The following is a 135,097-nucleotide window of genomic DNA, read 5'->3' as shown; positions in this document are numbered from 1 at the left end:
TGCAGCAGTCTGGGAGCTGACCTTGTTCGTGAAGAAAGAGGCAAAAAAAGCATTGAGTACATTAGCTTTTTCCACATCCTCTGTCACTAGGTTGCCTCCCTCATTCAGTAAGGGGCCCACACTTTCCTTGACTTTCTTCTTGTTGCTAACATACCTGAAGAAGCCTTTCTTTTTACTCTTAACATCTCTTGCTAGCTGCAACTCCAGGTGTGATTTGGCTTTCCTGATTTCACTCCTGCATCCCCGAGCAATATTTATATACTCTTCCCTGGTCATTTGTCCAATCTTCCACTTCTTGTAAGCTTCCTTTTTGTGTTTAAGATCAGCAAGGATTTCACTGTTAAACCAAGCTGGTCACCTGCCATATTTACTATTCTTTCTACACATCGGGATGGTTTGTCCCTGTAACCTCAATAAAGATTCTTTAAAATACAGCCAGCTCTCCTGGACTCCTTTCCCCCTCATGTTATTCTCCCAGGGGATCCTGCCCATAAGTTCCCTGAGGGAGTCAAAGTCTGCTTTTCTGAAGTGCAGGGTCCGTATTCTGCTGCTCTCCTTTCTTCCCTGTGTCAGGATCCTGAACTCAACCATCTCATGGTCACAGCCTCCCAGGTTCCCATCCACTTTAGCTTCCCCTACTAATTCTTCCCGGTTTGTCAGCAGCAGGTCAAGAAGAGCTCTGCCCCTAGTTGGTTCCTCCAGCACTTGCACCAGGAAATTGTCCCCTACACTTTCCAGAAACTTCCTGGATTGTCTGTGCACCGCTGTATTGCTCTCCCAGCAGATATCAGGGTGACTGAAGTCTCCCATGAGAACCAGGGCCTGCGATCTAGTAACTTCCGTGAGTTGCCGGAAGAAAGCCTCGTCCACTTCATCCCCCTGGTCCGGTGGTCTATAGCAGACTCCCACCACGACATCACCCTTGTTGCTCACACTTCTAAACTTAATCCAGAGACACTCAAGTTTTTCTGCAGTTTCATACTTGAGCTCTGAGCAGTCATACTGCTCCCTTACATACAGTGCAACTCCCCCACCTTTTCTGCCCTGCCTGTCCTTCCTGAACAGTTTATATCCATCCATGACAGTACTCCAGTCATGTGAGTTATCCCACCAAGTCTCTGTTATTCCAATCACATCATAATTCCTTGACTGTGCCAGGACTTCCAGTTCTCCCTGCTTGTTTCCCAGATTTCTTGCATTTGTGTATCGGCACCTGAGATAACTCGCCGATCGTCCCTCTTTCTCAGTATGAGGCAGGAGCCCTGCCCTCTCGCGTGCTCCTGCTTCCTCCCGGTATCCCACTTCCCCACTTACCTGAGGGCTTTGGTCTCCTTCCCCCAGTGAACCTAGTTTAAAGCCCTCCTCACTAGGTTAGCCAGCCTGCTTGCGAAGATGCTCTTCCCTCTCTTCGATAGGTGGAGCCCGTCTCTGCCTAGCACTCCTCCTTCTTGGAACACCATCCCATGGTCAAAGAATCCAAAGCATTCTCTCCGACACCACCTGCGTAGCCATTCATTGACTTCCACGATTCGACGGTCTCTACCCAGGCCTTTTCCTTTCACAGGGAGGATGGACGAGAAGACCACTTGCACCTCAAACTCCTTTATCCTTCTTCCCAGAGCCATGTAGTCCGCAGTGATCTGCTCAAGGTCATTCTTGGCACTATCATTGGTGCCCACGTGGAGAAGCAGAAAGGGGTAGCGATCTGAGGGCTTGATGAGTCTCGGCAGTCTCTCTGTCACATCGTGAATCCTAGCTCCTGGCAAGCAGCAGACTTTTCGGTTTTCCCAGTCGGGGCAGCAGATAGATGACTCAGTCTCCCTGAGGAGAGAGTCCCCAACCACCACCACCCGCCTCCTTCTCTTGGGAGCAGTGGTCGTGGAACCCCCAACCCTAGGACAGTGCATCTCATGCCTTCCAATCGGCGGAGTCTCCTTCTGTTCCCTTCCCTCAGATGTATCATCTAGTCCACTCTCCGCATTAGTTCCTGTGGAGAGAACATGAAAACGGTTACTTACCTGTATCTGCGTTGCTGGTACAGGGACGCTCCCCTTTCTTCTTCTGGAGGTCACATGCTGCCAAATTTCTTCACCGTCCTCCTGTCCCCGCTGTGCAGCCTGCTCTGAATCTTCAGAACGTTGTGTCTGTAGAAGCATATCCTGACGTCTGTCCAGGAAATCTTCAGTTTCTCTTATGCAACACAGGGTCGATACCTGTTGCTCCAGACCTTGAACCTTCTCTTCCAATATGGAGACCAGCTTGCACTTTGTACAGACAAAGTCGCTTCTGTCCTCTGGAAGAAAGACAAACATGGCACATCCAGTGCAGGTCACAACAGCTGAACACCCCCCATCCATACTACCTTCCTTCTACGAGCTCACTCAGGAGTTGTCCCTTCACTTCTCCAGCTTGGGGTGCCTTTTACCCTGCTTCGCTGTGAGAGCAACCACTCCTGCTCTGCTCACACACAGCCTTCAGCATGTAAACTACTCCCAGCTATATTTTACGAGTGCTATGGCCAGTTACTCAAGTATTATATTGCAGGTCAACACCAGCACATTCCTAGTCCCAGACTTTCCCCCCAGAAATGTGCACTTCGTACTGCCCAGCCCTCTCCTGGACAATACAAGCTCATGTAAAATCTGTCATTTTATTAATAGAAAACGATATGCAAAAATCCTGTTATCCCAAATGAAATTTCTCCAACACTTCAATCCAAACACACAGGTCTAAATAAAACAAGTTTATTAACTACAGAAAGATAGATTTTAAGAGATTATAAGTAATGAGGCATAAATGTCAGAATTGCTTGCAATAAAATAAAGGTAAAATGCAACTAATAGCTAATTTAACAAGCTAAAACAAATTCAAAGCAAAGGATCTCTCTTACCACAAATTATAGTCTTACTGACTGAACTCCTTTCAGACAGGATCCCGCCTTTAATCCAAAGCTGTTTCTTTGTTCCTCAGATGTTGTGGCTGCTGTGGGTAGTGATGAAGGGAGAGATATCTTGGGGCATCTGCTCCCCATTCTTATACCTTTTCCTCTTCTTTGAGAATCATCTCCAGTTGGGGTTCAGAAGACAAGAAGTCTGTGGGGACAGACTGTTTCTTTGCTAAGGTATACATTTCTTGCTTTCACCCCTTTTCCTGCCAAATAATGGCCGCTTAACCAGGTGATGGTCCATTTGATTTCATTGGCACATATATTTTACCAGAACAATAATGATCAGCAAATCATGAGTTTTCAAATGATACTTTACAAGATATATTTTGTACAATATTTATCATAGTCTTGAAAAAGGGGTGAACATAGGGATGCAGACTGTCACACTGACCTTTACATATTTTAGTGCCAGGATTTATTTCTTAACACACTTATTTCATATGCAACACTCCTCATCCTAAGCATGGTGCTTGGCACCAGAAAAATCAGTCCATGAGCCAGATTTTCCAGTAGCCCTTTAAAAAGGGCCAAAAGCAGTAATCTAATAGGAAAAAACAGTCTTGGCAGGTCTGTGTGAAGTTCATAGGATGAGGATAAGGTCTAACAGTCACAACAAAGGATTGGTAGTCAGGAGCCCTGAGTTCTCTTCATGATTCCACAACTGATTTATGTGAATTAAGACTCTGTCCTTCAGTTTTCCTAGCCATAAAACAGGATAATAATAGTTACCTTTGTACTGATTTCAGCTCCTCCTATTGAATGCACTATATACGTACAAATTATGATAATTACATATTTCTGATGGGTGAAATGACTCCACATAGACTTTAGCAGAGATAAAATACCTCAAGAAGCCGACCACTAGTCAATACTTCATCTCCGAGATAAACAGCACTCCCAAACAATGTATCAAGTAGGGTACCACAGGAATTGCTGTTCGGACCAGTCTTATATCATACCTTATTTAATGATTTGAAAGAGGAAGTAAACAATGCATCTGTTCAATTGATAGATGACACTAAATTGGGAGGAATTTGCACACCAGTGAGGATAGAGAAATAAAAGGACCTTGAAAGAAAAGAAAACAGAGCAGAAAACAAAATGATATTCTACAAGGAAAAGTACAATTTAGAACATCTAGAAGTAAAATAATCTGATACACAGACATCCAATAAGAAGGAGAAATCAGTAATACTGCAGAATAGATAATCATGATAGTGGAGAGTAAGTTAGACATGTTTTATTATGTAATGTTGCAATGAAAAAGGCCAGTGTAATTTTGGGTTGCAGTTAATAGAGAAGGAATTAATATTCCATCTCTATACAGCTCTGGACAAACTTCATCAGAAATTATTTATTTATTTGATCCAATAAAAGATATTTACCTCCAGCCATGTCTCTCTAATATCCTGGGACCAACATGGCTACAACAAAGCTGCATATGCTATCAGAAATATCAGTTGCTTCTTCTGGATAGCCATTACCAGAAATGTATTTACAAAATTGAGAGAATCCAGAAAACATTAAGAAAAATCAGGAAGTTGGAAAGACTGACTTATGAAAAAAATTAAATCAGTTAAATATGTGTAACTTGGCTGGGAGATGATAAAGTAGGCCATTTTTACAACTTTAAAAGGTTTGAAGGGTACTATCATCAAGAAGGGAGAGGAATTATTAAGATTGTGCAACAGAAGCAGCAGATTCTAGGATGTAGCATCTGAATCCAGAGCTCTTCTGTTGAGTCATCCTGATGTTAGATGCTTGAACTCTTGTGATGACTTGTGTGTGTGTTCCCTTTCTGCTTATTGCTTCCTGCTCCCTATTCCTGGCTGTTTCCTGGTTTCTGCTCCATGAACTCAGTGTTCCAGTTCCTGTCTCTATGTGTACATTGAGTTGGGTGTGTGGAATTACTCAGGGCCTGCTGCTACATACCTGCCGTTTGGACTGTTATGAATTGTTCAGTTTATTGCTGGCTCAACTGGTTCCTAGAATCATCAAAGTGCAGGACTGGAAGAATTACTTGTCATGTCTTGCTTACAGCACTCCTGCTAATACATCCCAGAATGGTGTTCACTTTTTTGAAGGGGGGGGCGGGGCAACAGTGTTACACTGTTGACTAATATTTAGCTTGTGATCATATAATCCCCCAGATCTCTTTCCACTGTACTCCTTCCTAGGCAGTCATTTCCCATTTTGTATGTGTACAACTGATTGTTCCTTCCTAAGTGGAGTACTTTGCATTTCTTCTTATTGAATTTCATCCTATTTGCTTCAGATCATTTCCCCAGTTTGTCCAGATCATTTTGAATTTTAATCCTATCCTACAAAGCGCTTGCAACTGCTCCCATCTTGGTATTGTCCACAAACTTTGTAAGTGTAGTTTCTCTATCATTTTCTAAATCTTTTATGAAGATATTGAACAGAACTGGACCCAGAACTGATCCTTGCGGGACCCCACTTGATATGCCCTTCTATCTTGACAGTGAACCACTGATAACTACTCTCAGAGAATGGTTTTCCAACCAGTTATACACCCACCTTATAGTAATTCCATCTAGACTATATTTTCCTAGTTTGTTTATGAGAAGGTCATGCAAGACAGTAACAAAAGCCTTACTAAAGTCAAGATATATCACATCTATCACTTACCTCCCCATCCACCAGGCTGTCAAAGAAAGCTATTAGGTTGGTCTGACATGATTTGTTCTTGATAAATCCATGTTAACTCTTACTTATCACCTTATCATCTTCCAGGTGTTTGTAAAACTGATTTCTTGATTATTTGCTCCATTATCTTTCCAGATACTGAAGTTAAGATGACTGGTCTGTAATTCCTGGGTTGTCCTTATTCCCCTTCTATAGTTTGGCAGTATATGTGCCCTCTTCCAGTCCTCTGGAATCTCTCGTCTTCCATGAGTTTTTGAAGGTAATCGCTAATGGCTCAGATATCTCCTCAGTCAGCTTTTAGAGTATTCTCGGATGTATTTCATTAGGCCCTTGTGACTTGAAGACATCTAACTTGTCTAAGTAATTTTTAATTTATTCTCTCTCTATTTTAGCCTGAGATGCTACCTTATTTACACTGGTGTTCACTTTTAGACATCTGATTGCCACTAACCTTATTGAAAACAAACAAAAAAGGCATTTAGCCCTTCTGCCATTTCCACATTTTCTGTTATTATATTCCCCCTTCCCCCCCACCGCCATTGAGTACTGGGCCTACCCTATCCTTAGTCTTCCTCTTGCTCCTAATGTATTTGTAGAATGTTTTCTTGTTACCCTTTATGTCTCTAGGTAGTTTGTCATTTCATACCTTGGGCTTTCTAATTTTGTCCCTTCATGCTTGTATTGTTTGTTTATATTAATTCTTTCTAATTTGACCTCGTTTCCATTTTTTATAGGACTCTTCTTTTGAGTTTCAGATAAGTGAAGATCTCCTGGTTAAGCGGTGGTGGTCTCTTGCTATACTTTCTATCTTTTCTACACAATGGGATAGTTTGCTCTTGTGCCCTTAATAATGTCTTTGCGAAAAACTGCCAACTCTCGCAGACTGTTTTTCCCTTTCGACTTGCTTCCCATGGGATCTTACCTACCAACTCCCTGAGTTTGCTAAAGTCTGCCTTCTTGAAATCCATTATCTTTATTCTGCTGTTTTCCCTCCTTAGAGTCATGAACTCCATCATTTCATGATCACTTTCACCCAAGCTGCCTTCCACTTTCAAATTCTCAACCAGTTCCTCCAGAGTAGTCAAATCTAGAACAGGCTCCCCCAGTAGCTTTCTTCAACTTCTGAAATAAAAGATGTCTTTATGGTCTTCATGGTTATCTCATGTTTTGACTGGCATCTATATACATGTCTTGCTTTGATTTCTTTGTATCTGGGATTGCTGTTCTGGGATGCATCAGAGTGTAACAACTTTGCATGGAGGTGCACTGCAGTTATTGCTCAGTGATACTAGCAGATGGATATTGTTAGCTCTAACTAGGTTATAACAGGGGTTAAGCAGCTCTTTGCACAGAAGGAACTAGGGCCCTGGAAAAAGTTCTTCATGGAAAGTCCTAGAAACAGTCAAACTTGGGGAGACAGCTTAAGTTGAAGTTTATATTAAGTTATTTTTACTACTAAAGCCAAACCCCAGAAAGGAGTAAAGAACCCCATTGTCAATAATGGTCTCTAGTTTCTCTCTCCCCACTAGACAAAATGCTTAGGAACCTGTCTCTACCATTTTGTCTATTGTGCACTGTTTTTTCCTCAAAACTTTATGGAAAATAGTTATTTTAGAGTTTAAGTTTATTTTGGGCTTTTTGTGTATTTAAAAGGTTAGCAGATATTTTCCCTATTGATTACAACAGGATGGTAGACCTGACATTAAGATTTTATGAGGCACATCTCTTGCACTAACAAATATATTTTGTTCTATTGGTATGAGCCACCTCTCCTCTGACTACAAGACTCAAAAATTTCATAGGCTATAGAGCTGAAGATTGTGAAATGTAGCCCATGTGGTGAGTGTATAGCAGGGGTGGGCAAACCTTGGCCCGAGGGCCACATCTGAGTGGGGAAATTGCTTGCAGGGCCATGCATGTAGGGCTGGGGCAGGGGGTGAGGGAGAGAGTTCAGGGTGTGGGAGGGGGTGCAGTGTGCAGGAAGGGGCTCAGGAGGGGTGTGGGGTGCATGGGGGGGCTCAGGGAAGGGGGTTGGGGTGCAGGATGGAGTGCACAGTGCGGAAGGGGGCTCAGGGCAGTGGTGCAGGGAGGGTTATGGAGTGCGGGAGGGGCTCAGGGCAGGGGATTGGGGTGCAGGAGGGGTGCAGGGTGTGGCAGGGGGCTCAGAGCAGGGGTTTGGGGTGCAGGAGGGGTGTGGAGTGCAGCAGGTGGTTGGTGTATAGGCAGGGGGCTCAGGGCAGGGGATTGGGGTACAGGAGGGGTGTGGGGTGCAGGAGGGGTCAGAGTGCAGGCAGGGGGCTCAGGGCAGGGAGTTGGGGTGCAGGGTGTGGCAGGGGGCTCAGGGCAGGGAGTTGGGTGGCGAGGTGCAGGAGGGGTTTAGGCTCCAGCCCAGCACCGCTTACCTGGAGCGGCTCTGGGGTGGCAGTGGTGTGAACAGGGCAGTCCCAACCAGTTTATTTTTCCTTACCTACCCACCCACCTTCAATTGCACTACTTTCCCAAACCTGAGGAAAAACTATGAGTGAAATTGGGAGGAAAAAGGCACACAAACATGAATAAAAATTGGGAGTTCTTTAAGAAGAATTATTAAATGACCAAGCAGCCATGACTCTACAATCCAAAAAGACAACAACTTTGACTAAAAATCCATCCTGGTTCAGTGGCAAAGGGAAGGCAGCAATTAAAAATAAAAAAGCAAAATAACACAAATGGAAACAAGGGGTAAATAAATAGCAATCACTATAAATTAGAAGTTATGAAGTGCAGAAAATGTATATGGAAAAAGAAAAAAAAATCTATGGCTCACAGGGCTAAGGCCAATGAGTGTGTTTTGTTTTGTTTTTTAGGTATATTAACACCCAAGAAATCCTAACAGTGGTTTAAGCCAATGATACTCGGACCTCAGTGGTTCAGGAGCCAAATTAGTGATCAACATTACCAAAAAATGCCATAGTAGAGTGAATTCATTGTTTCATTTACTATAGTATTATATATTCAGATTTAAACAGTGTTTAAATGTTTAATATTTTATAAGGATGCTTATACTGTGTTATTAACCAATTGTAGTTAATATATATTATTAATTATTATTATTATATGTATATTATTCACACAGCAAAATGACTGACCAAGTATTATTTTATCAACTACGATTGGTTAATAACATAGTAAAAGCATCCTGATTGGTTGTTAATTAAATCACACAGTATTTTAATATCATATGCTGCAAAGAGCCGCAGGAGACACATTAAAGAGCCACTTGCGACCCAGGAGCCTCAGTCTGAATATCACTGGTTTAAGCCCATGACTAGATGGAGAGAATAAAATTGTCAATAGATGCAGAAAAGGCAGAAGTGTTCAATAAGTATTTCTCTTCTGTATTTGGTTAACGTATTTGTATCATAGGAGGATGAAGTATTTTCCAGTCCATTCATAAATAAGGAGGAGGATGTACCAGGGATAGATATTTTAAAATCAGCAAGCCCAGATAACTTGTACCCAAGAGTCCTAAGAACTGGATGAGGAGAAAACTGTCCTGCTAATGTTGATTTTTAATAAATCGTGGAATACCTGGGAAATTCCAGTAAACTGGAAGAGTGTTAAACTTGTGCCATTATTCAAAAAAGGGCAAATGGGGTGATCTATGTAATTATAGGCCAGTGACACTGACATTCATGCCAGGCAAAATAACAGAAGGACTGATACCAGTCAATGATACTCAACATGGTTCTATGGAAAACATAGGTCTTGTTGCATACGCCTGATTCATTCTTTGAAGAGATAACAAGTTTGGTTGACATAGGTAATTGCATAGATGTAATATACATAGACTTCTGTAAGGCATTTGACTTAGTACAGCATGAAATTCTATTAAAATTAGCACTATGCAATATTAATAAAGCACATTACATAGATTAAGAACTGGTTAGCTGACAGATCTCAAAAAGTAGTTTTCAATGGGGAATCATCATCACATGAGAATTTTTCTAGTGGGGGGCTTCAGACCGGTGCTAGGCATGATGCTATTCAACATCTTTATCGATGATCTGGAAGTAAATATAAAATACTGCTGATCAAATTTGCAGAGGACACAAAAATTGATGGTAAATGGTGTATCAGGGCAGTCTGTGTCTCAAGTGTTTCCCTGTGACACAATGGCTATGCCTGCCTCAGTTTCTCCTTCACTTGCCCCCCAAAAAGAAATATAACCTCTGTCAGCATTCAGTTCAGAGGCCCTGGGTAAAATGTATTCATGTGCACATGAAATAATACACAGAACCTTTGTGATAAAAGTATTTTCCCCAGAACACAAACAGAATCACAGCGGTTTTCCATACCCCCTTTAGGAACATCATTTCTAGCTCACCTTCCCAAGACTCCAGTCTGTTTCCAGTTGCTTTTTGCTCTTGTTTCAGAGCTCCACTCTCCAGAATACACACCTGAAAATTCCCCTATTTGCTTCTTCTGAATGACTCTTCTCTACTAGCCCTAGGTCACGTTTTCTACACATCAGCTCCATACAGATTTCCACTACATAGACTTCCTCAACTGTGAGTCCCACCCCTGTTCAGGAAACGCCCCTCCAGGACTAACCCCAAGTCCCTGGGCTCAGCTTCCTGCAGTATTCCACCCAGGTCTTCTGCAAGGGGGCTTCCCGCAGTATTCCACTCACCCAGGCCTCTCTGTCTGTAAGTCCTACCCCTGCCCTGGGATTCACCCCCCAGCCTCAATCCTCTTGTTTTGAGCTCACCTTCCCTTCCCCATCTTCCTATGGGCCTCTGCATGAGCTTATCTGTAATTCAACAGGGGTTCCCTGCTCTGGGCAGTCCTCACCAACAAAATACTTCTCCTTTTGCTCTTCCCAACAACTCTCTAGTGCAACAGTCCTCTGGTGCTCCTGTTTTCTTTTGGGTCTCTCCTTTCCTCCTCAAGCTACTCTCCTCTGCCTCCTTCCTTGTCTGCCTTTTTATATGGCCCAGATGCCTTCTCAAACTGAGTTGGGAAACAGCTGACAGGTTCAGGTGCACTGGACCCATGCTCCCTCTTACAGCAGTCAGTCACCTTGTGACAGATTGTAATGGTAAATAATAAGGACAGGCTTGTAATACAGAGCAATCTGCATCACTTGATAAGCTGGGCCACTTTAATTTAATGCAGTCAAATGGAAAGTTATAAATTAATAATAACCAATGCAGGCCATACTTACAGGATGGGAGATTGTATCCTGGAAAGCAGTGACTCTGAAGAAAGGATTTAGGGGTCATGAACAACAACCCACTCAGTGTAAGATCCCACTGCTATACTGTGGCAAAAAGGACTAAGGCGATTCTTGGAAATATAAACAGGAATAGTGAATAGAAGTCCGAAGGTGACTTTACCTCTGTATATAGCATTGGTGAAACAGATACTGAAATGCTGCATCCCGTTCTATTGTCCACATTTGAAGATGGATTTGGGGGGGGGAGCTGTGCCGGGTGCAGAAGAGAGCCACAAGTGATTTGGGAGCTGGAAAAAGTGTCTGACAGTGAGACTTTTAAACAGCACAATCTGTCAAATTTATCAAAAAGAATCAGAGAGCATCAGAGTTTAAGGCCACAAGGAAGCACCAGATCATCTAGTCTGACCTTCTGTACATCACATGTCACTGAACCCCATCCAGTTATTCCTGCCTTGAATTTTATAAACTGAATTGGCTAAAGTACTACAGCTTCAAGAAACCAGATTATCTGACACAAGCAGAGAATAGAGGGACCAAGATGCCCCAATGCCTGAGGCCCTTTCAATGGTGAGATAATCCAGATGAACCTAGCAAGTGACCTGTGCTCCAGTCTGCAGAAGGCAAAAACAAAAAACAAAAGAACACCCCAAGGTCCCTGCCAACCTGACCCAGGGAAAAATTCATTCCCAACCCTGAAAATGTGAACCAGTTTGACCCTGAACACATGAGCAAGACCCACCAGTCAAGAGAAGGACAAAAGCACCAGAACCACCAAAAAAACCAAAACAAAAAACCAAAACCAACCCCAGTAACAAACCAAAAACAACCCTCAGACTACAATAGGGATGCCCCCGCCCTCTTCCTTGACTCTGCAGGAGATTGGCTGGAGTCTGAGATTTAGGAACATAAGGCACAGAACGGGAAGAGAACACGACTGGGCTACTGAGCCCAGCTCCCTGCTATCACAGGCAACATTGTCATGCAATCCCACTAACAAATTTATCAAGATCTCATTACCACTACACAAGTGATTTTCCTCCCTTGGTATTCTACTGTTAATTGAATTGTCTTGTTAGACTGACCCCCCACTTGGTAAGGCAACTCCCATCTTTTCATGTACTATGTATATGTATACCTGCTACTGTATTTTCCACTCCATGCATCTGATGAAATGGGTTCTAGCCCACGAAAGCTTATGCCCAAATAAATTTGTTAGTCTCTAAGATGCCACAAGGACTCCTCGTTATTTTTTCTTAAAACTACATTTTTTGCCCTATTGGGAGGCCATTCTAGGACCTCACATTTCTGATGGTTAGAAACCTAATTTCCAGCCTAAATTTATTAATAGCCAGTTTATACTCATTTGTTCTTGTGCCAATATTGTCCTTTAGTCTAAATAGCTCCTTACCCTCCCTGGTGTTTACTCCTCTAATGTATTTATGGCGAGCAATCATATCCCCTTCTGCCTTCTTTTTGCCAGGCAAAACATGTCAAGCTTTCTTAGTGTCCTTTCATATGATAGGCCCTCCATTGCTTTGATCATCTTAGTAGCTCTTTTCCTTACCTGTTCCAGTGGGAATTCATCTTTCTTGAATGTGAGTGACCAGAATTGTAAACAGTATTCCAGCTGAGGTCTCACAACTGCTTTGTACAATGATTTCTCTATGTCTACTGGAAATACTTCGCCTGATACATCCTAGGATTGCATTTGCCTTATAGGCACATTACATAGTTGGCTCAGTCATCCTGTGACCAACAAATACACTCCGCTCTCTCTCCTTCTGTCATTTTCAAGTGACGAGCCCCCAACTTATAGCAGAAATTATTAGTAGTACCTAAGTACTTAACGTTGCACTTTCTACTACAGAATTTCATCCCATTTCTATTATTTCAGTCCTCTAGGTCATCAAGTTCTTCCTGTATAATATTCTGATCCTCCTCTGGATTGATAATGCCACCCAGCTTTGTGTCAGCTGTAAAATTTCATTAGCACACTTCTACTTTGTATTAGTCATTAATAAAAATTAGCGCTGTCAAACAATTAAAATAATTAATTGGGAGATTTAAAATATTGTGATTAATTGCAGTTTTAATCTCACTGTTCAACAATAATAGAATACCAATTATTTAAATATTTTTGGATGTTTTCATTCTCTGGAATGATGGTCAAAACATGAAGGGGCACACAAATGTTTAGCATATCTGGCATGTAAGATTTTTTTAGCATATCTTGCAACGCCGACTACAGCAGTGACATTTGAACACCTGTTCTTACTTTCAGGTGACATTGTAAATAAGAAGCGGACAGCATTATCTCCTATCAATGTAAACAAACTTGTTTGTAAAAAGAAAAGGAGGACTTGTGGCACCTTAGAGACTAACAAATTTATTTGAGCATAAGCTTTTGTGAGCTATAGCTCACTTCATCGGATTCCACTGAATGCATCCGATGAACTGAGCTGTAGCTCACGAAAGCTTATGCTCAAATAAATTTGTTAGTCTCTAAGGTGCCACAAGTCCTCCTTTTTTTTTTTGCGAATACAGACTAACACGGCTGCTACTCTGAAACTTGTTTGTGTTAGCAATTGGCTGGACAAGAAGTAGGACTGAGTGGACTTGTGGGTGCTAAAGTTTTACATTGTTTTGTTTTTGAATGTTATAAATTCAACATTTATAAGTTGCACTTTCATGATATAGAGATTGCACTACAGTACTTGTATGAGGTGAATTGAAAAATACTATTTCTTTTGTTTCTTTTTACAGAGCAAATATTTGTAATAAAAATAATATAAAGTGAGCATTGTACACTTTGTATTCTGTGTTGTAATTGAAATAAATATATTTTAAAATGTAGAAAAATATCCAAATATTTATAATAAATTTAAATTTGTATTCTATTACTGTTTAACGGTGTGATTAAAACTGTGATTAATCACACATAATTTTCAAAATCTAGTTTATTGTTTTACACTAATCACTTGACTTAACTGCGATTAATTGACAGACCTAATAAATATACTGATGAAGATCAGTCCTTAAACTCCACTAGTAATCTCCCTCCACCTTGAGAGTCCTTTTAGCACAACCCATTGTCTCCTCCCCTTTAGCAGGTTCATACTCACCTTACAATTCTCATACTAATCCCCATCGTCTCCAAGTTGAATAGTTTCTCACACAGTACCATGTCAAATGCCTTTCTGAAGTCCAGATAGATCTACTGCATTTCCCTTTTCTTTCTTTCATAAGACAAGACATCAAGTTAGTCTAGCATGATCTACCTTGGGATGAAATGCAGTATGGATTTACCCATGTTACATATACTTCCATTTAAATAAGAAGATTGAGAGGTGACTTGATAAGTGTGTTTAAGTACCTTCAGAAGGAGAGAATACTGGGTAATAAAGGGCTCTTTATGTATCAGAGAAAGCATAACAAGAACCAATGGCTGGAAGTTGAAGCCAGACAATTCAAATTAGAAATAAGGTGGGTGGGATATATAGATATAGATATATATGATTAACCATTGGAACAAACTATCAAGGGAAGTAGTTTATTCTCCTTTTCTTGAGTCTTCAAATCAAAACTAGATTCCTTTCTGGAAGATAAGCTTTAGTCAAACATCACAGTGACCCACCCTATAATCCTGAGGCAAGCCAAATGCATCATGGTTTGATAATAACGGACAAGAATTGGTTACATTTGTTGGAAGTCCCACACTTTTTCATTAACTGATTCCAGAGAGCTAGGGCTTGCTAGCAAGTTATGTGTTCTCTGAGATCATTTCCTCCTTTTTAAAACAAAGAAGATAATACCTTCCTATCTCCCCAGAGTCTTGTATGGGTAAATTAATGTTTATGAAGTGTATAATGCAATGGCAGATAACATTTCTCATCATAGGCATGCTTGTGGCAATTGGATACTCCCTCAGAAGAACTTAAATCTCAAGAATAGCATGCAGGTAGAGTAAAGTGTTGAATGTATTCAGGGTCATTCAAGTTCAGAACCTTAATTCATGGCTGATAAATAAAGGGTGTAACTTCCCCCACACCCCCAATACATCACATAAATAAGGGTATGCCTAGCAATGACATTTACACCCATATTTAGGTAGTTACAGAAACAGCCAGAGCAGGGGTGCTGGAATAATTTTTATAGTGGGGGTGCTGAGAGCCATTGAACTGAACTGTAAACCCAGTATATAATGGAAACCACTTCAAGTCAGCTGGTGTGGCAACACCCATAGTTCCAGCACCTATGAGCTACAGATAGTGTACACTTTGCACAATCAAGACAATCTTCACCTAATTATATTGTCACAATTGGCATCTGTTGAGGAATATTCCCTACATTTCAGCCAAATACTAGAATAGAAGCCAGGATACAAATCATGGTAGCTACACACCTACTAAGGTGGGTGTACTACACCTGTGGTGTAAGAGCCAGGCAAATGTTGCATTTGTTAGTTAGCAAGGTGCTGTAGATGTGACTGTACAGGTTTCTCTAGTTTCAACATAATGCCCTCAATACACCAGGTAATTCACCATACACTCATGCATATGCATCTTTCATTGCAAAAGTGTGCTTGCCACACCCGGGGAAAAAAAAGGTAGATTCTGTGGCAGATATTATAGCCAATACTTGGCTCTGTAAAAGTAAGAGAATTTTACATTGTGTTTGGGACTTGGGAGAGTCCCAATACTAGCCAGTAAGAGCATGCACACTTTTCTGAGGTTACCACTATCTTCACTTTACTGAGGTTATCACAGTTCTCATGTCTGTAACACTAGTTTTCAAAAGAAGCTGCACTTGAAACACAAATAAAGCTATGAACATGCATTTGCACATATGAACACACACAAATACACTGTGGATAACACATAAACTAAATGGCTCCTTCTTAGGATAAAACCTCCAGTAATTAGTTATGAATCAATGTCAGGAGGCTAGGGAGCACTCTGAAATGGAGGGTTCATCTTTTGGATCAACCCAGAACAAGAGATCCTTTTCACTTGTGACTGTTGAAAGGATACAATCAGGTCAAATTTGGCACAAGAATTTCAGTTTGGTTTTTTAAAAAGCCACTACAAAAATCTAAGTCCAATAGCAATGTTTACATGATATTTAAATTACAATAGATACATTTTAAAGCAAACATTTATACACTCCACTGTGGTGACTGCACCCAAAGACTTCAGCACTGTTCTTGAATGAAGATAAGCAACTAGCTAGCAACAAAAGTTTACTAGTTTGTTTTCGTTGTCCATAATGAGAGAAATGCAAAAGGTAAACAAACATGACAATGTGAAAATACTAATTAAACTTTTAATAATTTGAGCTTTTATTTGTTAGCTTAGGTTTAAAAAAGTGTTTACGAAAACAATATGTTCTTAAGTCAGATAGCATTACTTTAAAAATATCATAATATTTTCCTTAAAAATAGAGATGTCTGCCTCCTGTCCTGGCCAAATTCCAACATGGATAATTACATTCTTCCTACTTTCTATGGCCTCAGCAGTTTCAGTTGGACCCAGTCTGAGATAGTGGCCCCTTCTTCTTAATTTGTGCCAGGCCTTGCCAGGGCACCTCTAGGCTTGGCAGGTCATAGCCCCAACACCTCTGCGATTGCCACATCAGTTATGAAAGTAAAAGAATTGTTTGAGCCCTGGCACCTCTTTCATTACAAATTAAGCACCGATGGCCTCATTGAGCTAGGCACTATATAAATAGATAAAAAGTTTCAGCCATGAGAATTACTGGATATAATGTAACTATAATATTGGATAGGGCCATAGCAAAAATGGTAGAAGTTTGAAACTTGAAGTAGTACTGAATTTGTTTCTGTATCTATGCTGGTCTACACCCGTCTAGTGTCCATTGAAATCAGTTTGAGCTGTAATCTCTTATACCAGGGCTGAATTTTTCCCATATTCCTCATTGAGAACTAGCACCTTTGTATAATTTCTGATACAGCACCCAATTTGTTTGATTCAGGACACTGTTGTTTGTTTTAAAGAAACATGAAAGGAAAGATGTGGTCTAGTGAACTGATTATAGGGTAGATTATAGACAGAAGATCTGGGATCTATTCCTGACTCTGCTAAAGATTCACTGTATGATCCTGCAAAAGCTGTTCAATCTCTTTGTGCATCAGTTACTCCATCTATACAATGATAGGGTTGCCAACTTTCTAATCGCACAAAACCAAACACCCTTGCTCTGTCCATGCCCTGCCCCTTCTACGAGGCCCCACCCCTGCCATGCCCCTTCTCTGAAGCCCCACCCCCTGCTCACTCCATTCTCCCTCCCTCTGTCTCTCACTCTCCCCCTCCCTCACTCGCTCATTTTTACTGGGCTGGGGCAGCAGGTTAGGGTGCAAGAGCGGGAGAGGGCTCTGGGCTAGGGGTGCGGGCTCCGGGGTGAAGCCAGAAATGAGGGGCTAAAGGTGTAGGAGGGGGCTCCGGGCTGGGACAGGAAGCTGAGGTGCGGGCTGTGGGATCGGGCTGTGAGTGGAGGAGGGGGCTCCGGGCTGGGAGGTGGAGCCGAGGGGTTCGGAGTATGGGACGGGGGTTCTGGGCTGAGGCAGAAGGTTGGAGTGTGGGAGGGGGTATGAGCTCTGGGCTAGGGGTGCAGGTTCTGGGGTGGGGCCAGAAACGAGCGGTTCAGGGTGCAGGAGGGGCTCCAGACCGGGGCAGAGGTGCGAGGGGGTGCAGGCTCCAGGAGGGAGTTTGGATGTGGGAGGGGGCTCAGGGCTGGGGTGCAGGAGGGGATGCAGGGTGCAGGCTCCAGGAGGAAGTTTGGCTGCAGGAGGGGGCTCAGGGCTGCGGCAAGGCTGTGGGCTCCAGGAGGGAGCTCCAGGCTGGGGCAGGGGGTTGGGGTATGTGAGGGGGTGCGGGCTCTGGGCAGTGCTTACTTCCGGGGGCTCCCTGGAAGTGGTGACATGTCCCTCTGCCCCTAGGGTTAGGCCTGGCCAGGCGATTCTGCGTGGTGCGTGCTGCCTGCATGCATGGGCACCGCCCCCACAACTCTCATTGTCTGTAATTCCCAGTCAATGGGAGCTGCGGAGCTGGCACATGGGAAGCCATGCAGAGCCAGGTAGGAAGCTTGCCAGCCCTGCCAATGAGACTTTTAACTGCCCAGTCAACAGTGCTTACTGGAGCCATCAGGATCCCTTTTCGAAAACCGGACACCTGGCAGCCCTAACAATGGAGCAAACCATGTCATGCATAGTAAAGCACTTGACACATATAGACAAAACACATTGTAATTCGTAATATTTTAATTGTTATAATGATTTGACTATTGCATACTGAGCTTATACAGCAGAAAGTTCCCTTAAGCCAACTGAAATTTATTTAAGTATAGAACAGATGCATTATTGCAACTCCTGTGCAGACCAGTTTGCACCTGTTTATTCAAAGAGCATACAAGCTCTGTTGGCATCACCAGTAGAGTTTGTGAGATATACAAATTAATAGTTGCAATACAAGTAGCTTACAAACTCCACTGGTTAAGTCAGAAGACCTCAAACTGTGAAAATTGATTCCTTAAAAGGAAAAAAAAGAAAATGTGGAACTACCAATAGAAAGCCAATGAAAAGTTTTCAGCTTTCCATACAAACAAGATGTCAAATTCTGCAGAAATCTATGCTCTGTTAAATTTTTGTTATTTTTCTAATCACACACTGCTGGTGGTCTGCAAATGATAAGATTTTTCATCCTGTAGAGAGTTATCATATCAAACCAAAAGCAAGCTCAAGAATTTCTGGACTGAGACATCCTAGAAGATCAGTAACAACTTTTTTTTTTTTTTTTAAAGGGTTGAAAGGGATATTGTAAAGGGGTGGGCCTCTTATGGCCAGAAGTGGCACTGCAGATACACCTCATTTAAATTTTCCTCCCAATGCAGCATTAATAAATCGTCTTGCACAGATCAAGTCAATGAGAAACCAAAACAAACTAATCAGAAGAAAGATATTTCCTTTAATATAGCCCAGGGAAGGAGCACTTGGAACAATAGTTCAAAGGCCCTTATCTCAGGACCCTGGTTCACAGCTCCCAAACTTAAAGTCCAAAACAAAGCCTCAAGCTAGCCCAGACCCTGAGGAAACACACAAACAACCTGCATGACTATACACACAAACTATAACCTGCATGACTTTTATTCTCCACCTTGTTGCCTCTTCCTCTTTATATAGCCCAGCACCATGGCAGGGCCTCATTGATTACACTCCAGGCTATCATTTAAAGGATTAGTACACTATTTCAGAGCGATAAGTACCGGGTTCAGGAAATATGCAAATGTCTGAGAGGAGTGGAGAGGAAACTTTTCTTTGCAGGAGGTAAGCCCATAACTTCCTTTTGCAAGAAGGATTTCTTGCATCTTCCTCTGAAGCACCTGGGATCATCCAGTCACTGACTGAACCCTCTAGGTACCTAAACTTGCCTGGCAACTTCAATCTGAGTGGCACTCCTGGGCAGTATGTCCCTTTTCGCTACAACGCGTAAAAAGATACAGGAGTGAGTCCCACCTATGACTGCTAACAAATAATTGAAAAGCCTGACTTGCCTAAAACTAAGTTCTTAATGTAAACTGTACCTTCATTGTTTGGTTGGTTTAAAATAAAAGTCTCTGACAAAAGTAAAAAAAAACCCTAAATTTTTTCAGTAGAAGTTCCTTGGTGCCTATCCTTCTGCACATATGCACTGCAGCCCCACGCCTAAGCCTCAGAGTGATGCATGAACCAGGGGCGTAGATGCGTGTTCCTCCGCCTAACTCAACTGTAGGGACCAGCTCACCTACAAGTTTGGGCCCTTGTGGCTGGCCCAGGGGGCAGGGAAAAGGGAGGCCCTCCCTTATAACTTTTAGCTCAGTGGTTACGGTACTCACCTGGGATGTAGGAGAGCCCCCTCTACTTGAGTGGGAGAAGGGATTTAAACTGGGATCTGCCACCTCCCAGTGGTCCATCTAGTTCAGTATCCTTCTACTAAATGTTTCATTTTGATCAAAAGTTTGAGAAGTTTATCTTTGAGAATTTGTGGCGGATGTGTGAGATCCTAAAGGACTGGAAAAGGGCAAATATAGTACCTATCAAGGTAAAGGGGAATAAGGCAACCCAGTCTGCTTAACTTCGGTACTAGGAAATATAATGGAGCAAATATTCAAACAATCAAGGGTTGGTCAAAAATCAATCTTGTCAAACCAACTTAATGTCCTTTTCTGATAGGATAACAAGTCTTGGATTGGGGTGGGGGTGGGGGTGGAGGGAAGCAGTAGATGTGATATCTCTCTACTTTAGTAAGGCTTTTGATACTGTCTCACATGACCTTCTCATAAACATCTAGGAATATAACCCAGGTGAACATACTGTAAGGGGGTGCACAACTGGATGGAAAAGCATACTCAAAGAGTAGTTATCAATGGTTCACAGTCAAGCTGGAAGGGCATATCAAGTGAGGTCCCGCAGGGATCAGTCCTGGGTCTAGTTCTATTCAATATATTCATAAATGATTTGGATAATGGCATAGAGAGTATATTTATAAAATTTGCAGACTATACGAAGCTGGGAGGGGTTAGAAGTGCTTTGGAAGAGAGGATGATCTTGACAAACTGAAGAAATGGTCTGAAATAAATAGGACGAGATTTAATAAGGACAAATGCAAAATACTACACTTAGGAAGGAATAATCAATTGAACATACATAAAATGGGAAATGACTGCCTAGGAAAGAGTACCTTGGAAAAAAGCATTTATTTAGTTTATGATTCATTATGAGAGTCAAAAATGTAACACTGTTGCAAAAAAAAAAAAAAAAAGGGAACATCATTCTGGCATGTATGAGCAGGAGTATTGTAAGAAAGACTTGAGAAGTAATTCTTCCGCTCTACTCAGCACTCGTACGGACTCCACTGGTGTACAGTGTCCCGTTCTGGGCACCATACTTTGGGAAGGCTGTGGACAAATAAGAGGCAGTCCAGAGGAGAACAACAAAAATGATGAAAGGTCTAGAAGACATGACCTATGAGGAACGATTGAAAAACAACAGGGGGCTGTTTGGTCTGGAGCAGAGAGGGCTGAGGGGGGAGCCATGGCCACAGTCAGCAGGTACAGACAAGGTTGCTGCACAGAGGGGAGGGCGAGCCACCCAGGGCAGGACAAGACGCCTGGGGCTAAATGGCAGCATGGGGATTTAGGCTGGCCCTTAGGGGAAACGTGCTGTCAGGGTGGGGAAGCACTGGGGCAAGCTGGAGGCCAGACAAACACCTGCCAGGGATGGACTAGCTACTACTCAGTCCCCGCGGGACCAGGTGACCGATGGGTCCCCAGCACCAGGCCGGTCCCACCTTGCCAAGTGGGAGGAGGGACCGGGGCGGGCGGGCTGGGAACTGCCGCGTTCGCCCTAACCTCGGCACGCTGCCCCCGCACCCACCATTCCCGAGCGAACTCCCGTCGCAGGCAGCGTCCGCCCCTGCCCCAGGCTGAGCGCCAGGCCGTGTGCGCCTGCGCGGCCGGTGATGGAGCGGTGTCTGCGGAGTGCTGTGGCGAGACAGCGGGAGGCCGCAGGCCAGGTCACGTGATTCGCGCCGAGTGCCGCGGACCATCCCCAGTCGCTGGACGCGGAGCCCGGCGCCTGCTCCGCTGCGCCCGCCCGCGCGCCCTGCCCGCGGGCACAGGCCGGTCAGCGCGAGGCGGAGTCTGCGGCGAGAGACCCAGCAGCGGCACACACTTAAATTACGTGCCCGGCGCGAGCAGGGAGCAGCAGCTCCGGCACAGAGGGACCGCAGCGCACCCGCCCCAGACACCTCTGCTGCTGCTGCTGCTCGCCATGGGATCCGCCGCCGAGCAGCCGGGCCGGGCCACGGGCCTCGTGTCCAGCCTGCTGAACGACACCCTCGAGTTCTACCGCTGGAGCTGGAGCATCCGAGGTACCCGGCGCCGCTTGCACGCACCGGCTGTGCCCCAGCCTCCGCTGCGCTGCAGCCTGTGCCTTGCCCCGACTCTGCTGCCCTCGACCGCCGTCGGGCCCCAGCCTGTGCTCCCTCCTAGCCTCCGCCGTGCCCCGTCTCTGCTCCCTTTAGCCCCAGCCAACGCTTCCCACCTAGCCTCTGCTTCCCAGCCACTGCTTCCTACCCCGTTGTCTGCCTTGCCCCAGCTCTCCGCTCTTTGTTAGCTCTCCAGCCCCTATTACCATCCCCTGTGGACCTCCTTCCCTGCCCTGCTCTTACGGAACCTGCCTGTATCGAGCGGCTTCTGCTGTATTCTGTTCCCCTCCCCTGTTCTCCTCATCTCCCCCAGCAGTCCTGTTCCGCTATCCCTCGCTCTCCACTTAGTCTTCCTTTGCCAACCCCTGTTCTCTCTATTTACTGCTTTCTTCTTGTCCCCTGCTACTCTTCACCTGCCCCTCCCCTGCCTACTATCTCCAGCCGTTCTACCCTCGTTTCTTCTTCCAGGCCACTCTGGAGAGAGGCTGTCCCTCCCTGTCTTCCCTCTTTACTCACTGTCACACAGCGGTCAAAATGGCTCCATTCCTCCAAACAGGGACTCAGTCCCTTAATAGAGCATTGAACAGTTCTGGTTTTAGCCAGACCGTGGGGGTGAGGAAAAGAGGAAGGTGCCCTCCATTCCTGCAGGTAAATTATGAAATAGTAGTCTCTTCTGCCTCAGCTTTCTCTGTTGGGGTCCCTGTTCAGGGTCCCTGTTCAGTTACTGAGAGCTTATTGGTGCATGAGCTTCTGTTCACCCTCTAACCCCGTATTTCCTACGCGTTACTGAATTATATATTATGGTTCAATGTAGTGGCATCTTATTGGAACATAAGACTCTCCACCTCTTAGCTCATTTTAATGACTATATTAAATGCTGTATGAGCCTGTATTCAATAGCAATCATAGTATTAGTACTCTAGGATTTTATTGCTAAGTGAACTTCTAGTTCACTTCCTCCTTCCCCCAATTTACTTTCTTGGTTATATGTTGATATAGCCTCGACTTTGATAGTAGTGATAAACAAGGCCCATATATTCCATGGCATGATATACCTAAATTCACCAATTAGCATGTGATTTCTCTGGCAGTCTAAATGATGCTGCTGCATAATTTCCAAATTTTACAAATCAGGGGTTTTTTTGTTTTGCAAAATAAATAGGGAATCAATTAGTATAATTAAGACATGCTTTTCTATTTATTTTTAAACCAAACTAAAATCACTGTATTCCATTATATGGTGCTCCCACATCTTCCTTGTGGTGCCTTTTTTTTTGGTATTGATAACTCATAGCTACAATGTAGAAGTTGTGAAGGGAAAAGCTGGAAGTTTTGGAATCTTGGGAAAGGTAGGAAGCAGCTTGCAGTTTTGGGACAGGCCTGTTAGGTGGATGTTTCTGCTAAAATGATGGCAGTGAAATAGTTAACAGTAATTGATGTTCAAAGGGTCATCTTTGGGGTGCAGAGTTATCCCAATGATATGACATGGGATAGGTCCACACTTCTCAGAGTTGCTTTTCCAGGCAGGCTTCAGGCTCAGAAAGAAAATAATGCATCTGTTTATTCTTAGTTTGTGATTTTTTTGGTTGTCTATAACAGGCAATGGCTTCCACAGCTGTGCAGTGATAATGTATGGAGCCTTGGTTACAGATCCTGGGAACTCGCTACTTCATCAGCGCCTTCCTCTTCCTGCTCTGCAGCCCCCCACCCACAGCCATCTGTCAGATAATAAATTAAGCTTACGTTGTACATACAGACAGCTTATTTCATGATCTGCCTTCCTACCCTAGCTTCTGGTTTTACCTTGACATATTTTAAATATTAAATTAATCCTATGTACTCATCTGTTTCAAATCTTCCAGAAGATGGGATCAAATGGAAAAGCTGCAGCAGAAATGCATTGCAGTCAGCCAGTGTGTGCTACACTGAATCCATTTGCATATACCCATGTAATGCATAAAGGGCACCTTCTTCTCCCTAATCAGTGCTATAGTCAGACTGGAAGAAAATGATGGTAGGGGTCTCCTTACAGTCTTTTAGGGAGAAGGATTTTTTTAGTTTTCCTGCCTACTGAATGTGTTTTTTTTTACTGGCTTCTGTGGTACAGTACAATAACCGTAGTGATCAAAAGACAGAGCTGGAAGAAAGGAAACCTCAGGAAAGGGTGATTACAAAAAACAGCAGCAAAAGAGATGGCTGTCTTCTGTTAAAACTGCATATTATAGAAAACTTTTTCTGACACGATGCAGTTTCTTTGTGCCATAGGCAATAATAGATGCCCTTTTGATGTTTCTAATAGGATGCTGAGCTTTTTTCTAATTAAATCTTCAATAATTTTTCCATTATTGTTCGGTTAATTGCTGGTAATGAAATAGTATTGTAATTTAGGATTTAAAAAAATTTAAAGGTCAGTTACATTGGAGAGGGGGAGAACATATCTTGTTATGACCATCAGGTTATTATTTTTGGAGGCTCCCTGGGAGGACAGTCTTGGAAGGGGCCTAAGCCATACCATAATCATTTAGTATTTCTTAGTTATATAGTGGCAATATGTGACTAGGGCCCCCTTACACAATCAAATGCAGTAATATAAAAAAATTTACCTCATGTTGTTATGTAGTCTGCGTGTGATGTTTCAATTCATGACAACTTTAGTGTCATCACATGAAAATGCTGTGTCATCAGATGAGACATGACAATGCCCCAAATTCAGTGTATGGATTTGTGGCAGTCTTGCTCAGTTCACTGCTCTTCTGTATATGCTTTTACTTGGGGAAGAAAGGCATGGAGCATCTGGATGCCCCTCTCTCTAAACTAATCCATTTTAAAATCATGAATTTACCACCATCATGTGCTGAAGAATCATAGCAGTGATGTTGTTCAGTAACCGACACAGAAGAAACTATGCCAGGCAATCACATTTCACAGCACAGAGTATGATGAAACTATACCATGTAGCGATGTTGTCCAAATAGTGGTATCCATGGATAAGTATTAATGAATAAGCCATATTGAAACTTCACTACAGGAACAATACACAAATGAAGAAATGATATTCCTGTTACAACTCCTACACAGGGAGCTTTCCTTGTTTATTCCAGCCTTCCCACATTACTTTCTATTTTCTCCCTCATTTGTAATCAGGCATCCCAACTCTCACCTCTCCTCATACCGTAGAACCTCAGAGTTGCGAACACCAAAGTTACAAACTGACCAGTCAACCGCATACCCCATTTGGAACTGGATGTATGCAATCAGGCAACAGCAGAGATAAAAAATAAATAAATAGGTATAGTACTGTGTTAAACAAGCTACTAAAAAAATAAAAAGAAGCATTTTTCTTCAGCATAGTGACATGTCAAAGCTATATTAAGTCAATGTTCAGTTGTAAACTTTTGAAAGAACCATAATGGTTTGGTCAACTTAACAGTTACAAACATTTCAGAGTTATAAACAACCTCCATTCCCAAAAAGTGTTTGTAACTGAGGTTCTACTGTATTGCACAACCAGACCTTCCTGCCAATTTGCAATGTTACCAGCCTTCTTTCCTTTTGCTGCCCCAAAAATCCAGGACTGGGACCAGAGATATCTTGGCTTACTTCTCAATTTTGGCATAGACTTCCTGTGCTACCTCAGCTCTACCCTGTCATAAGATCACCAGGAAGAGAAAAATATTGTATTTTTAAAAATCAGTTTAATCTGTCCTGGGATTATAAACACTTTTGTGATAATCCCAATTGTACTTTTTTTCATGGTGTCGCTATAGGGCAAAGTTGTTATTTGTCCTTCAAGTTCAAAGATGACCATGATGTTACTGATTGGTTTTGATTTCTGTGAACGAGTGGCTGGTCAGGCCAGTTTGAGCTTTGAACTGTCTGTGGCACACTGAACGAGAGATACCACTATGAGTTACTTGATTAACATGCTGCTGTTGTGACATTTACACTGCTGGTGCTTCTGCTCTGCCTTAGTAGTTCTCTGCTCATAGACGGTAGCTCTAGTATGGATGAGACTTTGCCAAGTAGAACGATCACAAGCAAAATCTTCCCAAAACTCTGGGTCAGTGGTGAAATGCCTGAAGGATAACTTGAGGGAGTCTTTGAAACATTTCTTCTGGCCTCCCTGAGAGCATTTTCCCTCCTTTAGCTCACCATAAAAGATCTTCTTTTGCAGTCGCTCATCTGACATTTTGGTGACATAGCCTGCTCATTTCATCTGTGATTTCAGTGGAGTATGGATGGTTGGAATACCTGCCTGTATCACAACCTCAGTATCTGGAAACTTGTCTTGCCATCTGATCCTCAGTTTCCTCAAAAAGCCCATATGAAAGCGATTCAGCCTCCTAACCTGGTGTCTGTATACAGTCCATTTTTGCATGCATACATCAAAGTGCATGCAAACACAATGGCTTTGTAGACTTTCAGAATTGTTTGACTAATGTGTCTGCACTCCCACGCATTTGCATGTAATCCGCCAAAGGTGACACTTGCTTTGGCAGATCTGGCATTGGTTTAATTGTCGATGTGAACTGCATGTGACCATGTATTGCCAACATAGATGAACTTGTCCACTGCCTGGAGCAGTTGGCCATTCACTGTGATAGTAGGCTCTACGTAAGGCTTTCCTGGTGCAGGCTAGTATATCACTTCTGTCTTCTTGATATTGATTGTGAAATCAAAATTGTCACAAACTGAAGAGAAATAGTCCACACTCCACTCCATATCAGACTCAGATTTGTCATTCAGGGAAACAGTCTCATCAGCAAACAGAAGATCGTGAACAGTCACTTCCTGAATCTTCGTCTTTGCCATAGTCTACTCAGATTGAAAAGCTTGCCATCAGTCTGGTATCTGATGCCAATCCCAGTGTCACTCATGAAAGGCATCTGAAGCATGGCAGGAGAGGGTTGGGCCAACACGCAGCCCTGCTTTACTGCATTGGTGGCTGGGAATGGTTCAGATGACTTGCCATTGTACATAACACGAGCGAGTATGCCATCATGGAATTGCCTAACCATTGCAATGAATTTCTCCAGGCAGAGTTGTTTGGATGCCCTAAATGTACATTTCCATTCGTTAATGTGTTTGGATTGTTTGTAAGTTTAACCTTAACTCCAAATTTCTGTATTTAAAAGGCTTGTTTTTGAGATAATTGCAATATCTCTATAACTTTTTCCTCTAAGTTATTCATGTACTTTCAACTTTGACACTCTCTATAATAAAGCTTTTTGGTCTTGGAATACTTTTCTGCTCTTTCTTGTCCATTTAGGCCCCAGTCCTGCAGATACTTAAGCACATGCAACTACTCACAGGAGTAGTCTTATTGGAGTATATGGGAGTATTTCCATGAGAAGTACATGTATAATATTTAAGATCAGGGTCTTAGAGTTTAAACTAGGGTGGATTGATTTAAATCAGTAAGCAGGAAACCTGGATTTAAATCAACTTAAAGTTTGTATTTTGCTCTTGTATTTCTTACTTTCTCAAAAAAAAAAATTGATTCTCATTAGTTTGTATAATTTGGTACTACTTTTTGGTAACCAGGAGGACACCCTACATTTATATCTTAATTCTTCAGATTCTTAAATTTACATTTTTATGTTACAAAGAGGTAAGTGACTATTCTTATTTACTAGATATTTTTACTCATTGCTCACTAGGGGTACCCAGGGTTGTGAGACACCTAACCCCTACCTGCCCTCAGTATGAGGAAGTCTCTTCTGTGCCTGTTGTGGATCATCTCCCTGAAACTCACTAGCCTCTGCCAACACAAGCACCACCTTGCAGGCCTCGCTTTCTGTACAAGTAGTGATAGGCACACACCAACCCTCAAGTCCATGCAGCATTCCTTGTAGGATCTAGCCCCTTATCCATTGGACACTCACAGAATTACCAGACCTGCTGTTGCCAAAGCAACAGTATATACACCAGCTTGTAAGAGTCAACTCAGGATCACCACTTTGCTTAACACCATAGCACTTAGTATTATTTTCACTATAAACATATCTATTACTTGAATCTTCTTTAAAATGTAGGAGTATTGGAAACAAATAGTTACATACAAATCATTGCATGCTTTCTAGAGACTAAATTTAACTAACAAGTTAAGCTTCTTTAGACAGGAGGATTCCTCACCAAAAGTTCTCTCCAGCGTTTTCAATCAAGCCTGGCTTAGAACCCTCTTTTATGAAGCAAACTTGCTGTCCATTTACTTTCTTAGTGACGGATGACTGGTTGTCTTTTGTCCCCCCAAAATATAGCAGAGCAAACCTTTGATGTGCACCTCAAGATAGGGTCAGTTCCCCCTCCCCCCCCCCCCGCTGTTTCCTTCTTCCTGTTACTTTTCTCTCTTCAAAATTTTTTTCTTTTATAACCGTTTAGTTTAGGCTAGGGAGAGGGAGACCTATTGTGAACCGTAATACTTAATTTACATACGAACAGCACAACAGGTAAACACTTCTTGTCTGACAAATCTGTTTTTCACCTTTGCTGGTGACCAGTCCCTAAGATCATAAGAATGGCTACACTAGGTCAGACCACTGGTCCATCTAGCACACTCTCCAGTCTTCTAGCAGTGGCCAGTGCCAGATGCTTTAGAAAAAATGAACAGACCAGGGAAATTGCAAACAATCCATCCCGTCATCCAGACCCAGCTTTTCACAGTTAAAGGTTTAGGGACATCCAGAGCATGGGGTTGTGTCCCTGATCATCTTAGCTAATAGGCATTGATGGACCTATCCTTCATGAATTTATTTAAATTTTCTTAACCCAGTCATATTTTTGGCCTTCACAACATCCCTGCCACAGGTTGACTGTGCATTGTGTGAAGTAATTCTTTGTTTTCGTTTTAAACCTGCTGCCTATTAATTTCACTGGGTGGCCCTTGTGTTATGTGAAGAGGTAAATAACTTCTCTATTCACTTTCTCCCCAAAATCCATGATTTTGTAGATCTCTGGCATATCCTCTCCCTTAGCCGTCTCTCTTTTCCGAACTGAAAAGTCCCAGTCTTTTTAATCTCTCCTCATATGGAAGCGGTTTCATAGCCCCAGTCATTTTTGTTTCCTTTCTTTGTACCTCTTCCATTTCGAATATAATTTATTGAGATGAGGCGACCAGATCTGCACACGGTATTCAAGGTGTGGGCATACCATGGATTTATATAATGGCATTATATTTTCTGTGTTTATCTATCCCTTTCCTAATGGTTCCTAACATTGTTAGCTCTTTTGACTGCCACTGCACATTGAACAGATGTTTTCAGAGAACTATCCACTATGAGCCTCAAGATCTTTTTTGAGTGGTAATTGTATGTATAGTTGGGATTATATTTTGCAGTATGTGTTACTTTTCATTTAACATTAGATTTCATCTGCCATTTTGTTGCCCACTCACCCAGATTTGTCTGTTTTTTTGCCATTTTGTTTGCCCAGTCACCCTAGACGCAGACATAGAACATAATTTTCAATGTATATACATAATGCCTTACACAATATCCGTACATGCGTTTTGCAAGAATATGGATGATGAGCATGACACCAGCTTTGATCTCACATGACATCCTTTGAACTAGAATGTACATACCAGACCCAGGCAAACCCTGTAATCCCTGCATGCCTCCTTGCCAGTTGGCATTAATTGGTTCTTGGGTCCCACTTATAATGCGTATCTAACAGCATTTGGATGAAAGTAGGAATTAAAGAAACACAAAACCAGGATTTTAAAATTGTGTTATTAGTTAAATCTACTTTAAATGTGCTGGATACATAAGAAAATAGATGCAAAATTATAAATTTATCAAAACACAGTTTTATTGAAAAGGAAGTATTCTCTGTAGTTAGTGAATTGGATTGTTTGTCTGTCATCATATCCTTCAAGATTCGTAGAATTAGTATTCTCATCTCATTTTTATTCACAGAGTGGAAGAGGAAAACAAGCTTTCCTACTTTTCAACTCCTAATCACGTTCTCAATTTTGAATGAATTAGTCAGTCATTGAACTGAATCAGTTGAATAAACTGAAAAGTAGAAAATAGTCTGTCTGCACCCACAGCAGAGGCCACTGTTGTCAAAAGCTGTCTTAGCACTTCCAACTCTGGTTCCAGATGGTGAGCCAGTGACTTCCACCAGCTCATTTTAAAGAATGTCAAGCAAACTCAGATTTAAGGCCAGAAGGGACCATTGTGATAGTCTGGTCTGACACCCTGCACATTGTAGGTCACAGAACTGCACTCACCTACTCCTGTAATAGACCCATAACCTCTGGTGGAGTTAGTGAAATCCTCAGACCATGATTTAAAGACTTCAAGTTATAGAGAATCTACTATTTACTCTAGTTTAAACCTGCAAGTGACCCGTGCTGCTTGAATATTGATTGGATTTAAACGACTATATTGTACTAAGCTTACACCTTAAAATAAGTGGTCATAATTTGAAATTTAACTTTAAATGATCTTGTTTTAAAAATTAAAACTGTTTAATTCACATTTAAAAAATCCAGTTTAAATAAAAATCAGAATTTTATAAAAATTGTTTCTTCCTCCCCCGCCTCTCCCCTCCCTCATTTTAAACTCTCCAGAGCAGGGACTACATCTTCAATGTGTATGTACAACACCTAACACAATGGGGACCCTATCAACTGATTTTTCTTCTTCCATTTCCCCCTATTTCTTCTTCTGTTTTATCTTAGTTTCTTTTTCCATTCTATGGTTTATTCTCCCCTTACTATTTTAAGTGTTTATTCTCCTCTCCCACACAATCTCTTTCCTCAGCCCTATCTCTCTTCATACAGGACATTTGGGGCTTTTGGTAGCTCAAGAGGTGACAGAGGAAGTTTGGAAAATCAGGCTTTGTAATCATACTGGCTACAACAGTAGCTGGATGATGGTGCTGAAAATGATCAGCAACAACATAGTTAACAAGTCAAGCACTGGCATGTTTATCTTTAGTTTTCAGAATTAACACTCCTTTAAGAAGAATGAATTCACATCAGTCTGCTCAAGAATTGTTTTAGAATATCTAGAACCACACAGGAAGACAACATTGTATCATACTTTGTTTTAAAAGGAAATTAACATGAAAAGCTGTTACCATAAAGCTAATGCAGTTTAAAATCCCAGGAAGTCACGACCTGGAAAAATTAAGTTCCAACAGCAGTATTTACTAAAGATGAATTGTACACATGAAGGTATTTTCTATTCCTGTAAATTTTTTGTTAAGTGTCTGGTTTAATACGCTTATGTCATTAAAACATAACAAAATAGGTTCACAAACTTTTTCATAGCATGGACCATGTCTTTTGTGTCTCGCTTCCCTCCCCACTTCTGTTTACATAGTCAGTGTGAAAAAGCAGTTCCTTACATGCAAAATTAGTAGCAGAAAAGAATGAATTTAGGTTTTGGGGGGTTTTGGGTTTTTTTGTTTTTTTTGGAAGCAACAAAACACAAGCATCACCACAAGATCCATGTGTGCTACATGGAACACTGCTGGTACATGAATCACAGTTTGAAAACTGACAATATACAGGAAGTGTAATGTGCCTTGTTAATTAATGTTACTGGATCTTTAACTTGTGTGTTGACTTCTTGTGACTGTTCGATCATAATATTAATATAGCTTTTTGCATTTAACTTGCTTGTTTTTAAAAGAAAAAAATTGTTTAATAAGCATTTAAATGGCCCCAAATAGGTGTTAAAGTTCAGGTCTCTGAAGTGAATGGATGTAAACCTTTACTATTGTTGTATGCTTAAAGAGTATTTTTAGCGGGACTAGGTTAGAAGAACAGCAGTGCCCTGGTTGACATGGCTGCATCTTTGCAAATGTGAGAGGTAAAAAACGAACCTTCAGAATGTTGTAGGATGTAATAAGTAAGATGAGACCATGAAATTCTAAGATCCACATTTTTCTTTCATGCCCATAGTAGTCACTGATGTTAAAGTCATATATATGAGTTCTATTTTAAACCTTTTGCAATGTATTCTTCACTGAGGGCATTTCTACATGTACACAGGCACTCAGGTGTAAATCTGCAGTGGTCCGGTACGTTAAGTGTCTGTGCAGAACCTGCTACTGCATGCTAAAAGTATCCTAGTGTGCTTTGACATACAGCTGATTCAAACTGCAGTATGTCAAAGTGCACTAGGGAACTTTTAGTGTAAATCAGCAGGATCCACATGAACAGTTAGTGCACGGCATGCTGAATCACTGTAGATTTGCACCCCAGCATGCCACATGGTAAGAGTAAATTGTATATCTGCCTTGAACCATTTGTCCCAGCAGCATCCTTCCCATGTTTGGCAAGGTGGGTAGGATAAGTGTGTGATGGTGTCAAAGAAAAAACAGCCTAATTTTAAATGTAAGGTTTTTGCTGATACTCACTGAGTGTGCCCAGAAATGATTTGGTTTTGTGGGGTGGTATTTTTTTGTTAAAGTTAGCAGTAACTGTTTAATCAATGGCAGGTTTCAGAGTAACAGCCGTGTTAGTCTGTATTCGCAAAAAGAAAAGGAGTACTTGTGGCACCTTAGAAACTAACCAATTTATTAGAGCATAAGCTTTCATGAGCTACAGCTCACTTCATCAGATGCATATCGTGGAAACTGCTTGTTTCTGATCACCTGATGATCACTTTAGATAAGCTATTACCAGCAGGACAGTGGGGTGGGAGGAGGTATTGGTTCATATTCTCTGTGTATATATAAAGTCTGCAGCAGTTTCCACGATATGCATCTGATGAAGTGAGCTGTAGCTCACGAAAGCTTATGCTCTAATAAATTGGTTAGTCTCTAAGGTGCCACAAGTACTCCTTTTCTTTTTGTTTAATCAATGTCCCACCCTCCCCCCCATGAGCAAAGTCACTAGTCCTCAGCAAAGATAGTACTGACTTTAAAACATTGGTAGTTCTGTAGCATTAAAAAAAAAAAAAGCCCTGTGGTTAGTGTATTTTGGTTTATGGTGGAAATGCCATTTCTCCACTGAGCTATATCCTCTCTCCATTGTGACCTTAGGTAGAGCTGGTGGCTCAGCAGAGGAACTGATGGTAGATGTCATACATGGCTGCAGGCCCTCACAACAGTGTTGACTATCTGGGGCGCCTATGAGCTATAACTACCTCCAGCCCTAAAATCCTTCCATGCCCATAGCATCATTGTAACAACTTTAAAAAAAAAGTCTCTAGGAGCCACACTAATAAGTCAGCAGCCCCCCATCAGCTCCCTCCACTCCAACCTGCAGCAGCTCCTGCCCGCCAGCAGCCCCACCAATCAGTGTCTCCCGCTCCCTCCCCACTCCTCCTGCCCACCATGATCAGCTGTTACGCAGTGTGCAGGAGGCTCTGGGGTCGGGGGGGGGGGGAGCGGGAGAAGAGCAAGGGCATGGCAGGCTCAGGGGAAGGGGTGGAGTGGGGGCAGGCAGGGCCTGGGGCAGAGCAGGGGATTGAGCACTGAGCACTCCCCTGGCACATTGGAAAGTTGGCACTGTAGCTCCATCCCCAGAGTCATTGCCTGTGCAAGGAGACACATACTAACTTCTGCAGAGCCACATGTTGGCTACCCCTGTTTTAATATATTTAGGAACTGTACAATAAAGATCTCCCGCCACCCCCATTTGTTCTCTAACTCAGTATTGGTACTGAGAAACAGCAGGGTCATATTTAGTTTTCTAGGTAGCTCTATGGTTTGGGATGCAAAGTTACTCCATTTCATTCCTTAGACATATCTGTGCAGTCTTTTAAACTTATTCTTTTTAGAACGTATACATTTACTAGTTATATTTCAAGTATGAATGAAATTGCGGGTTTCATTCTACAAACCTTTCTTGGTGGTTTATACCTTTTTAAAACAAATGATTTTTGGTTTGAAATTTTTTAATACTGCTTGGACACAGCTCAAAGGAGGAGGGTTTTTTATTATTATAATTACAGAGTGGGAAGAGAGGGGAAAATTTGAATTAAATCTGTCTTCCTGTTTTTAAAAATGGGAATTAATTGACAAAGGCCAGTTGCTTGGCTCGCATACTCACTCTTGGGCTACCATCCATATAATTCACCAGAGTTAATGTACTCACTCCTCAGTGCTCTTCCAAACATCTACCATGGCTGTCACAACAATGGTATGTGTAGAATCCTCTTACACTAGGTCTATGCTGTTTTCCCTATTAGCACAGTTGAAATGCTGCTGGGTGAAGATAAGGCCCAATCAACCAGCCAGTAAGGCTGGTTAAGGTTGGAGTGCATTTGGAGAAGGGTCATGAGATTGATTAAAGGATTGAAAAACATGCCATATAGCAAAAGACACAAGGAGCTCAATCCGTTTGATAAAACAAAGAGAAGATTGAGTGACTTGATCACAATCTGTAAGTACCTACATAGGGAACAGAAATTTGATAAGAAGTCTCTTCAATCTAACAGACAAAGGTATAACAAGATCCAGTGCAGGAATTTGAAGCTAAACAAATTCAAATTAATAAGGTGCACCTTTGTAACAATGACAACAATTAATCATTGGAACACTTGATGAAGGGTTGTGGTGGATTACCATCACTGGACATTGTTAAATCAAGACTAGGTGTTTCTCTTAAAAAAATATATATACACACACACACACACACACACACACTCCATTTCAGGCATTAATTCAGGGAAGTCCTGTTGTCTGTTTTGTACCTCCAGCTCAGTGATAAAGCTTTGCCTTAGTTCTCCATCTATAAGAGTCACAGAATGCTAATAAATTAATGTTTCTGAGTCACACATAGTACAGTGGTAGAGGAGCATCAATTCCTAAGAAGACAGTCATGTTAAAATCCTTAAAAAAACAAAACAAAACAAACCACCACTTTATCCATGTTACCAATATCTCACGTTATTAGAAGTGAATTTTTTTGTTTTGCCTTTTTCTTGGCTTGCATTAGTCAGTTTTACTTCTGTTCATAGAAATTTGCTACTCTGGTTCAGTAGCATCTTTTCATATAACCAAAAATACTGCAATGTTTGGATTGCAAATGCCATAGGGGAAAGTTTATTTTTGAAAATTGTTTCTACTGAAAATTTTAAAATCCTGACATTTGTATTGGTCTTGGGTTTTGCAAACAGTTAGTTTTTGTCAGATTTAAGCTTTGGAACAAACTAGACACAATAGTGTCACTTGAAGTGCTGTCTATGGCACAACTGGCTGAAGTGTCAGAAGAGGAATTTAGCAGAGGCCTAGGTGGGGAAAAAATCATTGCTTTTTCCTCCTGTTTGGTGGAGTTTAAGGAAACTGAGACAGGAGGTTAGTTCTCACCTTCAAACTCAAATTGGACACACTGTTTAGTCATTCACCAAAGGGTTTAAAGGGCATATTTGCAGATTTTCTTGAAAGCATTTCTCTTGTCCTTTCTGAGGTTTTGGTTATCTTGAACTACTGAGCAGCACGATTCACTCACCTCTTCCTGGCTGCTCACGGTCTGGTACCCCCTTCTGTTGTTTGCTCTCACAGTGTTCCCTCTCACTCAGTGCACTCACTCTTCATGACCCTCCAGCTGGGTCACTATATGTGTTTTCCCTTCCAGGGCAGGATGGCTGCATATCAAAGTCTCTCCAGATGAGCTGTCTGGTTGCCTTTCCAGGCCATCCTCTAATTCAGTGGTCTCCAAACTTTTTGGCTTGTGCACCCCCAGGGTGAAGACCAGAAGACCTGCTGCAGGCATGCCGCCAGAGGGGACATGCAGACATGCAGAGCTGCCGCTGAAGAAAAAAAACGGCGGAGTGCTATTCGGCGGCACTCCTGCTGCCGTGCACCCCAGTTTGGAAACCACTGCTGTAATGCAAGACTAGGGCACTTTCTTCAGTGGTGAGCTGGGGAACCCAAGCCCACCCAGTAATCCAGGTTCCGGTACAGGGACCCTCTGTTCAGCAACCACGGTCTGATTACTTCCAAGACCCTGTTACAATTTCCCTGTGCTCATTCCTTATTTTGTCCTCTAGCACTGGCCCTTTAGGATACCGCTGGAGCTCCCTGTGGCTGCTTCACTCCTCTCAGGTGCTTGCTAGAGTCTAGATTCCAAACATACCTCCCTCCTCCCAGGGAATAACTGCAGACTACTTCCCCTGTAGCTCCCTTCTGTTCTCAGACTTCTGGCTTGTACGGGCCCACCCTACACCTGCTCAGCTGAGCTTCATCTTCTGTTAGGGCTTGCTTAGCCAGACTAATTCTCCCGTAGGTGCAGCCTGCTAAGTTAATTAGCCCCTTCCTAGCTACTTCAACCCCTCCAAGTGAGGATTCTTTTGACATCCTGGCTGACTCTTTTGACAAGCTAAAAAAATGTGATAGAATGTATTTGCAATAAATGCAGTATTTGAAATGTTTATTGTGTGTGCTAATTCTTCAGTTTACAAGCTTAGGACCCAGTGTTGCAGACACTTATTAGTGAGTGTCATGCTCTGTACTGTGAGTGATTCCCTTCAGGTCAAGTAGATTATGTGCAGTAGTAAATACTGTACTTGTTAGTAAATGTTTGCATTATTTAGTAAACATTTGGGCCATTATTTATGAAGCATAGTGTTTCTTTGAGCAGTTTAAATTCTCAAAAACCCCATCAGAAGGAAGCTAATTTAAATCCTTTATAAACATTTTGTTGTAGTTTAATGTGTGTGAGCTCATTAATCCTGACTTGCTTTCTTATGATGGCACTCTTTTGTAAAGTCCTTGCTTAATGATAGCAATAGGAGAGCTGACTGAAGGTAACTGAAAAGTCAAATAAAATAATACAGTACCTCAGGAAGTGATCAACTGGTTAATAATATCTGGGATACTATCATTTTCATTGGAATTATTAAAATATCAGTTTAAATTTATTGTCGAAAAACACTGACTGAGATTAAAAAAGCTTGCTCCTGAAGTGCGCCTTTAGAAATGTAACTGTTTAAAGACATCTGCAGAAGTGATGGTAATTGGACAGATGGATATGCTGGATTGGCACTGTAAGTGTCTTTGCGCTGAGAATAGTAGCCATAGCTATTAATACTTTGAAGGCTCCCCAGATAAATTAGTGAGTAGCAACCTTCTAGCTAAGGAATGAATACGCTCTTAATCTAAAAACCTAAACTACTGTGTGTTGATATTACATGGAAATATGAATGCAAGGGTATTTTAAACCTGCATTATATATTTTTAGATGTATAATGCTTTCCAAAGCTAATATAGAAATTGGATGGAAAAGACACATTAGACCATTCAGTCATCTTCCTGCTAATGCAGGATTTCCCCTACAATATATATTTGTAGGTACAGTATTCTTCTGCCTCTTTTCACAGTTTATACTTACTGGTCAAAATAATTTGGAAAGATTAATTTTTGAGTCTCTATAATAACTTACAGATAATTATAAAGAAAATAGCCACTAGCTTTGACAGAAGCAAATTTCACACCAAAAAAATTGAACACCATATAATATGATTTGGTTGAGCTTCTTTCTGTTTTAGCTTTAGCTCACCACATTATTGATTTTCCCCCACCCCCTAAAAACTTTGGAAGATAGGTTAATTGTGTGTCCTTGTTTTCTTAGCATGTGGGTGTTTTATTTAAGTCCTTTATTGAGATTCTCCACCCAGTGCATGTGTGTAACTTCCACTAATGCTAAAGCGGCATGTGTCTCGTAAGGAGAATTTAAATACCACAAGGATAGGTACTTCAAAAAAATTAATTAAAATATATATTCTTTATCTCTTGCTTCAGATTTATAATGTGGGATTTTGAAGAACTTTCACCCCCCCCACAATTATTGTAAAACTTACTCCATATAAAGGTCTGAGTTTTGTATAACTATATTTCTCATGTGGTAAAAACATTAACATTTGGGACTGCTAGACTCCCTGGGGTTTTTTTTGTTTTGTTTTGAGTTCATTTTTTCTGCTAAGTGCAAATTAAAACTCTTACCTTTTTGGAATATACACTTTATTTTTCTTACAAAAAGAGATGTAGTTGTGTTGTTGGCTATGCTGTAAAGAGTCATTTTACTTGTGATCAAATTAGAATCTGGGTCTTAGGATTTGGAAGATAAATGCATTAATCCACTGAAACATTCAGTCACTCTCTGTCAATTCTAATCAGATAAAGGCATTTGTAATTTTGAACTGAAGGAGTTGGAGGGGTCAGCTTTCTTGCTTTTATATTTAATTTTCATGGGAAGATTCATTTCTCAACTTCTTGCATGTGAATTTGCTGGATTTAATAAGGCAGTAAGTTCCTTTAAAAAACATAGTTTTCTGTGCCCAGCAGATGTCATTTTGGTCATCACACTGTCTAATGAATAGGGTGCACAATAGTACTGATTTGCTGATGTAAGGATGTTTCTGATTTTTTTGCCTGTTAACAGAATATTTTCAGATTCATTATAAGTATGATATATTATCTGACTGTGAATTAATTTTTCAGAAAAGAAACTCAGGGCAACATCAGAGTGACAGCAGACTATGTTCTTTTGTATACATCAGTCAAGCAACCTTAAATCAGTAAACTGTAGTGAAGTTGTTTTACTGAAGGTACTTATTATGTATTGTCTGATTTGACCATAGCTGTGTGAGTTAATTTAAGCTGTTATAAATGAGTTTCGCATGGACATGCAAAGTAACTTATAAAAGAAACGTTGAGACATGATACAAACCTCCAAAGGACTGCTATATTTCCTGATACATTGAATACATTCCAGTAGCTCTACTGTAAAAAATATATCTTTGCATTTAGTATTGTCTCAAAAATAAATATAAGAAACCATGGTGTAGTAGGTGTGATGGAAGTTACCAACAATTAACTCATTAGTAGTGGAATGTCAATAATAGAATTGATTAGCCAAAGCATATTTCAAGTGCGTGGGATCTTGTCACCCCTTGTGCAGGCACATAACACCTAAAATATAGTAGTACTCATAGGTGCTGGAACTAGGATTGCTGGGGGTGCTGCTGCACTCTCTGGCTTGAAGTGGTTTCCATTATATACAGGATTTACAGTTTGGCTAAATGGCTTTTAGCACCCCCACTATAAAAATTGTTCCAGCACCCTTGGTAGAACTGTCCCAGCGGAGAGACAGGCCACAGAAAGGCCACCCAGGCAGACTTGGAACCTCAGCGCACAATGAGGAGCGATGCTACGTTGTGTTCTCTTTGAAAATGTTTCGGGTGGGCTGGGGAGCAGCTATTAACCGTGCATCTGAACTATGCAGATCCATTGTTCAAGCTGCAAGCATAGTTACAGTTCAGGGGTTTTAACAGCAACTGTGTAGTTGCAGTGTGATTTGCTCTGTACATTGTGGGGAAGGTTGCCACCCATTGAGATGTTTCCTCAGGTATTGCAGAGGTGGTGAAGATTTTACCATAAGTGGAAGGTATCCATATCACGTGTTTGTTTGTTTTTTACCAGATGTTGTATAACTTGTAGCATTATACTTTGTATTGTGATTTGATGACCTATTAAAGGCATAGCTTTGCACCTTTACACAAAAGAGAACATAATTACACTAAGAAAACTATATTTCTTGTCACTTGGAGACTTCAGCTTTACTAGCCTTTTTTGCATTTTGTCAAGTTTTCATCCTATTTTTGAATTTCAGAGTCCCACGTGAAATCTTCAGCCATAATCCTGAAACAGATCTGCATGGGCAGGCACCTGCAGCAGTGTGCAGCCCTAATAAACTCATGAGGGCTTATCACTGGGTAGAGGGGTCTGTCCATCAAGATCCAGTTGCCAGATCAAGGTAGTCTTTGGTTTTGTCTATCGCAGGAGAGAGGTGGAACCTCAAAACCTTCTAGAAACTGTCTGATTCTTTTAAGTTTAATGGAGTTGAGTGCAGTTAGTGTTTGTGGAAGGAAGGTGGTGATGAAATGTCTCCCATATTTTTTCTTATGGAAGGAAATGAAAATATAGGACGAAATTTTATATCTGGCTATTTTTCTGGGGAGGGGGAAGCACCTAGTTCAATAAACTATTGGACTAGTAACTAAAAATTACCTTTTTACTTTTGTCTTCTTTCTTAAGGTTTATTTGGGATTATGATTTCTAATAGTAAGGGGCAGGGGCACATTCTTTGCTTCAAGGAGTTCACAATCTAATAGGATCCCCTTTTTATTCCATTCTATGGTACTCATGCATGACAAAGCACTTTTGGATTACAGTGAGATAGCTTACTCCAGAGTAGCAGAAGAAATTATGCTATGGAACCCTGCTTGTACAGAAGATCTTGAATCATTTAATATTTTCTGTTCACAGGAAATGACAGAAAAACCCCAAACCCTAATCCACCAGACACCCTAAACATAGACTACATAAAAAGCCACAAGAGTTTTAAAAAAATAAAAAAAGAAAGAAAAGAAAATGCAGGTAGAAGACCAGCATCAGGGGGAGGGAGGCTATCCAGTTTATTGCACTGAGTGCAACATGTATGATTATCTGCCTCATGGGCATGTGTCGTGTGTGCATATGGTGCTAGTAACTCACAGCCCTTGGAGATAGAGTATGGGCTCTTAAGGCCAGAGTGGATGAACTGGAGGTACGCAGAGGAGACTTCTGGGGACATAGTAGAATGGTTCCTTTCCTATCTGGCAGCCTCTGTACGGTTAAGGAGGATGAAAGTGTCGAGGCAGGAGAGCATCAACCTGGAGCAGAAGGAAATGGTCCATAGTTGGGACCCACCTTCCAGAGGATGTCATGATATTCTCTCGCACTGAGGATGCCCTTCCAAGGGTGGGGCCCGGTTTCTAGGAAGAGATAGGTAATAGTCACGGGGGATTCTTTTATTAGAAATAGTTGTGGGGGTTTTGATGACCGGGAGAACCTCCTGGCAAAGGTTGCAGATCTCATGGCACATCTAGATAGCCTTCTAATAGCACTGGGGAGGAGCCAGTGGTCGTGGTGCCTGTTGGTATGACCAATGACATAGGGAAAGGTAACAGAGTAAAGGCTGCTAGGTAAGAGGTTATAGTCCAGGACCTCCCGAGTAGCATTCTCTCAAATGCTTTAGGTTCCACCCACAGGGCCAGTAAGGCGGGCAGATCTGCAAGGGGTAAATGCGTGGATGAGACGATGTAAGGAAGAGGAACTTAGGTTTATTAGGAACTGGGAAACCTTCTGGGGAAGGAGTAGCCTGTACTGGAGGGTTGGGTTCCACCTAAACCAGAATGGAACCAGGCTACTAGCACATAAAAGTTAAAAAGTTGTAGAGGATTTCTTTAAAGTAAGGGATGGGGGAAAGCTAACAGGTATGGAGGAACACATGGTTGGGTCAGAGACATCCCTAGGGAGGATTTATTAAAGGGGATACTTTATATCCTAGTGTACAGGAGAGGAAAGAAGTTGGTAAAGTACAGGTAGGATCTAGTGAGGAACAGTCAAACATAAAAGAGTCCCATTTAAACATAAAACATGAAGGGAAGCAACTAAATTCCTTCAAATGTACAAGTGCAAATACTAGAAGTCTAAATACTAAGATGGGTGAAATAGAGTACCTGGCATTAAATGAAGATATTGATATAATAGGCATCACAGAACCTTGGTGGAATGAGGAAAGTCAATGGGACAGTTATGCCAAGGTACAAAATATATAGGAATGACAGAGTGAGTTGTGCTGCTGGGGGAGCGGCAATATAAGTTTAAAAAAAATAGTCAAATAATGTGAAAATCTTAAATGAAGAAAACTGTACCATGGAATCTCTATGGGTAGAAATTTCATGCTTGAATAATAAGACAATGGCAGTAGGAATATACTACTGATCACCTGACTGGGATGATGTCAGTGATTATGAAATGCTATGAGAGGTTAGGCTACAAAACCAGAAAATGCAATAATAATGGGTGATGTCAACTATCCTTATGTTGATTAGGTAAATGTTATCTCAGAGTGTGATGCACGGTAAAATTTCTAGACTCCATAAATGACTGCTTCTTGGAGCAGCTAGTCCTGGAATCCATAAGGGAAGAGGCAGCTTTTGATTTAATCCTAAATGGAACAGGATTTGGTCCAAGAGATGATATAGCTGAACTGCTCTTTAATAGTGACCATAATGTAATTAAATTTAACATCCTTGTAGAGGGAAAATATATATAAACCCCCCCCAGTAATATTTAACTTTGAAAAGGGGAACTACATAAGAATGAGGATGCTAGTTAGGCAGAAATTAAAAAGAGCCGTCAAGGGTAAAGTAGCATGGAGACTACTTAAAAATAATAGAGGCTCCATAACAGAGGTTTTAAACTAAACATATACACCAAATCAGAAAAGACAATAGGTGGACCAAAAGAATGGCACCATGGCTCAACAACAGGATAGTGGAGGCCGTTAGAGGCAAAAAGGCATCCTTTAAAATTTCAAAGTCAAATCCTAATAGGAAAATAGGATGGAGCACAAACTGTGGCAAATAAAATGTACAACTATAAGGCAGGCCAACAAAGAATTTGAGAAGCAATTTAATAAATGCACATAAGCTAAGAGTAATTTTTTAAAGTACATTAGAAGCAGGAAGGCTGCCAAACAAGCAGTGGAACCACTAGATGACACAGGTGTTAAAGAAGCACTCAAGGAAGACAAGGCCACTGCAAAGAAGCTAAATGAATTATTTGCAGTGGTCTTCACTTCAGAGGATGTGATGGAAATATTCACATCAGAGCTATTCTTTTTGAGTGACACGTATGAAGTACTGTCCCAAATTAATGTGTCAGTAGAAGAGGTCTGAGAACAATTTGATAAATTAAACAGTAAGAAGTCATCAGGTATTTGATATTCACTCGAGTTCTGAAGGAACTCCGACATGAAATGGTAGAACAACTAACTGTAGTATATAACCTATTGTTGAAACAAGGTGACTGGAACGTAGTTAATGTAATGCCAATTTTTAAAAAAGTGCTCCAGAGGCAATCCTGCAATTAACGGTCAGTTAGCCTAATTTCAGTACTGGGCAAATTGGTAGAAACTGTAGTAAAGAACAGAATTATCGGACACACAGATAAACATAATATGTTGGGAAAGAGTCAACACAGCTTTTATAAAGCTAAATCATGCCTCGCCAATCTATTAGAATATTTGAAGGAGTCAATGAGCATGTGGATCAGGGTAATCCTGTCAATATAGTGTACTTGAATTTTCAGAGAGCCTTTGACAAGGTCCATCATCAAAGGCTCTTAAGCAAAGCAGACAGTCATGCATAGCGGTGGGGGGGGGGGTGCTGGAGCACCCCCCGGCTTGAAGTGGTTTCCATCATATACAGGGTTTACAGTTTGGTTCAATGGCTTTTATCACCCCCACTATACAAATTGTTCCCGCACCACTGCAGTCATGGGATAAGAGAGAAAGTCCTCTCGTGGATCAGTAACTGGTTAAAAGATAGGAAACAAAGGGTAGGAACAAATGGTCAGTTTTCACAATGGAGAGTGGTGAACAGCAAAGTCCCCTAATGATCTGTACTGAGACCTGTGCTGTTCAACATATTCATTAATGATCTGGAAAAGGGAATGAACAGTGAAGTGGCAAAGTTTGCAGATGATACAAAATTACTCAAGATAATTAAATCCAAAGCTGTCACAAAGGAATCTCACAAAACTCAGTGATTGGGCAACAAAATGGCAAATGAAATTCAACATTGATAAGTGCAAAGTAATGCACATCAGAAAAAAATAATCCCATCTATCTATCTATCGATCTATCTATCTATGCACACAATGATGTGTTCTAACTTAACTGTTACCACCCAAGAAAATTCTGGGAGTCACTGTGAGTAGTTCTCTGAAAACTTCAGCTTGATGCATAGCAGGAGTTAAAAAGGCTAAGAGACTGTTAGGAACTATTAGGAAGGGACAGAAAATGAAAGAGAAAGTATCATAATGCCATTATATAAATCCATGGTGTACCCATACCTTGAATACTGTGTCCTATCTCAGAAAGGATATAGTAGAATTGGAAAAGGTTCAGAGAAGGGCAGCAAAGATAATTGGGTATGGAATGGCTTCCATACAAGGAGAGACTAAAAAAATTATGGCTATGCAGCTTAAAAGAGACGACTAAGGGGAGATTGCTAGAGAGCTATAAAATCATGAAGGATGTGGAGAAGGTGAACAGAGGAGTGTTATTTACCCTTTCACGCAATACAAAAAGCAGGAGTCCTCTGATGAAATTAATAGGCAGCAGGTTTAATATAAACAAGAGGAAATACTTTTTCACATAAAGCACAACTAACCTATGGAACTCATTGCCATGGGGGATCGTGATGGCCAAAAGTATAACTGGGTTAAAAAAATAACTAGATAAGTTCACAGAGAATAGGTCTATCAATGGCTATCAGCCAGGATGGTCAGGGATGCAACCCCATCGTTGGGCAACGGTGAACATCTGATTACCAGAAGCCAGGAGTGTAAGACAGGGATGGATCACTCCATAATTGCTCTCCTCCTGAAGCTGTGCTCTCCTCCTGAAGCTCTGATATGGGCCAGTCAGAGACAGGATTCGGTGCAAGATGGACCATGGTTTGACCCAGTATGGCAGCTCTTGCATATGTACTAAATACTATGGTAGCATGAGCACAAGACTGCCACTGCCTCTGTGTTAGCTAGGACAAGTCATTTGACCCCCAATGCCCCCTTTTCCCCTATCTGTCTGACATTTTATATAGATATTTACCCTCTTTTCTTTATAAAATTCTTTACAGATGAAAAGCCCTATCAAAATGTAATTATTTGTATTTATTCATATTTCTGTCCTATAGTTCCCAAACTAAATTTGTCAGAATATAATGTGTTGTTAATGCTCTAAGCATGCAAAAATGTTATGGTGTGAGTTTGTGCAGAAAACAAGGATAAGACAGCTGAGGAGATTAACTAGTAGTTTCTTGATTATAATTATGTCTAATCCATGCACCTTTTATCCCCAAGCACTTTACAACATAGCTATACTGATATAGAAACTAAACTCAAGAATCACATCTCCTTCCCCTTAAAGGCATCGATTATCAGGTTCTCACTGAACCTCACTGAGGGCGTCTCCTTTGGGTGAAACATGTCCATTGTCCAAAGTCTCACCGTAATGGTAGGCAGGAGTTTGACAGGACATGAAGAATCTAGGGGTAGTTTTATAAGGTCCAGTCGTGTGCCTATTTTTGAGGTCCCTGTATGTATATGTAGCTGAAAAATACCATAGGCTGGAAGGGATGGGGACAGGGCTCAGGGTTACAACGTGGTGTGTGACATGTGCTGGAGTGGAAATATAGATCAGCCCCCACAATATTTTTATTGCAGGGGTACTAGCCCACACTGCCCTTGGTTTTGCCACACCTGTCATACACCTAAGAAGAGTGCACCCAGAGTGTGCGCCTGTGCGGACTTCGGGTGTTTGTACGATACAGGGATTTTGAAACGAGACTTCAGACAAGCAGGCCTATGATCTTTGCATCTCTTTGGGAGAGAGCAAGTCCCGTCAGTTCTGACAGGCCTAACATCAGTGCAGACACAACATCCGTTCACATTTAGCTATGAATGTGAATGATACTGTTATAAGTATTAGCACTAAAGTCCCCTTCAGGTCAATGTGAATTTGTGCCATGACAGCACTAGAGAACGCAATCCTGGACCACTTCTGAAATCCAGAGGTTTCAGGATCAGTTTTATGTTTATCTCAACATAAAGTGTTTTTACTAATTAAGCCAATAGAGATATAATGATAGCCTGAATTCTACCCCATCGGAGGCAGAACGTTGCCAAAGAGGGAAGAACCTGACCTGTTCCAGATGGTAACAATACAATGCCCAATTTACAACTGGGAAAATTAGCTCATCAAAGCAGATTGATTGGTTTACTTTTTCCCTGCCTGGGAAGAGGATGATAATGGGAACTCTCACCAAAGCCTGGTCACCTTTTAGAGTTAGAGTTGTGGGCTATGCCTCTCCTGATGCCTGCATTGTCCATCTCCACTCTGGTTTCTTTGCACGTATGGTATTTGAGAGACTCAGAGTTTTTCTGTTCCAGACATTTTCTCCAGTCATTTCCATTGGGTTGTAGTTCCCCTTGATGCAGAAGAAGGAATTGCTTTATTATGCTGGAAGTTGCTGGGACTCATATGGTCTCCCTCTGCTCCCATTTCAATACTGGCATATTAGTCATTCAGTGTCTTTTGAACTGCTGGCTGGAGATTAAAGGGAAGATCTTCTGATGCAATCTTGCCCCTTTGCCCTGCTCAGGCAGTACAAAGAGGCTGTGAACCAACTGGATCTCTTTTTGTTCCTGTGTTGCCACACCCTGGCAGCCCTCCATGTATGAGATGAGAAGGTGATGTGGCCAGAGCATGCTACTTTTTGGCTACTCCCAGCTCTCAGATGGCCCGGAACTGACTCCAGAATCTAGAAGCCATAACTGGTTCCATTGCAGATACTCTCTTATCTTTGCTTGGCAGAAGCTGAGCACAGTTGAGAATCTGCGTCAATTATTTCATTCTGTTAGGAAGCTGAGGTTCTGTTCTTTCTGGTGGTATAAGCATTGCACTTGTTTACCTCAATTTGCTAGAGAGAAAGCAGTTGCTAAAATTGAATGGTAATAGAAGTGTGGGTGGGATGGTAAAATGGTAATCATCACAATGTGATTTCTGGGAAAATATTTAGCATCTTGCTAGGGCTGGAAACAGATGCTGCAGTGCTGAGTATCCCAGACTTTGAGTACTGTAAAATCATGGTTCTCATACTCTTCACAGATTGGATCATATTTTAATAGAGATACTGTCCCAAGAACTGTGTTAATTACGGTCACCTCTTGCCCTTAATGTTTTCTCCCATTCTCACCTGGTCTGTTCCACTATATCTCTCTAGCACAGTTGTCAACTTTCATGCAGTAAATAAGCACCCTGACTTTCACAATAAACTTAATAAAAATCAAGCTAATCCCATTTCAAAACAAGCCAATTCCTAAGAACCCCAACACTCTATGTGACTAGATTTCCCGCCTCCCCAGCGTGCAGTCTGGGACTGTGGTGGGCCCGCTGTGCACCCCTGACTCTCTCCCCCCCCTTGCTTGCTGGGAGCCGATCAAAAAAAGGGAAGCAACAAGCTGCAACAAGCTACAAGCCAAAAACTTGTCAACAAGCAACTCACAAACCAATTAAGCCAAAACCAAGCCCAATTTCTGCTTTTTTTCCCCACGGGTTTGGCATGTCTACTCTCTGGTTCACTGTAAATGTTTCTCTGCCACTTGGTCCACTTCTCTTTTCCCTCTACATACTTCCCTGATGCTTGGTTCTTCTCTCCCCTGCAGAAGTTGCCTAGCTGCCTGGTTCCCTTATCCTATTGGCTCCTCTTATTCTAACAGGACCAGTCCTGCTAGTGGCTCCAGTTTTTGAGTCTGTCTTCTATTCCCTTTCCTCTTCCTATTAAATAGTAACAGCCCCCTAGTGGAAGTAGTTAGCCTGGTTTCTGTTCCCTCTATTTAGGCCTCCAAGCTCTTAATTGCAAAGAAAAGTGTCTGGAAGTGGGGAGGAAGCGCCAGCACCATGTGATTTGTCCTTCCTGCAGGCCACAGTCCAGGAAATTCTGCTATACAGAACTTGTTAAAAGCCCAGGTGGTTTTGAGATATCAGACCTAAAATGTAGTTCTAAGTTGTACAAATGGAAATTTTATGTTTTATAGTTCTCTCATTGATTCTGTATCAGAATTGCACAATTTACAAATGAAAAGATGGGGTTTCTGTCAGCCCTGCAACTTAACCTGAGATCAAGAAGTTATATATTAGTTCAGGATTATGCAACATGACCAGTAATAAAGATTCTGCATGCCAAATTTTACCCTTAGTTACATATGTATACCTATATTTCTTTCAGTGAGGTTGCACAAGTATAACCGAGGGCAAAATTTTAAGACAGTGATATTCCACAAGTGACCCTGTAATTGAAATTTAGTTAATAATACCACTAGTAGTGCATGAGCCAGAAAATAATCCTGTTCACTCTCCTACAGCTGTGCTGACGGTAATGAACAAGTTAGTCTTCGTATGTAGAGTAACTAGATACAATTCTGAGTACAGATAAAAAGCAGATCTGCTGATTAAACTGGTGCCATTTTTTACAGTTATTTTTCAAAGTGGAGCCATGCTTTAATTACTGCATCTCAAAGATGTCACTACGTCCTCAGACTAGCAGTGCTTTTTTTTGACACTGAACCAGGACTTAGTATAGCAAATTCTGGGCCTTTAAGTATAACTTCAGATCTCTGGAGTGGTGCTCTTGAGTGACTCATTGAATCTGTAAATAAAACCTTTGTCTCCCACATGGCAGCACAGGGTACTCTCACTAAGCCAGCCCTTTGAACTGTTTTATTTAGTAGTTTTCCAATACTCTTATTACCTCTAGATCTGAGGCATAGGACACTGACCTATATATCAAGTATAACAATTGGTCCTGCATTAAACTTAGTGTGGTTAAGTTAATTAATGCCTAATTTAAACTAGTATAAAAGCAATTAAATTTTGAGTTCTCTGGTTTACCACATTTATGTGTATCCATACTTGAACCTGAATGACATTGGTGCCAATTCATTTTGTTGCAATAATGTGACTGTAATTTGTGATGGACAATGATACAATTGTTTTTTGTGGACCTGACCAATATAATTTGCCTCACACAGTAATTCCCTAGCTTTTGAATTGTGTACACTAATTTGCATTTTTCTAACCTTTTTAAAAATGTAATGTTACTAAAATACTTTCTTTTGTTTTAAAAAAATGAATGATCAGTGAAAGGACAAGTGCTTTATCTCTTAACTGCCAAGCCCATCTATACCAGGTAGGATAGATGTTATACGAACCTTTAAAAGAAGCAGTGAGAAACGAAGAAGCATCCTTTAAAAAGTGGAAGTTAAATGCTAGTGAGGAAAATAGAAAGGAGCATAAACTCTGGCAAGTGAAGTGTGAAAATGTAATTAGGAAGGCCAAAAAAGAATTTGAAGAACAGCTAACCAAAGATTCAAAAAGTAAGAACAAATTTTTTTTTCAGTACATCAGAAGCAGGAAGCCTGCTAAACAACCAGTGGGGCCACTGGACGATCGAGATGCTAAAAGATGATAAGGCCATTGCGGAGAAACTAAATGAATTCTTTGCATCGGTCTTGACGGCTGAGGATGTGAAGGAGACTCCCAAACCTGAGCCATTCTTTTTAGGTGACCAATCTAAGGAACTGTCCCAGATTGAGGTGTCATTAGAGGAGGTTTTGGAACAAATTGATAAACTAAACAGTAATAAGTCACCAGAAACAGATGGTATTCACCCTAGAGTTCTGAAGGAACTCAAATGTGAAATTGCAGAACTACTAACTGTAGTTTGTAATCTATCATTTAAATCAGCTTCTGTACCAAATTACTGGAGGATAGCTAATGTGACACCAATTTTTAAAAAGGGCTCCAGGGGTGATCCTGGCAATTACAGGCCAGTAAGCCTGATTTCAGTACCGAGCAAACTGGTTGAAACTATTGTAAAGAACAAAATTGTTGGACACATAGATGAACATAATTTGTGGGGGAAGAGTCAACATGGTTTTTGTAAAGGGAAATCGTTCCTCACCAAGCTACTAGAATTCTTTGAGGAGGTCAACAAGCATATGGACAAGGGGAAATCCAGTGGATATAGTATACTTAGATTTTCAGAAGGCCTTTGACAAGGTCCCTCACCAAAGGCTCTTAAGCAAAGTAAGCTGTCACGGGGTAAGAGGGAAGGTACTCTCATGGATTGGTAACTGGTTAAAAGATAGGAAACAAAGGGTAGGAATAAATGGCCAGATTTCAGGATGAAGAGAGGTAAATAGTGGTGTCCCCCAAGAGTCTGTACTGAGACCAATCCTATTCAACATATTAATAAATGATCTGGAAATAAGGTAAATAGTGAGGTGGCAAAATTTGTAGATGATACAAAACTACTCAAGATAGTTAAGTCCCAAGCAGACTGCGAAGAGCTATAAAAGGATCTCACAAAACTGGGTGACTGGGCAACAAAATGGCAGATGAAATTCAAAGTTGATAAATGCAAAGTAATGCACATGGGAAAACATACTCTCAACTATACATATAAAACGATGGGGTCTAAATTAGCTCTTACCATTCAAGAAAGAGATCTTGGAGTCATTGTGGATAGTTCTCTGAAAACATCCACTCAGTGTGCAGTAGCAGTCAAAAAAGCGAACAGAATGTTGGGAGTCATTAAGAAAGGGATGGATAATAAGACAGAAAATATCATATTGCCTCTATATAAATCCATGGCACACCTACATCTTGAATACTGCGTGCAAATGTGGTTGCCCCATCTCAAAAAAGATATACGGGAATTGGAAAAGGTTCAGAAAAGGGCAACAAAAAAGGTATGAAACAGCTTCCATATGAGCAGAGATTAATAAGACTGGGACTTTTCAGCTTGGAAAAGAGACGACTTGGGGGTTGGGGGGGATATGCTAGAGGTCTATAAAATCATGAGTGGTATAGAGAAAGTAAATAAGGAAGTGTTATTTACTCCTCATAACACGAGAACTAGGGGGTCACCAAATAAAATTAATAGACAGCAGGTTTAAAACAAACAAAAGGAAGGTTTTTTTACACAATGCACAGTCAACCTGTGGAACTCCTTGCCAGAGGATGTTGTGAAGGCCAAGACTATAACAGGTTCAGAAAAGAACTAGATAAATTCATGGAGGATAGGTCCATCAATGGCTATTCGCCAGTATGGTCAGGGATGATGTCCCTAGCCTCTGTTTTCCAGAAGCTGGGAATGGGCGATGGGATGGATCACTTGATGATTACCTGTTCTGTTCATTCCCTCTGGGGCACTTGGCACTGGCCATTGTCGGAAGACAGGATGCTGGGCTAGATGGACCTTTGGTCTGATCCAGTATGGCTGTTCTTAACTTTTAAGAAATGTGATGCCTAAATTACAGTGAAATATATTTTATTTAAACTTAATGAAAAAATATGTAGTTTGTTATTTCAGTTAATTTGTTGTGTTTTATTTCCCTCAGACAAACGTGTTGATGACTGGTTCTTGATGCAATCTCCATTTCCAACACTGACTATAAGCACGCTTTACCTCCTCACTGTCTGGCTGGGTCCCAAGTGGATGAGGAGAAGAGAACCCTTCCAATTGCGCTTCTTATTGATTAGCTACAACTTTGGAATGGTTCTACTTAACTTCTATATTTTCAAAGAGGTTGGTCTTGTATTTTTATACTTTTGAATTGTGGTAGAATTCACAACTTTGACAGTGTTAGATAAATTGTATCATTTTTATATTCTCTGGATAATTTTACTCGCTGTTTTGGAAGCTGAATACATTGATTGGATATTTTAGAGCTCTGCTGGAATTGGTATATATCACGAGTTTGTGAATCAGCGTACTGTAAAAGCATATATGTAGGAGTCATGTAGAATAGCTTGACTTATTAATACTTTGTTTTAACTCTGATAGTAAAAATCCTTTTTGAGTGGAAGGCATGTCTGTCCCTGCATCAGATTCTTCTCACAAGTACCCAATTCTGGAGCAGATCAACGGAAGTCAGTGGAGTTATTCTAGATTTATACCAGTGTAACTAAAATGAGAATTTGGCACACTGTCTTTAGGTTTTTTCTGCAAGGTCTCAGACAGGCTATTATGTTAGAAACTGAAGGGTAGCTACATTATATTAACTTGTATTTTCAATGTATGTCTGCAAAATATTAATGAGGTAATGGAAATTCAAACTTTTGTTGATCTTTAGAATGAGAACAAAAGAGGTAAATCATATTTTCTTTTAGTTAAGGGCAGTGAGGCAAAATTTTACAATAGTATTTCTACTCAGTTCATAGAGTTTTCTGTTGAAAAACATGAGATTTCACAAACAAGGATTTATGATAGCCAAGTTACTTGGTCTTGCTGCCTGCTACACTTCACCTTTCTTAGGCCTTGTTTACATGGGTAAATTGACCAGCATGGCTAAAGCAGAGTATGTTACTCCTCAGTAGCTATTCTGGAATAGCTCCCTAGTGGACACTTTATTCCAGAATAGAGTATTCCTAAAGGGAGTTATTAAGGAATAACTATCGCAGAATATTTTATTCTGCTACAGTTATGACAGTAAATTTCCTTGTGTGGGCAGTGCCTTAATGGGATCATGTTCAGTGACCTAAGCTTGAATTATCTTGCATATAACTTTATAAGGTGAGAAATATTCACCTGAATGCTCTGATTAATAGAACATCCCTTACTGCTTTTTAGTGCAATTCACATCAGTTCAGCAAACATTTTGCTGATTTAAAATTTGTGACTATCTTCATTCACTTGCTGAAAATCTTTCTTCAGATTAACTCCTTGATGGAAGAATTTAGATTTTGCTAGCACAAGATCTGTTGCCAGGAGCCTGGAATTAAGCAAGTGAACTGTGCAGTTGAAACTAACCGCTTTTGGAAACTGGACTCTTAAAAACTCTATTTTTATGTGTTCACCATAGAAGTGGTATTGTTCCCGACAATTATTTTTTCATATGGGCCCAGGGCTTCTTTTACAGCATTGTTTGTCTATGTGGAAGCTACTTGTGTGAAGACCTATTCAGTAGAACGAATTTTAACCTCCGTGAAAGTCCTCTCGCTATTAGATTATTCAGAGCATACTGGACCACATTCCTCTCCAGTTTACACCACCTAGTGAAGACAATAGGATTGCAAAGAGTATATGTTAAAGCAGAATTTGACTCACTGTGTGTCTCATCTAATTGCAAAGAATAAACAGTGCAGTGTCAGCACTACATTTGATTTCTTCAGCTAAAGGTGGGAAAGGTAAGGCAACTCCAGGGTCCTTTCTGAAGACTTGTAATACAGGTAGTGTATGCTGGAGAGGGGGAAAGAGAGATTGTTGATCTAAAAATAATATATTCTGTAGTTGCTGTCACATTACATCACTTTTTCAGGTAGATGGCCACCTTCAGCACTAAGTTTCGAAATGTTAGTGCTAATTAAAAACTTAATGTCAGTTTATTCATGGTCACAAGCACTGCTTATCTTGTGAACTTTGCATTGAAGAACACTGGTGTAAAAGCTGCAAATCAAAATCCTCAAGACTCTTCTCCATTCTTTTAATGGACAGCAAGACCAATTTCAGGATACTCTCAGTGTGTTATTCTGCTCCTGTAGTAGAATCTTTAAAGTTACCACAGTGGTATTGGAATTCCCCACTGCACCAAGTTCAGCTTCAAAAAAACAGTTCTACTACCTACTGCTATCATTGAAATGTCTCTGGTGTGTTTATCTAATGTTAAAGCTATCACTAGTAACTGGTACAAATCAGATTACCCAGTAAACTCAATAGACATTAGGTATCATCTTTAAACTTCAGAATGCTGTCCAGGTATCCTTCCTGATGGCTAAATCCATCAACAACCTTGGAAACCTTTTGACTATGACACTTACAGATTTTTTTTAAGGCCAGAAAGGACCATTTAGATCATCTTGTCTGACCTGTATAACACAAACTGTAGAATTTTACCCACTTTCCCCTGATCCACGTGAACTCATTAGGTGGGATCAGGCCAGTAAGTGGGCTGGTCTTACAATGAATTGTAAGAGGACTCAGTGGGCTATGCTGATTTAATTGTTCTCTCTCCCTATTAACTCTTTTTTGAAGGTCGTTTTTGTCATCTCTCCCTTTCAGCATGTATATACAGCAACTAGTGAAGCTTGATGCCCTGAGCTGCAGATTTATCAGTATCTGAATGACATGCAACTTTACACCATCTCTTTGTTAGCTACTCTGTTCTTTTCCTCCTCTTCCAGTATCTGACAGAGATGGGGACACAGAGCAGTAAATTCATTGAAGATTGATCTGAATAACATAGAAGTGACTGCTCAGTAGAGGCTGGAATAGAGGCTGCATTCTCTTCTGGAGGTCATCTATATAACCATTCTATGCCATTCTGGCTGACAGCCTAGAAGTTGGACCTGATTCATTGCTGTCTTTGAATTTGGAGACATGGCGGGGGAGGGAGGCAGCATGACATACCTTTTTAAAGTTGACCAAAAGGCTGTGGCCCCTCCCTTCAGATGAGAACGTATAACAGTGATTGAAAACTTTATCTCCTGCAGGCTAAATTACTGCAAAGTGCTTTATTTGGGATGACCCTTCCAGAGCACTTGGAAGCTTCTGCTGGTACAGAATGCAGCAGTTAGCCTCAAAGTGGTGTGTATATGAACACATTATACCACTGCTTTTTACTGGTTTTGTATTTGCCTCTGTGTACATTTCCAAGTGTTGGTTACAATATTATAGCTCTGAATGATCTAGGTCCCAGCTATCTAAGAGATCATTTTCTCTCCCTATATCTGATCATAGAATTACACTTCTTGTTGGTTTCATTAAGGGATTCTGTGTCTCAGAAACGTGCTCCCTCTGATGGCAGGTTCCATGTATGAATGGCTTTAGGTCACAGTGGAAGTTATCATTTATTCTGTTCTCTAAATATCTTGCAGATTATTCAGTTTATTTTTTTTTCTGAGTATTTTATGTTTAATTTAGGGGACCACTTGTTTTGACACCACAAGATATGAAAAAGTACATTGTTAAAACTAAATATTGACCACTTTTTAAATAGCATCTTTGTATTGTAAATAAAAATTATTTAAAATACTGCTTTTGGAGTAAGTGTATAAGAACACTAAAATCATTCATAAATAATAAAATTATCTTTTTATGGACTCATTCCCCTCATATATAATTTTAATATTTTCAGCTATTTTTGGCATCCAGAGCTCAAGGGTACAGCTATATCTGCCAGACAGTGGATTATTCAGATAATATTTATGAAGTCAGGGTGAGTACCCTTTTTATGTACTGTTATTCTGCACAGACAAGAGTGTATTTTAAGCTTTAACTCAACAAGTCTGAAAACCACATGTTTAGAAGCAAAAGGTATTGATCATCTTCCCTCTCTTCACCCCATGCTCTTCTGCAATCCTCTGCTTCCTTCCATGGTTAGCTTCATGTCATCTTTCGCTCACTTCCAAAAGACAGACTAATACCATATGATAACATACATTGCATAAACTTATATTAATATGCAGTTTTCAAGAGATACATTCTAAATAAAGTCAGGAAATGCAAATATTAAAATTCTCATACCACTGTGGATTTGCTCACATACTTCTCCTTTTGTATGGCTTAAAAATAGCAGTGTTAGATGTGCAAGTCTAGGCCAGCAATCCAACTGATTGTTTCAGGTGCCAGAGTGGATTTCAGAGATACCACTGGGATATGATTGGGACATTGATTGACAAGGAGTTCCATAGTTTGAAGTCTATTTCCACAGTCACAGATAGGCTTGTTTCTCAGTGCCCATTTATGGAGAAAGTAGGTGCATCTGCCGTCTGATGTGTGGATGTGATTCAGAGTGGATCATATTTTCTGTGGGAGTGAAAAGCCACAGGGTTCTTTGGCTGAGTCCTTGCTGAGGCATTTATTCGGGATATTGACATCTTTCCACCTTGCTTACCTGTAGTCTTTGGAGGAAAACCCAAATCTTTGAGCTTTTGAGCTGTAACCCACAAAAAAGTTTTCTGGATTTGAGTTGAAATCTTGGTATATTATTTAGGTCTTCATGTATTGGAAGATTCTTGTTTCCTTAAATAAGATGGAAGAATTCGCATGTTTCAATGACTTTGGGGGGTGGGGTGGATATACACTACTACAGGAAGCCATGGTTGTGTGATTGACTTCACTGTGCCCGTAATAATCTAAACAATGGTGTTAAATTAAGAATGGACAAGTGATGTGTAGGAGCGGTGTATCCAGATTGGTTAGCAGTATTCTCTGTACAGTAGACAAGGACCGGTGAAGAGGAGCGTAGAGTTTTTGCAGCAGCTCTCCAGGTCATTCCTGCTAGTTGCTGGATGAGATTTACACACATTTTTATTTTGTTGTGAATTTTTTCAGATATTGTCGGCATGTGAAGCTTCAGTCTAATGTCACACCAAGATATTTCAGGGTGGGAATATGTCATATCTACTGGCCACAGAAATCTGCATGGAGTTCCACCTTTCCTTTTGATGTTTAGAAAAATTCTGACATAATAGTCTTAGAGGGGTTTGGTTTTAGCCTCCAGTATAAAAAATATTCTTCCATGATTTTAAGGTGACACACTGAACATCCTGGATGATATTTTCAAACGTACTTAAAAGACTCAGTGAGACTTAAGTGCTTCTGAAGGTTTTGGCCACTTTACATGAAAACTTAGTTTTAACAGTCTAATCCAAAATAGTGTTTATATAATGCTGTTTAATATGTTTAATTAGTAGAATATCCTAAACAAGAACAAAATCCCTTCCCTGAACGGTTGTCTAGCTATGGGTAAAACTCAAAAAGTCCACAGTCTGCTTAAACATCCTAACAGCATGGAAATGAAGAAAAGAATCGCAATTGTCATCATCATCACCACCACTTTATATCAGTTGCATGGCCAATATTGCAAAGCATGAGCAGGAGTAGTGACTCTATATGCAGGATTTTTAGGTCATGTTGTCAGAAATCCTTCACCTTCACCATTGCCATGTTCTTTGCCTCGTGCAGAGCACTGCTGCAGAGCTCAATTCTGTGAAGTACTAGATGTCCTACTACTTTTGCTGACCTCTCAATGGCTCACCTCTTGCACAATGTAATCAAAATAATTCTATTGCATTTTGGACCTTCTGAAACCCCTCTGAGGAAGAGAGGTCACCTGTCATAATACATAAAAGAACACAATACAGTGAATAAAAAGAAAATGGCATATGCTACAGACATTATGTATGCCCAGTGCGAGCAAGATAACATTGCCAAAAGGAACCTTAACTTTATCAAACTTCATGATAAGTTCTTGATAAACTTTCAGAAGAGAAGCTTAAATGAATTCACAGATTCTAAACCTAAACCATAATGCCTAGGTTTCCAGTTGATCTAGTTGGAATATGGTGGGAAAAATACAAATTGAATAATACCTATTATTTTACTAAAATAGCAGTAATTGGTTGGTAATACCAAACCAATCTTTTATAGACTTTGTCCAATATCAAAAGTTGATTTTCATAACAAAATATCTGATCATTCTTCTGAGTGTATTCCAAATTTATGACAAATTAATGATATGCTAGTTACATTTTAGGTACAATTATTTTTTAAAAAACTTTGTATTCTGTAAAGACATAACACAATTAAATCTGCACAGTTTCATAGGCGCATTTCCTCCTCCTGTAATACAAGACATTCCAAAAGTTGTTACCTAATAGGGAGTTCGAATTTAATTTCCAGACAGTTTCAGTAGGTCCTGCATATGTATTAAGGACTTAATCTCATGAATCCTTTCTTTGACCAGATAGAAATCTTTACTTTAAAACAAAATATTTCCTGATACTCAATTTTCTTTAATTAAATTAGTAAAAATAATCTTAGGAGTATCCAAATCAGTTTTGGTTGCTCTTTCACTTGAAAGTTTACCGTCTGTAAACTTTTTATCATACCTTAAATTGGTGGCATATGTTCTAATAGATCTAGATTAAAAAAACCAACTAGTTTTAGATTTGAATCAAGACCGCTAATTTAATAGCCCAAATATCTCTCTGAAGATGAGTGTCTGTATTGGAATATATATTCTCACTGGTAATAGAATAACCAGTGGATAAAGTTGTCAGGAGTGTAGGAAAATTAATGGCTTGATCTTGCACTATTCAAGTCAATGGGAGTTCTTCCAGTGATTTGAATGGCAGCAGGCTCAATCCCTAAGGAACTTGTACTATTAACCAGCAACTTCAACCCTCTAGGTGGTGCAGAGATTCAGCAGCTACAACTCCAGCCTATCAGACGGCATAGTAGACTAGATAGAAATCTCGGAATCAATCCTCTAGAAGAGACTAAAAGTTAACAACTTTTTCTAACAAAATTTGAACCTGTTGATTTTTAAAATGGCTGCTACCAAGTTGAATTTTGATGTTCAACATGCAGATATATATGGCACCAAAATTCACCAGAAATGTTTGATATACCAATGGTTTGTGCATGAACTTATCATTGAAATCAAACTGTACTTCTCAGTCTATTAAGAAGAGAAATGAGAAGACACAAATCATGGTTTTAACACCTATTGCACCCTAATATTCAACTTTTGATAGCTTTGAGTCATCTATATATTTTAATATTAGAAATAAGTTAGTCAAACACAGAAGCTGTTTTCTCATAAAAAGTGAAATCATTTTCTCAATTTCTTGCATGCTTAGTATTTGTATAGTATGTAATGCTTTGTAGTTTGACCAGAATTAACATAGACATTCTGGCAATGGTACATTTTTTTACAAACAAAGCAACAGTCGTTAGCTGAGGTGGTTTATAACATTCATATTGGTTACAGCTGAAGATAAACTGGTAGTAATGGAACTGGTAGTAAGTCTCAACAGATCAACCCCAGTTTCCTACAGTCTCTACTTGCTTCTTGGCAAATAACACAGAGAAGATGGGCATGAAGTCAGTGAACAAGGATTGCATAGAATACGGGAGGCAACAGCCATTAGAAAGAAACTACACAATATCATATACGGTGAGGCCATTGACAGAACTGAGTCCATCATTCATTCAGAACAGGCAGTATCAATTGTGTGGCACAGAAATTGCTATGCCCAATACACTGACAAGGGCAAATTCCAGAGGCTACAGAACACAAGAGTATGTGGCAGGCTGTAGTTTTCTCATTAAAAACAATCAGTGTCCGTAATACAAGACAGTCCAGTTTTGTGAAACCTATGAACTGGAGATGTTTTGACAAGATGTGTGTCATAAACAGAGACTCATCTCTGTTACTACATTCAAGATGAGTGAACAGATAATAAGTGCAGGTGCATTTGACCACAAAATGAGTGTTCATTTAGGTGGAGTAAATGACCTCATAGCTGCTGAATCTAACTTGTTACATCTTGTTTATGAGGTCTATGATGAAGAAGAGTGATGGCACCAAAATTACTGATACAGCAATGCGTTGGCTTCAAAGTGAGCTTCAGCATGCAGCCAGCTGAGGTACAGCATCATCACTGCAATCTTGTAAAGGAAACTGGCACTGAAATTCCACACTCCTACATCAGTCATAGATCATCATTTAAGGAAAAACTCCAAGCTCATATTGGAGATTTATTTCAGTTCCTTTCATTGTCTGATTGGTCTCCTGCTGAGAGACAAACACTCTTAATTCCAGCCAAGTATAAATACATATCCAAATCACTAATAATTCTTGCCAAGATGATAAAATGGCTGTCCCCATTTACCATCCCCAAGGAGACATATTTCTGTCACTGGGTACATGTTGCATTTGAAATTCTAGGAGATACTTTGTCACACCCTGGCCGCAAAGGTTTCAGGGTCAGTGAGGATGATGTCTTGCTTGCATTCCAGATAGCCTGCACATGTTCCTCAGGTGCTGTACGAAGACGATGGTAATAAAGAGAACTCTGAGAAACAAGAATTGAAATTCAAGGTGCTTAGTGTAGCTCAATATTTTGTATATGGTGTGAGTATTGGAAGGAAATGGACACTAAAGCATATTGGTCTTGGGTGAACCCTCCATCAGGCAACAAGGTCAAAACAACTTGTTCAGACTTTTCCATAAGACTAGCCACTGCATTAGTTATGAAGAAATCCTAAAAGTGGATTCTAAAATCCTAGCAGAGAAAACCCTACAAAGTATGGAAGCTGAGAATGATGATGTTATTCCTTCCAGCTTGTTCTCAGGATGCTTTTTTCTCTATGCAGCCACCAATACTGACACAAATTATGTGTTTTCTGGATGTCAAACACAAGTTCCATGCAACCCAAGTTACTGCTTGGCAAAGAGGACTTGCCCCATATCTCATGTTGAATCATTTAAAACCATCAAACAACAGCACACTTAATGTTGCTGATGCAATTGACACAGTCTTGTCAGCCAATGTAAGAAATGGTAAAGCTAAACCAGTATTCATGGACCATGTTTGCAAAGAGTGATACTCTGAATCTGAAGAAAACTGCAAAGCTGCGGATGCAGGCAAGAGCTTCTGATTTAGCTTTTATTGTTAAACGTCAAGACCCCAAGATGTGGGTTTCAGCCAGTTGCACATGACAACTAGCACTGGATACCAGCCAATCATTCGTGTGCCTGCCCAAGACCTAGACATCCTCAGTGCTGTTGTACAGAGATGCAAACGTGTCAGTACTTGGCCAGCAGTATGTGGTTCTAAACGTTGATGAATCGCTGTACTATAAACTGATGGAACTAAAAAGGGCACACCAGGGTACAGAGAATGGCTTATTCCATGATTAGGTGGCCTCCATATCTCAATAAGCTTTCAAAGACATATAGGCCAGCACATACAGGCTTGAGGGCTAGCAGATGACTGTATTGAAAGTGGAGTTCTTGGACCAAATCAGCAGAACAAGCTGTGAACCATGTCAGCTCACATGCCAGGGTGATCCAGGACTACAAGCAACGTTTCAAGCATTGTGTTCATAGAATATCAGGGTTGGAAGGAACCTTATCTAGTCCAACCCCCTGCTCAAACCAGGACCAATCCCAATTTTTGCCCCAGATCCCAAAATGGCCCCCTAAATGGTTGAACTCACAACCCTGGGTTTAGCTGGCCAATGGTCAAACCACTGAGCTATCTCTCCCCCCTACTTCTTCCACAACTCTTGGACTTTATAGTAGCACATAATCAAGAGCTTAAAGAGGATATTGTCAAAGCCGATCAGTCACATTCTTATGATGAGTTCATGTCACTTCGTCTTTGTAATTCACAAAAATTTTGAAATCCCACCTCCACATTGGTGACCAGTTGAGGTGAAGATAGTAGGAACTTCAGGTTTTGGTGGTGGTACATGGAAATGATGGTCCTACTGCTCATGCTCAACCATGCCCAGAGAGAAAGAAATTGGGAGCTGCATCTCGTCACCTTCAAATGTGTGATGTCATTCTTCATGAGAGATAACCACACAAACTGTGCAATGTGGGGTACCATCTGCACTGTAGAAATGCATCCACTACCACCTGAAGTGCTCAAGGAGTTCCAGCAAGGGAACTTCATTGTCAAGAAATCATGTCAGAAGTTCAACTGAATGGACCTTGATCAGACCCATAAGTGGCTTAATGGCATAAGAAAGAAAGGAGGTGGAATTATAGGCATCACCAAGATTTGTTCAGCCCCCCAGCAGATGGGCCTTGTCTTACAAGCTGAGAGCCCATATTGCAGCAGACACCAGAGCCAAGTTCCACGTTGGCTTGGATGACCAGCTTATTTGCAATGAGTCAAGAAAGGCAAGGAAGCAACGTGACAATGAAGATGAGGATGCACTCTGACTAATACTTCAAAGGTTCAAAGTTTTCTCTGGGGAGGAACCAACCACTTAATTGCAAAATACTTCAACAAGAAATCTGGCTACTGAAGCCATGCAAAGCACACTGTTGAATGGAAAGATCCTAAGACCAGTGCATTTGGACAGCTTTGTGGAGAAAGTTTATGACATAAGAGGGGATGGCTGGATATGTACACATTCAGAATCCACTGACAAAAAATAATGCTCCAACTTTTTTCCTGCTATATGGGGTGAGAAAAGAAGTCAAAGGAAAGGTTTTAACCATGAAGGCCGACAGAAATATTCTTCAGTGACTAAACGCAGCCTGTGGATTTGCAATAAAATTTGAAACCTGAGTTAATGCCTGTTTTTTGGTATTGGAACAAATAAATGGCAGTCTAAGAACAGGCACAAAAGCAATACTGGGCAATGTAATGACAGCTAATGTCCACTGTCCACCAACAGTTACCCTGAGTCCCATTGATAGTAGTTGACAAGGGGTTCACTGTTCTTTACGAGCAACTCCTGCTTCAGATCTGACAAATACACTACACCAAATACACCACTTTCATGGTATTTATCCATGTCAGGTAAGGCCTCTAATGAATGCTTGTAACTTATCAATACTCATAATCACTGTGTGATGTGTGTATGGGTAATAGCTAAGGAATAATGCAATGATATTGAAAATTAGGTCTTATGGTTTTGGAGTGAAATTGAGTAACATGGGAACAGTGTGTCTCAGTGTCAGCCCTGGCTATCTGATTATGCAATATATTGCTCAATTGTCCCCCTTTTCCCCAAGCAACAGAAGTTAATGGAAAGCTGTCAAAGGTTTCCCTCAAAACCACTTGCAAGGAAAATATGACTCACTCTCTATGACTAAAAGTAAAAGACTAATTCAGTAGATCACAAGGTGGAGAAACACATTCTGGAACTGTTCACTGAGGATGCGTGGGTGTATTTCATGAAAAATTGGGTCCTAACTCCTTGGGGTTGCAAGCACTACAAAAGACTCAACTGTGTGGTGAGAATCTACTGTATTAGATAGGAAAGGTAACTGTTAATAAGTGTAGGCCCTATTTCACGTTTTATGATATTGTTTTGTATGTCACCATTTGTTTCTATCATTCACGCTTGTTTCTGTTTGAATCTCTGTTCTTTCTCAAATAAAATTCCTTTTGTTTTACTGTAATTGAACTCAAGTGTTGTGTGTGATACAGGAGCAGTGGTGTTAGGTAAAATTGGTGAACTGGGGTACGCTGCTTCATTGGAAACAAAGTATGTGGGATTTGCTCAGGGTCTGAATTCCACAGGGGGACACTTTGAAGGACTTGGGGGCTGGTGTATATCTATTATCAATCTGCAGGAAGCAGGGTTGGTATAGTCCAGAGGAGAGTGCTTGAGTGGCTAACGGGCTGGTTGTGTTAGCCATAGAAAAGCTATCTGGAGCCAAAACATTGGAGACTTTGCAGACACATTTGTAAAACAGTACTTAAGAGTGGAGAAGACTTCCACAGTATAGATGATGTGTTTGACAGGTACTACCAGGACTCTGTTAAGGGTGGTACAAAGTAAAAATGCTCAAGAGGTGCAAGACCCATGTGAAGAGTGGTGGAAGGCATATATGTGCCTCTTCCAAGTAACCAGATGATTTTCACTGTGTTTCCAGAAAATATTTTTATCTGAGCAACTAATGACACAAGGATCACCTGATAAAATCATTCTGGCTGGTGGCTTTCAGGATGAGGCTGAAGCATAAGGCTCAACAGCAACAGTTCACACCAATTAACTGGGTGTTCATGAGGAAGAATGAGACACAAGAAAGATTTTACACCATGTCCACAGTGATGCTGATGCCAACAATGTGGTGATTGCAGCCAGGAACACCCATGTGCTTACCATTTTGCTGGTTTACCATAGCAAAATGGCAGGTAAGCAGTTTTTGGATGAAAGCTGGCACATCAAAGGAACCAAAATATTTTCCTGTTCATGCCATTTGTGAGAAACTACAGTATGGACCCACTTTTCTGGAAACCCTGCTCCCATTTCATGTCCTGACTAGTTACGATGTTACCTCCTATTTTTTTTTTAATCGCTGGACACAATAAGATCATAGAATATCAGGGTTGGAAGGGACCCCTGAAGGTCATCTAGTCCAACCCCCTGCTCGAAGTAGGACCAATTCCCAGTTAAATCATCCCAGCCAGGGCTTTGTCAAGCCTGACCTTAAGAACCTCTAAGGAAGGAGATTCTACCACCTCCCTAGGTAACGCGTTCCAGTGTTTCACCACCCTCTTAGTGAAAAAGTTTTTCCTAATATCCAATCTAAACCTCCCCCATTGCAACTTGAGACCATTACTCCTCGTTCTGTCATCTGCTACCATTGAGAACAGTCTAGAGCCATCCTCTTTGGAACCCCCTTTCAGGTAGTTGAAAGCAGCTATCAAATCCCCCCTCATTCTTCTCTTCTGCAGGCTAAACAATCCCAGCTCCCTCAGCCTCTCCTCATAAGTCATGTGTTCTAGACCCCTAATCATTTTTGTTGCCCTTCGCTGGACTCTCTCCAATTTATCCACATCCTTCTTGTAGTGTGGGGCCCAAAACTGGACACAATACTCCAGATGAGGCCTCACCAATGTCGAATAGAGGGGAACGATCACGTCCCTTGATCTGCTCGCTGTGCCCCTACTTATACATCCCAAAATGCCATTGGCCTTCTTGGCAACAAGGGCACACTGCTGACTCATATCCAGCTTCTCGTCCACTGTCACCCCTAGGTCCTTTTCCGCAGAACTGCTGCCTAGCCATTCGGTCCCTAGTCTGTAGCGGTGCATTGGATTCTTCCGTCCTAAGTGCAGGACCCTGCACTTATCCTTATTGAACCTCATCAGATTTCTTTTGGCCCAATCCTCCAATTTGTCTAGGTCCTTCTGTATCCTATCCCTCCCCTCCAGCGTATCGACCACTCCTCCCAGTTTAGTATCATCCGCAAATTTGCAGAGAGTGCAATCCACACCATCCTCCAGATCTTTTATGAAGATATTGAACAAAACCGGCCCCAGGACCAATCCTTGGGGCACTCCACTTGATACCGGCTGCCAACTAGACATGGAGCCATTGATCACTACCCGTTGAGCCCGACAATCTAGCCAGCTTTCTACCCACCTTATAGTGCATTCATCCAGCCCATACTTCCTTAACTTGCTGACAAGAATACTGTGGGAGACCGTGTCAAAAGCTTTCTAAAGTCAAGAAACAATACATCCACTGCTTTCCCTTCATCCACAGAACCAGTAATCTCATCATAAAAAGCAATTAGATTAGTCAGGCATGACCTTCCCTTGGTGAATCCATGCTGGCTGTTCCTGATCACTTTCCTCTCATGCAAGTGCTTCAGGATTGATTCTTTGAGGACCTGCTCCATGATTTTTCCAGGGACTGAGGTGAGGCTGACTGGCCTGTAGTTCCCAGGATCCTCCTCCTTCCCTTTTTTAAAGATTGGCACTACATTAGCCTTTTTCCAGTCATCCGGGACTTCCCCCGTTCGCCACGAGTTTTCAAAGATAGTGGCCAATGGCTCTGCAATCACAGCCGCCAATACCTTCAGCACTCTCGGATGCAACTCGTCCGGCTCCATGGACTTGTGCACGTCCAGCTTTTCTAAATAGTCCCTAACCACCTCTATCTCCACCGAGGGCTGGCCATCTCTTCCCCATTTTGTGATGCCCAGCGCAGCAGTCTGGGAGCTGACCTTGTTAGTGAAAACAGAGGCAAAAAAAGCATTGAGTACATTAGCTTTTTCCACATCCTCTGTCACTAGGTTGCCTCCCTCATTCAGTAAGGGGCCCACACTTTCCTTGGCTTTCTTCTTGTTGCCAACATACCTGAAGAAACCCTTCTTGTTACTCTTGACATCTCTTGCTAGCTGCAGCTCCAGGTGCGATTTGGCCCTCCTGATATCATTCCTACATGCCCGAGCAATATTTTTAAACTCTTCCCTGGTCATATGTCCAACCTTCCACTTCTTGTAAGCTTCTTTTTTATGTTTAAGATACGCTAGGATTTCACCATTAAGCCAAGCTGGTCGCCTGCCATATTTACTATTCTTTCGACTCATCGGGATGGTTTGTCCCTGTAACCTCAACAGGGATTCCTTGAAATACAGCCAGCTCTCCTGGACTCCTTTCCCCTTCAAGTTAGTCCCCCAGGGGATCCTGGCCATCCATTCCCTGAGGGAGTCGAAGTCTGCTTTCCTGAAGTCCAGGGTCCAGATGACTGCATGGAAAATGTTTCAGCGACGCCATCAGCTTCTAACACACCTTGGACAGGGTGATGTGCGCTCGTAGAAGGTCAAAAGTGCAAAAGAGTTGATTTGTCAGAGGTAAGACTTGTCAGAGGTCCACAGTACTTATAAAACACATGCCATTTTGTTCACATGCTTGCAGTTATCAGAAGCTATACCCCCAAAAATGGTGCTTTTTTCTTCCACATACAGAGAGCTCATTACCAGGCACTAGTTTGGAGTCAGTCCCACTACCGAAATCTAATTCTTCCTCCTCTAAATACAATGGGTTGAAAACAGGAGACTAGAGGTCTGCTGCCACAGCTCAGGTCATTGCCACCAGTACCAGCAGACTGCCTGGAGGCAATATTCTGTGGCTTCACCACAGAGTGCAGAAGTCAACATTGCAAGAACGGGACTGCACTACTTGTTTGTACAGAAGCATACCAATGTAGAAAACTGGAACAAGGTTGTGTCAATGTACATGACCCTTCGTGTTTACGGACAGTATTATCAGGGAGGGATAGCTCAGTGGTTTGAGCATTGGCCTACTAAACCCAGGGTTCGGAGTTCAATCCTTGAGGGGGGCCATTTAGGGATCTGAGGCAAAAATTGGGGATTGGTCCTGCTTTGAGAAGCGAGTTGGGCTAGATGACCTCCTGAGGTCCCTTCCAACCCTGATATTCTGTGAAAATAAGTAAATGCCGTAAGTGACCCAATAAGATGTTGATTTGATCTGCCACTGTATACCAACGTTTCTTGAAAAAGTACATTAAAATGTGTGCTTAGCTTGTGTGCATTAAAATGTTTACTTAATGTTTAGTCAAGAAAATATTTTCAGTTGTTTTAAAAACAGGTGTTTTTGAAGTACGTGGTGTATTTCTGATAACTGAATCAGCTTGCACACTTTTGCTAATGCTCAAGAGCCATGTAAAAATTCTCTTCATGGTTGTATAACATATTAAAATATTTCTTGTACCTCTTGAAATAAGAAACTGAAATTCAGTAGCTTTATAAAAAGATTGTGCATATTTGATTACTTTTCTTACATCCTACAGCTCATTATGATTGAACTGAAGGATGTTAATCCCAAACAAAAAAGAAATAGACTTACATTTCAGCCATTTCTGTTTTGTTTCTTTGCTCTCTTTGTAAAGGCCTTTATACACAACATACAGCTTGGTAACAACCATATTTGGATTCAACAGACCCTAATTATCTTTAAAAGACTTGTTACCAACTTTTAACAAAACATACTTCTTACAGTTAACTTTTTTGAAAATCCCAGTAATCTAGAGTAGACAGAGAACCAGAGCTGGGATTTGAGAATTTTACCCAGAGAGAAATTTTTAGCAGCCTTATGGGACCTCTGCAAAATCCTGCACATTCCTCCAGGATATGTATATGAACTTCTGTGACCTAATTTCCTTTCCTGAAAATCTGAAAAAATCTATTTTGTGTTATGCTACGGATTTGAGAAACATTCAGCTAACACCTTATGTTGGAACTTTTTCAAAGAAGGGAAGCTACACATGAGCAGTGTTTCTCTGTTGATGTCTGTCAAGGCAATGTCTTCTATTTCAATATGCATTTTCTGTTCCCATTTTCTCTTGTTGTCTTGTAAATATATTACTAAACTTGTCTAAATCTGAATCATTTTGTTCTTTCTATTGCTTTTTTGTTTTCAATTAATATTTTTACTAGTTTTGAAAACAAAGTGAACTGATTAAATATACGCGCAATTTAATGTAAATGTTTGGTGTAGCAAGACTTAGAGTAAAAAGAAAAATTAAATATGAAACAAGCTGAGGGATTGGGGATATGTGGTCATGTAGAAGGGGAAAAGTAAGTAAAAAACACATTATAAAACCAAACATGAACATTATGATAATTTTAAGGAAGAGTTTGTGAATCTGTACTGCTTGAGTCTCGTACAGTATGCAACAACTTTACATTGCCTTCAGCTGAGAGCAGTTTTCTCTCACGAAGAATAGTCTTTGAGTAATTCAAAGGGTTTTTTGGATCAGGCTAAGATATATATTGGTTGGCAAATAATAATGTTTTAACCTATTCTCTGAAAATGATAGCAACAAAACTCAGTACAATTAGGAGGCATCGTACAATTCAGTTCTGTTATGAGCTGGGCTATAGTGTTGCAGGTCTTCACTACCTGCCGGATCGGCGGGTAGTGATCAATCTATCGGGGATCGATTTATCACGTCTTGTCTAGTCGCGATAAATCGATCCCCGAATGCGCTCCCTGTCGACTCCAGAACTCCAGCTCGTGAGAGGTGGAAGAAGAGTCAATGGGGGAGCAGCAGCGGTCAACTCACTGCCGTCCTCACGGCCAGGTAAGTCAACCTAAGATACACCGACTTCAGCTACACTATTTACTTAGCTGAAGTTGCATATCTTAGTTCGACCCCACCCCCACCCCACCCCCAGTGTAGATCAGGACTAAGGAAAGTCGACCAGAGAGCATCTCCCATTGATGCAGTGCAGAAAAGACACCACAGTAAATCGACCTAACCTACGACGACTCCAGCTATGTTATTCGCGTATCTGGAGTAGTGTAACTTAGGTCGACTTACCCCTGTAGTGAAGACAAGCCCTTAGGCACTGTTAGAAAATTCAAGTATATGGGAATCAGCACAATATTTATGCCCTTTCCCTGACGCAATGGAGTTTTTTTCATAACTCTCACTGTCAAGTCTTGTAAGCATAAAGTGAATTTAATTTAGACTGCAAAACTATACATCTTTCATACAGAAGCAAAAAGAGATGAAAGAACAATCAACTTTTTGCCACATTCAGCAGTATGTCCTGCTTTGCATTTAAATTTAAAGATAAAGACCTGAGATTTTCAAAGGTGCTTCAGAGAGAGAGAGAGAGAGAGAGCGTCATAACCACAAAAATCCCATTAAAGTTCAAACTCCTTTAGGCTCTTTACAGCATTTACAGCATGGTCTTTTCAAAAGTTATGAATTTCCTCTTTAATTCTCATCAACTGAACAAATTCCTCAAATAAAGTAAAATTAAGCATCTCTTTTGCTGGATTCCAACCTCCAATTCTCATTTGATCCAACAGAGCCTGGTTTTGTTCTTGCTTTGGGCACATAGTCAGGCTCCTCTAGTCTATTGGGGTTTACAGGGAGCTATGGGTTGAGGAATTCGGGGTCATTGGTTGTGGGGGTATTAAATAGTTTGCAATTTTGAAATGTGCTATTTGTGATGCTGGGTGGACTATAGTGTGAAGTGGCCTAGGACAGCTGATGCTAGGTGGACTATAGTGTGAAGTGGCCTAGGACAGTTATCTTTTGAATAAAAGGTATTTATCTTTTTTTGGCATTTCTAATAAGTGTACAAGTGCCTAGAACTTGAATAGGTATTTTTAATATAAAATAAACTAAATCATGTAAATAACTGCAGATTACAAATAAATTTCGGAGTATAAGATTCTAAACTCTTATAAAACTCCATAAGAAGGAAATGTGAGTTTAAAAAAACAAACAAAAACCTCTCCTTCACAGTATATAAAGATGATCTCATAAAGGATACTCCTTCAAGTCCTCTGTAACAAGTCCTTTAATTAGAGTTCTTCTGAAGGGAAAGCAGGGAAAAGAGGGATTCCACTTTAGAATCATGTGGTGTATTGTGGTTTTTTTGGTTTGTTTTTAATTTCTGCCCTTATACTAAATAAATATCCTTTCAAATGTAATGAGAAACATAGTATGTTGTACAAACCGTTCAGGCACGAAAGATGGTGTGTGTGTGCTTGTTTTGGCAGCATGTATATTAAAATTAGAATGAAATAGGAAAAAATTAGCATGGTAACTGTGCCCAGATGACATGCAAGTTCATGAAGCATTACATCTTTTCTGGCCTTTAAATTCTATGAAAATAGTTAGGCCCTGTCTGTGCAGGGCATTTTCACTTGCATAGCTACACTGGTTCAAATCCCCATATAGCTGTACTACACCAGTGTAAAGCAGGCCTTGTACCAGTGCCTTACCCTGGTTTGGATCTGGTGGAAAAATCCTAGCAGTGACAAGGCCTTGGGTTAAAATTGTTAATGTGAGCATGAAGTCATAACTTAAAAAGCTTGCAGTGTGCAGAGGTCATGGAGTTGGATCTGTTGCTGACCTCTTAATCTTAGGTGGTAATGTAATCTTTCTGGGCCATCTGGTGTCTTAACAGAGTTAGATTTGACTCGTATGAAAGCTCTCAGGAAAGAAATTTCATAATAAGAATTACATTATTGGTTTAAAGAATATTTAGTATAATGTCTATTATTTTTAATTATTTTTATTAATTGAATTATTTCATTGTTACTCTCTGTTGAACTTGATATTAAGAAGCAGTTTTATCAAAAATACAACTATCAGTTAGGTCCTACATTTTTGGTGCTTTACAAAGCAAGTTTAATGGTGCCTGTCTGTTCTTGATATATTACTTAATTGAACAGAGCATGGACAAGCATGCTTCCTATCCCCATCTCCACGTGGCTGCTTGACCTTGGACAAGCAATTTAAAATTTCTTTGTTTCATTTTTTCATCTATAAAAATAGTGATAGTACCTCAATCCTTAGGGGCATTGGGATAATTAAAGACTTTACAGCACTTGAAACCTGTCAGCTTCTTTGTAAGTGATAAGTAGTAGCCAAACTGAATTATTTATAGCTGTTGAGCAGCGCATGCAACTGATATTTTCTACTTATGTAGCACCCTTTAGGTGGGGATTTTGAGGTTCTGTAAAAAAAACCCCAAAAACTAGGTAGGCATAATCCCACTGAGAAATGGGGAAACGGAGGCAAATACCACACTGGATCTTTAAAATTCTGCATGCCTTACAGGAAGGGAATGTCTTTTAAATGGATGCAGTGATGTTCAATTGAATTCACCTAACGGGACGTGAATAATCTGCAGAACAGGTAGAATTCTAAGGCTCCTGGACTATAAATATTGAGTGACCTACTCAAGGTCATATAGCAAGCCTACAGTGTGCTGGACATAGAAACCAGGTTGTCTGACTACCAGACCTCACTTTTACTTCCACACTATGCACTATGCATCCACATTAATCTTCAAACGCTGCTTCTTGTTCCAGTGTTTCCTTAAGAGCAGTTACTGTACTACAGTGTCATCAGTGGGGGTGAGACCAAGCCTTGCTGTGGGAGTTAAATATATGACTGCCCGGCCCAGAGGCAGAAGTGCTACTTATTGAGCAATATGTATCTTAAACATTCTTTTGGCTTTCCCATAAATGTGGGAACTCCCAGCTCTGGCAGTCTTCTTTGTTTATTTCTTTCACCTACTCTCCCTCTCCCTATTATGACAGAAATTACCCAGTTTTGTCTCTGTTCGTATAAGCTAATGAGTCTGCCCCACCTCCCTAGCATCTGCACTGGATTCAAAATATATGCAGAGATGATGAAGCAGGCATTCAGCAGTTGATATGCAAAGCATGCAGATTGGTAACAATAAACTGTGGTGTTATCCTTCTGGGAGCTCACTGACTCTGCAATGCAGAACTGCAGTTTCTGCTCCTGTGATGCTTTCTCCTTCCAACCTTTACCTAACCTAAAATGCTCATCTCACTATCCAGAATGTGACTTGATGGATCCAGAGGCAAGTGAAACACCCCCCTTGCTCCTGCTCAGGTTGAGGAGGGAGACATCCCTAAGCAGAAACAGCTGGGGCAGTGCTACATGTCTTCCTACTTCCCCCTTCTCCTCCCTACTCCATTTATGTATTTGCCGGGGAATGTGCAGCTCCTCTCTCTCTCTTTCCTTCTGCCCCTCATGCAGGAGGCTGTCCTCCATGGCTTCCATGGAATGGAGCCCAATACTGGACAGTGGAGCCATCCTGCCAGGGAGGTGAAGGAGAGGGTGGCTTCTGCTTGCTTTTTACTTCAGGGAGTAGTCATTTAGAGCTCTTGCTTTCTGCTGGTCTGCTGCCAGTTTGGCTCTGTTCCAGCCCTGCCAGGGCCATATTAATGGACAGGGTCCCCAGAAGACTTTGGAGACCTTTAATTATGAGCTTACATATTTCATCTTCCATTTTTTATTTATGGAGCCCTAACACACACGTATCCTGTGTTCATCACTGTAAGAGCAGGAGTTTCTGTTCACAACTTTACATATTTATTTGATAACACTTGCAACCCCATCCCTTTGAGCATTTTTGATATGTGGCCTGACTGTTTTTAGATGAATACCAATGTACTTCAGCTACAATGTGGATATGTGAATTACTGTGTGTTCCACTGTATGCTAGCTCACATTGTGCACACTGGTGTTAGCATTCCAGGAGTGGTTAGAATACAGCTAATGTGTAAAATCATGCATGTGTGTACTAACTGTCGCTACTCAGATGGACATGGTAAACAGAAACATAACAAAAAAAGAAAAATGTTAAAAAGACGCAGCTTTATTAGAAAAATTTTCAAAGCTCAACATGGTTTTAAGAAAAAGAAGAAGAAGAAGAAGCCGCTACAAGGGAGTTATGAAGTGGCTGAAATAAAGGACTGGGAGCAACAAGGCCCCCATATGGAGCTGGTGATGTTGAAAATTTGCAAGCAGAAGGAAAGATCGTAGAAATATAGCAGCATGTTACTACATTCAAGACTGATCAAGAATAAAATGTACATGTATCTACAACTGACTACATTTCTACAGATCCTGCACTGTTGAGAAAATCTGATGAAAACAACAGGCAGTTTTAGGTTGCCAAAGGTTGGCTGTGTGTAGAAATGCAGAAATAGAAAACTTCCTGAATTCTACATGGGTAATTGCAGGGAAGAGAAGAGAATGTTTGTTTGTTTTCTAAAGAACTTTTTTTCATTTTGTCTGCATAAGGGTGAAGTTGTTGCGTGAGATTGGCTTATTTACTCTCCATCTACTGGAAATGCTTAGTGTTTTTCATATAGGCTTTTCTCCCAGTAGGTTCCATACGTTTACAGAAGGCTTTAGTGATTGGAAACATCCCAAGTGACTTTTTGAGCATAATAGGGGCATAGAACACTGATTCTGCATGCTGACTTGGGTAACACATACATACAAAACACATACCAGAATCTTGTCTGGTTGGGACAGGATTCACTCTGATCTGGCACACCAATTTAATTCAGAAGAGCAGTACCAAAGAGATGTTCTTTAGCATGTGGTGCCAGTTATAAAGTTTTTAAGTGCTCGTGGGTTTGGCTTCCATGGTCAGGATGTTGTATTAGAATCTGAAAGCATTAGAAATTATTTTGGGATTTTGGAACTAATATCACAATTTGATCTATTTCTGGCTGACCACCTAGCTACATTTGGACAGAAGGGGAAAATTAAGCTCTCCTGTGTCGTCAGCTATCTCTGACATCCATTGAATTGGTGGGAATGATAATTAAAAATACTATAGCAGCAGAATTACAGCAAGCCAAGTATTTTTCTGTAACTGTTTGATACAACTCCTGATGTAGTGCATGTAGACCAGCTCACATTCACCTTCTGATCCCTCAAATCAGAGGGGCATATAATTGTGAAATTCATTGAGTTTCAGCCACCTGAGAACTACATGTGCAAATGGCCAAAGCTGTGGTGGCTCTATTCTTTCCGCTCTGCCTCAACACATTGATGGAAATCCATTTCCACAACATAAATACTGACACTAGCCAGAGACTTTTGACTTTCAGAAGTCTGTCAGATACTCAGTGGTGTAATTGTACCGATTCTACCAAGCCAGTGTGTCAAAACTATAGCAGTATTCAACAAGCCTTGGAAGGTCTTTCAAAAAATATAAATCAGCCTCCTGACACTTGTTTAAATGCAACTTATCTTCACATGAAAATGGAACAATTGGGGACAGCTGTCATGGAGCTCTTTTGGACACTGTGCTTCAGCAGTTCAAACTGATCAGCACCCAGCTACAGAAGATGGACGTAGATCTAAGTGTTGCTGTTGATGTACTGTGCTCCCTGGAAACATTTGTTGGGCTATTATGTGACCAGTTTGAGGATTTTGAATTCAGTGCAAAGAAAATGTGTTTGCTACTTTGCTACAGTGTATTCTGCTTATTAGCAATTCCTCGGTTGCCAGAAAAAGCTGCCATTATCTGGCAGTTGCTAATAAACGAAAGGCAGGTTTGCGAGGCTGCAGCCAGGAATTGCTGGGATGTTCCTTCCCTGGCTGCAGCCCTGCAAACCTTCCTGTGGCAGGTGCTCCACATGTCCCAGTTTTTCCTTCCTTGGTTGCAACCTCATAAACCTGCCTGCAGCTGTACCCTTTCTTCCAAACAATATTGTTAATAAGTGGCATGCTGTTGCCAATGTCCAAATCCCATTAATATTAAAGTCATTGGGTTGGGATTTGTTCCTGGCAAAATATTGCTATTAACTGGAAGTTGTTAATATCCGGATCACTAGTAAGTGGAATCTATTTACAGTCAACATGAGTTTGTCATCCTTGTAAAAAAAAAACCAATTGAGGGCGAGTCTGAAGGGGCAGTAGAGCCAGTACGTGAATGAAGCCATCCGTTTTGCACTGAAACATTTGTTGTCAGAACTGACAAACTTGCAGCTTGTCTACGTCACAGACTAGATGCTTTCAATGTGCGGTATGAGTTCTATGAAGTCCTGTTTAAATTGGGTTCAGTGTATGTCAATGAAGTGCACAGATATGCAGCAGTTTACCCTCAAGAAGACCAAAACTTTCCTGACGAACTCTTTCAGTGTCGGTTCTCTGCACAAAATGAAACAAGTTACCATATGCACTGCATCAGCTGACACAGTGTCCGTGTGAAATACTACATTTTTATGAAATATCAGAGAATTAGAATAGTGTATATGAGGTCTCTAGAGAGAGCTGTTTTATTATCAATGCCTATTTTTGCTTTTTTGTAAATTGTTTTGGAGAAGAATTGTTAAGACGAAGTCTGCACAAAGTTGGGTAGTAATTCTAGATGATCTTGCTTTAGTGAATACTGTTATATTTGGCTGCAGTAGTAGTCTGTATATGAAACCAAATTGCTCTATTTCTGCTTCCTCTGTAGTTACCTGTTTTCTCTGTCAGTTCTTGCATGGAATTGCTAAGTGTCTAGTGTCTAAACTGACATGCGGTATTGAGCAGGCAGTGCTTCTGAGGAAACCTATTAACTGTAAATATTAATTGCTAGCTAAACCTAATTCTTAATGTCAGCTATGGCGCGTGTTTTGTTCCCTTATTCTGTTAATTTTTTAAATAACATGTTTTTCATCGTATCAGGAAGGTTCAAAGTTTTGGGGGTTTTTTGATTTTTTTTTTCAGGAGGTGATTTAGAATATGTGCCCAAGTCCATAAGAGTTCTTAATCCATCCCTGAGCCCTTCCCTTACTCACCCTTATCTAATGAGCTAGATCTTTTACGATGCCAGGGGCTAGGGTAATTGTCAAACTTGTTTGGGGACTGGAAAGAATTTTTCCCATATGGCAAAATTGGCAAACTGCTGTGTAGGGTTTTTCACCTTCCATCCAGCATATCTGAGGTCTGGATTTGGGTGAGATAAATTGCATTGTCACAACTTTTGCGGGCTCCATTGTGGTTGGTGGGTTTAAAAATGGTCAAATGTGAATCCCCTGCTTCAGCATGAGCTCAGAGGGCTGCTTCGGCATGAGCTCAGAGAAATTTGTTGCATGATGATGGGGTGTGTCTCGTTCAGTGTATGGCTCCCCTTTTCTCCTTTCTCCTACCTTCTTCATGGGGGAAGGGAGCAGGATAGGACTCTGAGTTCCAGAGCAGGCCTGAGCATGTAACGAGGGTATTGCCCTCACATGTGCCTGTCAGGTTTGTAGAACTAGGCACCATTGGTACCCAGTTGAAATCCACACTGGAGCAGCCCAGCTAGGTAGTTGGGGGGAATGCTCTCCACTGGTTAAGGGTTTTAGTGAAGTTGTAGCCTCTGCATTTAACCACATTGTGGTGTATGTGCCTCGTTGTTTCTGTGTTTATGTCAAATTGTGGTGTGCTTATATACAGGACTTTCAGTAGCAATCTCTGTAGAAGAGTCTAAGGTAAAGAGGAAGTACATGAGAGATAGTAAACTGCTTCTCTTTAGAGATCGCTAAATTGTAAAATACGGTAGACCTTATAAAATAGTATATTGAACCCATTTTCATAAATTACAAAGAAAATTCCATCCTTGGCCGGAGTAAAATCCAAAGAAGCCTAATGCTCTGATGTTGCCAGATGTGTAATAGTTAAATCATAACTGACTTCTCCTAACCTTGATTCCACTCCTGCTGTAAATAACCCAGAATTCAGAGCATTTTTCAGAAATGGATTAGAAACTGCCAAATAGGCTAGTTGTATCTTCCATTTCTTCCTCACAGCACATTGATGTATTTAACTTTAATTTCATTTAATTATTTCTTTAAGAATCATTAGGATCTTTGTTCTTATATTGCAGATAGCTGGTGCTTTATGGTGGTATTTTGTCTCAAAAGGAATTGAGTACTTGGACACAATATTTTTCATCCTGAGGAAGAAATTTAACCAAATCAGTTTCCTTCATGTCTATCACCATTTCACTATGTTCACCTTGTGGTGGATTGGTATCAAGTGGGTTCCAGGAGGACAAGGTGAGTCAACTGTCTTTTTCTCTTAAGGCAATATAGACATAACAGTGCGAATCAGCCTTTTGGGAATTAATAAGGAAACCACTATTTCATGGAATTAACTGAATACTATATGATAAGTCTATTGAAACAGCATTGGATCATAGCAGTTATGTAAGTGTAACTTCCTTCTGTGTGAAATGAGGGGGAGGAAGAGAGAGAACAGAGCTGTAGTTTTATGAATTGCAAAACACTTTACTCACAGGCATCAAATGCAAAACTGAGATTTCGTCTTTACAAATTCCATCTTTAAAAAAATTGTCACCTTGCTACATGGAGCCAGGCAGATAAATTTGTCTCTTGCACCAGACATTGGTCCAATAAAAGAGAATACCTCACCCACGTTATCTCTCTCATATCCTGGGACTGACACAGCTGCAACAACCCTGCCTAATCTAACATTTTGCAGCTACAGAGAATTAAGAATCACAACTATGGGCCAGTTTCTTCCCCGTTACTCCAGCCTAAAGCCATTGATGTTAATGGAGCGATTCTGGATTTTTAGTAGAGTAGAAGTTGGCTCTATATGTGAGTTTTGGGTTTGTTTTGTTTTATAACAAAACAAGTATCAAAATCTGAATGACTCATTTGAAGGTTAGCAATAAACCCGTATCAACCAGTTGTAGATGCTTTATAATGACACAAACCTATAATGTCCTTCTTTCTGTTCCTATAAAGTTCACATCAAGGAAATCCTACATCCATTGTTTTCTCCACACCCTTCTTTTCCTGCGTTGTTCCCATGTCATGTCTTGCTTTGCCTTGTCTCTCTCAAATTCTGCTGAGGCAGAGGTTGGAAGAAAATGTCCCATTCTATTTGGAAAGGGCTGTAAAAATAACTATAAAAATAATTTACAATAATAATCCATGTAATCCAGACTAAAATTAAGCCTTTGTTAAAATATTCATATATTGTATATTTTGGATTTTTTATACACTCACACACTATATGTACATTAGAATATAAAATGTATGGTTATATAAATATTTCAGCCCATGGGGTGAAATTCATATTTACAGCTTATTGGAGGATGGAATTCTCCCCAATCCAGCTTTAGGGTGAGAGGAATCCTGGGTTCACTGCATGTTCAGTCACTACTGTTCACTGTACTCATTACATGAGGTTTGTGGCCATTGAATATGTGCAGTTTGTAGTTCCAACTACCATTTTCCAGTGAACCCCTTACCTTTTAGCCCCTTGTAGTTTGATCTTGTAAGTTGCTGAGTGCCCTCAACTCCCATACCTATGCATGGGGCCATTTCAAAGCTCAGCTCAACTCTGTGGTCCAGCTGTTCAGCCTCTAGAATTCCTGGTACCGACAGAAGAAATGCAGCAGGTCTGTGTTGCGGCCCTTCTGAAGCAACAGAGGCCTGGCATGGGGTCAGGATTTCACCCAATATAAACTAGGATAGGTGTCAAGTTGTTACAGATTTCTTTGTGTGTATCTGTTCCACTGTTTTCTAGCAGACAACACATTGCCTACATACCAGCTGGTCTAAATTTTCTATCAGAGTGCCAATTTACAATGACAACCAATAGTCATTTGGCCAGGGAAAGAATGAGAATGATTCTATAGCCTGGTGGTCAGGCTACTCCCCTATGATATAGGAGACCCAAGTGCAAGTCCCTGCTCCCGGTGACTGTTCATTTGTCCAAAATGATACAGCTTTAACAGGAGAGATTTATTAAGACTCATGCTATAATATCAGGACATTCTCTTGAGAAATGGGAGAACCAAATTCTAATTCTTTCTGCTTATCAGACAGGCAGGAATTGAATTAGGATCTCCCACATTCTGGGCGAGCTGCCTCACCACTAGGCCAGAAGGGAGGCTAGCTACTTCATCATCATCTCCCCTCACAACCCACCTCTGGCAATTTTGTAATCTAGCCCTCTTTCGGTTTTCTCACAATGCTCAAAATTGAAACAAAACATTTAGAGTGGGTCAAAATAAAACATTTTGTCTAGACATTTCTGAAACATTTTGAAACTGTTTGGAGAACTTGACATGAATTCCTGAATACTTTCAGGTTGACCAAAACTGCATTTTTGGTAAACTATTCACTGAACATTTTTTGCCAAGCTCCAGTGATGGTGACATTGTCATGCACTGCTGTCGGGCAATGCACATGCATGCTCTTCCTCAAGACCTGTAAGAGATCATTCATCAGTATCAGCAGCTGCAAAGGTGATGCTGAAGAAGCGGCAGGCATGGATGTGCACAGCAAAAAGGGAATGGGCTGAAGCATGTTGTTTAGTGTTGCTTTGGGGCCCACCCAAAACACTTTTTCAGGCATCAGCAGGGGGGCAATAAAAATGTTATAAAAGTGTGTGAGAAGTTTTTCAAAAGCAAAAATTCTTTACATGCTATAGTTCGAATGAATCAGTTTTTTGAAAATTCAAGTTGACAAGTGTCTCTTTAATGTTGAGCCCTACATGGGGATTTTCAAATGAAATTACAGGGAAATCCTACAGTCCATGTTGTCTAAAAAAGTATTACTGTCTTGCCAGGGGTATCCTACCCTGCAGAGGAAATTACCTTGAGTTCTGGCAAGAAAAGACACCCTTTCCTGCATGACAATAATTCTTTAGGCAATGTTAGCTGTGTAGCAGTGTGTGATTTGGTGTTTGGAATCCTAGGCCATCCTACATTGCAAATGTATAATATCTAATAAAACATGAATGTCTAAAGTGCACGTATTATTTTTTTTTAAAGGTTGAAGTATAAATTACTACCTAAATAATACTTTTCATATACTGCTGTTGCATCCTATTGAACAGTACTTTCTACTGAAAAGATTTCTTCAAGAGGGAGTGCCTAAATTTTGACATTCAAGTCCATATTTTAAGGGCTTGTCTACACATGGAGTTGTTCCTGATAAACTCCATATTTGCGGTGCTGCTTCTGGTTAGGTTAACCCGCAGAAACAAGGCACTCTTATTCTGAAATAAGAGTGTCCACACATGGAGTTAATTGGGAACAACTCCACTGATACATAAGTCCTTAGGCACCTATGTAAGTGGTTCTGGTTTTCAGAAGACTGTAATTCATTGATGTTAATGGATGTTGCTGGGTGCTCAGCTCTTTTGAAAATCATTCTTTGTATTTGGGTGCCTAATTTTAGCCACCCATAGATGGCAATATTAGCCTAAATGCAAAGAATTATTACATTTTAAGGACAATCCTGAAATATCGGTGTTATTGTTTTAAAGTTTGTTTTTTTTAATAATGGATTGTTAAAAGTGGTGTATTGCATGTTGCAAACACACATGTAACTTTGCTCATGCGAGTAGTCCCACTGAAGTCAGTGGGACTACTCACATGACCAAGTTACTCATATTAGTACATGTTTGCAGGCTCAAGCCTACATAGTCAAACCTGTATAAAAGGACAAAAGATGTGGATTTCAACTTAAGTTCAGTTTTTATGCATATTACTATTTAGTGCTGACAATACACACAAGATTGTAAGTACAAAATGCGCCAATTTTATTTTTACTGTGTAATACAAATAAATAGAGAGAACTTTTTGGTTTTCATGTTTAAAAATAACACTATATGGAATTTTTTTTTATATCTGAACAGCTTTTTTTGGAGCCCAAATGAATTCTTTTATTCACGTTGTTATGTACATGTACTATGGATTAGCTGCCTGTGGCCCTAAATTTCAGAAATATCTTTGGTGGAAACGATACTTGACCATATTACAATTGGTAAGTAAAATCTCTCTCTAAATTTGCTTGCTGTCTGTCTCTCTGTCAAATGGAATATGTACCAGCCAAGCACGAGGCTGGATGGCTGTCACTTATTCACAGATCAAGTCAGAAACTTGATGTATTTCTAGAACTGCAATGAACTTTTGAAATAATTACATGTAAAATTGCTCTTTGAATACTCTTTAAAACAGTCAAAATATGCAGTTAGCCAGTAATAGTAATTAAACTGTTATTTTGCTTTTGAAAAATAATCAAATCTTTATCAGTTTGATTATAGTGGCATGACAGAAATAATGAATACCTGATTACCAGTAGGCAATTACACTGTGAAACTATTCTGCGCCCTTAACGTAATCTCTTATTTCAAAGGAAAAGACCACCACTATCAAGTTTGATATTTAATCTTATTATTTACATAGCAGCACCTGCTAGTGCAGAGTGTAGTTAAGGGTCTGATGTTGTTTCCATTAGTTTTTCTTACATTTTTAAATTAATTTTAGTGTTAGGGAAACAGCATTGGAGACTGAAGCATGTATTTCAAACCTTAGGGCAGGTGCAACGCACAAAGGGATAATGACAGTTTCCTGATCGTGCCCTACTGAGCTATTTCAATTCTGAACTGCCAGGGATCTCCTCTCAGGGGAGAAAGCCTCCAGCTCTATTCATTTCCTGGTTTGTAAGACTGTCAACAATTGTGTCCTTTGGTTCCCCAGCTGTGAATTATGGATTTTGTGTTGTGTGAACAAAAATCCATAATGTGCTAGACTGAGTCCACTTACTCTTTCCACATAAACTACCAAACAGCAGCCAAGAGGTAATGAATTGCAATCACTGTTGGGCTGTGGCAACGTACCCCATTACCATATATTGGGGTAAGCGGTAAGGAGTTGCTCCCATTTTCATTTTTTAATGTCACAGATCAAGGATTTTTCTTAGACAATTTCTTCTTTGCCCAGACTTTGTCTTTTCCCTTGTACATGATGATGGCATGTATTGTATTAAATTATGATCTACATGCTGTGTTTTATAAAAAAAACTTTAAAAATATAAAAGGGTTGTATTATGTATGCTTATTGTATGCTACTTTTTATAGTAAGTACCCGTGCGCCGCTCCATGTCCATATTTTTTTTTAAATCATGGGGCCTCAGAACAGAAGAGTAATTCTGTATTCTTTATGTAAGCTTAAGCTAACTGGCAGACGTAAAATTGAAAAGGCTTTTTCTTGTTGATTTTATAGGCCTTGTCTATGCACAAACTTGCACCAAAATAACTGAATCAGTTTTAATATGCACCTTTTGTTAATTCAGTGCAAGTCTGTGTGTGGACGCTCTTAATTCAGAATAAAGGTTTCTTATTTCAGTTTAGCATAAGTAGATTTTTTTCCTAAGTTAATCAGAATAGGATATTTGTATTCTGAAAGAAGTATCCACAAACAGACTTGCAGTGAAATAACAACAGTGTAAATTAAGACTCATTTAGTTAGTTATTTCAGTGTGAGGTTGTAGGTAGAGCTGCCCTTAGCCAGGCCTTTACAATAGTTGTATCTGTATGGTAAATAAAAATAGTAGGTGGAGCTGAGGGGAAGGAAGAGCTTTTTAAAATAATTGTATTACATTTAAAAAGAATTATTTGTAAGCACTGAAGGCTTGACCTTCCTCAGCAGTAGAGGGAGGGAATAGCAGAGAGTGGAGCCATCTTTGGCAACAGGGTCTGGAGGGTATCAGAAGTTGAGGTGCCCATGTTTATAATCAGCATATGAATATGTCGTTTTGAGAACAGAATACTGAGATTTGTATAACTGCTGTGCAGCTTTCCATGATCTCTGCCAGATACTGTAAAGGAACAGCAGTCTAATCTCTAGCAACATCCTTATAAAACTTTAAAGGCTGTGAATGTAAATGTTTTACTACTGTTTGTATTTGTTAGTATAGAGAAATATTGCATTTATATATTACTTATGATATAAGTCTTATGTAAACCATGAATTGTGTTTCACAATTGACAGTTTTTTCTTTATAGTTAATACTTTACTGTATTTTCAATAAAAGTTGGTATAGTCAAATCTAACATCGTATCAAATGGTTTATTATGCAATATTTTATTTTTTTCAGATTCAGTTCCATGTGACTCTTGGCCACACAGCCATGTCTATTTATATCGACTGTCCCTTCCCTAAATGGATGCACTGGGGTGTAATGATCTATGCTATCACCTTTATTTTCTTGTTTGGTAACTTCTACTATCGGACATATAAAATGCCCAAGGAACCCATTAAGAACAGCAAAATAGTGAATGGTGCTGTTGCAAATGGTGTAAGCAAACCAGAAAACAATCTAGTGGTGGAAAATGGAAAAAAGCAGAAAAAGGGAAAAGCAAAAGGAGAGTAACTTATCCAGGCCTTAACCATTGCTGGCAGTGGGGAACCTCCAGTTTGGTTTAAAAAGAAAAAAAAAAAAGAAAGAAAGAAAGAAAAGAAACACTATGTACCAATTAACCCTTAGGTTACCGAAGAGCTAGAACACAGATATTTTCATTATTTATGAAGATTGTTTTAACAAAAATACTTCAAGTTAAATTTCTGTTGTAAGTATGTAATTATCAAGCATTTGATGATCTCTGTGTAAACTTTTAGACCGCTGGCGCTGGTGAATGTAAGAAAGAACTGCCGTAAATAATGTGTTTTAGCAGTCCAAAGGTTAATATTACCAATGATCCAATGATTTGTGGATTTTCTACGTGGAAAAAGGTAGCTTTTGATTATTTCTGTTTCTGCCAGAAATTTATTAAATTCCAAATTATGATGATGTATGTTTTTATCTGAAAATGCAACTTCTCTTATTATTAGTTAGGGATATCTCAAGACACAGTTATGTTTATATGCTGAACAGAGTCTGTTGACTTATCAGACTCTCCTTGTTTTGATTTAGTGTCTACTACAATTTTTCTTCTATTATGGAAATATACCTACCTCTTCATCTGCTGAAAAGAACATTTAACATTAAATAACTTTAATTTCTGAAATATGGAGTCTTCTAATATAAATGTCAGTTAATGCTAATTGGAGAAAGAAATTGCTTTCCTGAAAGAATATATTTTCACCTGTTTTGTAGAATTATCATCTGTCTCTTTCAATGCAAGCTTGGAATGGTATTTTGGATGTGATTAAGAGGGGGGGGACTTTAAAAAATATATTTTATGAAACAAAGTACATCTCATAGCCTAAGATAATCCATCTGATGTAAGGTTATTCTACCTTGTCCCCCATGTGCATTAAACCCATGGTGCTAACTCTTGTAATGTTCAAAATGATTGTATGGTGTTATGGTGAGGGAGAACATGCTGTAGAACGTAATCCTTCTTTTGCAAATGCTACGAGCATTCGATGCCAGTCATGTTTAAACAGAACACAGGCACACTTCATCAGGAGAGAGAATCTGCAGTTAAATTATGTCTTTACAGCAAATACATTGTAGGTATATTCTAGAAATGTTTACCTATAAGTTGGTCTTGCATCTTAGTATTATGATGATTCTAGACTACACATCAGGTATTGTTTGCAGGCCTCTGTCTAATGCAAATGATAAAGGTAGATTGGCTGGCTTTTCTCCAATATTGCTGGCTCTTGTCAGTGTAAGTTACAGGCTTGCTGTGCCCATCATTTCTTAGTCAAAACAGCTATAAGAAGACAAAGCCTTTTTATCTAGCACGTCACAAAGATTAATCTTTCCGTCTGTGAGGAAAGCATGGCACTAATTATTATTCCTTTTCTGTTTAGATGGATACTGGGGCATAGAGAATTGTCACTTGTTCCTGCTCACAATGAATATGAGGCAGAACTGGGACTAGAACATAGGTCTCTTAACTCCTAGTTCTCTGTTTAGACCCCAAGAGCTGGCCTGCTGGTTCCCAGATACATTTCTGAGATTTGTGGTTAAAAACAGGTTCATCACTAGTTAGCTCTCTTTCACTGGGGAAATGGTGCAACTTTTAAAGTAAAGAATTCATAAGAAGCTCTGTATGTAGAAGTTAAAATATCCAACACAATTTAAAATTTTTAACTGTTATCAGTCCACCCTATAATAAACAATAGGCAAACAAAACCAACACCTCTTCTCTTACTATATTTCTGTCCTTCCACATTTTACTGAAAACTCTGTCTGTATCCAAATACCAAGATAGGAATGCGAGGAAGAAAACTTAAGGACATAGCCTGTAGTACTGGAAATAGGGGTTAAATTGGAAGTCAGTTCTTCAGTAGTAAGCCCTCTCCCTACCGCCAAGCATAATACATGACAGGGTACTGGATTGATAGAGTATAGAGGCTCTATTGCACTGGAACTGGTCTATGACCATTAATTATCCTATTGGCTTAGTCTTGATGCTTTCCAAAAAACCTCTGAATTTGTACAAATGTATATTTCTGTGTAATGATAGTCATAATGTATGTGGGAGGGGGAAAGGGTCAAGGTCTTTCTCAGACAAATTTGCATGTATTCTCCCTACTTCTAGTAAACTAGCATTTTGGCTTGGATGTTTTTACTTCCTTTCTTTTTAAGCCAAATTAAATAAAGTGATGCATACATGTAACATCTTCTGGCTCCTAAAAACCTCTCAAGAAATTTTCTGGTACAGGTTCATTGATCCCTCTGCCACATCTTTGAAATAAAAATTTGATCTTGCATGTTGACCAGTATTTAGGAGCCAAATTCCCACTTACTGTATGCATCAAAAATGCACATAAGAATGAAAACAGCTGAAGGCTATGGCAGGAAGTTAGGCGAATCTTATATGAGAATTTTGGGTATATGACATTGGAATTCTGGGTCAGATGGCGCTTGTAGATGGGGAGCTTGCTGGTGATAAAACTACATTCTGGGTGAATCCAGGTGCAGGCACAGCTGCTATGTCACTTGGGCTCACAGGCAAAGCCAGTTATAGAGCTCTTTCCTGGCACACTGCTAAATGGAGAGGTTACCAACACTGTCACTGAGGTAGCATTGAGCCCACAGCATCCATATTCTGCTACAGGGTTTTCCTTGATGTCCGTATGATTCAGTCCTGCTTTGAGCCTGAGTATGTTGTCTTTTATTGGTGTAGCGTTCTGCAATTTGACCAATGGCATAGCATGGCTGTGAGTGGAATACTTCTACTTTCTCTCCGTTCCTTCCTGTGTCTGAGAAGCCAGAGCTGCAGAACACAGCCAAAGTTGACAGCTTGCAGTTCCTTCTCTTTTCTCAGGTTTGAGGCAGGAATGCACATGTGTGCACTGCTAGAAACTCTCAATCTTGCCCATTCTGTGCCTTGCCTGATTGTCCATGGCACCTCAGAATTTGGCTCCAGATGTAGAGAAAGTAGAGTGCATGTGAAAATGTGTACATATATACAAAATTAAAACTAAAGTGCTGAAAATTTGTATAGTGAATTATTTTTTTGCTATGCACTTCTTATATAATCATGACTCTATTTAACCATTTGGCACCTAAAACTTTTCCATTGAAAGGGATGCTTTCCCTAAGAAATTTTGAAACCTTTGGACCAATCAGCTGTCACACCACTTTACTTGTACCTGATCCTACACACATCTCCTCAACCCTGTTTCCCACCATGAAACTTCATCTCTTGATAACTTAATTTTTTTAAAGCAAACTAGGACTTCTATATGTTCTTAACAGGTACTCCCAATTTGAGAAATAACTTATAAGTTTTAAATAGGACCGTTGGATGCTTCTAGGGATTAACCACCAAAACCAAGCTGCTTCCATTGATTATAGCTCTGATGCCAGGCATTTCAAACGTGAATGGCATTTGTTGGTAATTTTAGGCATAGGGTGCTGGGAACCTCACAATGCCACTTTGTTCAAATGTAAAATAAATATTGATGTCTCAAATGCACATTAATTGGGGGATCATTGTCATACATACCTACAGACACCACATGTAATGCATGCTCTGATAGCTGACCAATGACTCCATTCAATGGTAGAGAGCATTTTAAGAAAACTATACTGTTAATGGGATAAAGGAAAAGTCTCTTTCTCAGAATAAGCTTCTAGTACATCTGGCAGCCATGTGCTCGAAGTTGGGAATGGATACAGGTTTACAGGCCCCAATTCTGTAAAGATTTATGAACATGTTTAGCTTTATGCACCCTTTACCAACTTCAGTGGGATTGCTCATGGTGTGTAAAGTTAAACCAAGCATTGCTCTGGTGCAATATCAAGGCCATAACTTGTAAATAAAAGCTTGTAATTTGGCATGTTGCGATTTGGATAGAAGGGAGATTTATCACTGGGTGTCTTGAATCAGTTGCAAGCACAAGCAATGAACATATAGAAGGGGTGAGAAGTAGCAAGTCATCTCTGACTTCTAGTCACCCGGCTATGTGGTGCCAGAATTAATGGGACAAATTTTCTGCTAGTTTGAGCTGTTGAAATTCCACCAAAGTCAATGGAGTTGTGCCCATTTACATCAGCAGAGAATTTGGTCCAATTACTTCTTTTTCCAAAGAATGAAAAAATACTTTCTTCCTGTGTGTTTGTTTCATTTGCCAATAATGCATGTAAATAGAGGTAATAGTGGTTAGGGAGGCTTCTTGTGCCTAGGATGCTTTGCTTTTGTAAACATTAAAATAAAATGTATTTTTCATGCTGTGCAGGAGTTCATTGGTTATGATTTTCATATAGATATGTGTTTTCCTCTCAGTCTCCCACTTGGCATTGTGAAACTTGTCAACTCTGATTGCATCGCTGCCTTTGTTCTAATGTAACTTGTCACACAGCACAGTACTTCACAGGGAACGTTCTTCCACTTTATGATTTGGGGGGATTTTCTAAATTGAGCTCGGGTCTGAGCAGATTAGTCTGGAGGCTTTGGAGTCCTCGTCAGGGAACTGAAAACTTAGTGAAGAATTGGGCTTCAACTTAGATTCTGTGCATGCCATAGACATCTTAGAGGTGGTACAGCGTGCAAGTCAGTGCCGTATGTGGTCCTAAATGTCAGCTTACGCCAGCAGAAGCTGGAACTGTGTCTGCTGGGCACGGTTTAGCATTTGATGCTTTTCCAGCTTGTTGTAACAGCAATAGTATTGTGCCTTGGTTACATGGGCAGAAGAGAGTGAGTAACTCAGATAAGTAAAGGGAGCCAGTGAAATGGCTGAGTATAATGATCAAGTCGATGGAAGCCTTCTGAATCCAGCCTGTTACTAAAACCTCTCCTATTGTACGCTGGAGAAAGTGCTGAGGAGAAAAACCTTGCACTATCTGAGGGCCTTAGACACTCCTTTCTTTGCAGTATTAATACTAAGAAAAGAGAAATTAAAAAGTAAAGCTACGTGATTTAGTAATTGTATCATACTGCTTTGTAATTATATAGCACCTTTCATCTGAGAATCTCAAAGTGCTTTAGAGACATTGGGCCTGATTCCCCATGGCCTTGTCCTTTGCATAGTCATTTACACTTTACAATCCCATCATTGGTAGGAATGGAAAATTGTGACTTAATAGTGCTTTATACCTATTTTGCTCCCTCATTACTCAGGTGCAAATGACTACACAAGGTGCAAATCAGTGGTAAAGCAGGCCTAATAGGGGTATGTCTACACTGCATCCAGGAGTGAGCCATAGACTTGTGCTAGCAGGGCTCATGGTAGTGCACTAAAAATAGGTGGACAGATGCTGCTTTGACATTGCGGCTCAGGCTGGCACTTGTGCTCTCAAGCAACCTCTGTCCACCTATTTTTAGTGCACTACTGGGAGCCCCATCAGCACCAGCTTGTGGACCTGGGCCAGGAGGCTTGCTCTCAAATGCAATATAGGCATACCCTAAGGGTATGTCTGTGTTGCTTAGTAAACCTGGGATTAAACTCAGGTTTAAGACCAATGCCCTCACCGGCCACACACAGTCTTCTGACTCATGCCAGAAACCTCTCATGGCTCAGGTTTGAGGATTACCTAGGATTATGGGTCCAAGCCCAAGTCCCACTGTGGCATGAATTCAAGCCCATTCAGTTTGCAGTGTGGAGGTAGCTGAAGCTTAGGTCACTAGGCTCCCATACATAGTCTGCCAATACTATCCCACAAATCCTTAGGCCTTCGTATCCCAGTCCTTCCATCCCCAATTTCTCACTCGATTCCCAGGAACCAGAAGCACCTGCCTGATTCCAGTGCAACTGCTCAGCATGTAACCCTTCATTGCCACCCGGAACACTCAATTGGAAACACACTTAACCCGATGGTATTTTAGCTATGACCAGCACTAACAAGAAGTCCTACATCAAACACACTGCTAGTTGGTCAGAGGAACACAGCCAAATTCTGGTGAAAATGTGGTGTGAAGAGAGAAGAGCTTCAGCTTCCTCAAGAGACCAGAAACAACCATTTGTACAAAAGTATCTAGGCAAGGCTGGCAGCAATGGGCATCCACTGGACTGCCTGTCAATGCCAGGAGTGAGTCAAGATGCTGTAGACAGAGTACTGCGAAGCCAAAGATAACTGCACCTGAGGAAACTCCCTGTCTACCTGCCTCTTCTATGAGGAATTTGGTGGTTGGAACTGCAACAAGCACAGAGCCAGTGGTGTTGCATGACGATCTGCTGAGGAGGGGTGACACACTTATAACCCCTCAGTCACAGGCACCATCAACGGAGAGCCTGCAGCCTTAGGATCAAGCAGCTAAAGTAACCCTGGTCCTCATGCTTGTCAAGGATCAGGCTATGCTGCCAGAGCAGCTACAGCATATCCTGGATCCATATTCAGAGGACTTGTTTGCAGATGGCCTGGGGGAAAGCAGCTTGAAGCTTATGCAGCAGCAGCAGCAAGAAGAAGCTGTCCTGAAGCCGGAGCCTGGTATGTATCGGCTGCCATATATTTAGTTATGAATACTAACAATGGGACGAATTTCTGAGTTATGTGAAATTGAAATAGTACAAGCTGTGGGTTGGAGTGTGCTCCCATTGAGGGCAGAAGCCACACCATTTCCCTAGTGACCCCCAGCCTCCTCCCAGACACCACATGGATAATGGGAAATGAGGGGGAGGGGGAGTTAAACAAGCAAGTAGCATGAAATTTTACTAGTTGCACACTTATTGTTAGAAACGTAGGTTTGAGTTATTAGACTTACGCATCTTACTTTCCATTTCCTGCAAGTACAACGCAGCTTAGAAACTGGCCATGCTGGACCATCCTCCCAGCATAGCTGGAGTGTCCCAGGCTGCCTGTATTGCCAGCCCACATGGCATCAGAGTATGTATTTAGTATTATGGGTATGAATAGTATTTAGTCCACAGTGCCTGTATTATGAGTCTTCATGGCTGTTGAGGATATATTTAGTCCAAGGCTGCTAGTTGAGTCTGTACAGTAATTCAGGGTACTTTTAAGAAGGTGTCTCCATCCAAAATCAGCATCTTTTTTTTTTTTGCCACTAATTTCCCCCCATTTTTGTATGGTGATGCATGCAAACTTCTCATAGAGTGCAAACTCCAGATGGTTACATTCTGGGCTAAGGCATACTTTTAGGTCTGCTTCTGTTGTTTATGAGCCCTGTTCATTCATAGATCAGTAACCAGATGCCAAAAAAGCTCCTTTGCATAGATAGATGGCTCTCCACTGCTGGACTAGAATTAAAGTTCTTGCTTCCATTCAAGCACCTTCAAGACCATGATGTCTTCTAGAGCTTGTCCTGCCTGGAACAATTATGAAACTGTAGCTAGTAACAGGGCCCTTCATGGGATTCCACCTCACCTCCCCCCACCACCAAAAAAGAGGGATTTATAAATGCTTTTAATTTATTTTTGGTATGTGCATCTTACCAAGATGTGTATGTTGGCTTGAACCATGACATTCAGGAACTTCTATGCAGGGCAATGAATTTTAAGTGAATAAAATAAAACCAAAAGATAAAAAGTATCTGGGTCACTTTTGACCTTAAAGTGACCCAGCCCCAGGAAAACTGTAGATTTTAATCTACTTTTAATTTTCACAGACAATGATGCACTCTTTCATTTTTCTTGGCAGGCCCTTCCATCTCTGCTGGGCAGAGGGAAGGAACCAGCAGCCTGGGAGAGCAGACTCTCACATCAGCGTATAAGGAGAGAGAGTGTCACAGATTAAATGAGGCTGGACATTTTGGACAAAGCCAGTAAGCAACTTTCTTATCCGAGAGCGAAGGAAGAAAGAAGGCAAGAAAGTCAGTGAGACTGTCCAGCAAAAGGAGAGATTGGTTTCATGGAGTGAGAGTGGAGGTTGAGGGAAGAAGACAGAGTGCAACAACAGGAGCTGTTTGAGAAGTTGCTCACTCCCATGGTAACCAGTCTGCAGTCTTCAGCTGCAGCTTCATGCTCTGAGTCCCCTACATGCTACCGTGTCCTGCAGGCTATGCAGCGTTTTAGGGTTGGCTGGTCCATGGCAAAGGCAATGAACATAACATTGAACAGTCATGTATACCCTGTATATTCCTCCACTTCTATTTAACCACAGGCCATGCATGTGAAACGTACTAGAAGGGCCAAGGAGAACAGCAATACGGGGGACACACAGAAACACTGAAACTAATATAGTGGCAATGTATATAGTTTGGCTGTTTTTCCCCCTTTTTCATTTGGTTTCTTACTATGCTCTGTTTTTTATTTATTGTCTTTTATGTCTTGATGGCAACTAGTCTGCCTCAAAGATTTTTAAAATGTAACTTCCTTACTTGCATGTTTAAAATAAACATTTGTAAACAAGGATACATGAGTAATTTTTATTAAAATCGATACAAAGAAACCTCATCACAGTAATCCATAAGCTGTGTTGAGGTAAATCAGTTTTATAAAATACAAAACAAAATTCAGAGAACCTCATTACAGTAATCCATAAGCTGTTTGTTGTACATTAACAGTCTTTATAAAACACACCATAAAATTCATAAAAATTCTAACATAGCTGTCTGTAAAAATTCTACATGGCAGTCAGTAATTATATTATGTCACTCCCCTTCACCCATGTCACCCTGAAAACCCATTATGTGAACACACAAAGTATCTCTGGTTTCCTTTGTGTGTGTGTGTATCCTGCCCCAGTAATGACAGGTGTACTTTCTGATTGCGTATACCATTGCAGCAATACAACACTGTCTTGAGTCCACGCCTAGTAAAATGGTTTAGCTTTGCAGACATTGTGCAGTACACAGCAGGCCACAATAATGTGATTGGCATTGACAAGATTGGCATCCAAACAGTTCTGGAGACAATGCCGTCTGGATTTCAGTTGACCAAATGCACATTCCACCACCATCTGACTGCTAGTGAGCATGTAATTGAGTCTTTTTTTGTCAGGGCGTCTGAAATCATGGTACAGTTTCATAAGCTGCAGCAGAATGGGCTATGCGGGATCCCCTAGAATAACAGTGGAGACAATGGCTCTATTTATATCAATGTCATTTGGAGGGAATAATGTCCCAACTTGTCCATGAAGGTTATATCCTGATCTCTTGGAAACCCTGGCATCATGCACTTTGCCAGTACATCCCACATTGGTGTCCAGGAACTTGCCTCTATGGTTACCTAGGCCTGCATAATGATGGAGTGGTACCTTTTGTGGTTTATGTACTCCATGCACTCCTTGTGGAGGACAAACACTGAGCTCATGAGTCCCATCAATAGGCCCATAGCAGTCTGGGAAGCCCATTCTCTCAAAACTGGCAGTTATTTCAGGAACATTATTTATGCCCACCACCTTTGAGTAAACCACAGTCCTGATTGCCTCACAAACCTCCACTACCACAACTCCCACAGCTGACTTGCCAACACCAAACTGGTTAGTCATGGATCTGTAGCCAGATGGCCATAGCAACCCACTTCTGGACGGGCATGGCTTCCATTGTGTATGCCCTGATGCTGGAGGGTCAGGACAAGCTGATCACACAGCTTCAGGAACGTCTGCTTCTTTATGCAAGAGTTCTGGAACCACTGCTGATCATTCCAGGGTCCACATGATGATGCAATCCAACTAGTCTGTCCTGGTGGTGGTGCTCCAGAAGCACTGGTCTGCATATGGGGCATCTGCAGTTATGGCAGCAAGCATGATCAGTGTCCGCTGCGTCATGGGTGCCATCTATACCCCCCTTGGAGAGGTGCCTTTGATAGGACAAATACTGCTTCCAAAATCTCCACCAGTGTCTCACAGATGCTCTGCTTGCCTGCTGAAATAGCAGTAAGAGGGCAAGTTGGAGCAGTTCTTCTTCCATTGGTGCTGGATCCAACTTACAGGCTCTGGTTGCAGGGAGAGTACAGACCCAAAAATGGCTCCACTGAATGTGGTGGTGGGATAAGAGCACTTCTGGCAAGTGCCAGGCAATGGACAGAGAATTCTCCCACAGTGCACCATGAGCCACCCAGAGTGGCTACAGATAGCAAGGACACTAAGAACCCTGTGATATGACCCCAGAAGCCACATAGTCTACTCGTGTCTGCATAATGCAGTATGGATGCATCAAAACAGGTGTGAGAGACTCTTGTTATAATGCAATTGTGAGTGGTCAAGCATGAGCTTGCTAAGAACAAGTCTGCAGGCATGTCCCCCACAGGCCCAGATTTATTGTGAAATGTAGACATACCCTTAATGATAAAGATACCAAAGTAGGATTTTTACTTGACAGTTATGACCAAATTCTGCTCTGATTCACACTTTTTGCAACTCCATTGAAATCAGAGGGCTGATATGCGGGTATATGTCAGGGCAGAACTTGGCCCTCAGTTAAGTAGGAAAATGCAGGTAGTTAGACAATGAAACATTCTGAGGTCTGGATCTTTTTTCTCTGATATATGGCACAATACTTGTAATATATGGTACAATATATTCCCTCTATATATGTAGCAAGAACTAAGCTGGTATTTGTGACCAAGTTAAGTGTTCTGGAATTAAATGATTTGATAGAAAACAAAGGATTTACTGTATTTTGTGTATATATTTTATCATGTCACCTACATCTTTAGCTGTCAGGCTGTTTTTTTGTTGTTTTGCTTGTTTGTGATTAACTACTTATCCATTACCTCTGTTAAGATCAAAGGGGGTTAACACAAAGGTTGAATTGGGTCAACATATTCTGTGGTTTGAGATGCAGTTTTGAACCCCATTTCTCAGATAAAGCATTAGTTAAAGGTCAGTTCTGCAAACTATAAATTCTTTATATGGACTAGTGCCTTTGAGTATCGTTGTGGTTCACCTCATTAAGTGGCCTAATGGCTACAAATATGATTATGCATTGATTATTTAATGTGTCAAGAGAATCACATATTAGTTAATTACAGAAACACTTATTCACATGATTATGGTTCTTGTATTGAGCACTGTTGTATCAATTGTCTGTAGGCTGCTAGTACACATTGTCTTGATAGTATCAAGACTTTAGTGTCCGTGATTGATGGACTGAGCACCAATGGAGTTAGGACAGCCTTAAATGAAAACAAAAGCAATTTCATTTTAGATTCAGTATGATGGAAATGATTATGCCTCATTCAGAATCACTATTGTCTGTGAAATCAATATGTGACAGATTGTAGCCTGCTATATAAAGAGGCAAAATTGATTTTTGTAAATAGATTAGTGACTAACTATTAGTGACTTTTAATAGACTAATGCAGCTTGGGGTTGAGGGCCATTAAGACCGTAACAGTGTCAGGTGATTCCATGTCAGACCTGTGTTTTGTAAATGAACTAAATGTACTAGTTTGTTTTTAAAGGTAAGGAAACTAACTACATACAAACGATGAGTCAGGCCAAAAGTTGGAAAATTCAAAGCTGAGGTTCACTCTTCTCTTAACTTTCGCTATTGTATCTGGATACTGCAGTGCTCTGAGACCATTGCCATAATATTATTGCTATTTATTATGTATACATCCTATAATAGTGCTTTGTGAACATATTTGGCTCTTCACAAAACACTTAGAACGATGACAAGCACCTCAAATCCCAGCCACAACTGCTTAAGTTAAAGGTAGAGTGTTAGATCTGCACACCTATAATGCTTACATAAACAAGTAAACGTTTGCTCTGAATTCTTTGACTTTTGGTCTGTCAGACTTTTAAAATATTTTAAAGCTCTTTACAGGTGAAAGTTGCTGTATAAGTGCAAGTATTATTCCCCAGAGTTCCTTTATATCTGCTTTGTTTCTTTTTGTACCTGTGTCTCCTGGTCAGATGCCTGCTCTTACAGTATATTCTGTGGGTTTCTTCTTTCTTTTTCTTTTTTTTATGTTACAGACTGTAGGAGGGCATGTGATGTAATAAAATAGATTCCAAGGGAATATTGCCATCAAATTCAAGTTGAGGTATGAACTTTGGGCCAGCCCAGTCCCCCATCTGTCACTTTTGTGCCGGCTGAGTGGCACAGAGGGAACATAATCTGGCCACAGTTGACCTGTTGAGAATTTGCCTGGTGGAGGTAGGTGAATACTCAACTGGCATAAAGCTATTAGAGCTGATTCCTAGACCACACTCTCCTTCATTCATTCCTAGGCATAAGGGGCAGGGAGACTGGGATGGGAGAGCTAGAACAGAGTTCCCTTACTGCAATTCTCAGCTGACATATGGCCCCTTAGGATCCATAGCTAGTGGCTCTAAGTTAGAGCAATCCCTAGCACATATTGACGCATGAGCGACTGTTGCCCAGTGCATTTGAAAGTTTGGAGTCTGCAGTTTGGGTTGCAGAATTTAGTTCCAGGTTCATGTTTCTTCAGCTTAGCATCTCATCTGTTCTTCAGTTCAACCTCTAGTTTCCAATGGCTGGTGTAAGCAAAATGTATCTGGGTTTTCCCAAGAAAACAGTAAAAATTGTTCTTAATAGCTGCTAAATTTTTAATGGAAACGTGTCTTTCTCTCTTTAACCAATGCTCATGTCTGTCTGTCTTTTTGCCCTGCAATGTTATCATGAGTTAATTTATAAAGCCTAGAAGAAAATTGCTCTGTGCACTGAGGAAACAGTTACACTTGTTACAGGTTGTCATTTATAATTCAAAGCAATCAAATTTACTTATTTACTTTAGAGTGTTTAATAAATAGAAAGCTATAGAGGGTTAGTGGAAAAAAATACTTTGCACTTTTAGTGCTTTCAAACCAAATATGTCAAACCGCTTTAGAAAAGTGGGTATTTTTTATACAACAGAGCAAACAAGTTCTTTTCAGGTCATTACAATATTTAGTTCACATTTTGCCACTAATTATTGGGTTACAGGGACAAATTGCGGTTTTGTACTCTGTGATGTCAACATACATATACACTGCTTGCAAGAGTTTAGGGCTATGGTGGAGTGAGTGTTTGTTAAACGATAAAAATATTGTTAGAGATTTTGTAATGAGGTATTCTGTTCTGTGATCTATCAAAGTTTAATAAAGAAAAAAGAAAAAACCTTCTAATCTTGTCATGTTAATTGCAGGCAATCAGCAAAAGTTTAATATTTCTTAGATAGGACCAAATTCTTGTCCCATTGAAATCAGTGGAACTTCTTGGCTCACTCTGGACTTGAGCAAAACTCTCTTTAACTTCTGGCTGATTTCAGTGGATGTCCTGGCTGATCAAGGACAGCAGCATTCTGCCCAAAATGTTTAAATAGGATTGCTAAGACATATGGTGCATAGCAAACCTTAAACTTTAATTGGATGGATTTTGCAAAATTAAAACTCTTCATGTATTTTACCCTACACGTGAGTAAAATGGAAATAGAAAATTCAAAATTAAAAAGGCATCCTATTAATCTTGCTATTTAATAGGCAGCAGATTTAAAACAAACAAAAGGCAGTACTTCTTCACACAACGCACAGTCAATCTACAGAACATGTTGCCAGGAGATGTTGTGACAGCCGGAAGTATAACTGGTGTTGCAGCACTCCAGCTTTGCCTTGGGGGGTCCTGCACTTCTAAGCAGTTAGGGGGTTGCCTCAGAGGTTTGCAGTGACTCTCAGTGTAGCCTCTCTCCCCTCCTAGAAGCAAGGGTTACAGCTTACTGATCCACCTTCATTATCGGCCAGTCAACAGGTTTGGTGTAAGAGCCCTGTTTAGTCCCTAACATCCTACTCGGGGAGTGTTTGTGTAGAGGTGTGGGAAGGGTTGGGGGGAACCGAGGCCTGCCCTCTTCTCGGGTTCCAGCCCAGGGACCCTAATGGCACCGGCAACAGGTAGTTGAGTTATACCAGAGCTATAGCCCTTCCCTGGGCTACTTCCCCAAACAGACACTCCTAGGTTCCCCACCATGCTTGTCCTCCCAGCTCTTTCACTGCACACCTTCTTTCTCCCAGTTTTCCCACTGCACACCTTCCTACTCCCAGTTCCTACCAGCTGGCCTCTCTGAAGGGGCTTCCTTTTAAACTAATCCCAGCCGGTTCTAAACAAGCATTGGGTGATCTGATTAGCCTGTTTCCCTTGATTGCTTCTAGTCAGTTCTTAATTGGTTCCAAGTGTCTTATGGAGTCTGCCTGACTTAATTGCTTCTAGCACCTTCCTGACTGCTCTGGGGCAGCCTCTGCCCGGGTCACTCAGTGAACAGAAAACTATTCATCCAGTGTCCTGTGTGTTTCCTTCGACCAGACTCCTGCACCCAACCGGTCTGGGTCTGTCGCACTGGATTCAGAAAAGAATTAGATAAATTAATGGAGAATACATCCTGTCAATGGCTGTTTGCCAAGATGATCAGGGATATAAACCCATGCTCCAGAAGCTGGATTGGACAACAGGGGATGGATTACTCAAAATTGCCTTGTTCTGTTCATTCCCTATGAAGCATTTGGAACTGGGCTAGATGGAACTTTGGTCTGATCCAGTATAGCCGTTCTTATGTTCTTAACCATTTTTAAAGACTGAAAATGAAATAGCAGTTACCTGCATAATTACTTTAGTACTAAAGCAGGAAGTGTGATAGCCACATGTATCTGAATATCAGCCCGCACATACCACAGATGACAAGCCAGCATATCCATCATAGTTTATGTAATAGTCACTGAAGAAATAGTCTGCTGAACATTGCAGGGAGCATACAAACAAGCTTTTTCCTCCATCTGTGCATTTTCATTAACAATTGTCTTCATAATAAGAAACCATATTAGTTTCCAGTTTGCACTGGTAGCTCAGGCTTTAGCAGATTCCAAGAACTTCATCAGAGCTAGAGATTATTGTTACAACATTAATCTATGCATTTTATAACTGTGTTTTATCTTATAGGTCTCAAAACTATATTTTTTTGCTCCAAGAACCTGATCCAGAGCCTGGAAAGCTGGAAAAGGCATTTATTTACTAAAAGCTTTTGATTCTGTACTGTTATTAAGCAAACATATATCAGGGTATTTTTGTTTTTAAATTATTGTAAGCCTTTAAGTATTTTTATATTTTTGGGCTCAAATATTGCCTTAGCAAAGGTCTAGTTCTATTTATTTTTCAGTAGGAATTTAGGAGAATATTTTTCTATCAGGGCACTCATGTTTAGCAGCATGCACCCTGGCTTACAGATTTAGGGCTTGCCCCGGGCTCCCATTGACTCCCAAGCAAGCGAGAATGGGCCCACACTAGCAATCATGGTTCAACATTTTGCTGTAAATATTAAAGAGAAGGTAGTCCAGCAACCTACTAGATTGTGCATTAAATGTGAGAGATTTTGCTTCAAGTGTTAACATTTTTATATTGCAATTTGAGACCTTCGTTGTTCTGTCGTAGCACACAAGTACAATGGTTGTACTAGCTTAGGACCAGATTCTGATTCCCTTATTCACATGGAATAGGACCTTTCCTTTCTCCTTGACCAGTACTGCTGAAGTCAGTTGGGCTGCTTGTGGCCAAAGATGCTATTCAGTATGAGTAAGGGTGTCAATCTGGCCCCTACTGTTTATAGTTTGTAGAAACTGTAGCAGACTGCTTTCTTTATGGAATAAACGGAGGGGATTGGTAGATAAGACCTAGAGCAGTGGTTCTCAACCCACAGCCACGGGCCGCATTTGACCCAGTTAGCACACAGTTGCAGCCCAGCTGTGTGCTAAAAAAATCGAAAGTTTCCCACTCCAGTCTGGCAGGGGGCAGTGCCGGCTGAGTGGGAGACGGCATCACGCAGCCCTGTTCCAGTGCTCCTATCAGCAGGCAAGGCGGAGCAGCCCACTGTGGCAGGGAGGAGCTCAGCAGTCCAATGTAGGGGGCCCTGCTGGGCAAGTGGGTCCTGAGGGAGCCCGGCCTCCTGGGCAGGCCCCGCTCTTGCTCCAGCATGACTAATCGTGCCATTCCCGAGTGGCCAGAGCGATCCCTGACCAACCCCAGCCATGCTTCCGGCTCAGCCTGGTGGACACAGTCACCTCCCAGCAGGGCTGGTGAATGTGTTGCCGGCACAGAGTGCCCGAGGCAAGCAACAGCTGGGTTCGTTGCCCGGTATGCATCGCACCAATGACCACAACAGGGTGGAGAAGCAGAGAAATTTATTTGGAGCTCCAAATAGGGCACAGGGAGACTGAGCTGTCTCAAATCCTGCAGCAGTGCAGCAGATTCCAGTATACATTTTATACCTTTGCCTATTTCACTACACAAGCTTATGCAACCAATTACCTGTTGCCCCGTACAATATCATAGCCAATCAGCTAAAGCAGCCAGTTGTGTTTTTCCTCAGTAGCATTGCCCGAGCCTTGCCTATTTGTTACTGTTTTTTGTTAAACATTGCTGCCTTATCTATCTGTTTCCCAGGCTGAAGCTGGCCTTGGCTGGTGAGCCGTGTGCAAACCTGTCTGTTTGTATGCTAGCTTCCTCAGAGTTATGCAGGATCACAGAGGGTTCAAGGAGCAAAGGGGCCTTAGTTTATCCGGGCCTAGAGCAGAAGGGCTTCCTCGACACTCGTGGTCTTCCACCCTCCCGAGTTACCTAGTATAGTGCCCAGTGTCCCCAACAAATGTGTCCAGGGGGCAGGGCGCAGGAGAGTGGGTCTCTGGGGGGTTTGTGGGGGACTCTGGACAGTGAGGGGGTGGGGGCGCTGGGCAGTGGGGAGTTTGTGGGGGGTGCTGGGCAATGGAGGGCTTGTGGGCAGGGGTGCTGGGCATATGGCTCTTTGGGGGGGCACTTGTCATAGGGATCTTTGGGGGAGGGTCTCTGGGCAGGGGAGAACTGGGCATAGGGAGTTGAGAGAGGTGCTGGGCAGAGGGTTGGTGTGGTGCGTGGTGCAGGACAAGCCCCGAGGGGAAGGGGCACACTGGCAGCGCAGAGTTCGGCAGGCCAGTGTGTGTGTCTGGCTCAGTGGTTCTCAACCTGCGGTTAACATAACACTTTGTGGGCCGCATACGCGGCCCACGATGGTAAATAGGTTGAGAACCACTGAGCTAGAGAGATCTGTTAGTGTTTAAAATCAGATACTGAAAATAGACTATATATTTATTCTATGTGTATGCTTTAAGTAAAATAACTGTAAATAGCCATTTAGTCTTATCTGTTCCTGTTGCAATAATATCTGATTCATGGCTAATTTTAAAAGGCAAGAACTGAATAAATTAAATTAATGTATGTGCCATTTTATGTCATAGTATTCTATTAGGTGCTTTTAGATAAATATGATAGACTTTTGGAACTATTAGGGACTTTTGGGGGGCTATCAAAATGTCAAGTCTAGCTACTTTATGCAGCAGGTTTGGCAAGTACAAAAATGGAACCCACAAAATATTGTTTAAATTAAAACAGTTGTGTTTGCACTGTTTAATATATCAAAATCCTACTGCAAAGTGATCAGATGTACAACAGTGGTAAATCACTGGTGTGGCCTGGTAGTTTTAATTACAACAGTGGTTCTGTTCTGCAAACTACAACCTGCTTAACATTAACCTTTGGAGTTACAATAAATATTTCCATTAGCTTGCATGCATTTTGGACTAGGGTAAAATGAAAGATGCAGAGGTGGCATATGGATTAAAAATGATTTCTCTCCTCAGTTTTGGTGCTGTATTGAAAGTTAAAGTATTGTATCGCAGTTTGGAAAGTACACATTAGCGCAGAAAAGTATTGTTTAAAACAAGCTATATGTTGAAAAGGCAAACTTGCAGGAAGTGAACTAGTGAATATGCTTTGAGCAGTTATGTATTGAATACTTAATATAGAAGAGCATAGAAAATAATAACCTAATGATGGACATCTAGTAAGTAGTTGGGCCTGATCCAACCCCCCTGGACTTTGGGGAAGCCCAGATCCTAACCTGACAACTGACTTCTGTGTCTGTAATGGGCCAAACTAGAATCATGTCACTGAGAGCCCTTGAACTTTGGAGGAGGTTTGGAACCCATCTTTACTAGTAAAGCTTTCACAAGGAGAGAATGTGTAAATGCTGATAAACCACTTGTAGGGGGGCAATCAAGATGTGCTAATAATCATATCAACAGTGTGTTAATGTTAAATGTAATGATATGTAGAATTTAAGGCTAGAAGTGAGTGATTGTGTTGAGATTATGAATGCAAAAGCACTAGTCAGGGTTTGCTGGCTCTTAAATCACCAGGACAATGAAAATATTGCCTTGTTCTCGCTTAACAAACTAGTTTGAACTCTATGTTCCCAGTGTAAATAGTTAGGATAGTAATTTTGACTGCATAGCATCTTGAGGCACTGTGAATATCAGTTTTAATATACAGTATGCACTGCATGCCATATGACAGCTTCTTCCCCTGTCTACACTTGCATTACAAGAATAATGTGATGCCATTGAGGCACAAACATTGCCTGCCTTAATATTGTTATTATTTGGCAGGCAATATATTCTGAATTTTAAATATTTATTTTTGTAAATAATCCACCACTTGGAAAATGTAATATACTCTGCAGCCTCTTCCAGTGACTCTGAAGTCCCGGCCAGGACACAGGGAGACCTTTTATAATGATACTAAAGTACAACAGGCTCTGTGTAGTCTGGGAGTTACTGAGCGTGAAAGAAGTACAGGCTGCTGTTTGTTTCCTATATCTTCAATAACGAATCATCATTTTTGTATTCACTACAACCGAGTCTTCTTGTAAATTAAGAAAAAAATTAAGAATAGGTCAGTAGATGGTGTTTATGGAGTCCATTGCTTAGCACTCTTTTGTACCTCTCTGCTATCCTGGTAGTAAAAGTAACCATAGCTAAGGAACACAGGCGTGCAGCTAATTCTCACACTTTTACCATGAATCTTGAGATATTTTGTAATTTAAAGCCCCAACTCCTGGAGTCGTGTAATTAAAAGGGAATCTCAGCTTTCATTAAAATAAGTTTTTAGCTCTCATGGTTGTGGAGAAGAGTTTGAAAAGATAGACCTTAAAGGCCCCAAATCTAAAAGGCAAATAAAAACTAAAAAATTATTATTTGTTCATCTCTCATGATATTTAAAACTATGTTATGATTTCTGTGGTCTGACTTAAGAGTTTTCAGTGCTTGGGATTGGCAATACTGAACCAGAATCAGACTTGTTGTAATCAAGGTGCAACTTTCAAGTGGAACCACTCAGTTACAATAGAGTTGCCGGTGCTTACGCTGTGTCTACATTTGGCACCATTATTTACAGAGCTCTGCTGACAACACGGGCTGTGCCAGTGGAATGGGTAAAATGCAAAACTCTTTCAAGCTGCACTTGAACTATAGAAGGAACTACTAGACCCTAAAAAAAGGGAAAAGGGGTAAACAGTTAAGAAAAAGTATTTGTTTTTAAGAGGATTAAAAACATTATAGATTGAAAGAATTAGAAATTCTAAAAGTGTGCTTGACCAGCTCCCTTTATTAACTGCAGCCTGCAACCCAAATCACTGGCCACTTTTGTTCAATATCTTCATTAATGATCTGGAGGATGGTGTGGATTGCACCCTCAGCAAATTTGCAAATGACACGAAACTGGGAAGAGTGGTAGATACGCTGGAGGGTAGGGATAGGATACAGAGGGACCTAGACAAATTAGAGGATTAGGCCAAAAGAAACCTGATGAGGTTCAACAAGGACAAGTGCAGAGTCCAGCACTTAGGACAGAAGAATCTCATGCACCACTGCAGACTAGGGACCGAATGGCTAGGCAGCAGTTCTGCAGAAAAGGATCTAGGGGTTACAGTGAACGAGAAGCTGGATATGAGTCAACAGTGTGCCCTTGTTGCCAAGAAGGTCAATGGCATTTTGGGCTGTATAAGTAGGGGCATTGCCAGCAGATCGAGGAAAATGATCGTTCCCCTCTATTTGACATTGGTGAGGCCTCATCTGGAGTACTATGTCCAGTTTTGGGCCCCACATCACAAGAAGGACGTGGAAAAATTTGGAAAGTGTCCAGTGGAGGGCAACAAAAATTATTAGGGGACTGGAACACATGATTTATGAGAGTCGCTGAGGGGACTGGGATTGTTTAGTCTGCAGAAGAGACGAATGAGGGGGGATTTGATAGCTGCTTTCAACTACCTGAAAGCGGGTTCCAAAGAGGATGGATCTAGACTGTTCTCAGTGGTAGCAGATGATAGAACAAGGAGTAATGGTCTCAAGTTGCAGAGGGGGAGGTTTAGTTTGGATATTAGGAAAAAAAAATTCACTAGGAGTGTGGTGAAGCACTGGAATGTGTTACCTAGGGAGGTGGTGGAATCTCCTTCCTTTGAGGTTTTTAAGGTCAGGCTTGACAAAGCCCTGGCTCGGATGATTTAGTTGGGGATTGGTCCTGCTTTGAGCAGGGGGTTGGAGTAGATGCCCTCCTGAGGTCCCTTCCAACCCTGATATTCTATTATTCCATTTACCTGAGTCAGGTTTGCTTGTCAGTGCTTATGATTGGGAATGGGAACACCATTCTGGAGGCTGGAAAATAATGATGAAATGGAGCTACTTTCAAGTACAATCTATGAAATTGTTTGAAAGATTTAGCATGTTATTTGAAACAATCAAAGATTAAGATGAATAGATTCCAAGGCCAGAAGGGACCATTGTGATCATCTAGTCTGACCTCCTGTATATGAGACACAAGGTGGGTGAGGTAATATCTTTTTTTGGAGCTATACAAAGCTTTTCGGGTGACCATGTAGCTCAAAAGCCTGTCTCTCTTTCACCAACAGAAGTTGGTCCAATAAAAGATATTACCTCACTCACCCCGTCTCTCTAACATCCTCGGACCCACACAGCTACAACTCTGCAAACCTCCTGTATAACACAAGCCTCTTATGAGCCAGGTAAAACCTTGGTTAGTTGGGTTAAAACCCTGTTGAGGTTGATAGGTGTGAACTCTCCCTTCAGTTACCATAACTATAAACGTAAGTGTGATGGGGTCTGCAGGGTGCAACCTGGACTATGAGACCACTGACCCCTCTGTCCTACCAACCTGGGCTTGCACTCACATTGTGATGCTGATGTCAAGCTACAAACTTCTGGCAGGCACTGCACTTACACAGACATCCACAGACAGGGACACACCCAACTGTGTTATATGAATGATCTCCCAGCCACTCATGAACTATCAGGAGGGAAGCTCCAGCCAATTCCCCCCAACTCCCCAGTCTTGCACCCCAAAACTGTACCATCTTGCAGCAGTGAGAAGCCTGGCCGGCGTAAGTTCATCTAGTTAGCCACTTCCTCCATGTAGAATGGACACACACTAGCCTTTGTAAACTGAGCTGAGATTTCCCAAGTACTTCAACCAAAACACACTGTTTTAGATAAACTATAAATCAGGTTTATTTACTACAGAAAGAAAGATTTGAAGACCTAGAGATCAGAGTTGGTTACTGAATAAACAAAAATAAATTTGCAGTCTAAGTTATACACACTAAACGGGGATTTGACTCAAGCTGTGTCTCACCCTGACAGACGGTACAAGCAGGTAACAGATCCTCAATACACAGACTGGACTCCATTTCCAGACTGGGTCCACCTTCCCCAGTTCAAAGTCTTTGTCCTCCAGACAATCCTCCAGGCGTTGAGTTGAGGGGAGGTGGAGGGCAAGTGATGATGTCACTTCCCCTCTTTTATATTTTCTTCCAGAGTGTTTGGACTGAGTATTGTTTAGAGTAGAGGTGTGTGGGTGAACACACAGATTCTGAGGTCACAGGCAAGAACAACAAAAAAAAAAAGGCAAAGGAAAAAAGGCAAGAAAAAGCCAGGCAGGAGCCTGTAAACATAGCATGACGCTGGGGAAAGCTAGGGAGAAAGCTTTTGGGGTCTGGTGTTGGCAAGAAGGATTTGGGTGCCTGGTAAGCTAAGAAAGTGCTCCTTTTCTCTTGGTTCATGCTGCATGAAACACAGGACTCTGTACATTCCTTGTAAAGAAACAAGATTGCATCATAGAAATACCTGACTACCACCAATTTTTACTCCCAACTGGAACACCCACATTTCCTTACTTGGGTCAAAAAGAGGCAACAGGCCATAGAACTTCTCCAAAAGAATTCCTAGAGCATATCTTTCAGAAAAACATCAATCTGGATTTAAAAATGGCCAGGGATGGAGAATCCACCACAAATGTTGGTAAAAAGTTCAGATGGTTAATTGCCTTTACTGTTAAAAATGTACTCCTTATTTCCAGTCAGAGTTTGTCTAGCTTCACCTTTCAGCCTTGGATCATGTTATGCCTTTCTCTGCTAGACTGAAGAGCCCATTATCAAATATTTGTTTCCCATGCAGGTACTTATAACCTGTAATCAAGTCACCCCTTAACCATCTCTTTGTTAAACTAAATAGATTGAGCTCCTTGAGTCTATCACTATATAATTAGGCGTGTTTTCTAATCCTTTAATCGTTCTCTTGGCTCTTCTTTGAACCCTCTCCAATTTATCAACATCCTCTTGAATTGTGGAAACCAGAACTGGACACTGCAGCAGTCACTCCAGTGGCAAATACAGAGGTAAAATAACTTCTCTACTCCTACTTGAGATTCCCCTGTTTATGCATCCAAGGATTGCATTAACCCTTTTGTCCACAACATTGCACTGGGAGCTGATGTTCAGCTGATTATCCACCATCACCCCCATATCTTTTTCAGAGTCATTGCTGCCCAGGAGAGATCCCCCCCATCCTGTAAGTATGTTCTACATTCTTTTTTCCTAGATATTTACATTTAGCTGTATCAAAACTATATGCTTGTGCCCATCTTATAAACCGGTCCAGATTGCTCAGTATCGATTATATGTCACCTTCATTATTTACCACACCCCCAAGTTTTGTGTCATCTGCAAACTTTATCAGTGATGATTTTGTTTGCTTCCAGGTCATTGATAAAAATGTTAAATAGCATAGGGCCAAAAACTGAACCCTGTGGGACACTACTAGAAATACACCCATTCGATGATGATTCCCCGTTTACAGTTACATTTTGAAATCTATCAGTTAGCCAGTTTTAAATCCATTTAATATGTGCTATGTTAATTTTATATCCATTCTAGTTTTTTTAAATGAAAATGTCATTTGGTACCAATTCTAGCACCTTGGAGAAGTCTAAATATATCACATCAGCACTGTTACCTTTATCAACCAAACTTGTAAACTCAAAAAAATTTTTGTTAGTTTGAGAAGATCTATTTTCCATAAACCCATGTTTATAGGCATTAATTATATGGCCCTCCTTTAACTCTTTAGTAATCGAGTCCTGTATCAACTGCTCCATTATCTTGCCCAGGGTCAGTTACAGGCTGAAATTACTATAATTACCCAGGTCATTCTGTTTACTCTCTTTAAAATATTGGTACAACATTAGCTTTCTTCCATTAAATTAAATTCTTTATTAAAAGGTACATATTATTAGTGGTGAAGTCACTTCTGACACATCGGACTCCTATGTCTCTTCAAGGCAGCTTCAAGCCCTAGTTAACTCCCCAAATTCTCATGAGAAGAGCCTGGCAATGCTTCTCCAATTTCTCCTTAGCATCAAGAGTTTCAGCCAGTGGATAATCTTAAATAGATTTTCCATGTCCCACAATATCACTGAAAATGAATATCCTCTCTGGTGCTCATAGCAGCTTATGACTATTCTGAGAAGACCAATTTAAGACTTAAACAATGTAAAATAATTCTCAGGAAGGAAGACTAAAGTGTATGAAATGGACAAACCTAGAGTGTTTCTGAAATGCCAGGAGTGTAATAGTGCTTTTCTGTGGGGTATTACATTAGGGGTACATTGTCAAAGCAATGAAAAGTGATGTAGCTGGTTCCCACGAGTGCTACACAAATGTTGCCCATAATAAAAGAGAGTTTCTGAGGTAGCTGAAATATTATGCAAATCCTACTTTAAATAAATTGTTTACAAGAACTTGACTGATGATAAATGTACTCGTCATTTAATGTTCTTGTTCCTTCTAAGAAGCAAGCAAGCACAGGAAAGTTGCATACTTAGCTCCAAATTGTGGCAGGGCTAGCACATCAATATCACGGAGGAGGGGATACTTTGCAACTCCTCGCACCCCTTCTCCAGCTACCTGCATCACAGGTAGCAAGATGAGAGTGGAAGCAGACTCCGCAGAATTACTACTTCTGCGTAGTGCAGGTGGGCAGAAAGGGACAGAATGGGAGAGAGAATAAACAGAGCATTGGGTCTCCTCCCCTGCTATTTCCCCTTCACAGTGCACCCAGTGGCATAGCGATTCTGGTAGGACAGCCGTGTATTCTGCTAAATTATGCGATTTACTCCCTGTCTGGAGCATGAGGAGTCTGAGTCACAATTTCCATCCTGGTTGCTCCAGAGGCAGTGCAACCACATGCTTGTTCCTTCCTCGGGGCAGATAGTTACCTCACAATCTAGTCCTAAGTGATTTGTATCATTGTAGAGCTTGCAGTTGTCAGTGTTCAGTAATAAGAAGGCAAATTCTGTTCTGGAGCACTGATTGCATTGCTGCTTTACTGGTTATTTCACTTAATGATGGATGTTAACTCACCAAAGACTTGTTTCAGATCCTAAAAAAAAGAAGCCCCATATATCTATACTTGTGATCAGTACTGGGAAAATTAAAAGAAAATGTTGCTCATCTATAAAATACATACAGATTACTATAGAAGGCACAGAAAAGGATATTTTATGAATACAGGAAAAATAAAGATTTGGAGATCTTACTAACGACATAAAACCTACAGGATTAAGTTAATTCTTCTTTAGAAAGCAACTCATTCTACTACATTGCAGTTTAGCCTTTAAAATATAAAGTTAAGGCTATTCACTTAAGAAGCAAAAGTTAATGTTTACTCTTACAATACATGCATGCAATATGCATTATTTAAATAGTTACATTAGAACCTCTTCTTTTTGTGCATATCTTTTTGTTTTGGGTAAGTTTGGAAGAAGGGTAGATCATGATCACCCAAAGAACGTTCATATACATAGGCTGTTTAGTACACTGAGCGTGGGGCACCAGTACAATTATCCCTTCTCCCCCCATCAACCCTCCCCACCCCAAGTGAATGCATTATTATGAGTTCAGAATGCTGACATGGAGAATGTGCAGAGATCAGAGATGGAACCTAGCTCTCCCACAAAACACAGATGAGCATTATTGTTAGGTGGTTTTTTTGGTAATTACAAGTATTTTTGCTTTTTATGATTGTCCCATGTGAATGTGTTTTACTAATTTAAACAAATCAGCACACTAATTTAAAGATAATGATTTTTAAATTTATATACTCAATACTTGTTTTTACCAAGTGAAAGGACCTGTCATGCAGGGTGCAATTCTAAGTATGTGTATTTACCTTGTTCCAGCTCTTATGTATCTTGAATGTAGGTATCAGATTTTCCAGGGCTCACTACTCAGTCTCGCAAGGCCAATAATATGCTGATATTTATATTCCAAGAATAGCCACTAGAGGGTGATCAATGACTGAATAAACAATGATAAGTGATTGACCTCTGGGTGAAGAGAGGCTTACAGTACAGAGATTTAAGGTTAAAAATAAGAAGAAACAAGAAAATGTCACAAATTAATCATGCAGGTTTGGTTTACCAATCATGCAATAAAACAGGAAAAGAAAACAGAGGAAATGAAGTTTTGCTTGAAAGAAACATTAAATTGTCTTCAATCCAATTTAAATGTCTGCTTACCACAGTTTCAGTCATGCCAAAGTCTATAATCCTGAATCAGCAAGCATCACATTTGATTGCAATGGACTACTCACAACAGTACAAGTGAGCATGTGAGTGTTTGCAGGATCCAGGCCAGTGCTGGTGAAAGCCTCCCTCACTGATTTTGTAGGAAATAACGGGCCATAATATTGGACGATGTAAATGCCTATACAAAAGAAAAAGGTTAGACATTAGGCCAAAGTTTTGAACATAGGCCCCTAAATCCATATATAGAAACCTACATAAAAGTGGCCATATTTTTAGAGGTGCTGAACACCCACAGTGCCAGATGATGTCAACAGGGGCTTCAGATGTTCAGCAGCATTCGGTCCTGAGCTGCTTCCAGTCATGTGTTGAAATGTAAGTGCCTACCTTTGAAGAATTTGGCATTACAGATTTTAATCACAGCACATTTGGGCTAGGACAAAGCTGTGATTTATTAGGGTTGCAAACACACATTGCAATTTCCATTGTTTACTCTTTGCAAAAGATGCACAATTAATATTTACCTACACACCTCTGTGATAGCCAGAAGCTCTCTGGCAGGAGTGCTGGACAAGCAGGATGTAAATCAGGTATTGTGTAATACTGAATGGCATAAGACTAAGCAGCTGTTTAGAGATTGGTGGGCACTTCAGCTCGGCAGCATGTCACTGAGGTTCTACCCTGCAGGGTTTGCAGATTAGATCATCGCAGCAGTGTATTCATTACAGGTATGGAGGATATCTGACCACTCAGGTTGGCTATTGCAAACAAGGAGTTGTGGGGGAAGAGGTTGGTCAATTTCTATGCCTGGATTAGTCCACCTTCCATATTTCTGCAAGGTGAATGCTGGAATATTAGAGGAGAGGCTAGCATATGACAGTGGCTCCTTTTTTCTTAATTAATCATATTTTTTTTCAAGAGCAGCCTGTGATTTGGTGTCTTAGTAGCTATTGAGAGCTAATCAAGAATATTGGTCATTTCTGTTTTTATATGACCTTTTATCATTTTACTAGGAAAAACGGCAAACTGTCAACAGAATATTGAGTGTCCTGTGCAGAGGCTACAGGTAGACAATGGATCATGCTACCCATCAGGCTCTCTCAAAAGCTACCAACACCATGTTTTGACATCCTTCTTGGAACTATTGTCTTGAAGTTGAAGCTGTTCGATTCTACAGTGATAGTGATCGAGCACTGCTTGTACCATGACATTTTTCCTGGACATACACTACAACTGTCGAGAGGGAAGCATTGGGGAATGACATGGTGGTTAGGCAGTTTAACATACCCAACATCATTTTAAATGGACATTCTTTTACACTTTAGCCATTCAGCAGGTTATGTTGCTTATAAAATGCTAGTGTATACATGGCCAGCCCATAAAACAACACTGATTACTGTTCAAAGATGATCCCATTTTATTATACTGAATACCTACAGTCAGTTTGAATGGGAAGCAGATTAATGTCTTTTATAGACAGGTTGGGAAATCAGATCGGGTTTAGCATCCAGATAAGTCCAGAGTCTTCACAGATGTGTTAAAAACCCAAATACATCCCTAGTACATCTCTGTTCGTATTATTATTCCAGACTTTTATGTCCTCATAGAATGCTACAAAGGGTATGTAGACTGCTGTGAATAGTCTCAAAATGAATGTCCCTACAAAGATACGCCATTCATCTTTTGCTTTCTTTCTCTAAAAATCAATATTAAGCATCTCATTTCAGAGCTGAAAGAAAATATTTTACTATCCCGCAGGACATCTGAGTTATTAACCTTGAACACTAATCAGTATGTTAGAATGTTCACACCAGATTTAGAATTGAAGATAAAAATCTAATTAAATCAGCAGGGGGCACAATTTCTTTGAAATATCACAGTCTTTGCTACAATGTTTGTTTCCTCTATTACCTGCTTACAGGCCTGCTTACCACTCTAATATGAAATATGTACCATATTTTCCCACAGTTACCTGATTCACTTCACTGAAATAGATTATTTTCCTCAAGTAGGGCCTCTGAGAGGGTGTGTTCTGGCCTTTTGGGGTTCAGGAGAATGACTCTTCTAGGCTGAGATCACCTCACCCTAAGCTGGACCTGAGGAAGAAATTCCAGGATCCCTGCTTTCACCACATCAAGGACCAGCGGGGATTAAAGTAGTGGGGTTTGTTGACTAACTTGCCCGTAGGAGCTATATAACCTGCTGACGTTGGCTGTGGGGAGCCTAGTAAGGAAGCTCAGTGTCCAACCAGGAAAATGCCCATGCAAGAAGTCTCACTCAGAAGTCTCACTGAGAAGGGAATCTTCCTGCCGTATATTTTGGGCTATTTAGGCTTCAGTTATTATAAGAGTGACTGTTTATAAAGGAACAGTGAGTTGCACCAGAAAAATGGGGACCTGATGTGGGTCTTGTGTTGATTTGATTTGGCTAACTGCCTAAAATATGTGCAGCACCCAGGGAGAAGGGAAGTGTTGCTGTATCAGCTAGAGCGTCTGGTGTCGTTAAAAAGAAGGGATGCTGTGCTTAGCTACAGGGCTTGATCCTGTATGATCTCAGTTGACCCCTCAGCAGGACAAATCCTGAGACCCAAGTTCTGAGCTGCTGTGCTGTTAATCTGGTGTAACTTCACAGAGGCTGAACAAACTAGTTCAAATTTACAATGATATCAGGGAGAGCACAATTTCCTTTCAGTCTTTAACTTCAGTGGGAAGTTAGATCCTTCCTGTTAGGACTGCCACCAACATGGGCGGCTATGATGGTAGTGTATGCAACAATATTGCCATTAGAAAGGGGACTGGCACTCTTTATTCTCAAGCCACAAAAGAGCTACTCAAGGTGATGATTTTCAATAGTGAGTGCCCCGTGCTGAATTTGAACCAATGACCTAGAGGCAAATGAGCTTTTATCTCACTAACAATTGCCTGATTCATTTAGCTCCATGATAAAATGGCTAGTCTTTAAATAATAGCAGAAGGAAGTGACATGATGATTTTTAAAGGGTCAGATTCTTTCACCTTGACTCCCACTGAATAATATGTATGTATCTGTCTGTCTGTGTTATGCTGCCACCCATCACCAGAGTATCTAAGTGCCTTCCATGTAAGATCAATATCAATAAAAAAGTCCCTAGTGGACTTCCTGGAGAACCTGGCATTTCTCCCCCGTGGGGGTGAAAACTCTGCTTGGGGTAGGATTGTTGGGTTTTAAGGTTTTGTAGAGTTTTTATCCTTATTGGTAAGGGTTTGTTGGGTAGAAGGAGATCTCAGTGCTGTGAATCTCATTCTTATGGTAGAAAGAATTTTTGAAGTGGAAGATTTTTGCAGTGTTTCCTAAAGATGGTCTGCATTCGCCTTATCTCCTTTGTTTCCTGCTCTCACATGCTTTGTGATCTGCGTTGGCCCAGAGAAGCGCAGCTGTCATGGTAGTTCCTAAAGCAAAATTCAATCTTTGGTGAGCTGGGGCTTGATCAATTAATTGCTTTTAAAATTAGGATGAAGATCTTAAATTGGCATCAAAGCTAAATGGGAGCCAGTGAAGGAACTGGAACATGGGCCTGATGTGGCAACAGTGGTTTAAACAATGGAGAAATTCCTTGAGTTCAGGTAGTTGGTTGTAGGTTTCAATGGAACTAATCATAGTACAAGGCATTATTCAGTATGAGTCAAGATGGCAGAATCTGGGATATAGTGACTATGACTCTGGGTCAAATTCAGAGATGCAATAAATGGTGGTGTGAGTGTAAGATGGTATAAGTTACACACCCAGAGCATTGTAACTGGAAAACCAACAAACAGGGGAGTGTAAGATGGCAGCGGGAGGGAGCTGCTTTCCTTGACACATTCTTACAACCTCCTGTTGGTTGTTTTTTCCCCCGATTGATCCCAAAACTTCTGCTCCCTCTCCCCAGACCTCATCTACACTGGAGAACTGTATCATGACTAGAAACGTATGTTTCCCCCAGCACATCTGTAACATGGCCCACATGTAATTTAAACCAGTTTACTGATTTATGGCACTCAGTTTCACGCTGTTTTCTGGATAAGGTGTGATGGGATGATTTGGAGTGAGGGGGAAAGTAATTTCAAAATAGTTGCATGGTATTGTGATAAGCTGAGTTGCCACTTAAGCTAAACCCTATATGATATACCAAACTTGCTTTGGCCTCGAGCATTTCTGTTATTAAAGCAGCCCCGCTCCCTCCCCCGAGCGCTGCTTTACCGTGTTGTATGCGAACCCATGTTATATCGGGTCGCGTTATATCGGGGTAGAGGTGTAGTCAGTAGTAAATCTAATTCTGGAGTATATAAAATCCTGCTAATCTAATATTCATCCAAGAAAGCAAATAAAACTCCTGAGCTGGGGAAACTTGTCTTAACCACAGCAGGGAATATCTTGCCTTTTGGGTGTGGAGGGGGTGAAGTTAATTAAAATTCAAGAAGACTCCTTGCAACAGAAGATATGTATTTAGACACCTGTCAGGAGGAGCCCAATCACAAGTGTTAATACGTACATTATAAAGAACAGACTTGATGGTATTCACCCAAGAGTTCTGAAGAAACTCAAATAGGAAATTGCAGAACTACTAACTGTGGTATGTAACCTATCATTTAAATCAGCCTCTCTACCAGATAGCTAATGTAATGCTGATTTTTTTAAAAAAGGCTCCAGAAGGGACCCTGGCAATTACAGTCCGGTGAGCCTAACTTCAGTACCAGGCAAATTGGTGGAAACTATAGTAAAGAACAGAATTTTCAGACACACAAATGAAAGTGATTTGTTGGGGAAGAGTCAACACAGCTTTTAAAAAAGGAAATCATACCTCACCAACCTTCTACAATATTTTGAGGGGGTCAACAGACATGTGGACAAGGGTGATCCAGTGGCCATAGTATACTTGGACTTTCAGAAAGCCTTTGACAAGATTCCTCACTGCAGGCTCTTAAGCAAAGTAAACAGTCATGGGATAAGAGGAAAGGTCCTCTCATGGATCGGTAACTGGCTAAAAGATAGGATACAAAAGATAGAATAAATGGTCAGATTTCACAGTGGAGAGAGGTAAATAGTGGAGTCCCCTAAGTATCTGTACTTGGACCAGTGCTGTTCAACTAATTTATAAATGATCTGAAAAAGAGGGATAAACAGTAAGGTGGCAGAGTTTGCAGATGATACAAAATTACTCAAGATAGTTAAGTCCAAAGCAGACTGCGAAGAGTTACGGAGGGATCTCATAAAACTGGGTGTTTGGGCAACAAAATGGCAATGAAATTCAGTGTTGGTAAATACAAAGCAATGCAAATGGAAAACATAATATCAGCTATACTGTACCTACAAAATGATGGGGTCTAAATTAGCTGTTACCTCTCAAGAAAGAGATCTCGGAGTCATTGTGGACAGCTCTCTGAAAACATTCACTCCATATGCATGGGCAATCTAACAGAATGTTAGGAACCATTAGGAAAGGGATAGAAAATAAAACAGACTATCATAGAAATCCATGGTGCGCCCACACCTTGAATACTGTGTGCAGTTCTGGTTACCCCACTTCAAAAAAAGATATATTAGAATTGGAAAAGGTACAGAGAAGGGCAACACAATTGATTAAGGGTATGGAACAACTTCCATATGAGGAGAGATTAAAAAGACTTGGACCGTTCAGCTTGGAAAAGAGATGACTAAGGGGGGATTTGATAGAGATCTATAAAATCATGACTGGTGTGGAGAAAGTGAATAAGGAAGTGTTATTTATGCTTCACATAACACAAGAACCAGACGTCATCCAATGAAATTAATAGGCAGCAAGTTTAAAACAAACATAAGGAAGTATTTCTTGAAACAACACAGATTCAACCTTTAGAACTCATTGCCAGAGGAGGCTGTATAACTGGGTTAAAAAAAATTACGTAAGTTCATGAAGAATAGGTCCATCAATGGCTATTAGCCAAGATGGTCAAGAATGCAAACCCATGCTCTGGGTGTTCTTAAACTTCCAACTGACAGATTCTGGGACTGATGACAGGGGATGGATCATTTGATAATTGCCTTGTTCCATTCATTCCCTTTGAAGCATCTGGCATTGGCCACTTTCAGAAGACAAAATACTGGGCTAGACGGACCATTGATCTGACCCTGTATGGCCGTTCTTATGTTTGTATGACAGAAAGCAGAAGGAAATGGAAAGGATTAAATATTGAGGGATATGGACTTGCATTCAATATTTTAAAAAATGGAACATGTGCTGTATTTAGGTATGATCCTGCTTTCTTTGTGCTGCAACATTTAAGACCCCAGCCTTTTTGCAGAGACAGCAGCCATTTTGATCTTATTTTATAATTGTTCCTGAGCATTTGTGGAAACTGAACAATACTGCTGCTGATGGTTTTTTAAATCTCTCTCTGAAGGGTGCTTCTTTTAGCAAAGTGTCATTTGTAACTTTGCATCTCCAGTTGTGTTTGAGGCTCATTGGCAAGGGTTGCTGCAGTTTAAGCATCTTCTCTGCTGATGAAACTTGATACAGTTGTAGGGTTGCAGCAGTCCCTTATTGCTAGGGACAGCCCTTATTTTCTCATCTCTGTGCAACAAGATCGGGAGTTGCTGAGTGCTGCAAAAAGCATCAAAACATACTCACCTACATTCACTAGGGGTATTGCTTATTATTATTTTTATATAATTAATATATTATTAATAATAATAAGAATGATCATAATATCGGGAGGAGGCGTAGTGTGGGGGTGCTAAAAACATGTCCTCAATTTTTGAAATACAATGTTATCAACCTTATGTTGAAGCAATTTGCCTGCTGTTTGATGGAGCTGGTGTCTTTGAACTCAGGCGGAGTCATTTAGTATAATCTCTAGTAACCATATTAGTTTGTCTGTGTATATATACCATGCTCATCACCATGCTAGCCGAGTGCCCTGCAGTTTAAATAGAAATATTCTAGGTACAGTTGAATTCTCATTGTACGTAGGCAGTTAACTCTTTGTTACCTATTGATCTGGAAGTGGTTTCTCCCAATTGAAATAAGTAAACGTAAAGCATCCATGTCCTGAAGGTGTGAATGGAAAATAATACACAGTACTTCCTGAGGAGCCATGAATATGATGGCCCCATTCTGGTGCATGGGAAACTGTAAGTTAAGTTGATGCAGCTAAAGATAACTGGCCAGATCTGATTCTGAGCAGCTCTATTCATGAGCTAACTACAAGAAGGGCACAAACGTGGCTTTAAATTTCCTTAGAACTCTCATACACTGTAGCAGCTGGGGGCATTCCTGGTGTAAGTTAGAGAAACCCTGAGGCTTCTTTAAGTAATGGTCTCCTTTCCCTGGCCCTTGTATGAGCCCTGGGGCAGAACAGGCTTAGAGCACGGTGCAATGCCACCATGCACCTTCCCATGAATGGAACATACCCTTCCTGTTCCCAGCCTTCCCTTAACACTTCCCTGTCAGCTGAGGAGGGTCCCTGCAAATGAGGTATTCCCAGGGAGAGTTTCCATCATCTATGTCCCCCCCTCACACACCTTGCTTACCACTGTAGTCGTGTAGAAGGGGCAGACTGCAATGGAGAGTCAGGCAAAATATGTTCTGTGTAAATTATTGGTCAGCTGCATTCTTTTCAAAATCATATTCCCATTTTACCCTTGCTATTGTACTGCATATTGTATGAGAGCTGGGGTCTTTCACCTCTGTTTTTTTGGTCTTGTTTTGCCAGCAAGTTTATCTTCAAGTGATAAAAAAGAATAAATCAAACTGTCCAGAAACATCTGCTGTATTGTAACATAGGCACGTTTAAAATACATTAGCTAAAATTATCCCTGGCTTGGATCTCCAAGGAGATAATTTCTTCTGACAAGCCAGTTAATTCCTGGAGGAACCGAAGGACCTAATATGGAATTGATAGTCTGAAAAAAAAAAAAAAAAAAAGAGCAGGTGGCCCAAAAAGAGGACTCTCCTGAAGCTTCTCACAACCCACCTGTTTTATTACGAGCACCAATACCAACCTTGCAAAATAATATATGTTACTTGCATTCATAGCCTTTCTAGGCCATTGCTATTGATTTGTGTCTTTCTAGATAAGTAATCTAGGGCTTTATCCTGCTGTCATTGGCTTCGATGGGAGCTGGATAGGGCTCCTAGAGTCTGTCATGTGGTTATAGTGCAGGCAGTAGGCAGAGGTGAAAGTAAGCCGCAAGAGCCAGTGCTCTGTACTGGGGCAGCCCAGCTTCCCCAGGGGGCAATTTAAAGGGCCTGGGGCTCCCAGCAGTGGCTGAAGCCCTAGGCCCTTTAAATTGCCTCCACAGCCCCGCTGCTGGAGCCCTGGGGTGGCAGCTGCAGGGCTCCGGCAGCTATTTAAAGGGCCTAGGGCTCCCCTGCTTCTACCACCCGGGCCCTTTAAATAGCCACTGGAGCCCCTCCGCTTCCCCAGGGCTCCGGCGGCTACTTAAAGGGCCAGGGCAGTAGAAGAGGGGAGCCCTGGGCCCTTTAAATAGTCCCCGGAGCCCCGGGCTGCTGCTGCTGCTACCCCGGTGGGAGGGGCACTTACCTTACAGGGTGGGCTGGGGCTGGCTCTGACCCCCTCAACCCCGCCCCTTCCGCCCTAGGCCCTGCCCCTTCCGGGAGCCACAGCTGGCCCCAGAGTACCGGTAAGTCACTCGACTGACTTTCAACCCTGGCAGTAGGTGACAACTGGCCTAGAATCCAGCTCCCTCAGAGCTCAGATGGCAAGCCAGGCCAGGTAATCCCCAGACCAGTAAGGAGTTCTATCACTCCCTGCCCTGTAACGTAGGGGGACTTTGTACTGTGTGGTTCAGATCTCTGATACCAGTAGCCAGCCCACAAGTACAAGGCCTCACCCTAGCTCTCACCAGCTTAGTTACTCATTGCAGGATGACACCAACAGCCCTTCCAGTCCTGAGAGTCTCCTCAAATCTGTCCTCCCTGCATTTCTAATTACCAGACACTTGGACCATTCCACTCTGGTTCATTATCTCCCAAAGGTGTAAAACCAGCCCCCACAGTTACCAGCTCAGTTTGGTATACACACGCCACACAGTTTGCACATCAGAGACCTGCTTGGGATGAAGATAAAGAAAAAGTTAATTTAATAGAAAAACCACAGATTCAAAGATGACATAGAAAAGGAGAGCAAACACATAGAGGTTACACAGAAACTAAACTTAAAGTTGCAACCTCAGGTTTTACATTTCCACATTAGATTAAATTCTTTTTCTAATACAATTTACCTATTGCCTTAAAGTAGTTTCACAGCATACCCCCTAGCATAGGAAGGATCCAGTGTACACAGACAGCTTCCCATCTCCAGACCGTCCCTCAAGTTCTGGAAAAGAAACCTCAGTTCCAAGCCTGCTTGTAAATCTCTTTTTCCTTTCTCTCCCCTCTCTCTGTCCATGGTGAGTCATGGTTTTTCAGAGAAGGGAAATGCCCTCTTGACTTGAGAGCCAGGATGTTCTTTTCAATTTCACTTGTCTGATAATGAAATGTTACTTGAAGCCAGCTTCTTGTAAACAACTGGCTTGGGAGGTGCCCCTTCTTGCTTGACTGCGCACTGTCCTGCTGTGATGTATGGCACAGATTATGAGCACAGTTTTCTTTATAAACAGATACCTGCACATAAATTCATAACTGCAGTCTGTATACAGATCTCATAAGGACCATCAAGTTCAGAACATTACAACATTACATTACTAAATATCTTTTTATAGTACAATAATATTTTGGGCAATCAGTTGATTTAACTGATTATTTTGGGGGTTTAAGCCTTCCCTTCTCCTTTTGGGGTGTCCAGACCCCAATTGTCACAACAGCCACCATGGGCAAGGCTACCATTCGGTGGAGACAAGGTAACTCACAGTCCTGGGTACGCCAAGAATCATCACAAAATGTAATTCCGCTTTGAACAAAGCTCTTTCTATTTATAGAAGGTTCTCCTCCAGGTGTGTCAGAAACATTTGTGCGACATTTTAGCTGTTGAAATACAGCTGGTTCTTCGCTGTTGGCTTCTATCTCTGCATAAATCTCACCAAAAGCTGTTCAACCAAGCCCTCACTGACCCAATGGACAGCAGAACCTGATGGTGTATAGGTCCACCTGGAAAGCCGGCTGGCATTTTAATTTGTGATTTGCAACCTGTCATGACATAGAGCAAGGTCTCTAAAGTCGCATAGCTCTTCTGAGAATGTTTGCACAGCCATATAGCCCCAATTCACTATGCATGGTATCAGGCAGAAGCAGATGTATACCTTGCTTTCAATAATTGTAGTATGCATGTCCTGTCAGAAACAATAGGGAAACTCAGGTGTGGACAGGGAGTTCATTCAAGAATTTAACTGTGGTTTTGAATAAGTAGTTAGAAGAACAGCTGGTGTAATTTTTAAATGGCATTTTGTTCTACTGAAATTAGGCTTTGAAATGAAAAGTGCAGGTTTACTGTACATTTCAGCACTTGCAGAAAAATTGTAGTGACCCTTGAACATAGGAACTGACATACTGGATCAGAGCAGTAGCTCCATATTGCACAGCGTCCTGTCTCTGACATTGGCCACTAACACATGCTTCAGAAGAAAGTACAAAAAACCTTTTATGAACAAATATGAAATGACCTGCACTTTGAGAAGATTTCATCCTAACTACTAATTAATGGGTGGTTATATGCCATACAAGTTATGTATCCAATGTAATGGTAATGGTGGTGCTTTCTTTTGTATCAATCCCTAAACTTTCTTTGAATCTTACTAAGGGTACGCTAGGAACTTACATCAGTATAGCTGTGTCTCTCCGGGGTGTGAAAACTCCACATTCCTGAGAGATGTAGCTACACCAACTTAACTCCCAGTGTAGACAGCGCTAGGTCAATGGAAGAGTTCTGAAAATGCTACAGCAGTGCAGTTGCCACTGTGGTGCTTCACTGTAGACACAACTTACGCTGACAGAAGGGGTTCTTCCCTGGGCATAGGTAATCCACCTCCCTGCCAGGCGGTAGCTAGGTCGCCACAAGAATTCTTCATTTTAAATGTAGACATACACAAAGTGTGTGTGTGTCTGTAGGTGTGTTTGGGTGTGGCGGAGTGGGCGGAATCCTGGCCCTGTTGAATTAATGGCAAATCTCTATTGACTTCAGTAGAGCCAGGATTTCACTTAATCGCTAATATTTTCTGGTAATAAATTCCACCAATTAATCATCTGTGTTTCAAAATTTTGCTTTGAAAGGTAACAAGATTAAAACTGATCATTTTTTCTGGACATGCTATGGTAAAGAAGAGCACCCATTTTACCTTCCCTACCACATTCATTATTTATACACTTCTACTATTTCCTCTCTAAAGTGACAGTGAAAATAGTCCTTCCGATCTCTTCCCACTGAAGTTTTTTTCCATGTGTCTACTTATTTTCCTGACCCATTTCTGGAGCCCACATGTTTCTGCTATGCCCTTAAGCTAGAGTAACCAAAACTGAACATAATCTTTAGGATAAGGATATATCATTGATTTTTAGTGGAATTTTAATATGTTCAGAATGCTATTCTCTCTAGTTCTTTTTGTATTTTGATCACTGCACAATAGCGGTTTCTACTGAGCCACTAGATGCTACCAACAATTTATGGCCATGTCTTTTTCTTAAGTGGTTACATTTAATTTAGAACCAGATAAGGTGTCAGAGTAGTTCAAATTGTGTCTTCTAAAGTGTATTACCTTGTAGTGTCAACAGTGAATTTCAGCTGCCATCTTGTTTCTCAACTGCCTACTTTTAGATTTCCTGGTCTTGCTTTACCTAAAAAAAATGTATGTCATCTGAAAATTATGTTACCGTTCTGGTCTGTAATTTTTAGGATCACTACATCTATTTATTGACAAACAAAGGCTACCATTAAGTCCTTTGGTCAGGAGCTACGTTTAATAAGAGATTGTATATTTATCTAAAAAATGCTGTGTGTATCATCAGCAGAAGTACCATTCTGGAGAAAGATGGTATTTCTTGTCAGACTATCAAAATAATAATGGAATCCAAGGCTCTTCCCCTGCCATGCACACAGATTCTAGACAGCAACATTTTCAAAGGTCCCAGACAACCCCACATTCAAAGAGCTCACACTTTCTGAACATTTGTAGTTCATCTGCGAGCAAAATGTTAATAAGTGCAGTTGAATGGGAAATGATTTTTGTTTCAATTACAAATTTTGATGAAGATGAAAAGGGTTTTCATTACTGTTGAAAATATTTTCCAAAAATTTTCAGAAAACTTTCCATTTTTGGTTGTCAAAAACCAGAAGGAAAAAAAATCATCAACAATGGAAATTTGACAGCAATTTTGTGTCAGCTGTGGAGAAAAAAATTGACCTCCTTTATTGATAAAGTATGGTAGCTGACATCTACTCACTGCTAAGATGATGCTTAATTTAAGGAATCAATTATGGAACTGGATGACCCAGCAGGATTCTGGCCTTATTATTTTCAGCCTTCGGAAGTGTTAGCATATAAGCCTGTTTGTTAGTCTGAGATAGAATTTTGGGTTTGACTTTTAATAATCTTACGTCCTTACTCATATGTGTGAAGAACAAAGGACAAAGATGCTGTGTGTTGCATTTCCCACAACCAGATCGGGCTTTTAGTACAATGAGACACATAAGGGATAAAGCTAAAAGTATTACAGGGTATGGTGGGAGTGTAATATATAAGCACACACTCAACGACTGCCTCAACTCCTCATCTCAAAGAAAGTTCAGGCAACAAGTTCGGAGGGGCAAGGGGGGATGGGGTGGGGGAAGGTAAAACACTAAAAGACCAGAGAAATGCCTGCCCCTGACTGGAGCACAACCTCACTCCTTACCCCTCCCATGGGGTACAAAAGGGGTGGGAAGAAGACCCCGACTCATGACCCTCCAGAACGGAACATAAGTTATAAGAGGTGTGACTAGGGGAGTGCATTGCAAGTATATTTGGGCCTGCTAAGAAGAAGTAGTGGGAATGGGGACTGGGAGAATGGGGGACTGGGAATAGGGGAATGAGAAACAGGGACAGGGACACAGGCAAGGCTCTGCAGTGTCAGAGCTGGAAAAAGAACAATGGGAAGAGGGAGCTCCATCGGGGTGCAGATCTAGGGGTTAGAAGAAGAAGGGGTTCTATTGGTGTATAGAACTGTAGTTGGGGGAGGGGAAAACTATTGGCATATAAAGATAAGCCTGACTGGTGTGAAGGGTTTCGGAATATGATTGCTTGGAACTAAACCCCAAAAAACATCACATTGCTGGCACTTTGGACTTCCTGTTTTCTGCTTTCCGCATGCGTGACAAGAACCAGGGAAGGAGGTGAAGGGAAAGCCCTCTAACAAGAATGAGGAAGAAGACTCAGGAATTTGTCCAGTTCTCGTCTGTGCACACTGAACTGGGGAAATGCATCCGATGAAGTGAGCTGTAGCTCACGAAAGCTTATGCTGAAATAAATTTGTTAGTCGTAAGGTGCCACAAGTACTCCATTTCTTTTTGTGGATATTAAAGGTCTCCCTAAGAATGACAAATAATGGGCATCTTTTTTGGGGGGGAAAGGTAAAGCTGTAAAAAACAAGTTATCAGAATGCTTCTAAGAAGTAGGAGTAAATATTTCCCTGCATATACTTAGTTGCTAGGAGCAGAGATTCAAATATGCTTTGTCTGACTAGAAAGAAAGAGAAAGGTCCAAACAGTTATCCCCTGGTAATAAAACATTGGGGCTGCTCTCTCATTGCAATGAGAGAGCACTATACTCTCTATTGCACTGGATTTATAAGGCAGTGTTGGTGGCAAGGCTTTAGTGAAAATAAGAACAAGGATTGTTAGGAGCTCTAGCTGCAACACCGATCTCAGCTGAGGAAATATTGGTTACGATTCACATCTGGCAAGTCACCATACATAGCCTGTTACACTGGCCAGTGCTCACCATCTTGTTTCATTTTGCTAATTAAAGTCTAAAGTCATAGTTCAGTGTTTTTTCAACAGATATTTTCATAATGCAAATAATTACTGCAATACATCAGAAAACTGATAATGCATGAGGTCTCTGCAGGGATTCAGCCGGGCAACCCAGAGGTTCTTGAGGGCCTGGGTAAAGTCTAAAATTCAGACCCCACCACCCTTCCAAAAAAACTGCCATTGAGGGGAAGCCCCTGTGCACAGAAGGGGTGCAAGAGAGCAAGCCTGCCCCTTGCTCATCTCACAGCAGTGGCTCCTGTCCGGAGTGCAGATTCCCCTTTCCCCTCCTGTCCAGCCCCTCTCTCTGGGAGTTGAAACTTGGCCCACGGGGTTGCAGTGCCACTTAGTTATGGCCCAGTGATCCCTCCGGCAGGTGGCCAGGCCAAACCTGAGTGGCTCTGCAACACCTCACTCTAAATTACAACACCACTCACTCAAATTTGGCCCAACTGTCTCTCCATCTTTATGGAAAGAATACAGGGCCAAACCTGATTTGCACTGTGACTCCATGCAGTTGCTGCTTCTGCTTTTTCTGATGTTTTTGCTCTTTTAGGTTTATTCTGAAGTTTTCCTTTTGGTTCTCCTTCTTCTGCTGCTCCTATCTTGAATAACTTCTGTCTGCCTGCTCTCTGCCTTATATACGGTCTTTGGCCTGTTCCGATTGGCTTATTTTTCAATCCTAACATTAGCGTACCTATCTGCCAATCACTTTTAGACCCTCTCTGATTGGTCCATACTTATATACCAATCAGAACTGCTAAATCTCTGGCAACCCTTACATGTTTTTGGGCTGCGTATGCCTGACTGACCCCTCCCTGCAGTTTTAGACTGACCTTTACCTGACCTTAGTCCACACCCTACCTAGCAACACACTAGTCATATGCTGCACGACTTGAAATATTGACTGTCCTTGGCTGTGTGCCAACATTGATCGCACATTTAAATGGCCAGACTTTTAAACCATAAACCATCACCTCATTTCTTTAACATATGATTAATTGTTAACTTATGTCCCTCAATGTTATGGTCTACCCCTGCTACCCCATTTCTTACCAATTTAATTAATTTTATTTCAGTTTTTTCTCTCTTTTCAGTTTATAGTGGCAAAACAGTGTTTTTCAGTGCTGTGCTTGGAAACAAAATAAAGCAGCTCAGAAGCCTCTGTATCACACGACCTGCACTAGCTCCCTCTTTATTTATTTTATGGTGCTGGTACTGGTTAAAAAGTTCTGAATGGTGTAGCATCATGTGATCTCTGAGACCAACTCTCCTTCCTGGACCCACTATGCCAGCTGAAATAATCAGGGACACTCTGTGTCTCAGAACTCGGGGAATGCTGAGGCAGGGAAATGCATGGAGCAGTGTGTCATTACTACTCTTAACAATGTAATGAATGTATATTCCCTTCTCTGCCCCTCCCTCCTACACACTCCCTGCTAGATCAGCTAAACATTGTCAAAAAAAATGAATATCTTTTTCTTGTATTAATCAGATATCAGATGTACAGGATGATTCATCATGTGAACATTGGCATTATTAGATTATGATGTTTGCAGGAGAATCCTTATTCAGTAATGGATAGCTTAGTAAACCCTAATGTAAATGGCTTATTGTGAAGCAGCAGTGCTATCTTGGTCCCATTAACAATGGGAACTATGATATTGACAACCACCTGAAATATTAGCTTCTTTCGTGATAATAAAGCAGAATGCCTGAGAGCGCATTGGAAAAAGCCGCATGACATTCCATTAAGCTATTCTGCATTCCCATTTTGACTGTATACATTAGTATATGTTATCAAAAGGAAGCTATCTGATGGGTTCTTGAAAACATTCAATAAATCTAGTTGTCGTCCTCTGACAACTACAGACCTCAGTTTGGTACAAAGAGCTATGGATTGCATTTTACAAATGGCTGTTCTGATCCTGTTGCAAACAGGGCTGGCACTGATGAAGAGTTTGCATTTGTTCAAAACATCATCTGCTCTCACTAGATGGTACAAATCATACATTATGCAAATTAAAGCAGGGCCTCCTGTTTACCACGTCCCCAAGGGCGTATGGCTGTCTCTTGAAGTCACCTGTAGCCTACTTCTCTTCTGAGCCAAGTTGCTTTTCTTCCCTTCCTTCTCCTATTATTTTTTTAGGAGGTGCTGGTTAATGTTCATTAATAAGCAGTCGTGTTATATACTCAAGAGACTACAAGTAGGGAGGAAGGCATTAGGGAGATTAGGGAAGGGAGGAAAGAAGTCTGGGAAAATGAAAAGGTACATTTTCTTATCTAATAGACAGTGTGTATTTGTGAGAGTTTCCTTTTCAAGGGCTAGACTCTGCACTCATGCATGTGCTTATCTTTAAAGATAGAATAGTCCCATTGGTCTACTTCTGGGCTTAAAATTAAACAGATACATCAGATAAATTTGCAGGACTGGGGCCTTACTCCACAAATTGTCATAATCAGGCCCTATCTTTTTGACCCTCTGGATATAGTTAGCAGTAGAGCTGAGTGCATAATGGATTTTTGGCTTGGGGGCCATGCTAGCAGATCCTCATAGAGAAGGGAGGTGCTGTAAATGGTAAGAAGCCTCAGTCTGAATACAGTAGAACAGTGGTTTTCAACCCAGGGGTCCGCAGACTATATCTAAGATTTCCAAAGGGGTCCACACCTCCATTTGAAATTTTTTAGGGGTCTGAAAATGAAAAAAAGGTTGAAAACTGCTGCAGTAGAACCATAAAGCAAGTACAGGATTGAGGCATCACCAGTAATAAAGATTCTGCTGCTGGAATTTATTATTAATTTATTATTTGTATTCCAATAGTACTTAGGAGCCCCAGCCATACACCAGGAATCCATTGTGCTAGGCATTGGACAAACACAAACTAAAAGCTTGGAATCTAACTACAATACAAGAGTCAACAGATGGATGCAGGCAGACAAAAGGAGAAGTACAAGGAAACAATGAGACAATATTGGTCAGCATGATAAGCAGTTATCGCGGAACACCAGCAGCTTAACTGTTGTCAAGTAAAAACATGGGATCACGGATTTTGAAGGTAGATAATGAATTAGTTTTGTGGATGTTTATAGGGAGCTCCTCGCAATCATGAAGGGTAGCATCAGAGAAAGCATGGAGGTGCTGGTTTGGAAATTTTTACAGGCGATGGAGATTGGCATCATGGGATGATTGAAGGAGGGAGTCGATATCTCAACAGTGAATGAGAGATGAATAGGCCCTTGAAAGAGAATACAAGTAGCTTGTGATAGCCAAGAGGGTGCTAGTGGAGGGATGCAAGAAAACAGGTGACATGATCAAAGTGACGGGCTAGGAAAATGATCTTTGTAGCAGCATTCTGAATGGATGTGAGTGGAATGTTTGTCAAGGCCAAAAAGAAGGATGTTGCAATAATCAAGAAGCTAGTTTATGAGAGCTTGGATGACAGTTTTAGCTGTCTGGATGATTAACAAAGGCCATATCTTAGAGATGATATACAGAAAGTATCTGTGAGATTTAGACCTAGCCTGGACATGAGGACCTGGATAGAGGTCCAAGTTTAAGATGATAGTTTATGGGCCTGAGTGACAGGTAGAAGCATGGTGTTGGCCACAATGTTCAAGAAAGAATGTAGCAGGAAGGGCTTGGCAGAGAAGAGAGCAGGAAGATTAGGAGCTCTGTTTTAGCCATGTTGACCTTGAGCTGAGATGTCAGAAAGATGGGGAGATTTTCATTTGGACAAAAGGAGACAGATCTGTGAGTCATTAGCATAAAGCCTGAAGCTGAATTTGTGTCTGTGGATGGGATTACCCAAAAATAAGGTGAAGAAGGAGAAGAGGAAGGGACCAAGGACAGAGTCTGGTGGAATCCCCACAGAAAGTTGGAGGGCAGATGAGGAGGATCCTCCAAAGGACGTGATAAAGAAGCGAGCAGAGAAGTAGGAGGAGAACCAGGAGTGAACAATGTCACAGAAGCCCAGGGAAGACAGGACTGCAAGAAGAACACCATGGGTGACGCTGTCAAAGGCAGCTGACAAGTCAAAGAGAATGAGGATGGTGTACTGGTTCTAAGTTTTAGCTAAGAAGAGGTCACTAGAGATTTTGGTGAGAATATGTTCAGTGGAATACAAGGAACAGAAACTGGATTGGAGAGGGTTTAGGATGGAATTGGAAGAGAAGAACTACAGACAGGGAGTTTAGAGAGGAAAGAGAGAAGGGAGATGCAATGATAGCTGGAGAGGAAAGTGAGGTATAGGGTATTATTTTCTAAGTTGGGAGTGACTAAAGCATGATTGCATTGTGAGGGGAAAAAGCCAGAGGAGAGTGAGAGGCTAAGGAGAAGACTAAGGGAAGCGATGAGCGTAGGCACGCCGGAGATTGGGAGAACTTAGTTAACCATTGTTGATGAATGATCCAGAAAAACATCCAGTCTTCTCCAAGAGCTGGGTTGGCTCTGTGGTGCTAACAAGGGTTAAATGTAGTCCAGTTGCATGAACAAAGAGGAGGCAAAAACTGAGGTAGTGTGGTTGCATTTTGGAACATTCAAGCAGCAAGATCTGTGGGAAACATACTGGTTGCAGTTTGCGGGGTTCACGTACCTAAATTTCAGGTTTAAACAAACGCAAATTGGAACATAATGAAATCTACCTGGAAACCCAGATATCTCCCCAGTTTGGCCCAAAACTGGGCCTGGGATGCTAAATCTTAGCAAACATGTCAACGGATCTGGCAGAGTTTTGAGGGTTGGGTTATTCTTTTACGTGAGTTTTGCATTGTTTGGGGGTCTCATCACAAACAATTTGTAGAGTTGAAAAAGCAGCATTTTAGGAGGAGAGCACCAGGGCAATGCTACTGTCAGAATTAAATCAAGGGAGGAGCTAGTAGCATGGAGAGGGGTGGAATTTGGTGGGCTAGGAGCGACCCCACTGAGGACAGAGTCGTGGCCATGGAGCATTAAAAGAGCATTGAATATGCTTTGATACATTTTTGTTCCATTTTTAACATTAGAAGACCACACCACTGGCTGCTGTAACTCAAATGATTTGATGCACCTGTAGGATTAAACATAACAAGCCAAATGGATGACTTCAGTGGCATTACTGCAGGGACAAATTTGGCCCTGTTTCTCTTGATTTGCTATATTATGTGAATATACCGATGTATTAACTCCCAGGAACACACATCTGTCTTGATTTACTCATTAGAAATGGGCAGCACTACTTTTCTTTTTGAACATCTCAGAAATGTGAATGGTTAATTAAAATGTATGGCCCTATCAAATGTTATTGTAATTGCATTTCAGTACTAATTTAAATGGTCAAAGAATAATAAAGTTAGGTATTACTGTATGTCTGTGGTGAAATGCTGAGAGAGATGTAGAGGGGAACAGAGAACCCCAGCAATCAATTTCTGCTTTGCCTGTGGACACCAGTTTGGTCCCTCATACTGCTGGACCTGCTGAGAATATCATTTCTTTGATTAATGAGTGGTATTTTTCTGTGAAAATCAAAGAGTTTACTATTATTTGCTGTCAGAAATTGTTTGCCTTACTAACAAATGAAGGAGAAATTTATTTTGCACATACCTCATGCTGGTAGAGCCATTAATCAGAGCTGTCTTTTCTGAACCTAGAGGGCCAATTAATAATGATGAGTTGGAACCCCATGTAGGGTATATTTCACAAGTACAAATTGATTGCTCGTGCCTATTTAGTTTAACTGATTGTTCCACCCACTTACTCTTGATTAGCTGATTCCCTGCTCTTGCCATCCATGCCTTGCTCTCACCCAACCATGCCTGGCCATTCATCCTTGCCTTCTATTCCCACCTCAAGTCTTCTCTTCTAATGTCTCCTTTCTCTCCCTTCCAGCTCCACTTCCCTTTTACCCTCTCACCCCAACCCCACACCCACTCTCTTTTCTGTACTGTACTGGTAGGAGCAGTGTCACACTCGGCAAGCCAAGCAGTGGTTCTGGGGTGTGCTGTGTGGAAACAGCGTGTTGTGTGCACCTGAGATAGGATAAATAACCTGGACCCACTGCATTGTTGCAAGTTGACTGTGATTGCACCCAAGTAAGTTGCAAAGGTGCAATTCTGCAGCACAGACTATTCTCGCCATGTTTTTGAAAAGTGCTCTACAGCACAGCAAGGCATCATCTAACTTTAGCTTTCCCTTCCTTGATGGAGCCAGAACTGTCATTTTGCTCTGTGTTAGAATATTTGCTTCTATATAAGAAACTTTTTATAAAATACCTTTTTCAGCTTGTCTCAAAGTGTCACACACGGCCCCAAATCCTAACCTAGCTTCTACCAGGTCTATCTGTTATTTGGGAAGCACTGACTGTGCTCAACCCCTGCCCAGAATTGTTTATGATCTGAGAGCTCAGCTCTAAAAGCACTCACACATGAATAGCTTTACCCACCTGAATAATCCCATTGAATTCAGTGGGACAGATGGTGCCTGCGAGGTCTAGTTGCAGTGGGAACTTCATCCCACACTGAAACACCCCCGCCCTTCTTAGAAAGCCTAGAGGGCCCTCAATCGGATTAGAATCCTCCTGAAGGAGGGAATAGGAATTTGGCTGTGGGAGTGGGAACACTAATCACCCCCTCCAGCTCTACAGATTCCTTAAAAATCTGTGGCCCCCTCTCTGGTGAGGAAATCCCTGTAGGATGACAGGACATTATCTAAACCAAATTAGAGGTGAGCATATAAAGTGCAGGACTGTGTGTTGTGCTCTCACAAAGGGGAGGCTACTGAGATCTCTTCCTCAAGGGGAATGTCATTTGCCTAATTTTCGTTCAGGTTATACCAATAGTGCTTTAACCTTTCCCCTCTTAAATCAATACTGTCTTATCATGGTTTTTCTCTTAATAGAGATTAAGTAATTGTGTTGTGATTGAGTAACTGTATCATGCTTCTGGATGCCAGCTAAGCCACTGGTCTGAAACACCTCACCCTTATCAAGCTGCTTTCTTTTCTTTTCTTTTCTTTTCAATTCAAAGGGTGAGTGTCAGGTTAAAAATCTTCTTTTTAAAATCCCCTGAAATGTTCTTACCCCATTTACAAACAATACCTATTACTATTTTTTAAAGTGTAGTTTATTTCGCATTATTTGTAATGCTTGTTTTACACACTGTATTTCTTTTAACTTGGTCAATGAAATTTGACCCGAAACTAACCTAAGACTGCCCACTCAAGTTCACTGTCAAATTTTCATGCGCTGGTACAATGCTGTAATGTTTGGTTTGCAAACACTGCAGAGGACTGTTTATAAAACTGTTTCATTTAGAATTAAAATAATGTTCACATCAAGCTAAAACATGTTACCTTTTTTTTTATATAGCCTAAACTTAGGGCTAAGTGTCTCTTGAGTGTGTCCCTTTAAGTGAATGTAGTGTATCTGAAAGTTGCCTGATTAAGAGCCCTGGAGATAGCAGTTCTGTCTGACTAGCACTATAGCTGGCAGCAGAGTCAGGTTACAAGAATGCTTTCCCAGTACACCTCAACCCTGTTATGAAGGGACACTCTCTAAGGCTAAGAGCAGGTCTGGTGCTGGCAGGCTGCACACCTTGTACCCACATGGGGCCCTGACTTGGGACTTGACCCACAGCGTGAGGGAAGAAGGGAGGGAAGAAGGAGGGAATCACTGCTACACTTGGTCAGTTGCTCACTTCACACATTAGGAGGGAGAGTGAGCTGCTGACTCTGTCAGGTATGTGCCGCGGGCCCCAGCTGCAGAGCCCTGTGTACACCACCTCCTGCCAAGCCAGAAAGAGGAAGGGGCAGAAGGATGGAGGCCTAGAGGGGCATTCCAGGAACCCTCTCTACCTTATGAATGTTGGTGGCGAAAGGGGAAACTTCCTGTGGCCCTGCCCCACACCTGCAGTGAATGGTGCCTCAGTGGTGGGCTTGGGTTCAGTTCCATGCTCTGTCACAGACTTCCTTTTTGACCTTCAGCAAGTCACTTAGCCTCACTGTGCCTCAATTGCCCATCTGTAAAATGGAATTAACAGCACTTCCATACCTCGCAGGGGTGCTGTGAGGATAAACACATACTCTAAACAGACCATGCACATTCTTAAAGCTAACTTAAAGAAAGCACATGCATATGTGTTTGCTGCAGCAGGGCCTACCACAGAAATGCTACTGCTGTTACTTAAAATGATTATATTCTATATTTGTAACTCGGACATACAGAAGCTGATTCTGCTGCCAATTCCCTAAAACCACTTCATACTCATGCTGAGTAGTACTTTAGTGCTCAAGTATTTCCATTGGGTCATGGTGTCTACAATTACTATCATTAAACAAAACCATGGATGGGAAAATAAAGGTTCTTAAATTATCACTGTACAGCAAACATTTTTCTCTCTTAAATATTAGCCCTGGAGAGGGTGATTTTGGATCCAGTGCACTACTTGAAAATATGGATTTTATACTACTTTTAGGATTTAATTGATTGATCCTCTGTTTGCTGGGGGGGTGACAGGGGTGGAAAGGGGATGGTATCAAAAAGAGTATATAGTATGCTGGCAGATGAAGAGAAGGTTGCTTGACTTTTCCCAATTAAGGAAGAATGGCAATATTCAAGTATAAGTATTTTGGAAGATGCACTTATGAAAATTATGGAAAAATAAAATGATTGTACTAGATGCTGCCTTAAATTGCCCCAAGGAATAACTTTGCTGCCTGTTTTATACATTTGTTAGTAATATTTTCTTCAAGTGAAGATCCTGAGACTTTTGTGTTGTACACTAAAGTTTTTCTTTTAATAGAGCTAAGCATTCCTGATTTAGGCACTGGCAGACTTCTGATATTCTGAGATTCCATATAAATCTCTCTTATCATAACTAAAGACAGACAGATTATTGAGAGAAGAGGGTTTACTCATAGTTTGTCTAGTATTCCTTTAAATATTTCAGTCAGATGAATAGGTGGGGAGAGCCCGGTCTCATGAATCTTCACAGAGATGTTCATGTATATACTCTTGAGAGACAAGCTGTAGTACATGGGTTATTTTAAGCAGCAGTTGCCGGTCTTTGTGGCAGTGAAAATCCATGTGATCTGCAAAAGCTGATAAATAAGGAATTAAAGCAGTTATGTGAAGCCAGCAAAACCTACTCTTTGCTGAATTATGAATCACTATAGATGGACGGGTCTGAGGGAGCAATGTCCCTGGTTAATGAAAGTTCAAACAAGTTTAACTATGTAAAATGCACATGAAATCCATCTTGTTAGCTACCCTCATACCAACATAAACATCAGGAAGGGGAAATTAGTGGATAGAAAAAAAACTTCATGTTTTATTCATTTATGTTAATTTAAAATATCTTAAACTTTGACTATCCTGAGTCTCAAGATTCTGAAACCTGCTCCATTTTGGATGAATTAAAGTTGGCTTTGAAAAAAAAATTAATCTCCCCCCACCACATACACCCACCAAACTTAATGTGTGTGATCCTTTACCTGGATAAAACTCTGATTGAAATGAGGACTGTAGGATTTGGTCCTGAATTGTGTCATTTCAGTTTCCATGTAGTAAGTAATTTCATTCGACATTTTTTGGCATGAGAACTCAGCTTCATGATCCTATCACAAAATCTATTTCTGTTAAATAACACAGAGCTGCTCTATACACACTTGTTCAGCATAGGAGGATCTTTTGTGCCAAGAATCATAAAAGTTTTGTATTCATGTGATGGGATATGCAACCCGCACATACACATTGGCTAGGAACGGGTTAATGAGCTACTGTGAGCTCAGTCAGCCCCACTCCACTAAACCTGCAACTGATGTCAGGCCTGGAGCTAGGGGCTAAAAGGGGAGAGGCCAGCTCAGTTGGGAACAGGCTGTGGAAGAGAGCTGACCTATAGCGCTCACTCTGTGAGAAAAGCCTGGCTTCAGTCCATTCATTTCCACACCTTAATGTGTTTATATTTCTCAAGACCCATATTAGCTTTGAATTTTGCTTTTTGAACTGAATCAATGTAAAGCTGCCTTCATCAGCATGAACTGATACTTTATGACACAACCATTGCTGACTTTTATCACTCAATGGCAGTTAATGGAATAAAATATAGACCAATGCTGAAAAAGGCACCTATTCAAAAAGTAATGCCGTTCCTGTTGAAATAATAAGGGGCATCTAGTTTCTGGAAATGCATCTTACCAGTTTTCATTTGGAATAGAAGTCTGAGCATCAGCAGCTGAGCCCCAAAGTACTTCATTGTGTGTTTAAGGTTAAGCATATTGGTGATCCCACCCCTCTTCAACAAAGCTCTGAAGCACATGCTTAAGAACCACTGAAATCATGGCACTGCTGTTGGCAGAGACTTAAGCAAGTGCTTAAAATGCTTTGCTGAAGAAGGATGGAACTAGTTAGTGGTTACGTACTTCGCTGTATTGGGGACTTATGGACAACATGGATTACTATTCTGGATGTTCTCTTACTGCTATAAATCTGATTTCTCTGGCTGGTAAGATAGCACCTGGTAAGCTATTACACTGGATGCTCTTTCAAACTATTCTATTAGGTTTGTATCATTTGTAGAGTCTTATTTAATAAGCAAAGTAAATCAGTTTGGTTTCCACACTGGCAGCCTGACAAATCTGGTCTAGTATCCTGCATGTGAAGGTTTGTGACTGGTAAAGGGGCCCACCAGATGTGTAGAGACACAGAAGATCCCTTTAGAAATAGCAGCAGGTGATCTGTTGACTGTTGCTGATCTCTTTTTTCCCCTTTAGTAAATTGAAAAGTGCCTTCCAGTCCTGGTTTATTTCTAAACTAGCACTGTCATAATTCTTGGTCCACCAGAAAAGCATTCCAAGCACCCAGGGCTGGGTTATGGCAGTCTGGGGCCATACAGTAGTAGGAGGCTCCTCCCACCACAGAGAAGCAAGGGTGGCATCAAAAGATTTCCATTTCCCCTTGGTTGTGTCTGCAGTCAGCCCCACCTACTTTTGGGAGCAGCAGAAGTGCCAGCAGGAGAACCCCTCCCTTTTCCCCGTCACCAAAGCAGCATCCGGGCCCCCTCCTCCTTGCTACAATCCTGTCTCACCAGGCAAAGGAAGGACCCCCATTACTTACCCTGACATCTGGGGTGTATCTGCTTAGACGGGTGGACCAGACCAACTGCATTCTTCTCCGCCTGCCATACACGGTCTGTACTGGGCTGTTGCTCTGCTTCTTCCCGATAAGCACTGGGTTTTGGAGAGAACACCCCATGGAGGTGAATGGGGCAGTTCACTTAGAAATTTTCATTCAAACGAGTTACTAGAGATTCTAACAGTTGTATGACTCCAGGATCTCGCGTGCTAGGGACAGACCATGAATACCTATGTGTTGCGGTTCAGTGATGAGACAGAACACAGCTTTATGCAAGCAAACAGGCTGGTCAGCGGAGATGGGCTGTTCTGCCCCCCCTGCCTTCCACCTTCTCCTTTTATTATATTTCTCCCCCTAAGCATTACACACTGCTACACAAAGGAATGTATGACGTTGATTCATATGCTTAGTTACCATCCTCTATCTACTACAATCCTGGTTCTCAGGCCTTGAGCCCAGGCTAAAGAAACCTCCCACAGTTGCTGTCCAAACAATCAAGTTCTCAGGGTTCATATCTAGCCCTTGTCCTTGGATAGAGCAATGTGTGCATTGCTCCTAGGAAACAGTCAGGGTGTGCCCCGCCTGCTTCCAGGTGGAATAGCTAGACATTAACCCTTCACCTATGCCTTTATCTCTTTCAGCAAGAACCACAGTTTGGACTGGGTGTTTCACCATTGAATACAGGGGGAAGTTTTGTCTGACAGCAAGTTTGCTTGCTAAAGTTTTATATACACCAGCCTATGCTTCCCTTCATCCAGAGCCCTTCCTTCATTGTTAAAATTGGATTAACAAGGGCTGCTCTCCATGGTCCTGAACATGGGGTTTCAGTTTAACATACTACAACCCCATTGATATATTTAGCGTAGCCCTCAGTTACGTTTCCAGTCTTTACCAAATATCATTTGAACTACTTGGGCTAATTATGGCCTTCATTTGTAGTCTGCTGGACTCAATCTAGTAGGCATACCATGGACATAACTGAGGGCCAAAATTAGCCCAACTAGTCAAAATAAAAGAGAATGAGTGTTTATTAAAAAGTCATGTTGTAATACCCTTGCCCTGGTCATTGCCAAAGGCACTACTACAATTAATAAGAGAACCACGCAAACTAAACTATATGGCTTTATTTCAAATTCAAAATGACCTTGACAAATTGGGGCAGTGCTCTAAAATCAACAAGATGAAATTCAGTAAAGACAAGCGCAAAGTACTACATTTAGGAAGGAAAAATCAAATATACAAATATAAAATGAGGAATAAGTGGCTAAGCAGTAGAATTGCTGAAAAGGATCTGGGGTTATAATGGATCACAAATTGAATCTCAGCCAGCAATGTGATGTAATTGTGAAAAAGGCTAATATAATTCTGGGGTACTAACAGGAGTGTTGTATGTCAAACACAGGAGGTAATTGTCCCACTCTACTCTGTTCTGGTGAGGCCCCAGCTGGAGCACTGTGTCCAGTTCTGAGTGCCACATTTTAAAAAAGATTTGGATCAACTGGAGAGAGTCCAGAGAAGAGCAAAAAAAAAAAAAATCTGACCTTGGAGGAAAGATTAAAAATGTGGGTATGTTTAGTCTTGGGGGGAAAAAAGACTGAGGGGGGAACCTGGTAACAGTCTGCAAATGTGTTAAGGGTTGTTATAAATAGGACAGTGATTTATTGTTCTCCATGTCCACTGGTGGTAGAACAAGAAGTAATGGGCTTACTCTTCAGGCAGGGAGATTTAGATGTGATATTAGGAAAAACTTTCTAACTATACAGATAGTTAAGCACTGGAATAGGCTTCCAAAAGAAGTTGTATAAGTCCCATCACTGGAGGTTTTTAAGAACAGGTTAGACAAACACCTGTCACCTAGATGGTCTAGGTAGACTTGGTCCTGCCTCAGTGTAGGGGCTGGACTAGATGACCTCATGGGTCACGCCCTGACTCACATTACTATGAGTCAGAAGGGGCATAAAATATCTGGATTATACAAGGGTTATTATTTTTAGAGTGTATTTTGTAAACCCTTTCCTGTAGCATTGTGATGTGATTGTTTAATTCCTAGTTTAAATTCAAAAACTCTCTTTTTTTTTCAAAAAACTCTCTTAATTTATCTTCTAATTCAAATTTGTGAAGAGCCAGGTAAGCCTAACCTTATATACTAAGTGATATCTGACATTTGCCATTATTTCAAATATTTACACAACTTGAAAGAATAGAGTTCAGAATGGAGACCTAGCAATAAGGTTTTACAATTATGCAGTATTATGTTAGCCAAGTAAACAGATATACTAGGGGCTGCAA

At 41.0% G+C, this 135,097-nt stretch overlaps 1 protein-coding gene and 1 non-coding gene across 3 annotated transcripts; both read left to right on the top strand.

Moving 5' to 3' along the window:
• The first annotated feature begins 21,341 nt into the window (after positions 1–21,341).
• Positions 21,342–86,417, top strand: ELOVL4 (ELOVL fatty acid elongase 4). 2 transcript variants are annotated; one of them, XM_073336521.2, is made up of 7 exons: positions 21,674–21,754; positions 38,216–38,322; positions 50,792–50,979; positions 54,527–54,607; positions 75,842–76,013; positions 79,636–79,763; positions 81,879–86,417. In XM_073336521.2, the coding sequence occupies exons 3-7, from the start codon at positions 50,818–50,820 to the stop codon at positions 82,152–82,154; spliced, it is 819 nt and encodes a 272-aa protein (XP_073192622.1). In that variant the 5' UTR covers positions 21,674–21,754; positions 38,216–38,322; positions 50,792–50,817; the 3' UTR covers positions 82,155–86,417. The 2 variants fall into 2 exon arrangements, with proteins under 2 accessions (XP_073192621.1, XP_073192622.1); XM_073336520.2 differs by lacking the exon at positions 38,216–38,322 and having other exon boundaries at positions 21,342–21,754.
• On the top strand, positions 69,188–69,295 carry LOC140909830 (U6 spliceosomal RNA). The gene has a single exon (XR_012158367.1). It is a non-coding gene; the product is annotated as a U6 spliceosomal RNA (small nuclear RNA).
• Positions 86,418–135,097: the final 48,680 nt, after the last annotated feature.

This window comes from Lepidochelys kempii, chromosome 3, assembly GCF_965140285.1.
Source record: "Lepidochelys kempii isolate rLepKem1 chromosome 3, rLepKem1.hap1, whole genome shotgun sequence".
In the NCBI taxonomy this organism is placed as follows: domain Eukaryota; kingdom Metazoa; phylum Chordata; order Testudines; family Cheloniidae; genus Lepidochelys; species Lepidochelys kempii.
This window is presented reverse-complemented; position numbering and strand designations above follow the sequence as displayed.

Coding starts and splice junctions, on each gene's coding strand:
- ELOVL4 (XM_073336520.2), top strand. CDS start 21,655: ATGGGATCCGCCGCCGAGCAGCCGGGCCGGGCCACGGGCCTCGTGTCC. Junction 21,755..50,791: donor CTGGAGCTGGAGCATCCGAG/GTACCCGGCGCC, acceptor TATTTCCCTCAG/ACAAACGTGTTGATGACTGG. Junction 76,014..79,635: donor GTGGGTTCCAGGAGGACAAG/GTGAGTCAACTG, acceptor ATATCTGAACAG/CTTTTTTTGGAGCCCAAATG.